We start from the raw sequence: 141,854 nt of genomic DNA, 5'->3' as shown, positions 1-141,854 counted from the left end.
GAGCCCGCTGTCGGGTAGGGACCGTCTGTAGATGTTGCCAACTTGGACTTCCCAAGTGCTTAGTCCAGTGCTCTGCACACAGTAAGCGCTCAATAAATACGATTGATTGATTGATTGATTGATTGATTGACCTGCCCAAGGTCACCCAGCAGACAGGTGGCGGAGCCGGGATCGGAACCCAGATCCTTCCGGCTCCCAGGCCCGGGCTCTGCCCACGAAGTCGCCGCCGCCTCTTCCCTCTCTCACGAAGGAGGCCGGAGGATGACGACAATGACAATGATGGCATTTATTAAGCGCTTACTATGTGCTTAATACACTGTTCTAAGCGCTGGGGAGGTTATGAGGTGATCAGGTTGTCCCACGGGGGGCTCACAGTCTTCATCCCCATTTTACAGATGAGGGCCCAGAGGAGTGAAGTGACTTGCCCAAAATCACCCAGCTGACAAGTGACGGAGCCGGGATTAGAACCCACGACCCTCTGGCTCCCAAGCCCGGGCTCTTTCCACTGAGTCACGCTGCTTCTCTATTATTCTGTATTACTGCTACACTCATTGCCAACTTGTACTTCCCAAGCGCTTAGTACAGTGCTCTGCACACAGTAAGCGCTCAATAAATACGATTGATGATGATGATGATGATTGCTATTATTGATGCTGCTCCGTTCAGAACACTCTACCCAGGGCTTGAGGGGCGGCGTGATCTTGTGAAGAGAGCCCAGGGCTGGGCAGGTGGGCCTGGGTTCTAATCCTGCCTCTGCCACTGCCTGCTGGGTGACCTTGTATAATAATAATAATAATAATGATGGCATTTGTTAAGCGCATAGTAAGCACTCAATAAATACGATTGATTGATTGTAGACTGGGAGCCAACTGTTGGGTAGGGACTGTCTCTATATGTTGCCAATTTGTACTTCCCAAGCGCTTAGTACAGTGCTCTGCACATAGTAAGCGCTCAATAAATATGATTGATTGATTGATTGATAATGATGACATTTGTTAAGCGCTTACTATGTGCAGAGCACTGTTCTAAGCGCTGGGGGGGGGGAATACAAGGTGATCAAGTTGTCCCACATGGGGCTCACAGTCTTAATCCCCACTTTACAGATGAGGTAACTGAGGCTCAGAGAAGTTAAGTGACTTGCCCAAGGTCACACAGCAGACACGTGGCACAGCCGGGATTGTAGCTTCCCAGTGCCTCGGTTCCGTCTTCCGTAAAATGGGAATAACCGCCCCATTCTCCTACTCTGTTAGACCGTGGGACGGGCCTGCTCCGGCCCCAAGCGCGGTTTGGAGGGGGCTCGGAAAGTCGCCCGAGGATCCGGCAGTTACCCAACCGCCCAAGATTATGCTCCCCTCATTTCCCGCATTCCTGGAATCGAATCCTCCCCCCCGTTTCCCTCCCACCGCCCCCCGCGGACCCGCTCTTCCTTGGGAATGCGGTGTCGTCAGTTGGTTTCCATTACCCTCCACCCGCTGAAGAACCCCAGTGGCCCGCTGCCAGACGACTTTCGAGCTGTAAACAAAAATGCGCTTTAGGGGAATTTGAGAAATCCAGAATGTGGGGAGGAAGTGCCTCGCACGGAGCGGAGATGCCACGGCCACGGCCAACCTCCGCGGCCAGGAGACAGACGAGCCTGAATAAGAAGAATAATAATAATGATGATGGCATTTATTAAGCGCCTACTATGTGCAAAGCAAAGCGCTGGGGAGGTTGCGAGGTGATCAGGTTGTCCCACCGTCTTCATCCCCATTTCACAGGCGAGAACGCTGAGGCCCAGAGAAGTGAAGTGACTCGCCCAAAGTCACCCAGCTGACAGTTGGCGGAGCCGGGGTTTGAACCCACGACCTCCGACTCCAAAGCCCGGGCTCTTTCCACTGAGCCACGCTGCTTCCCTAATAATAATAATAACGGTGGTATTTGTTGAGAGCTTACTATGTGCCAAGCATTCATTCATTCAGTGGTATTTATTGAGCGCTTACTGTGTGCAGAGCACTGGACTAAGCGCTTGGGAAGTACAAGTTGGCAACATAGCCAACTTATTATTATTTACAGATGAAGTCACTGAAACAGAGAGCTCACCCTAAGCAACTACCATCATTATTATTCATTCATTCATTCATTCAATCGTATTTATTGAGCGCTTACTGTGTGCAGAGCACTGGACTAAGTGCTTGGGAAGTACAAGTTGGCAACATAGCCAACTTATTATTATTTACAGATGAAGTCACTGAAACACAGAGCTCACCCTAAGCAACTACCATCATTATTATTCATTCATTCATTCAATCAATCAATCAATCAATCAATCGTATTTATTGAGCGCTTACTATGTGCAGAGCACTGTACTAAGCGCTTGGGAAGTACAAATTGGCATCACATAGAGACAGTCCCTACCCAACAGTGGGCTCACAGTCTAAAAGGGGGAGACAGAGAACAGAACCAAACATACCAACAAAATAAAATAAGTAGGATAGAAATGTACAAGTAAAATAAATAAATAAATAAATAAATAGAGTAATAAATATGTACAACCATATATACATATATACAGGTGCTGTGGGGAAGGGAAGGAGGTAAGACGGGGGGATGGAGAGGGGGACGAGGGGGAGAGGAAAGAAGGGGCTCAGTCTGGGAAGGCCTCCTGGAGGAGGTGAGCTCTCAGCAGGGCCTTGAAGGGAGGAAGAGAGCTAGCTTGGTGGATGGGCAATCGTAGTCATTGAGCGCTTACTGTGTGCAGAGCACTGTACTAAGCGCTTGGGAAGTACAAGCTGGCAACATAGCCAACTTATTATTATTTACAGATGAAGTCACTGAAACACGGAGCTCACCCTACGCAACTACCATCATTATTCTGTCCTAATCCTATTCTGTCCTAATCCTCCTCGACCTCTCAGCTGCCTTTGACACTGTGGACCACCCCCTTCTCCTCAACACGTTATCTGACCTTGGCTTCACAGACTCCGTCCTCTCCTGGTTCTCCTCTTATGTCTCCGGTCGTTCTTTCTCAGTCTCTTTTGCAGGCTCCTCCTCCCCCTCCCATCCTCTTACTGTGGGAGTTCCCCAAGGTTCAGTGCTTGGTCCCCTTCTGTTCTCAATCTACACTCACTCCCTTGGTGACCTCATTCGCTCCCACGGCTTCAACTATCACCTCTACGCTGATGACACCCAGATCTACATCTCTGCCCCTGCTCTCTCCCCCTCCCTCCAGGCTCGCATCTCCTCCTGCCTTCAGGACATCTCCATCTGGATGTCCGCCCGCCACCTAAAGCTCAACATGTCGAAGACTGAGCTCCTTGTCTTCCCTCCCAAACCTTGTCCTCTCCCTGACTTTCCCATCTCTGTTGACGGCACTACCATCCTTCCCGTCTCACAAGCCCGCAACCTTGGTGTCATCCTCGACTCCGCTCTCTCATTCACCCCTCACATCCAAGCCGTCACCAAAACCTGCCGGTCTCAGCTCCGCAACATTGCCAAGATCCGCCCTTTCCTCTCCATCCAAACCGCTACCCTGCTAATTCAAGCTCTCATCCTATCCCGTCTGGACTACTGCACTAGCCTTCTCTCTGATCTCCCATCCTCGTGTCTCTCTCCACTTCAATCCATACTTCATGCTGCTGCCCGGATTATCTTTGTCCAGAAACGCTCTGGACATATCACTCCCCTCCTCAAAAACCTCCAATGGCTACCAATCAATCTGCGCATCAGGCAGAAGCTCCTCACCCTGGGCTTCAAGGCTCTCCATCCCCTGGCCCCCTCCTACCTCACCTCCCTTCTCTCCTTCTACTGCCCAGCCCGCACCCTCCGCTCCTCCACCACTAATCTCCTCACTGTACCTCGCTCTCGCCTGTCCCGCCATCGACCCCCGGCCCACGTCATCCCCCGGGCCTGGAATGCCCTCCCTCTGCCCATCCGCCAAGCTAGCTCTCTTCCTCCCTTCAAGGCCCTGCTGAGAGCTCACCTCCTCCAGGAGGCCTTCCCAGATTGAGCCCCTTCTTTCCTCTCCCCCTCGTCCCCCTCTCCATCCCCCCGCCTTACCGCCTTCCCCTCCCCACAGCACCTGTATATATGTATATATGGTTGTACATATTTATTACTCTGTTTATTTATTTATTTATTTATTTTACTTGTACATTTCTATCCTACTTATTTTATTTTGTTGGTATGTTTGGTTCTGTTCTCTGTCTCCCCCTTTTAGACTGTGAGCCCACTATCGGGTAGGGACTGTCTCTATGTGATGCCAATTTGTACTTCCCAAGCGCTTAGTACAGTGCTCTGCACATAGTAAGCGCTCAATAAATACGATTGATTGATTGATTGATTGATTATTATTCATTCATTCATTCAATCATATTTATTGAGCACTTACTGTGTGCAGAGCACTGTACTAAGCGCTTGGGAAGTTCAAGTTGGCAACATAGCCAAGTTATTATTATTTACAGATGAAGTCACTGAAACACAGAGCTCACCCTACGCAACTACGATCATTATTATTCAATCATATTTATTGAGCGCTTACTGTGTGCAGAGCACTGTACTAAGCACTTGGGAAGTACAAGTTGGCAACATAGCCAACTTATTATTATTTACAGATGAAGTCACTGAAACACAGAGCTCATCCTACGCAACTACCATCATTATTATTCATTCATTCATTCAATCGTATTTATTGAGTGCTTACTGTGTGCAGAGCACTGTACTAAGCGCTTGGGAAGTTCAAGTTGGCAACATAGCCGACTTTTTATTATTATCATTATTATTTACAGATGAAGTCACTGAAACGCAGAGCTCACCCAATGCAAGCCAGCATTCCTCCAAAAGCGAACGGAATCGGAATCTTATCTGCTGGGAGCCTTTGGGGTACGATTTAGGAAAAACCGGACAGCCCAGCTTCCCAGGTTTTTCCCAGAAGCTGGTTTCCTCTCCTTAATGAGCCGCGGGATTGAAGAGGCTCTTAATTTTGTTTATCTTCAGACCTTTCAGGCATCGAGTTGGGTTACTGTACACGGTGTTTATGGAGCACGGGAAAAGAGGAGCAAACAGCCGCGGTGCCAGGAGAAGCAGTGTGGCCTAGCGGAAAGCGCCTGGGCCTCGAAATCAGGAGAACATCCAGACTGTGAGCCCGCTGTTGGGTTGGGACCGTCTCTATTTGTCGCCAACTTGGGCTTCCCAAGCGCTTAGTACAGTGCTCTGCGCACCGTAAGCGCTCAATAAATACGATTGAATGAATGAATGAATGAATAATCATGATGGTGGTTGCGTAGGGTGAGCTCTGTGTTTCAGTGACTTCATCTGTAAATAATAATAATAATAAGTCGACTATGTTGAACTTCCCAAGCGCTTAGTACAGTGCTCTGCGCACAGTAAGCGCTCCGTAAATACGACTGAGGGAATGAACGAGCTGAGTTCTAATCCCACCCACGGCACGCGCCTGCTAAGGGACCTTGGGAAAGTCACGTAACTCCTGTGGGGCTCGGTTTCCTCACCTGTAAAATGGGGATTCACTCGATCGTACTTAATACGCGCTTACCGTGTGCAGGGCGCTGTACTAAGCGCTTGGGAGCGTACACTCTTAGAACGGTGCTTTGCGCACCGTAAGCGCTCAATAAATACGACTGAATGAATGAATGAATAATCATGATGGTAGTTCCGTAGGGTGAGCTCTGTGTTTCAATGACTTCATCTGTAAATAATAATAAGTCGACTATGTTGCCAACTTGAACTTCCCAAGCGCTTAGTACAGTGCTCTGCGCACAGTAAGCGCTCCGTAAATACGACTGAAGGAATGAAGGAGCTGAGTTCTAATCCCAGCCACGGCACGCGCCTGCTAAGGGACCTTGGGAAAGTCACGTAACTCCTCTGGGGCTCGGTTTCCTCACCTGTAAAATGGGGATTCAGTCGATCGTACTTAATACGCGCTTACTGTGTGCAGGGCACTGTACTAAGCGCTTGGGAGTGTACACTCTTAGAACAGTGCTTTGCGCACCGTAAGCGCTCAATAAATACGATTGAATGAATGAATGATGAATAATCAGGATGGTAGTTGCGTAGGGTGAGCTCTGTGTTTCACTGACTTCATCTGTAAATAATTATAATAAGTCGACTATGTTGCCAACTTGAACTTCCCAAGCGCTTAGTACAGTGCTCTGCGCACAGTAAGCGCTCCGTAAATACGACTGAAGGAATGAACGAGCTGAGTTCTAATCCCGCCCACGGCACGTGCCTGCTAAGGGACCTTGGGAAAGTCACGTAATTCCTCTGGGGCTCGGTTTCCTCACCTGTAAAATGGGGATTCACTCAATCGTACTTAATACGCGCTTACCGTGTGCAGAGCACTGTACTAAGCGCTTGGGAGCGTACACTCTTAGAACAGTGCTTTGCACATAGTAAGCGCTTAATAAATGCCATCATCATTATTATAAACGGACACACTTCCCGCCCACTAAGCGCTTAATAAATGCCATCATCATTATTATTATTATAAACGGACACATTTCCCGCCCACTAAGCGCTTAAATGCCATCATCATTATTATTATTATAAACGGACACATTTCCTGCCCCCTAAGCGCTTAATAAATGCCATCATCATTATTATTATTATAAACGGACACGTTTCCCGCCCCCTAAGCGCTTTATAAATGCCATCATCATTATTATTATTATAAACGGACACATTTCCTGCCCACTAAGCGCTTAATAAATGCCATCATCATTATTATTATTATAAACGGACACATTTCCTGCCCACTAAGTGCTTAATAAATGCCATCATCATTATTATTATTATAAAGGGACACGTTTCCCGCCCACTAAGTGCTTAATAAATGCCATCATCATTATTATTATTATAAAGGGACACGTTTCCCGCCCCCTAAGCGCTTAATAAAAGCCATCATCATTATTATTATTATAAACGGACACATTTCCTGCCCCCTAAGCGCTTAATAAATGCCATCATCATTATTATTATTATAAACGGACACGTTCCCTGCCCACAACGAGCTTACGGTCTAGAGGGGCGACACGGACGTTAATAGAAGGGAGTAAATTGCAGATTCAGTATCCGTTCTCCCTCCCCTTTGGCTTCTGGAGTCCCCCACGGCACAGGGGCTGTCTCTGATCTGCCCCTGTTTGGATCCGTCGTAGTGTTTAGCACAGTGCTTGGCACACAGTAAGCGCCGGACCCGATTTACAAACGAGAGCGTGGCTCTCGGTAAGGATCCGTGTCGTTGCCCGTCACTAATAGCGGGAATTTCCTGTCCGCATTCTTCTAAGCTTTATAGATCATGGAGGTTTTAGAGGGAAATAGGGTCACCGCTTCATTGGAAGAGAAGTTCTTCCTGCCCACGATCGGGTGGGGAAATGTGCCTCTGGGCCTCAGTTACCTCATCTGTAAAATGGGGATTAAAGCTGGGAGCCAACCTGATCCCCTTGTAACCTCCCCAGTGCTTAGAACAGTGCTTTGCACATAGTAAGCGCTTAATAAATGCCATTATTATTATTATTATCCCATTGCTCTGCACAAGGTAAACGCTCAGTAAATAGGACTGAATATATGTATATATGTTTGTACATATTTTTTACTCTATTTTATTTGTACATATCTATTCTATTTATTTTATTTTGTTAGTATGTTTGGTTTTGTTCTCTGTCTCCCCCTTTTAGACTGTGAGCCCACCGTTGGGTAGGGACGGTCTCTAGATGTTGCCAATTTGTACTTCCAAAGCGCTTAGTACAGTGCTCTGCACATAGTAAGCGCTCAATAAATACGATTGATGATGATGATGATGAATCAGTCCTCAGAGGGTCACAGATACGTAAGAATAGGTGGCAGGAAGCCCCGGCTTAGAGGCTGGATAAGTGAGCGTGTAAATATCGCCGACGTTAAGCAACGTCCCCCCGTGATTTTCCCGCATTTAAAGATCCATCCAATCCATCCAAATCAATCAATCAATCAATCGTATTTATTGAGCGCTTACTATGTGCAGAGCACAAGTCATTTTAGCGGATGATGCCGTTGTCGGACGGTCCGACCACGTTTCATGCAGGTAGATAATGACAATAATAATAATAATAATAATGGTATTTGTTAAGCGCCTACTATGTGCCAAGTACCGTTCTAAGCGCCGGAGTAGGTACGAGGTTATCGGGTTGTCCCAACGTGGGGCTCGCGGTCTTCATCCCCATTTTCCAGATGAGGTCACTGAGGCTCAGAGAAGTGAAGTGACTTGCCCGAAGTCACACAGCTGACAATTGGCGGAGCCGGGATTGGAACCCACAACCTGCGACTCCCAAGCCTGGACTCTTTCTTTTAGACTGTGAGCCCGCTGTTGGGTAGGGACCGTCTCTATATGTTGCCAACTTGGACTTCCCAAGCGCTTTGCACACAGTAAGCGCTCAATAAATACGATTGATTGATTGATTGATTGATTTCCACCAAGCCACGCTGCTTAGCAGATCCTCGCGGGGCCAGAAGCGGTGACGTTACTGACCTGAAAACATCCCGAAATCTGGTTTGGCGGCCTGGTTTTGTCCCGCGATCGGGCACCGCGATCGTACTGGGACCGGTGCGTCGTAAGGGGGGCTCCGTTCCAACCCACGTGGTTGCACGTTCAGGGGATTTAAAAACAAAAATAATTCCAGAAATGATCTAGGGGGCATAAAATGAAAACGTAAACCTCTGGGACCACCTTGCCGTTAGTTGGGCTCTGCTGAACGGCAAGATAAAAGTTTCCTTCTAGACCATAAACTCCTTGTGGCCGGGGAATATGTCCACCAATTAATAATAATAGTAATAATAATAATGCTACCTGCTAAGCGCTATGTTCCGGGCATTGTACTAAGCCCTGGGATAGATATCATCATCATCAATCGTATTTATTGAGCGCTTACTATGTGCAGAGCACTGTACTAAGCGCTTGGGAAGTACAAATTGGCAACATATAGAGACAGTCCCTACCCAACAGTGGGCTCACAGTCTAAAAGGGGGAGACAGAGACCAAACATACTAACAAAATAAAATAAATAGAATAGATATGTACAAATAAATTAAATAAATAAATAGAGTAAAAAAATATGTACAACCATATATACATATATACAGGTGCTGTGGGGAAGGGAGGGAGGTAAGATGGGGGGATGGAGAGGGGGACGAGGGGGAGAGGAAGGAAGGGGCTCAGTCTGGGAAGGCCTCCTGGAGGAGGTGATATATAAGATAATCCTTCTAGACTGTGAGCCCGTTGTTGGGTAGAGATTGCCTCTGTTGCCGAAGTGTACTTTCTAAGCGCTTAATACAGTGCTCTGCACACGGTAAGCGCTCAGTAAATACGACTGAATGAATAATCAGATTGGACACCGTCCCTGTCCCCCGTGGGGGCTCACGGTCTTCATCCCCATTTTACAGATGAGGCCACTGAGGCGCGGAGAAGTGAAGCGGCCCGCCCAAGACCGCACAGCGGGCGAGTGGCGGGGCCGGGGTTATCATCATCCTCAATCGTATTTATGGAGCGCTTACTGTGTGCAGAGCACTGGACTAAGCGCTTGGGAAGTACAATTTGGCAACATATAGAGACAGTCATCATCATCATCATCAATCGTATTTATGGAGCGCTTACTGTGTGCAGAGCACTGGACTAAGCGCTTGGGAAGTACAATTTGGCAACATATAGAGACAGTCATCATCATCATCATCATCAATTGTATTTATTGAGCGCTTACTGTGTGCAGAGCACTGTACTAAGCGCTTGGGAAGTGCAGTTTGGCAACATATAGAGACGGTCCCTACCCAACAGTGGGCTCACAGTCTAAAAGGGGGAGATTAGAGATTAGAACCCGGGTCCTTCTGACTCCCACTAGGATCTATCCGCCGGGCCACGCCGCTTTCTTCTACTTCGGTCAAGCGCCTTCCCACCGTCTGCTTCACTTTTCCCTGCCTCGAGAGCCAACCCCCTGCTCGGCGCCATTCTCCGGAGCAGCCCCGGTCGGGACTGGAAGCTCGCTGTGGTTAGGGGACGTGCCTGCTATGTTTTTGTGCTGTCCTCTCCCAAGCGCTCAGTCCAGTGCTCTGCCCACGGTACGTGCTCGATAAATACAACTGACTGATCGACTGACCGACCGCGGACACGAACGTAACCCCACGGCGCTTGGGTCCAGAACACGTTTACTTCTTTTTGTCGACGCACGGTGCCGAACGCGTCCCGCCCCCCCCGCCGCCCCGCGCTCGCCCGGAGATGCCCGACGTCTGAGGGGGTGCCCCGCGCCGGAGAAACGGCTCTCCCTTGGAAAACGGTTTCCGCCACGTGGTAACGAGGGCTGTCGGGCCTCGTCCGTCGGAGGAAATCCGCGAGGCCTTCCGGGTGTCCGGGAAAATGGAACGAAAAGACGGGAGCCGACTCCGCGCCTCGCCTCGGTGGCCGGCGGCCGCTTTCCGGCGGCCGGCGGAACCGGCACGATGGAGGCGGCCCGTTCTTGGTTTCCGCCGCTCCCCTGCCGGGCGCTAACGTCGGCCCCTCTCTCCCCAGATCCCCCGTATCTGCCGACAGGCCCAAAGGCCCCAACCAAAGGGTGGGGAACTGCTGAGGGGTGGGGGGAAGGCCCTGAGGAAACCGGGGAAACTTGGGGGAAACCGCTCAGCGTGGGGCGAGGTTCGCCTGGGAGGAGCCGAAGATGTCCCGCGGACCCCGGCCGGGCCTGAGCTATCCCGCCGAGGGTCCGTCGCCCCGCTTTCGCCGCCCCGAGACGGTCAAGGTCCTGCCCGCCCCGCGGGCCCGACGGGGGTGAGGACGCGGACGGGGGGCCCGGCTTCGGCCCGGCTCAGAGGTGGCACCCGAGGCGGCTCCGGGAGCCCCCCCCCGCCTGCCGAGCTAGTGGCGGGGGGCCTGCGGGGATCCCCGCTTGTAGAAGAAGGTGGCGGCCCCCTTCAGCGGCCGGGCCCGGGGACCCGGGTTGGCGGGGGTCCCCCGGGGGCCCACCTCCTCCGGGCTCGGGCAGGCCGGGGGCGAGGGAGGCGGCGGGGAGGCTCCGAGGGCCCGGCGGGCGGCCCCTGGCCTTGGGCGTCCCGACTCATGGCCCCGGTCCTTCAGAAGGCCCTCGATCTCCTCCTGCAGGGACAGACAGGGGCGAGGGGGACGTCTGGGCGGGCGGGCCGGCTCCTTCCCCTCGGGGGGGCCGCCCGGCTCCCCGGCGCCCGCCTCCGCCTTGGCAGTCGGGAGCGGAGGCCGGGGGATGGCTCGGGGCTGCTTACTGGGGCGGCAACCGACTCCCTGGCTCTGCCAGCCATCGGCCTCCGGAGGCCCAGGGCGCGGGGAGGAGGCCGCCGCCGCCGCCGCCGCCCTGGGGAGCCGCTGGCCTCGCTGCCCGCCGGCGGCTTCTTCTTCCGTCCCCGGGGGCCGGGGGCGGACGAGGAGGCCCCGGGCGTTTAGGCCGTAGGCTTTGACGGCCTGCTCTCGACGCAGCGTCCGCTGCTCCGTGAGCTGGCGCAGCTCCTCCGGCAGCTCCAAGCACGAGGCCTGAGGAAAAGCAGACATCATCATCATCATCAATCGTATTTACTGAGCGCTTACTGTGTGCAGAGCACTGGACTAAGCACAATAGCACGGGGGCCGGGGGAGAAATCCAGAGGCCTCCGGCCAGCCTCCACCATCATCACCATCATCATCAATCGTATTTATTGAGCGCTTACTGTGTGCAGAGCACTGGACTAAGCGCGATAGCACGGGGGCCGGGGGAGAAATCCAGAGGCCTCCGGCCAGCCTCCACCATCATCACCATCAATCGTATTTATTGAGCGCTTACTGTGTTCAGAGCACTGTACTAAGCACGATAGCACGGGGGCCGGGGGAGAAATCCAGAGGCCTCCGGCCAGCCTCCACCATCATCACCATCAATCGTATTTACTGAGCGCTTACTGTGTGCAGAGCACTGGACTAAGCGCGATAGCACGGGGGCCGGGGGAGAAATCCAGAGGCCTCCGGCCAGCCTCCATCATCATCACCATCATCATCAATCGTATTTATTGAGTGCTTACTGTGTGCAGAGCACTGGACTAAGCGCTTGGGAAGTCCAAGTTGGCAACATCTAGAGACAGTCCCTACCCAACAGTGGGCTCACAGTCTAAAAGGGGGAGACAGAAAACAAAACCAAACATACTAACAAAATAAAATATTTTGTTGGCAGAATATTAATAGAATACTTCTTAATAATAATAAGAAGAAAATAGGGGTGTTTGTTAAGCGCTTACTACGTGCCGGGTACCGTTCTAGGCGTTGCCGGGGGAATACAAGCAATTCGGGGCAGACACAGTCCCCGTCCCACAGGGAGTTCACGCTCTTAATCCCCATTTGACAGCTGAGGGGATGGAGGCTCAGAGAAATAATGATCAATCGATCAATCGATCGTATTTACTGAGCGCTTACTGTGTGCAGAGCACTGGACTAAGCGCTTGGGAAGTCCAAGTTGGCAACATATAGAGACAGTCTGATAATAATAATAATATGGAGAAGCAGCGTGGCTCAGGGGAAGTAGCCCGGGCTTTGGAGTCAGAGGTCGTGGGTTCAAATCCCGGCTCCGCCCTTTGTCAGCTGGGTGACTTTGGACAAGTCACTGCACTTCTCTGGGCCTCAGTTCCCTCATCTGTCCAATGGGGATGAAGACTGTGAGCCCCCCGTGGGACAACCTGATCACCTTGTATCCTCCCCAGCGCTTAAAACAGTGCTTTGCACGTAGTAAGTGCTTAATAAATGCCGTCATTATTATTATTATTAATTATGGTATTTGTTAAGCCCTTACTTTGTGCCATGTACCATTCTATACACGGGGTAATAATAATAATAATAATAATAACAATGATGATGGCATTTGTTAAGCACTTACTATGTGCAAAGCACTGTTCTAAGCGTTTGTATCTAAGGGTAGATACAAGGTCATCAGATTGTCCCACATGGGGCTTACAGTCTCAACCCCTACTTTGCAGACGAGGTAACTAAGGCCCAGAGAAGTGAAGCAATTTGCCCACGGTCACCCAGCAGACAAGTGGCAGAGCTGGGATTAGAACCCAGGTCCTTCTGACTCCTAGACCTGTGGTCTGGCCACTAGAGAAGCAGCGTGGCTCAGTGGAAAGAGCCCGGGCTTGGGAGTCAGAGGTCATGGGTTCGAATCCCAGCTCCGCCAATTGTCAGCTGGGTGACTTGGGGCAAGTCACTTCGCTTCTCTGGGCCTCAGTTCCCTCATCTGTAAAATGGGGATGAAGACTGGGAGCCCCCCGGGGGACAACCTGATCACCTTGTAACCTCCCCAGCGCTTAGAACAGTGCTTTGCACATAGTAAGTGCTTAATAAATGCCATTATTATTATTATTATTATTAAAATGGGGATGAAGACTGGGAGCCCCCCGATGGGATGACCTCTTGTAACCTCCCCAGCGCTTAGAACAGTGCTTTGCACATAGTAAGTGCTTAATAAATGCCATTATTATTATTATTATTATTATTATTAAAATGGGGATGAAGACTGTGAGCCCCCCGTGGGACGACCTGATCACCTTGTAAACTCCCCAGCGCTTAGAACAGTGCTTTGCACATAGTAAGCGCTTAACAAATGCCATCATCACTATTATTATCATTATAAAAATGGGGATGAAGACTGTGAGCCCCCCGTGGGACCACCTCTTATAACCTCCCCAGCGCTTAGAACAGTGCTTTGCACATAGTAAGCGCTTAATAAATGCCATCATTATTATTATTATTAAAATGGGGATGAAGACTGAGAGCCCCCCGTGGGACGACCTGTTCACCTCGTAACCTCCCCAGTGCTTAGAACAGTGCTTTGCACATAGTGGGCGCTTAATAAATGCCATTATTATTTTATTTTATTATTCTATTATTCTATTATATTTTATTATTATTAAACCAGGCTGCTTCTCCGGCCGAGCCAGCCCAGGATGTCACAGGGCCTCTGCCCAAGTCGTCCTCGGCCTGGCTCCTCCGCTCCAAACTGGCAGAGGGAGAAGGGTGAGATGGGGGGACTGGGGGGGGGGGGGACCTCAAAAATGGGTCAGAACGGCAGCCCCAAAACACTCCTAACCTAATCCCGGCCCCGCAGGGCGTCTGCTACACTGTACCCTCGTTGTGGGCGGGGACCGTGTCTACCAACTTGGTTCCGTTGTCCTCTCCCGAGCGCTTCGTGCGGTGCTGTGCGCACCACAGGCGCTCAGTAAATACCACCGATCGATTGATGGTTGAGTGGTAAATCATGCCCAGTGGGGCAGTTCCCCTCTCGGGAGGAACTAAATATCCAGCGCTTAGAACAGTGCTTTGCATATAGTAAGCGCTTAATAAATGCCATTATTGTTATTATTATTATTATTATTATTATCATTATCATTATTATTATTTTCCAGCCGGAATCCCGGCCGGGCCTCCAACCGAGGACCTCCTGGCGGTTGGCCTTAGTGGGAAGAGCCCGGGCCTGGGAAGAGGGACCTGGGATCGAATCCCGGCTCCGCCACTCATCTGCTGTGTGACCTTGGGCGTGTGTCTTCACTTCTCTGCGCCTCAGCGACCTGTCAAGTGGGGATTAAGACCGTGAGCCCCATGTGGAACACGGACTGTGCCCCACCCGACTCCACTGTGGCCACCCCAGCGCTCGGGACAGGGCCTGGAATGTAGTAAACGCTTAACGAATACCACAAAACAAAACCAAACCAAAAAACCCCCAATGCTTAGCCCATGGGAAGCCCTAAAGAAACGCCCCAGTGATGTCTACACCGGGCTGCCCGGCCTAAGGATACCTAAAAGAAGCAGCGTGGCTCAGTGGAAAGAGCCCGGGCTTGGGAGCCAGAGGTCGTGGGTTCTAATCCCGGCTCCACCACACATCTGCTGGGTGACTTTGGGCAAGCCATTTCACTTCTCTGGGCCTCAGTTCCCTCATCTGCCAAATGGGGATCAAAACTGTGAGCCCCAAGTGGGACAACCTGATCACCTTGTATCCTCCCCAGTGCTTAAAACAGTGCTTCGCACATAATAATAATAATAATAATGATGGCATTTGTTAAGCACTTACTATGTGCAGAGCACTGTTCTAAGCGCTGGAGGGGATACAAGGTGATTAGGTTGTCCCACGGGGGGCTCACAGTCAATCCCCATTTTACAGATGAGGTAACTGAGGCCCAGAGAAGTTAAGTGACTTGCCCAAGGTCACACAGCAGACATGTGGTGGAGCCGGGACTCAAACCCATGACCTCTGACTCCAAAGCCAGGGCTCTTTCCACTGAGCCATGCTGCTTCACACAGTAAGCACTTACCAGATACCATCATTATTATCATTATTGTTATTAAGTTGGCTCCCAAGGCCTGCCAGAATATTAATAGAGTACTTCTTAATAATAATAATAATAATAATAATAAAATTGGGGTATTTGTTAAGCGCTTACGACGTGCCAGGTACTGTTCTAGGCGTTGCAGGGGGGAATACAAGCAATTCGGGGTAGACGCAGTCCCTGTCCCACAGGGAGCTCACGCTCTTAGTCCCCGTTTGACGGCTGAGGGGACTGAGGCTCAGAGAAGTAATGATAATGATAACAATAATAATAATAATAATAAAAATAAAATTGGGGTGTTTGTTAAGCGCTTACGACGTGCCAGGTACTGTTCTGGGCGTTACAGGGGGGGAATACAAGCAATTCGGGGTAGATGCAGTCCCTGTCCCACAGGGAGCTCACGCTCTTAGTCCCCATTTGACGGCTGAGGGGACTGACGCTCAGAGAAATAATAATAATAATAATAATTATAATAATAATAATAAAATTGGGGTGTTTGTTAAGCGCTTACGACGTGCCAGGTACTGTTCTAGGCATTGCAGGGGGGAATACAAGCAATTCGGGGTAGACGCAGTCCCTGTCCCACAGGGAGCTCACGCTCTTAGTCCCCGATTGATGGCTGAGGGGACTGAGGCTCAGAGAAATAATGATAATAATAATAATAATAATGATAATAATAATAAAATTGGGGTGCTTGTTAAGCGCTTACGACGTGCCAGGTACTGTTCTAAGTGTTGCAGGGGGGAATACAAGCAGTTCGGGGTAGACGCAGTCCCTGTCCCACAGGGAGCTCACGCTCTTAGTCCCCGTTTGACGGCTGAGGGGACTGAGGCTCAGAGAAGTAATGATAATAATAACAATAATAATAATAATAATAACAATAATAAAATTGAGATGTTTGTTAAGCGCTTACAACGTGCCAGGTACTGTTCTAGGCGTTGCAGGGGGGAACACAAGCAATTCGGGGTAGACGCAGTCCCTGTCCCAAAGGAAGCTCACGCTCTTAAGTCCCCGTTTGACGGCTGAGGGGACTGAGGCTCAGAGAAGTAATGGTAGTAATAATAATAATAATAATAATAATAATAATAATAATATGGGAATAATCTGAGGAAGTAGCGTTGCAGCTGCAGTACCACAGTGCACTCTGCTGGCTTCTTCCGCTGCAGCAATGGTCACCGGAGCGGCCGGCTGAGAGACGCCAAGGGGGTCGGAGCAGGGGAAGGGGCATCTGGGAGGGCATCCCGTTTCCCGGTGCCGTCGGGGCAGCAGGCCGCAGGGGCCCAAGCACCTGGGAGAGCCCAGTACGGGGACGGGGCGTTGGGAATGCCACCCCTTCGAAGCCTTGTAATAATAATAAGGATGGTATTTATTAAGCGCTTACTATGTGCAAGGCACTATTCTAAGCGCTGGGGGGATAATAATAATAATAATAATAATAATAATGATGGCATTTGTTAAGCTCTTACTATGTGCAAGGCACTATTCTAAGCGCTGGGGGGATAATAATAATAATAATAATAATAATAATAATAATAATAATAATGGCATTTGTTAAGCGCTTAATATGTGCAAGGCACTATTCTAAGCGCTGGGGGGATAATAATAATAATAATAATAATAATGATGGCATTTGTTAAGCGCTTACTATGTGCAGAGCACTGTTCTAAGCGCTGGGGGGGATACAAGGTGATTAAGCCATCCCACGTGGGGCTCACCGTCTTAATCCCCATTTTCCAGATGAGGTAACTGAGGCTCAGAGAAGCGAAGTGACTTACCTAAGGTCACGCAGCAGACATGTGGCGGAGCCGGGATTCAAACCCATGACCTCTGACTCCAAAGCCCGTGCTCTTTTTACTTACCTAAAGTCACACAGCAGACATGTGGCGGAGCCAGGATTCGAACCCATGACCTCTGACTCCAAAGCCCGGGCTCTTTATACTTACCTAAAGTCACACAGCAGACGTGGTGGAGCTGGGATTCGAACCCATGACCTCTGACTCCAAAGCCCGGGCTCTTTCCCACTGAGCCACGCTGTACAAGGTGATTGGGTTGTTCCCCCAGGGGACTCACAGTCTTAATCCCCATTTTACAGACGAGGGGACTGAGGCGCAGGGAAGTGAAGTGACTTGCCCAGAGTCACCCAGCTGACGAGCCCGCTGTTGGGTAGGGACCGTCTCTAGATGTTGCCAAGCGCTTAGTCCAGTGCTCTGCACACAGTAAGCGCTCAATAAATACGATTGAATGAATGAATTGGCGGAGCCGGGATTTGAACCCACGACCTCTGACTCCAAAGCCCGGGCTCTTTCCACTGAGCCACGCTGCCTCTCCATGGCAGGCCCTTCCCTGACTGAGTCCTCCTCTCCTCTTCTCCCGCTCCCTTCTGCGTCGCCCTGACTCGCTCCCTTTATTCAACGAGAAGCAGCGTGGCTCGGTGGAAAGAGCCCGGGCTCTGGAGTCAGAGGTCATGGGTTCAAATCCCGGCTCCACCACTTATCAGCTGTATGACTTTGGGCAGGTCACTTCCCTTCTCTGGGCCTCAGTTCCCTCATCTGGAAAATGGGGATGAAGACTGTGAGCCCCCCGTGGGACAACCTGATCACCTTGTTAACCGCCCCAGCGCTTAGAACAGTGCTAGTAAGCGCTTAATAAATGCTACCATTATTATTATTATTCATCCCCCTCCCAGCCCCACGGCATTTATGTGTCCACATCTCCAATTTATTGATTTCCATTAATGTCTGTCTCCCCGTCTAGACTCTAAACTCACTGAGAAGCAGCGTGGCTCAGTGGAAAGAGCCCGGGCTTTGGAGTCAGAGGTCATGGGTTCAAATCCCGGCTCCGCCAACTGTCGGCTGGGTGACTTTGGGCAAGTCGCTTCTCTGGGCCTCAGTGACCCCATCTGGAAAATGGGGATTAAGACTGTGAGCCCCACGTGGGACAACCTGATCGCCTTGTATCCCCCCCAGCACTTAGAACAGTGCTTTGCACATAGTAAGCGCTTAACAAATACCGTTATTATTATTATTGTGGGCAGGGAATGTGTCTGTTTATTGTGGTACTGTACTCTCCCCAGTGCAAGGTACAGTGCTCTCCACAATAGGCGCTCAATAGATTCATTCATTCGTTCATTATTACTCTATTTATTTATTTTACTTGTACACAATCTATTTTATTTTGCTAATATTAACAAATACCATCATTATTATTATTATTATTATTATTGTGGGCAGGGAATGTGTCTGTTTATTGTGCTACTGTACTCTCCCCAGTGCAAGGTACAGTGCTCTCCACAATAGGTGCTCAATAGATTCATTCATTCGTTCATTATTACTCTATTTAGTTTACTTGTACATATTCTGTTTATTTTATTTTGTTAATATGTTTTGTCTTGTTGTCCGTCTCCCCCTTCTAGACTGTGAGCCCGCTGTTGGGTAAGGACTGTCTCTAGATGTTGCCAAGCGCTTAGTAAGCGCTCAATAAATACGATTGAATGAATGAATGAATGAATGAATCGTATTTATTGAGCGCTTACTGTGTGCAGAGCACTGGACTAAGCGCTTGGGAAGTCCAAGTTGGCAACGTATAGAGATGGCCCCTACCCAACTGGGGGCTCACAGTCTGGCAATCAATCAATCAATCGTATTTATTGAGCGCTTACTGTGTGCAGAGCACTGTACAAAGCGCTTGGGAAGTCCAAGTTGGCAACGTATAGAGACAGTCCCTACCCAACTGGGGGCTCACAGTCTGGCAATCAATCAATCAATCAATCGTATTTATTGAGCGCTTACTGTGTGCAGAGCACTGGACTAAGCGCTTGGGAAGTCCAAAGTTGGCAACGTATAGAGACGGTCCCTACCCAACTGGGGGCTCACAGTCTGGCAATCAATCAAACAATCAATCAATCGTATTGATTGAGCGCTTACCGTGTGCAGAGCACTGGACTAAGCGCTTGGGAAGTCCAAGTCGGCAACATCTAGAGACGGTCCCTACCCGACAGTGGGCTCACAGTCTAGAAGGGGGAGACGGAGAACAAAACCAAACATACTAACAAGATAAAATAAATAGAATAGGATGGGATTGACTGAGTGACTGGCCGGCCGAGGGGGTGGGGAGGGTAGTCCAGTGCTCTGCACCCAGTAAGCGCTCAATAAATACGAATGAATGAATGAAGGAAGGAAGGAAGGAAGGAAGGAAGGAAGGAAGGAAGGAAGGAAAGAAGGAAGGAAGGAAGGAAGGAAGGAAGGAATGGGCCGGTGTCCCCAAGGGGTGGTGGGCCCCGCTGGCCCCAGGCCTTACCTGGAGGCCGCCCAGCAGGTGCGCGGGCTTCTCCCGGAAGGCGTTGAGGTATCCGTCCACCACAGCGGTCAGGTCGGCCATCATCCCGTCCAGGAGCGCCAGGCGCAGGGGCAGCAGGTAGGCGGCCTCCAGCGCCAGCACCTTGGGCAGGCCCGGAGGGAGGGGCCGCGCCAGCCACAGCCGGGCGTTCTCCTAATGAGCGACAACGGCAGTGACGCTTATTAACAAAATAAAATGAATAGACTAAATATGTACAAATACAATAAATAAATAGAGCATTCAATACGTACAAACACGTATACATATATACAGGTGGTGTGGGGAGGGGAAGGAGGTAAGGTCACGGTCTTCATCCCCAATTACCCCAGCAGAATGGGGAGTGAGACTGTGATCCCCCCATGGGCTAGGGACTGTGTCCAACCTGATTTACTGTATCCACCCCAATGCTCAGTACAGTGCCTGTCATATAGTAATTTTCTCTGTCTCCCCCTTCTAGACTGTGAGCCCACTGTTGGGTAGGGACTGTCTCTATATGTTGCCAACTTGGACTTCCCAAGCGCTTAGTACAGTGCTTTGCACACAGTAAGCGCTCAATAAATACGATTGATGATGATTTTTCCAGATGAGGTCACTGAGGCCCAGAGAAGTGAAGTGCCTTGCCCAAAGTCACACCGCTGACGACTGGCGGGGCGGGGATTTGAACCCATGGCCTCTGACTCCAAAGCCCGGGCTCATTCCACTCACGCTGCTTCTGCTGCTCTAATTAGCTTCTCTAATTCACGCGCTTGCCGGCCGTGTGACCTTGGGCAAGTCACTTCACTTCTCTGGGCCTCAGTTCCCTCATCTGGAAAATGGGGATTAAGACCGTGACCTTACCTCCTTCCCCTCCCCACACCACCTGCATATGTGTATACATGTTTGTACATATTGAATACTCTATTTATTTATTGTATTTGTACATATTTATTCTATTTATTTTATTTTGTTAATATGTTTTGTTGTCCGTCTCCCCCTTCTAGACTGTGAGCCCGCTGTCGGGTAGGGACCGTCTCTAGATGTTGCCGACTTGGACTTCCCAAGCGCTTAGTACAGTGCTCTGCACACAGTAAGCGCTCAATAAATACGATTGAATGAATGAATGAATGACGACGTGCCAAGCCCTGTTCTGAGCCCTGGGGGAGAGACAAGGCCATCGGCAAACTTTTTAGAGAAGCAGGCGGACCTGGGTTCTAATCCCGGCTCTGCCACGTCTTCTAGACTGTGAGCAGTCTAGAAGGGGGAGACGGACAACAAAACAAAACATATTCACAAAATGAAATAAATAGAATAAACGTGTACAAATAAAATCAATCAATCGAGTAATAAATCCGTACAAACATATATACAGGTGCTGTGGGGAGGGGAAGGAGGTAATGCAGGGGGGATGGGGAGAGGGAGATACAAGGTGATCAGGTTGTCCCACGGGGGGCTCACAGTCTTCATCCCCATTTTCCAGATGAGGGAACTGAGGCCCAGAGAATAATAATAATAATAATAATGGCATTTATTAAGCGCTTACTATGTACAAAGCACTGTTCTAAGCGCTGGGGAGGTTACAAGGTGATCAGGTTCTCCCACAGGGGGCTCACAGTCTTCATCCCCACTTTCCAGATGAGGGAACTGAGGCCCAGAGAATAATAATAATAATAACGGCATTTATTAAGCGCTTACGATGTACAAAGCACTGTTCTAAGCGCTGGGGAGGTTACAAGGTGATCAGGTTTTCCTACGGGGGGCTCACAGTCTTCATCCCCATTTTCCAGATGAGGGAACTGAGGCCCAGAGAATAATAATAATAATGATGATAATGGCATTTATTAAGCACTTACCATGTACAAAGCACTGTTCTAAGCGCTGGGGAGGTTACAAGGTGATCAGGTTTTCCCACAGGGGGCTCACAATCTTCATCCCCACTTTCCAGATGAGGGAACTGAGGCCCAGAGAAGTGAAGAAATATGTTTGTACATATTTATTACTCTATTTATTTATTTATTTATTTATTTTACTTGTCCATATCTATTCTATTTATTTTATTTTGTTAGTATGTTTGGTTTTGTTCTCTGTCTCCCCCTTTTAGACTGTGAGCCCACTGTTGGGTAGGGGCTGTCTCTATATGTTGCCAATTTGTACTTCCCAAAGCACATAGTAAGCGCTCAATAAATATGATTGATGATGATGATGATGATGATGATGAAGTGAGTCGGCCCCAGTCACCCGGCTGGCAAGCGGCGGGGCCGGGATTCGGACGGTTTCAGGCCGAGCGGCCGGGGCTCCATCGCTCACCTCCATCAGCCTCTGCCGGTCGCCCAGGAAAGCCACCTGCCTGGCGGGGAGCTTCAGGTGGCGCATCAAGCTGTCCTGCAAGGTGCTGAGGCGGTGAGGGAGGTGGCCTCCCGTTTCTCGGGAGAACTGAAGGACGTCGGCCACCTGCGGGATGGGGGAAAGGGAGACGGAGCCGGCCCGAGGCCGGGATGTAGCCGGGCGATTCCGATTGCGCCCGGCCCGCGGGGCTGGAGGAGAGGTGGCCCTGGGTCCGCTGCTTGGAGAAATCCCGGACCCCCGAGCCTGACCTTGGGAGACGTGGGTAGTAGGGTAGGAACCGTCTCTACACGTTGCCAACTTGGACTTCCCAAACGCTCAGTCCAGTGCTCTGCACACAGTAAGCGCTCCAAGCGCTTAGTCCAGTGCTCTGCAATCAATCAATCGTATTTATTGAGCGCTTCCTGTGTGCAGAGCACTGGACTAAGCACTTGGGAAGTACAAGTTGGCAACATCTAGAGACGGTCCCTACCCAACAGTGGGCTCACAGTCTAAAAGGGGGAGACAGAGAACAAAACCAAACATACTAACAAAATAAAATAAATAGAATAGATATGGACAAGTAAAATCAATAAATAAATAGAGTAATAAATATGCACAAACATATATACATGTATACAGGTGCTGTGGGGAAGGGAAGGAGGTAAGATGGGCCTCAGTTCCCTCATCTGTAAAATGGGGATTAAGAGTGTGAGCCCCATGTGGGGCAGGGACTGTGTCCAACCTGACTGAGGTGCATCTACCCCAGCGCTTAGAACAGCGCTTGGCACAGCGGAAGCGTTAAACAAGTACCATTACTGGGAAGGGAGGGGAAGAAGTGATCGGCGCGGCTCAATGGAAAGAGCCCGGGCTTTGGAGTCGGAGGTCGTGGGTTCAAAGCCAATTGTCAGCTGGGTGACTTTGGGCGAGTCACTTCACTTCTCTGGGCCTCAGTTCCCTCATCTGGAAAATGGGGATGAAGACTGGGAGCCCCCCCCCAGTGGGACAACCTGATCACCTTGTAACCTCCCCAGCGCTTAGACCGGTGCTGGGCATGTAGTAAGCGCTTAATAAATGCCATTATTATCTGCAGGGTGGCGGGATGGGCGGGAAGGGGACTGAGCTCCTCCCGCCCGCCCCGTGCCCACCTGGGTGTCGAAGACGTTGGCCAGGACGATCCCGTACTGGTGGGCCAGGCAGTCCGAGAGCCACCGGCAGTCGTGCATGACCTGGGGGAGTCAGAGCCAAGGATCGCGCCGCCCGCCGCCGCCGGCTCCGTTTCCCAGCCGGCCCGCAGCGCCGGGGGTCCCCCCCCGGGGTCCCGGCCGCCGGCCCCCTGCCCGACTGGCCTTCAGGACGCCCTGGTCCTCCATCACCGGCTGGAGGCCGTTCTTGAAGGCGCGGTGCCCCAGGAGGTGGATGTCGAATAAATACACCCGCGTGGTCGTGGCCACCTGCAAAGGAACCAGCGGGGAGGAAGGGAGAAGGGAGGGTCCGGAGGGGGGCCACGCGGCGGACTGGTACTTGCTAATGATGATAATAATATTTGTTAAGCACTTACTATGTGCAAAGCACTGTTCTAAGAGCTGGGGAGGTTACAAGGTGATCAGGCTGTTCCACAGGGGGGCTCACAGTCTTCCTCCCCATTTTACAGATGAGGGAACTGAGGCCCAGAGAATAATAATAATAATAATGGCATTTGTTGAGCGCTTACTACGTGCAAGCTATGTCCCCAACAGAGGACCGGAGGTGCAGGCCGCTGAGCAGGCGGTCCATCCTCCGGCAGAGACACGGGCCTGCCCAGAGGGGCAAGTACCCTCCCTCCTGCGCTTACAACATCCCCTCTTCCCCGTGACCCCCCTTGTCTAGAAAACGGTGCCCCACAACCCAAAGGGGGGCCCCGAGCTCACCGCTCGGCCCGCGGGAGCGAAAATTGAAACGACACCGTTGCACGTTAAGAACACACCTTTCGTACGTGGGATGACTTAATCACCTTGTATCCCCCCCCGCACAGCGCTTAGAACAGTGCTCTGCACACAGTAAGCGCTTAACAGATGCCATTATTATTATTATTATTTCGTAGGCTCGCCCATTTAGCCGGAGAAGCAGCATGGCCTATTCATTCATTCAACCGTATTTCTTGAGCGACTGTACTGAGCGCTTGGGCCTACTGGCAAGAGCACGGGCTTCAGAGTCAGAGGAAGTGGGTTCTAATCCCGACCCCGCCGCCCGTCTATTACGGGACCCGGGGAAAGTCACCTAACTCCTCTGTGCCTCAGTTCCCTCATCTGTAAAATGGGGATTAAGACTGTGAGCCCCATGTGGGACAAACTGATCACCTTGTACCTACCCCAGGGCTTAGAACAGTGCCCGCGTATAGTAAGCGCTTAACATGCCAGAAAATAAGCTTATTTGCACCTTCTTAGCACACGTGAGATGGGAGCTGTGTCCCACCTGATTCCCTCGCATCTACCCCAGTGCTTAGAACAGCGTGAGTGCTTAACAAATACCACAAAAAATACCATCCTTCTTCTTCTTCTTCTTCATCATCAATCGTATTTATTGAGCGCTTACTGTGTGCAGAGCACTGTACTAAGCGCTTCGTCTTCTCCTCATACCTGCAGCCAACAGAGCATCCCGTGACGACTCATTGGAACGCCTTCAGCGGCCACGCTCAGGACACTCTGCTTCTTGATGTGCATCATCTAAATGGGGCCCCAAGAGGAACGGCAGGTCACCGGGCTGGGGGGTCGGGCGGGGAATGTGCCCGTTGATTGTTCGAGCCGACTCTCATCATCATCATCGTCATCACCAGTCGTATTTATTGAGCGCTTACTGTGTGCAGAGCACTGGACTGAGCGCTCGGGAAGTCCAAGTTGGCAACATCTAGAGACGGTCCCTACCCAACGGCGGGCTCACAGTCTAGAAGGGGGAGACGGAGAACAAAACCAAACACACTAACAAAATAAAATAAATACAATAGATATGTACAAGTAAAATAATCAATCAATCAATCGTATTTATTGAGCGCTTACTATGTGCAGAGCACTGTACTAAGCGCTTGGGAAGTACAAATTGGCACCACATAGAGACAGTCCCTACCCAACAGTGGGCTCACAGTCTAAAAGGGGGAGACAGAGAACAGAACCAAACATACCAACAAAATAAAATAAATAGGATAGAAATGTACAAATAAAATAAATAAATAGAGTAATAAATAAAAAATAAGAGAACAAAACCAAACATACTAACAAAATAAAATAAATACAATAGATATGTACAAGCAAAATAAATAAATAAATAAATAGAGTAATAAATATGTACAAACATATATACAGGTGCTGTGGGGAAGGGAAGGAGGTAAGATGGGGGGGATGGAGAGGGAGACGAGGGGGAGAGGAAGGAAGGGGCTCAGTCTGGGAAGGCCTCCTGGAGGAGGTGAGCTCGCAGTAGGGCCTTGAAGGGACTCTTCCTCTCCCGAGCGCTGAGCACAGTGCTCTGCACACAGTACGCGCTCAATCAATACGACTGAATGAATAAATACTCACGGCCGAGCTGAACCGCTGCTGGAACTGGTCGACGATGGTGAACGCCACGGCCTCTCCGCCTTCTGTGGGAGAAGCGGGGCGCGGGGGTTACCCTCTTCTGCCGGAGCGTTTTGGCCCCTGCCATGCTTAACGCTGTTTCACTTACCCCCTTCCCCGCCGGCCCCACACACAAACCAAACTAGCACGCCCAGAATGGTTAGTGCTCAATAGATCGATAGTACTTACTGAGCGCTTACTTTGTGACGATAATAATCATTGTGGTACTTGCTAATAATAATGATAATATTTGTTAAGCACTTACTATGTGCAAAGCACTGTTCTAAGCGCTGGGGAGGTTACAAGGTGATCGGGTTGTCCCATGGGGGGCTCCCAATCTTCATCCCCATTTTCCAGATGAGGTCCCTGAGGCCCGGAGAAGTGAAGTGACTTGCCCAAGGTCACACAGCTGGCAATTGGGAGCCGGGGTTTGAACCCACGACCTCTGACTCCAGAGCCCGGGCTCTTTCAATCAATCACGGGGGGGCTCACAGTCTTCATCCCCATTTTACAGATGAGGGAACTGAGGCCCAGAGAATAATAATAATAATAATAATGGCATTTGTTGAGCGCTTACTATGCGCAAAGCACTGTTCTAAGCGCTGGGGAGGATACAAGGTGATCAGGTTGTCCCACGGGGGCGCTCACAGTCTTCACCCCCATTTTACAGATGAGGGAACTGAGGCCCACAGAAGTGAAGTGACTTGCCCGAAGCCACACAGCTGACAAGTGGCGGAGTCGGGATTCGAACCCCTGACCTCTGACTCCAAAGCCCGGGCTCCTTCCACTGAGCCACGCTGCTTCTCCAAGCTAAGTGCTTACTTTGTGCCAGGCACTGTCTTAAGCGCTGGGGTGGACCCAAGCGAATGGGGTTGGGCTCAGTCCCTGTCCCATGTGGGGCTCACAGTCTCCGTCCCTATTTTACAGGTAACTGAGGCTCAGAGGAGTGCAATGACTTGTCCAAGGTCACGCAGCAGACAAGTGGTGGAGCTGAGATTAGAACCCATGCACGTGTGCAGACCGCTGGACACAAAGTGCTTGGGCGAATCCAATACAACGGAATTGGGAGACACTTTTCCTGCCCAAGAGGGGTTCCATTCTCGGGCTGATCGCCTGATCCTATTCCAAGGCGGGCACCCGCCTGCCGATCCCTCACAAACGCTTGGGATATCTTGAGGAGCCTGGGAGTCAAAGGACCTGGGTTTGAATTCCGGCTCCGCCGCATGTCCGTCGTGTGATCTTGGGCAAATCGCTTCTCCTCTCTGGGCCTCGGTTCCCTCAACTGCACAATGGGCAGATTCAATCCCTGCTTTCGCTCCTCCTCAGACTGTGAGCCCTGGGTTGGACCTGATGATCTTATAATAACAATAATAATAATAATAATAATAATAGCATTTATTAAGCGCTTACTATGTGCAAAGCACTCAATCTTGTATCTAGACTGTGAGCCCGCTGTTGGGTAGGGACCGTCTCTTTAGATTGCTAACTTGTACTTCCCAAGCGCTTAGTCCAGTGCTCTGCACACAGTAAGCGCTCAATAAATACGATTGAATGAATGAATCAATCAATCATCAATCAATCAATCGTATTTATTGAGCGCATACTATGTGCAGAGCACTGTACTAAGCGCTTGGGAAGTACAAATTGGCAACACATAGAGACAGTCCCTACCCAACAGTGGGCTCACAGTCTAAAAGTGACTCTACCTTGGCGCTTTAGTATAGTGCTTGACCCATGGTAAAGCGCTTAACAAATACCACAATAATAATAACACTCATTATTATATTAAACTTGCACAGGAATCCACCAAGGACTGAACCGTATCACGTGCGTAACATTTCGGTCACTGCCGGCTCTCGGAGAGAGGACCAGAGAGAAGCAGAGGAGCAGCGTGGCTCAGCGGAAAGAGCGTGGTCGTGGGTTCAAATCCCGGCTCCGCCAACTGTCAGCCGGGTGACTTTGGGCAAGTCACTTCACTTCTCTGGGCCTCAGTTCCCTCATCTGGAAAATGGGGATTAAGACTGTGAGCCCCCCGGGGGGACAACCTCATCAGCAGTTGCACATACTAAGCCTTTAATAAATGCCATTATCATTATTATTATTATTCTCTCCCAGGGCAGCTTCTGGGTCCTGGTTAACTGGGAGACCTCCTCACCACAATGTCTGCCAGTGTTTTTTTTTTAAATAGTATCTGTTGAGAGCTTAATTACGGGCCAGGCACTGTGCTAAGCGCTGGGCTAGATACAAGCTAATCAGATCGGACACAGACTGTGAGCCACACGGGCCTCCCGGCCTTGAAGCTCATTTTCCAGATGAGGGGACCGAGGCCCCGAGAAGCGAAGCGACTGGCCCGAGATCCCACAGCGGACGAGTGGCGGAGCTGGGATTAGAACCCGGGTCATCATCAATCGTATTTATTGAGCGCTTACTGTGTGCAGAGCACTGGACTAAGGGTCAATCAATCAATCAATCGTATTTATTGAGCGCTTACTATGTGCAGAGCACTGTACTAAGCGCTTAGCACTGTACTAAGGTCCCGGGCCCTATCCACTAGGCCACCCTGCGCCTCTGTTTTGGGAAGCGCTCCGAATCTCAACGGGCCCAGAGCTGCCCGAGGGGCCGGGAAGCAGGTAGGACAGTGGGTTACCTCCGGGGTTGTATTTGTAGGGCGACCGCAGAGGAGCAGTCTCTGGCGCCAGGGGAGTGGGAGTTGGCCCCCCCTGACTCCGCTCGGATTCTCTCGGTCGGTCCGGCCTGGTTCCCTCCGGGTTGGCCCTGTCCAGGTACAGGGGGAAAAAACTTCCATGAGGATGTGCCCCCAAACCCACAGGCCTCACCCCACTGCCCCTCTTGGTGCTACGCCCAAGAGGGTAGGGTTGGTACACAAGTGTTGGGTAGGGACTGTCTCTATATCGTGCCAACTTGTACTTCCCAAGCGCTTAGTACAGTGCTCTGCACACAGTAAGCGCTCAATAAATACGATTGATTGATTGATTGATTGATTACAGCCGGGGCGGGGGAGCGGTCGCCCCTAGGGGCTCCGGCTACAACGCGATGGGCAATTGGGCGGTGCTCGCCGGGCCGTGCTGCTCAAGAAGCAGTCTGTGCTGATGCCCGGGGGCATGGGAATGGGCGAGGGCCACCCTGACATACTAGTATATACATACATATATGTACATATGTATTACTCATTCTCGCCTGTCCCGCCATCGACCCCCGGCCCACGTCCTCCCCCGGGCCTGGAATGCCCCCAATCCCTCTGCCCATCCGCCAAGCTTGCTCTCTTCCTCCCTTCAAGGCCCTACTGAGAGCTCACCTCCTCCAGGAGGCCTTCCCACACTCAGCCCCTTCCTTCCTCTCCCCCTCGTCCCCCTCTCCATCCCCCCATCTTACCTCCTTCCCTTACCCACAGCACCTGTATATATGTATATGTTTGTACATATTTGTTACTCTATGTATTTATTTATTTATTTTACTTGTACATATCTATTCTATTTATTTTATTTTGTTAGTATGTTTGGTTTTGTTCTCTGTCTCCCCCTTTTAGACTGTGAGCCCACTGTTGGGTAGGGACTGTCTCTACATGTTGCCCACTTGGACTTCCCAAGCGCTTAGTACAGTGCTCTGCACACAGTATGCACTCAATAAATACGACTGATGATGATGATGATGATGATGATGATGAAGTATGTATTTATTTGTACATATTTATTACTCATTTATTTTACTTGTACATATTTACAGTTCGATTTATTTTATTTTGTTAATGTTTTGTTTTGTTCTCTGTCTCCCCCTTCCAGACTGGGAGCCCGCTGTTGGGTAGGGACCGTCTCTAGATGTTGCCGACTTGGACTTCCCAAGCGCTTAGTATGGTGCTCTGCACACAGTAAGCGCTCAATAAATACGACTGACTGAATGAGTGAATGAATGAATGATGCTCTGGAACTCTGGATTCCTCTACTATCCAGAAGCCTCTGCCCCTCCTTTCCCTCTCCTCCTCCTCTCCCCATCACCCCCCTCCCTCCCTCTGCCCTACTCCCTTCCCCTCCCTACAGCGCTTGTGTATATTTGTACATATGTATTACTCTATTCTATTAATCAATCGTATTTATTGAGCACTTACTGTGTGCAGAGCACTGTACTAAGCACTTGGGAAGTACAAGTTGGCAACATATAGAGACGGTCCCTACCCAACAGTGGGCTCACAGTCTAGAAGATGTGTATATGTGTGTATTAATGATGTGTATATAGCTATAATTCTATTTATGTTGTCTACTTGTTTTGTTCCGTCTCCCCCTTCTAGACTGTGAGCCCGTTGTTGGGTAGGGACCGTCTCTATAGGTTGCCGGCTTGTACTTCCCAAGCGCTTAGTCCAGTGCTCTGCACACAGTAGGCGCTCAATAAATATGACTGAATGAATGCATGAATGAAAGAACCAAAGGGTGGGGCTGAGGAGGGGCAAAGAGCGGGGCGGGGGAGTGACGGGGGGGACCCGCTCCCCCATTTCACCTGGCTCCTGGCCACCTAACGAGCGCTTGCTTTTTCCAGGCCGGGTGCATTTGCTCGGCGGGCCCGCTGCCGTCCCTGGACCTGTCGGGAGTCCCCGTTCCTCTGGTTACACCTTGCTCTTCTTCATTGAGCATTTCCACTGAAAAACAATCAGCCCCTCACAGCCCTCTGTTTAAGACCAAATCCCAACCGCCAGCCCCCGCACCCCAAAAACCCACCCGCTGACAACCCCCAAGCCGCAGCTGCGTGACCTTGGGCAAGTCACCCGGTGTCTCTGGGACTCAGTGCCCTCATCTATGGAATGGGGAGAGGATTCCCGCTCTCCTCCTCACAGTCTTACCCACTGTTGGGTAGGAACTGTCTCTATATGTTGCCAACCTGTACTTCCCAAGCGCTTAATACAGTGCTCTGCACACGGTAAGCGCTCAATAAATACGATTGATTGATTGATTGATTAATCCCCATTTTACCCTATTATATTGTTCTCTCCCAAGCACTTAGTACAGTAGTCTGCACACAGTAAACATGTAACAAATACCATTGATTGACTGATAGATCAGGTTGGACAAAGTCCCTGTCCCACATTGTTAGGGCTGATGAAAAGAGCGTCGTCATTTTTGCGATCGTTAGTCTTTCCAGGCTTGAGGGGAAACGGAGCGCTGGAGTACGGAACTAACCCGCCCTCCCCATTTTACTGATCGGAAAGGAGAAAAACGCTCACCATTCTTAATCTCATGCCCAAAAAACATCTTCACTCCAGGAACGCTCCGTCCAGTTTCTACATTTTTCACTAGGTTAAAAAAAAATACATAAAAGCCACGTTATTAACAGCAGCTATGATCCTACTCTCGCCTTAGGGGAAACCTACCAAGGGAGGGGTCAAAATGCTCACCTATCAGACGTCTTAAAAAAAAAATACTGTCTCACTACAAAAAACCCCAACTACCAATAGACCTTTTCTTCCAACCCCACGCGCTACCATTCCACTGAACCGCACAGACCAAAACTCCACCGGCCAAGTAGAAACGCACGCAATTTTCGTCGGAGAGCTTGGGCCCAAATTCGACTCAGGTGGGGGGCTGGGGGACAGAGGCGGCGGGTTCACTGCCTCGACTGTCCAGACAAAGTATCGGGGTTCGAGAGGTCAACACCGTCCGTGCAATCAATTGACTTGGTGCTTTTTATTGAGCGTTTACTGGGAGCGGAGCATCGTACTAAGCGTTTGGGAGAGTACAGTGCAGTTTACCTCCGGATGCCTGTGGGTCTGCAAAAGCCGGGGTGGACAGGGGAATCCGGACCCCGTCAAACACTGAGATGGTCTCCTGATTTTACCGTTTGTCTCTAGGCTTAGCACGGTGCCTTTAGGGTGACTGTAAGCTCCTTGTGGGCAGGGAACAGGTGGATAGAGCCCGGGCCTGGGAATCAGGACCCGGGCTCTAATCCCAGCTCCGCCACATGTCTGCTGTGTGACCTTGGGCAAGTCACATAACTTCTCTGGGCCTCAGTTACCTCTTCTGTAAAATGGGGCTAAAGAGTGTGAGCCCCATGTGGGACGGGGACTGGTGTCCAACCTAATTTGTATCTACCCCTGTGCTTAGAACAGTGCTTGGCACAGAGTAAGCACTTCACAAGTGTCATTATTATTATTATTGTTATTACCAACGCTGTTGTATTATATTCTCCCATGCCCTAATTACAGTGCTCTGCATACAGCAAGTGCTCAAGAAATTCCACTGATCAATTCCCTTTCTGCTCCACCTTCCCTACTTCTCCATCGTTACACTTCCCGCCTACCCCCCGCCAACTACACGGTGTGATAGACACTTTATTGTCTCTCAAGCAACTGTCACCCATCTTTCATCTCATCAGAGAACCGGGAGCAGGGGGGAAATGAGCATCCAGACACCTCTCTTCAGGACTATACTCCTGCTGGGATCCACGTGCTGCAGAATCCCTTCAAAGGTGCCGCAGACCAAGGTGATTTTCAACTCTCTCCCCAGCACCTGGTTGAGGAAATTGCAAGGGCCTCTGGGGTCCATTCGGCTCGATTTCCAAATCTATCTCCAGAGACCTTCAGTTTAAACATAGAGAAGGAAGAAAGCGTGATGTTTCTTGTATTCTTTTTTTCAAAAACAACAACAAAACAACGCAAATCACACCTTCGAAGTACTTAAGACGGCGGGGAGAAGAACCCGACTCTAGTTCGGCTAAAAGTCTGTGCGGGATAGTTTGGAGAGCAGAGGACCAAGAGTCAGGAGACATGGGTTCTATAACGTGCCACTGACCTGCTGTGTGATCTTGGATAAGTCACTTTCCCCCTCTGGGCTTCAGTTTCCTCCTTCTCTGTAAAATGGGGAGAAGATACATTGTGAGGGCGGTGTGGGACTGGATCTGAGTCCAACCGGATGTCCTAGGGCCTAGCTCTGCGCTAAGCAAAAAAGCCATAATTATAATGGCTTACTATTATACCTCCTTCCCTTCCCCACAGCACCTGTATATATGTATATATGTTTGTACATATTTTTTTACTCTATTTATTTATTTATTTATTTATTTTATTTGTACATATCTATTCTATTTATTTTATTTTGTTAGTATGTTTGGTTTTGTTCTCTGTCTCCCCCTTTTAGACTGTGAGCCCACTGTTGGGTAGGGACTGTCTCTATATGTTGCCAATTTGTACTTCCCAAGCGCTTAGTACAGTGCTCTGCACATAGTAAGCGCTCAATAAATACGATTGATGATGATGATAATGAAGTTACGATGAGAGCAGAGAATAACGCTCACAAAGCAGCAGGTGCGCAGTACGGCTTACCCTTTAAATAATCGAAACAGGGAGAGTGTGATAAACGACAACATTGAGAAGCACCGTGGCCTAGTGGAAAGAGCATGGGCCTGGGAATCAGAGGACCTGGGTTCTAATTCTGGGCTCTGCAACTTGCCTGCCGCACGAACCCGGGCAAATCACTTAGCTTCTCTGGGCCCGGTTCCCTCATCTGTAAAATGGGGATTAAAACCGTGAGCCCCGCGTAGGACACGGACCGCGTCCGACCCTATTAGCTCGTAACTTCCTCAGCGCTTGGTACAGTGCCTGGCACATAGTAAGCGCATAACAAATACCACTAAAAAAAAGCAAAAAAAAATCCTCTACAAATAGTAAGTGCTCGATAAATACCACTGATCGACCTTGCCTGGCTTCTTACCATTAAAATATTGATAGCCGACAAAGATGATGATTGTGCCACTGATCGCTTACGGGGGGACGTGTGTGTGAAAAGTTATTTCTACGCCACTGTTTAACAGTTACACTCACAACCTTAGGAATACTCACAACCTCAGAAACACTCACAACCTCCCATTGCACCGCAACTGATCTTCTCTTGCTCCTATCGTGATGCCTCTGTCCCCTCTGTGAGCTCCTCGGGGGCAGGCAATTATATTTATTAATTCTACTATACTCTCTCCAGCACTGGGTAGGATGCCTGAACTCAAGAGATTCTCAGTAAATACGATGAATTGAGGGGCATTATAAAAGTCCGCGACATCTTACAAATCCAGAAAGATCCTCAGCCCGCCGAAAAAACCCCCACACTGTAATTTACAGCTGGGTTTGTTTCCTCCTTCTGTTTAAATTAACCAGTTTAGGAAAGGAGTGCATCTTTCCAGATTCACGAGGAGAGCAACAGGAACCGGTCTGCTAATGACGGGGGAAATGAAAGCTGGAGATACTGAACTGTTAAAGTTGTTTTAAAAGAAAAATACCAGAGAGATTTGGGCAAATAGGAAATTAATCAAAACCTTATAAATAGCGGCTGATAAAAGTCAAGAAAAAGGAAACAAAATATTACCACAAAACTAACTGATAAGCATGAAATCATAATTTTTGAAAACCCCTGGGGAACTGGGAGGGTTAAAGGTTGGGAGGAAAGGGAAAATTAAAACGTTATTTTTCAAATGAATAGGAAATAGGGGATTGGCACTTACTCCACAGTGAGCCTAGTGTAAGAAAATAAATATTCTTTTTCTAACAGACTCATAAATGCTCCCAGAAGTTGATGAATGGGAACATCTGATAAACCCAATGGAGAAGGTTGTGGGTTTAAAAAAAAAACTCTGCAAATTGCTTTTTATACGGAGAACAATGGACATTGTCTGGGAGTTTGGAAAGGAAAAAATACCAAATGAGAAACTTGTTTTTTTTTCACAAGATTAACTGATGCAGTGCGCAAAGCGGACGTATCTTGATTCCTTGACTGAAGACCCTATTGTCTCATGCCAATTTTACCCTTGAAATCAGACTGGCGTAGTGGAAAAAGCACGGGCCGGGAGCCAGGAGACTGGGGTTCTAATCCTGACACTGCCACCTGTCCGCTGTGTGACCTCTGGGCAACTCGCTTTACAGTTATTACGGCCTCAGTTCCTTCGTCTGTAAAATGGGGATCTGATACCTGTTTTCCCTCCTACTTAGACCGCGGGCCCCACGCGGGCCGGCTCCTGTGTCTGATGCATATAATAATAATAATAACGATGGCATTTGTTAAGCGCTTACTGTGTGCAAAGCACTGTTCTAAGTGCTGGGGAGGATACAAGGTGATCAGGTTGTCCCATGTTCATTCATTCAATCGTATTTATGGAGCACTTACTGTGTGCAGAGCACTGTGCTAAGCGCTTGGGAAGTCCAAGTTGGCAACATACAGAGACGGTCCCTACCCAACAGTGGGCTCACAGTCTAGAAGGGGGGAGACAGACAACAAGACAAAACATATTAAAATAAAATGAATAGAATAAATATGTACAAATAAAATAAGTAAATAGAGTATTAAATATGTACAAACATGTATACAAATATACAGGTGGTGTGGGGAGGGTGAGGAGGTAAGGTCACAGTCTTAATCCCCATTTTCCAGATGAGGGAACTGAGGCCCAGAGAAGTTAAGTGACTTGCCCAAGGTCACACGGCTGACAAGTGCGTTAATTAGAGAAGCTAATTAGAGAAGCAGAAGCAGCATGGCTCAGTGGAATGAGCCCGGGCTTTGGAGTCAAGAGGCCATGGGTTCAAATCCCCGCTCCGCCAGTTGTCAGCGGTGTGACTTTGGGCAAGTCACTTCACTTCTCTGTTCCTCAGTTACCTCACCTGTAAAATGGGGATGAAGACTGTGAGCCCCCACATGGGACAACCTGATCACCTTGTGACCTCCCCAGCGCTTAGAACAGAGCTTTGCACAGAGTAAGTGCTTAATAAATGCCATTATTATTATTATTATTGTTAAGTGGCAGAGCTGGGATTTGAACCCATGACCTCTAACTCTCCCTCTTTCCACTGAGCCACGCTGCTTAATAATAACAATGATGGTATTTGTTAAGTGCTTACTATGTGCAAAGCACTATTCTAAGCGCTGGGGAGGTTACAAGGTGATCAGGTTGTCCCATGGAGGGCTCACAGTTTTAATCCCCATTTTCCAGATGAGGTCACTGAGGCCCAGAGAAGTGACTTGCCCAAAGTCACACAGCTGACAGTTGGCGGAGCCGGGATTTGAACCCATGACCTCTGACTCCAAAGCCCTGGCTCTTTCCACTGAGCCACGCTGCTTCTCCCTCATCTTAACTCATCTTAACTCCTTCCCTTCCCCACAGCACCTATATATATATGTATATATGTTTGTACATATTTATTACTCTATTTATTTATTTTACTTGTACATATCTATTCTATTTGTTTTATTTTGTTAGTATGTTTGGTTTTGTTCTCCGTCTCCCCCTTTTAGACTGTGAGCCCACTGTAGGGTAGGGACCGTCTCTATATGTTGCCAACTTGGACTTCCCAAGCGCTTACTACAGTGCTCTGCACACAGTAAGCGCTCAATAAATACGATTGATTGATTCTCCAAGAAAGAAAGAAAGGCCTTGACAGATCCTACAGTTCTTATCATTCCTCACAGCAGCCGGTTCTCAGGTCCCAAACGGAGGCCGGCAGTGGACGTTTCGGCGGCGGCGGCGGGTCCTCGAGGTCAGCGCTCGGCCCAGCTTCGCTGGCCGATTAACCACCTGCAAGCGGGAGCCAAGACTGTGAGCCCGTCGTTGGGTAGGGACCGTCTCTACGGGTTGCCCATTTGGCCTAACCAAGCGCTTAGTCCAGTGCTCTGCACACAGGAAGCGCTCAATAAACGCGATCGGATGAACGAACGGCGGTAAGTTAAGGAAGCTATGGCCAAGGACTTCGATGCCAACGGCTGCTGAGGCACGGATGCGCGGGGTTCAATATGGTGTGCCGTCTCCCTCACGCCAACCGCCAACCTGAGCAGGCCTCGACACGGTCCACGGATGCCGCGGGGCTCAATATGGCGCGCCCGCTCCCTCACGCCAACCGCCAACTTGAGCGGGCCTCGACACGGCCTATGGCGGCCCAAAGTGACGAGGCGCCCGCTCCCTCACGCCAACCTGAGCGGCCCAAAGTGGCGAGGCCAACCCCGGAGGGTAGAGCGTTTAGTACAGTGCTTGGCACATTGTAAGCGCTTCACCGGTCCCATAATTATGATTATTCTGTGGGTCAGTGGTCCTGGGTGAGAGAGCGCGGGGCCCCCACAGGGGTCCCTCAGGCCCCTTGAAGGGTCAAAACGAGATGCCACTGAGGGAAAACAACCTGAGGGGAAGCTGAGGAGAACAGAAAGGCGACGGGAATGGGAAGGGTGAAGAAGGCGATGGCGACGGGGAATGAGAACCGTTGGCCACCATGGGAGAGGCCCAACGGTCGCTGAGGTGCGAAGGCCCCGCCCCCACACCAACGGCCGGGCCGCGTGCCCGCCCTCCCGCTCACGTGACCGGGAGCCAATCAGCTCGCTCGTTCGTTAAAAAAAAGCGCGAGCGAGGGAGCGAGCGAGAGAGCGCATGCGCGCGCGTGAGGGCGGGGCCGTTCCTCCGGGCCCGAAGGACTACAACTCCCGGCAGGCCGCGCGCCGGCCCCGCGGCTTTCCCGAACGGGGCGCGCCGGCGCGCGGCCTGCTGGGAGTTGTAGTTCCCGGCGGGGAGTCGAGCCGCCGAGGCTCTTCATAGGCCGGCCCGGCTGGGCTGGGCTGGGCTGGGGGCGGGGCCTTGGGTTACAGGAGGAGAGGAATTAGCCGGTTGGAGCCAGTCCTAGGCTCCCAGGGCTGGGGGAGAGCACCGTGACCTTTGACCCTTGACCCCTGCACCACCCTGGAGATGGGGTCTCGGGCCTCCACCCTGCTGCGCGACGAGGAGCTGGAGGAGATCAAGAAGGAGACCGGCTGTGAGTCGGGGGGGTCTTGTTCTTTTGGGAGGGGGTGACCCTGGGGAAGGGCTCAAGGCGTTTACTACTACTATCATCATCATCAATCGTATTTATTGAGCGCTTACTATGTGCAGAGCACTGTACTAAGCGCTTGGGAAGTACAAATTGGCAACATCTAGAGACAGTCCCTACCCAACAGTGGGCTCACAGTCTAAAAGGGGGAGACAGAGAACAAAACCAAACATAATAACAAAATAAAATAAATAGAATAGATATGTACAAGTAAAATAAATAAATAAATAGAGTAATAAATATGTACAAACATATATATATTATATATACTAATAGTAATGATGGCATTTATTAAGCGCTTACTATGTGCAAAGCACTGTTCTAAGCGCTGGGGAGGTTACAGGGTGATCAGGTTGTCCCACGGGGGGGCTCACAGTCTTCATCCCCATTTTCCAGATGAGGGAACTGAGGCCCAGAGAAGTGAAGTGACTTGCCCAAAGTCACCCAGCTGACAATTGGCGGAGCCGGGATTTGAACCCATGACCTCTGACTCCAAAGCCCGGGCTCTTTTCCATTGAGCCACGTTGCTTCTCCTACTACTACTAGTAATCTCCTCCTACTACTAATAATGATAATAATAATAATGGCATTTAATAAGCGCTTACTATGCGCAAAGCACTCCTTTATATATGTTTGTACGTATTTATTACTCTATTTGTACCTATTTATTTTATTTTGTTGATATGTTTTGTTGTCTGTCTCCCCCTTCTAGACTGTGAGCCCGCTGTCGGGTAGGGGCCGTCTCTAGATGTTGCCAACTTGGACTTCCCAAGCGCTTAGTCCAGTGCTCTGCGCACAGTAATAATAATAATAATGATAGCATTTAGCAGTAAGCGCTCAATAAATACGATTGAATGAATGAATGAATAATCCCGGCTCCTCCACTTGTCAGCTGGGTGACTTTGGGCAAGTCACTTCACTTCCCTGTGCCTCAGTTCCCTCATCTGTAAAATGGGGATGAAGACTGCGAGCCCCCCGTGGGACAACCTCTTCACCTTGTACATATTTACTATTCTATTTATTTTATTTTGTTAATATGTTTTGTTTTGCTGTCTGTCTCCCGCTTCCAGACTGTGAGTCCGCCGTCGGGTAGGGACCGTCTCTATCTGCGGCCAACTTGTACTTCTCAAGCGCTTAGTACAGTGCTCTGCACACAGTAAGCGCTCAATAAATACGATTGAATGAATGAATAATCCCGGCTCCGCCACTTGTCAGCTGTGTGACTTTGGAAGCAGCGTGGCTCAGTGGAAAGAGCCCGGGCTTTGGAGTCAGAGGTCACGGGTTCAAATCCTGGCTCTGCCAATTGCCTGCTGTGTGACCTTGGGCAAGTCACTTCACTTCTCTGGGCCTCATGAGATTCCTTCATCTGTAAAATGGGGGTTAAGACTGTGAGCCCTCCCCCGTGGGATAACCTGATCACCTTGTAACCTCCCCAGCGCTTAGAACAGTGCTTTGCACATAGTAAGCGCTTAATAAATGTCATTATTATTATTATTTGGGCAAGTCACTTCACTTCTCTGTGCCTCAGTTCCCTCATCTGTAAAATGGGGATGAAGACCGTGAGCCCCACGTGGGACAACCTCATCATCTTGTCCATATTTACTATTCTATTTATTTTATTTTGTTAATATGTTTTGTTTTGCTGTCTGTCTCCCCTTTCTAGACTGTGAGCCCGCTGTTGGGTAGGAACCGTCCCTGTGTGTTGCCGACTTGTACTTCCCAAGCGCTTAGTACAGTGCTCTGCTCACAGTAAGCGCTCAATAAATACGATTGAATGAATGTTCTAAGCGCCGGGGAGGTTGCAAGGTGATATTTGTTAATCAATCAGTCGTATTTATTGAGCGCTTACTGTGTGCAGAGCACTGGACTAAGCGCTTGGGAAGTACAAGTTGGCAACATAAGTGCCAAGTGTTAAGTGCTTACAATGTGGAAAGCACTGTTTTGATGTCTGTCTCCCCACTTCTAGACTGTGAGCCCGGTGTGGGCACAGACTGTCTCTCTTTATTGCTGAATTGTACTAATAATAATAATGATGGCATTTATTAAGCACTTACTATGTGCAAAGCACTGTTCTAAGCGCCAGTGAGGTTGCAAGGTGATATTTGTTAAGTGCTTACAATGTGCAAAGCACTGTTTTGATGTCTGTCTCCCCACTTCTAGGCTGTCAGCCCGGTGTGGGCAGAGACTGTCTCTCTTTATTGCTGAATTGTAATACTAATAATAATGATGGCATTTATTAAGCGCTTACTATGTGCAAAGCACTGTTCTAAGCGCTGGGGAGGTTGCAAGGTGATATTTAAGTGCTTACAATGTGCAAAGCACTGTTTTGATGTCTGTCTCCCCAATTCTAGACTGTCAGGCCGGTGTGGGCAGAGACTGTCTCTCTTTATTGCTGAATTGTACTAATAATAATAATGATGGCATTTATTAAGCGCTTACTATGTGCAAAGCACTGTTCTAAGCGCCGGGGAGGTTGCAAGGTGATATTTGTTAAGTGCTTACAATGTGCAAAGCACTGTTTCGATGTCTGTCTCCCCACTTCTAGACTGTCTCTCTTTATTGCTGAATTGTACTAATAATACTAATGATGGCATTTATTAAGCGCTTATTATGTGCAAAGCACTGTTCTAAGCGCCGGGGAGGTTACAAGATGATCAGGTTGTCCCACGGGGGGCCTCACAATCTTAATGCCCATTTTAGAGATTAGAGAAGCAGCGTTGCTCAGTGGGAAGAGACCGGGTTTGGGAGCCAGAGGCCATGGGTTCGAATCCCGGCTCCGCCACTTGTCAGCTGTGTGACCTTGGGCAAGTCACTTAATTTCTCTGAGCCTCAGTTCCCTCATCTGTAAAATGGGGATTAAGACTGTGAGCCCCACGAGGGACAACCTGATCACCTTGTATCCCCGCCAGCGCTTAGAACAGTGCTTTGCACATAGTAAGCGTTTAACAAATGTCATTATTATTATTATTATTATTATTATTTTACAGATGAGGTCACTGAGGCACAGAGAAGTGAAGTAACTTGCCCAAAGTCACACAGCTGATAGTTGGCGGAGTCGGGATTTGAACCCTTAACTTCTGACTCCAAAGCCCGGGCTCTTTCCACTGAGCCATGCTGCTTTTCTTCTTACTATGTTTGTTAATAATAATAATGACAATAATAATGATGGAGGTATGTGTTTAAGCGCCTACTATGTGCCAAGCACTGTTCTGAGCGCTGGGATAGGTATAAGGTAATGAGGTTGGACACAGTCTCTGCCCCACATGAGGCTCACAGTTTTCATCCCCATTTTACAGACAAGGGAACAAAGAGAAGTAAGTGACTTGCCCAGGGTCACATAGCAGACAAGTAGTGGAGTAGGGATTTGAACCCACGACCTCCTGACTCCCAAGCCCGGGCTCTTAATAGTAATAACGATAATAATGGCATTTATTAAGCGCTTACTATGTGCAAAGCACTGTTTTAAGCGCTGGGGAGGTTACAAGGTGATCAGGTTGTCCCACGTGGGGCTCACAGTCTTAATCCCCATTTTCCAGATGAGGTCACTGAGGCACAGTGAAGTGACTTGCCCAAAGTCACTTCACAAACACAGAGAAGTGACTTGCCCAGGATCACATAGCAGACAAGTAGTGGAGTCGGGATTTGAACCCACGACCTCCTGACTCCCAAGCCCGGGCTTTTAATAGTAATAATGAGAATAATGGCAATTATTAAGCGCTTACTATGTGCAAAGCACTGTTTTAAGCGCTGGGGACGTTACAAGGTGATCAGGTTGTCCCACGTGGGGCTCACGGTCTTAATCCCCATTTTCCAGATGAGGTCACTGAGGCGCAGAGAAGTGAAGTGACTTGCCCAAAGTCACCCAGCTGACTGTTGGCGGAGCCAGGATTTGAACCCATGACTTCAGACTCCAAAGCCCGGGCTCTTTCCACTGAGCCACGCTGCTTCTCCACTAGGTCAAGTAATATTAATCAATCAATCAGTCGTATTTATTGAGCGCTTACTGTGTGCAGAGCACTGTACTAAGCGCTTGGGAAGTCCAAGTTGGCAGCATATAGGGACGGTCCCTACCCAACAGTGGGCTCACAGTCTAGAAGGGGGAGGCAGAGAATGATAATAATGGTATTTGTTAAGCGCTTTCTATGTGCCAGGCCCTGTGCTAGGTGCTGGGGCAGACCCAAGCTAAGCAGCAGCAAACAGATTTATTATTATTAATTAATTAAGCGCTCAATAAATACGATTGATGATGATGATGATGAATTAATTATTAAGATAGGTTGGACGCGGACCCTGCCCCTCACGGGGTTCGCAGTCTTAGTCCCCATTTTACAGATGAGGGACCGAGGCCCAGTGAAGCGAAGTGATTTGCCCAAGGTCACACAGCAGACAAGGGGCAGGGGCAGAATTAGAACCCAGGTCCTGCTGAGTCCCAAGCCGGGGCTGTATCCGCCAGGCTGTGCCGCTTCTCTTCCCCTGCCACAATAAATAAAAATAAAAATACAGCCTAACTAAACACCACCTCTTCCCCATGCCCTTTGGAGCTTGCCTAGAAATGGCAGAAGAACAGATTGTCAGAACCATTGCCAAATGTGCCAAAAAAAAATAAAAACCACTCCCCAAAACTGGTAGATTCTCGTCTGGTGTAGAATCGGGGTCTCCCGGAGCCAGAGCTGATCCAGTGCTATTAATCAGTGGTATTTATTGAGCGCTTACTATGTGCAGAGCACTGTACCAAGCGCTTGGGAGAGCATCGTGCCACGGAATGAGCAGACACCTTTCCCTGCCCATAAGGAGTCTATCATCTATTATCAGAGAAGCAGCGTGGCTCAGTGGAAAGAGTCAGAGGTCACGGGTTCAAATCCCGCCTCTGCCGCTTGTCGGCTGTGTGGCTTGGGGCAAATCACTTCACGTCTCTGTGCCTCAGTTACCTCGCCTGTAAAATGGGGATTAAGATTGTGAGCCCCACGTGGGACAACCTGATCACCTTGTATCCTCCCCAGCGCTTAGAACAGCGCTCTGCACACAGTCAGCGCTCAATAAATGCGATTGAATGAATGAATGAACAGTGCTTTGCACGTAGTAAGCACTTAACAAATACCACAAGTATTATTATTATTATCTAGAAGGGGATAAATGGGCAGAATTAGATTTCGGGGCCAACTCTGAAGAGAAATCATGGTCTATTGGAGGACGCCCCCCATTCTCCCTCCAGACTGCAAGCTCGTTGTGGGCAGGGAATGAGTCTGTTGTATTGTCCTCTCCTAAGCGCTTAGGGCAACGCTCTGCACCCAGTAAGTGTTCAGTAAATAGGACTGCCTGATTTCCTTCAGCTTACACTTCAAGAGAAAGTTGTGATTTTAGACTGTGAGCCCACTGTTGGGTAGGGACTGTCTCTATATGTTGCCAATTTGTACTTCCCAAGCGCTTAGTACAGTGCTCTGCACATAGTAAGCGCTCAATAAATACGATTGATTTGCTCATTTGACTTTGCAAGCCACGAAAATTCATTTACTATGCAAATCAATTGACTTCTGGCCTAGGGGTTAACAATAGTTAGAGGACTGGGTGTCTTCCAGATAGCCTGGGGTGAATTTGTGCCAGGAACCAGGCCTCTGCAGACCCATCTCAGTCAATCAGCTGTTTATTGAGTGCTTAGTTTGTGCAGAGCACTGTACTAAGCGCTTGGGAGAGAACAGCACTACATAGTCGGTAGACAGGGTCTGTGTCCATAAGGAGCCCGAGGTCTAGAGGTCAAAGCCACTCAGTTTTAGGGGGAAAAAAAGGAATTTAATCTCAATCATCACTGTTGGGTAGGGACTGTCTCTATATGTTGCCAACTTTTACTTCCCAAGCGCTTAGTACAGTGCTCTGCACACAGTAAGCGCTCAATAAATATGATTGATTGATTAGCTGGGCCCTGGAACACACTGGTGTAGGATTTGTGCTTTCGGTGTTCAGATGGTTGGGTGCATTTAGTGCTAACGCAGAAGCAACTAGCTGATCGGGGGGGTGTTGAGTTCGATCAGTCGGTGGTATTGAGCGCTCAGTATGGGCAGAGCACTGTAGTACGCACCTGGGAGAGTGTGATGCAACAGAATTCACTTTGCCAGGACAGTGCACACCTGCTAGAATGCTGGGGGCTGTGTGATGATGACGACGGCATTTGTTAAGCGCTTACTATGTGCCGAGCACTGTTCTAAGCGCTGGGGGAGATACTAGGTAGTCAAGTTGTCCCACGTGGGGCTCACAGTCTTAATCCCCATTTTACAGATGAGGGAACTGAGGAAGTCAAGTGACTTGCCCCGAGTCACACAGCTCATCGGTGGCGGAGCCGGGATTAGAACCCACGACCTCTGACTCCCAATTCCGGGCTCTTTCATCATCATCAATCGTATTTATTGAGTGCTTACTGTGCGCAGAGCACTGTACTAAGCGCTTGGGAAGTCCAAGGTGGCAACATCTAGAGACAGTCCCTACCCAACAGTGGGCTCACAGTCTAAAAGGGGGAGACAGAGAACAAAACCAAACATACTAACAAAATAAAATACTGAGCCACGCTGCTTACACAACCTTCCAAAAATGTAGCAGGACAGACGGTGGAGCTGGTAATAATAATATTAATATTAATAATAAAATAATAATAATAATAATAATAATGATATTTGCTAAGCCCTTACAATGGGCCAGCACTGTACTAAGTGAGCTAATCAGGGGGGACAGAGTCCCTGTCTCACACGGGGCCCATAGTCAATTCAATCGTTTCGAAGCTTTAAGAGAAGAATCAAGAGAAGCAGCGTGGCTCAGTGGAAAGCGCCCGGGCTTTGGAGTCGGAGGTCATGGGTTCAAATCCCGGCTCCACCAATTGTCAGCTGGGTGACTCTGGGCAAGTCACGTCACTTCTCCGGGCCTCAGTGACCTCATCTGGAAAATGGGGATTAAGACCGTGAGCCCCCCGTGGGACAACCTGATCACCTTGTAGCCTCACCATTGCTTAGAACAGTGCTTTGCACATAGTAAGCACTTAATGCTATTATTATTATTATTATTATTGTCAGCTGTGTTACTTTTCGCAAGTCACTTCACTTCTCTGGGCCTCAGTGACCTCATCTGGAAAATGGGGATTAAGACCGTGAGCCCCCCGTGGGACAACCTGATCACCTTGTATCCTCCCCAGTGCTTAGAACAGTGCTTTGCACATAGTAAGCACTTAATGCTATTATTATTATCATTATTATTATTATTGTCAGCTGTGTTACTTTGGGCAAGTCACTTCACTTCTCTGGGCCTCAGTGACCTCATCTGGAAAATGGGGATGAAGACCGTGAGCCCCCCGTGGGACAACCTGATCACCTTGTATCCTCCCCAGTGCTTAGAACAGTGCTTTACACATAGTAAGCACTTAATAAATGCTGTCATTATATTATTATTATTATTATTAATCGTATTAAGTGCTTACTGTGTGCAGAGCGGGGAGAAGGGGTGTTGAAGCCTCACTGTCCAGATGAGGAAACTGAGGCACAGTGAAGTGACTTGCCCAAGGTCAAACAGCAGGCGAGTGGCAGGGGTGGGATTAGAACCCAGGCCCGAACTCTTTCCACTAGGCCATGCTGCTGCTCCCTTCCCCTTCCTCCCATCCTCAGTTGGAGAAGAATTGTTTCAATCCTCCACCTTGATCGCCAACCAAGGCAGGTACGGGTGGAAGGAGCAGTGCGGCTTAGTAGAAATAGCCCAGGCCTGGGAGTTAGAGGACCTGGGTTCTAATCCTGGTTCCGCCACCTGTCCGCTGTGTGACCTTGGGTAAGTCACTTCACTCCCTGCCTCACTTCCCTCATCTGCAAATGGGGATAAGACTGTGAGCCCCATGTGGGACTGGGACTGTGTCCAACTTGACCAGCTTGTATAATAATAATAATAATAATGATGGCATTTATTAAGCGCTTACTATGTGCAAAGCACTGTTCTAAGCGCTGGGGTGGATACAAGGTGATCAGGCTGTCCCACGTGGGGCTCACAGTCTTCATCCCCATTTTACAGATGAGGTAACAGGCTCAGAGAAGTTAAGTGACTTGCCCAAGGTCACACAGCAGACATGTGGTGGAGCCGGGATTTGAACCCATGACCTCCGACTCCAAAGCCCGGGCTCTTTCCACCGAGCCACGCTGCTTCTCCTCAGCGCTTAGTACAGTGCCCGGCCTTCCCTCATCTGTCAAATGGGGGTTAAGACTGTGAGCCCCATATGGGACTGGGACTGTGTCCAACTTGACCAGCTTGTATAATAATAATAATAATGATGGCATTTATTAAGCGCTTACTACGTGCAAAGCACTGTTCTAAGCACTGGGGTGGATACAAGGTGATCAGGTTGTCCCACATGGGGCTCACAGTCTTAATCCCCATTTTACAGATGAGGTAACAGGCTCAGAGAAGCTAAGTGACTTACCCAAGGTCACACAGCAGACATGTGGTGGAGCCGGGATTTGAACCCATGACCTCCGACTCCAAAGCCCGGGCTCTTTCCACCGAGCCACGCTGCTTCTCCTCAGCGCTTAGTACAGTGCCTGGCCTTCCCTCATCTGTCAAATGGGGATTAAGACTGTGAGCCCCATATGGGACTGGGACTGTGTCCAACTTGACCAGCTTGTATAATAATAATAATAATAATGGCATTTATTAAGTGCTTACTATGTGCAAAGCACTGTTCTAAGCGCTGGGGTGGATACAAGGTGATCAGGTTGTCCCACGTGGGGCTCACAGTCTTCATCCCCATTTTACAGATGAGGTAACAGGCTCAGAGAAGTTAAGTGACTTGCCCAAGGTCACACAGCAGACATGTGGTGGAGCCGGGATTTGAACCCATGACCTCCCACTCCAAAGCCCGGGCTCTTTCCACCGAGCCACGCTGCTTCTCCTCAGCGCTTACTACAGTGCCCGGCCTTCCCTCATCAGTCAAAAGGGGATTAAGACTGTGAGCCCCATATGGGACTGGGATTGTGTCCAACTTGACCAGCTTGTATCTACCTCAGCGCTTAGTACAGTGCCTGGCACATAGTAAGCGCTTAAAAATCATTTATCCAGGAAAAAAAAAAAGTGTACTCTTCGGGTGAATCCGAAAGTTGGTTTTGGGCCAGTCAGGCCAACATTTCGCGGTGAAAGTGTATTCCGGCCGTATTGGAGGCCTCTTTCGGTGGGGGAAAGGTGAAAAGATTAGAGGCAATATTACTATTACTCACTCCCGGCCCCGCATTTTAGGGTGGGGTGCGTTGTGTAGATGATGATGGTTTTTGTTCAGCGCCGACTATGTGCTAAGCGCTGGGTTGTGTCGATCTGCTCGATCTTTTTAATAGGGGTCTTTAACGGGACATTTCTCCTTAAGGTGAAATCGAGGTTCCCCCCCTCGAAATCCCATAGCACATAGTGAAATGGATATTAGACTGCGAGCCCCATGTGGGACAACCTGATAATAATAATAATAACAACAACAATAATAATAATAATGGCATTTATTAATAATAATAAGAATAGTAATGATGGCATTTATTAAGCACTTACTATGTGGAAAGCACTGTTCTAAGCGCTGGGAGGATACAAGGTGATCAGGTTGTCCCACGTGGGGCTCACAGTCTTAATCCCCGTTTTACAGATGAGGGAACTGAGGCTCAGAGAAGTTAAGTGGCTTGCCCAAGGTCACACAGCAGACATGTGGTGGAGCTGGGATTTGAACCCATGACCTCTGACTCCAAAGCCTGGGCTCTTTCACGCTTACTTTGTGCCAAGCACTGTTCTAAGCACCGGGGAGGTTACAAGGCGATCAGGTTGTCCCACGTGGGGGGCTCACAGTCTTCATCCCATTTTCCAGACGAGGGAACTGAGGCCCAGAGAAGTGAAGTGACTTGCCCAAAGTCACACAGCTGGTAAGTGGCGGAGCCGGGATTTGAACCCACAACCTCCGACTCCCAAGCCCGGGCTCTTTCGACTGAGCCACGCTGCTTGTAACCTCCCAAGCGCTTATAACAGTGCTTGGCACATAGTAGCCGCTTAATACATGCCATTCTTCATCAATCATATTTATTGAGCGCTTACTGTGTGCAGAGCACTGTACTAAGCGCTTGGGAAGTACAAATTGGCAACATATAGAGACAGTCCCTACCCAACAGTGGGCTCACAGTCTAAAAGGGGGGAGACAGAGAACAAAACCAAACATACTAACAAAATAAAATAAATAGACTAGATATGTACAAGTAAAATAAATAAATAGAGTAATAAATACGTACAAACATATATACATATATACAGGTGCTGTGGGGAAGGGAAGGAGGTCATTACTATAAATACCATTGATTAATTGATTGATTTTTGGGGGCAACTACTGCTCTGAAAAAAGGAAAGTCCCCATGCTTAGATACCTAGCATATGCACATCCAGAAAACTGGGTTACCAAATTTTTGGTTGTGATCAACATTTAGAGGGGTGTGCTATCTATATTCAAGTCACTATGTATATATGTTTGTACATATTTATTACTCTGTTTATTTTACTTGCACATATTTATTCTATTTAATTTTGTTCATATGTTTGGTTTTGTTGTCGGTCTCCCCCTTCTAGCCCGTGAGCCCGCTGTTGCGTAGGGACCGTCTCTATATGTTCATTCATTCATTCAATCATATTTATTGAGCGCTTACTCCACCTTGTACTTCCCAAGCGCTTAGTAAGCGCTCAATAAATACGATTGAATGAATGAATAGCACTTAAATCCCATTTTTAAGTGGCTGCTGTGTGCAGGGAGCTCTACTGAGAGCCTAGGAAAGTATAATATTTTAAATAAATAAATTTGTTCTCTGTCTCCCCCTTTTAGACTGTGAGCCCAATGTTGGGTAGGGACTGTCTCTATATGTTGCCAATTTGTACTTCCCGAGCGCTTAGTACAGTGCTCTGCACATAGTAAGCGCTCAATAAATACGATTGATGATGATGATTATAATATGGCAGTTATATTGGTTGAGCGCTTACCGTGCGCAGAGCCGCCCCGTCCTAAGCGCTTGGGAGAGCACACTGGACCAACCTAACGGACACATTCCCTGCCTGTAACAAGCTTACAGTCTAGAGGGGGAGCCTGGAATTAGTATAAATAAATCAAATTACAGATACGTAACGCCGCAGAGTTGGCCTTGAAAATAGGAAACGCCTCCTGGAGCTCCTTTTCAATCAATCAATCGTATTTATTGAGCGCTGACTGTGTGCAGAGCACTGGACTAAGCGCTTGGGAAGTCCAAGTTGGCAACATATAGAGACGGTCCCTACCCAATATTGGGCGGTGTGGAGGAGGTGACGAAAACTAATTTGGGATATTCCCGGGGCTGGGCGAACTCATTTCGTTTAAGTGAATTAAAATCTGACCTAACGAGCGTCGCCTTTGGAAAAAGGGAGGAGGCTCTTCCGTGGGAAATAGCGGCAGTGATCAAAATTAAGAATAATCAATCAATCAATCGTATTTATTGAGCGCTTACTATGTGCAGAGCACTGTACTAAGCGCTTGGGAAGTACAAATTGGCAACACTATTGTTGGCAATAGTACTATTGCAATTGGCAATAATACTAGTATTGTACTAGAGAAGCAGCGCGGCTCAGTGGAAAGAGCCCGGGCTTTGGAGTCAGAGGTCATGGGTTCGAATCCCAGCTCCTCCACGTCTGCTGTGTGACCCTGGGCAAGTCACTTCACTTCTCCGAGCCTCAGTTCCCTCATCTGTAAAATGGGGATGAAGACTGTGAGCCCCACGTGGGACAACTCGATCACCTTGCGTCCCCCCCAGCGCTTAGAACAGTGCTTTGCACATAGTAAGCGCTTAACAAATGCCATCATTATTATTATTATTAATTATTATTATTATTATTATTATTATTTACAGGTTTTCTGTGGGCTGAGCGCTGTACTAAGACACTAGTGGAGCTTAGGGTCTGAAGAGCAGGGACAACAGCCAGTCTATAAGCAGTGTGGCCTAGTGGCCTGGGAGTTAGAAGGTCTTGGGTTCGAATCCCGGCTCCGCCACTTCTCTGCCGTGTGACCCTGGCCAAGTAACTTCACTTCTCTGGGCCTCAGTTATCTCATCGGTAAAGTGGGGATGGAGACCGTGAGCCCCACGTGGGACAGGGACTGTGTCCAACTTGATTGGCTTGCAATCCCCCCCCACCCCCAACCCGCAGCGCTTAGTACAATGCCTGGCACATAGTAAGCGCTTAACAAATACCGTCGTGTATTCGAGTGGCCTTTGAAACGTCAATCGTGTTATTTCGAGAACACCACGGAAGTGCTAGCCTATATTTATATAAAATCACAGCAGGATCACACGTTCGTTCCTGAGGACCTGCCCCATTTTTTTTTCCCAACACGTGGACGGAAGTTTGGCTCTGGAATGCAGGGCAGCGGAGGGGCACCCCTCAGCGTGGCTCAGTGGAAAGAGCCCGGGCTTTGGAGTCAGAGGTCATGGGTTCAAATCCCGGCTCCGCCAGTTGTCATCTGGGTGACTTGGGGCAAGTCATTTCTCTGGGCCTCAGTTCCCTCATCTGTAAAATGGCGATGAAGACTGTGAGCCCCCCGTGGGACAACCGGATCACGTTGTAACCTCCCCAACGCTTAGAACAGTGCTTTGCACATAGTAAGCGCTTAATAAATGCCATTTTTATTATTATTCTCCACATTTTTCCCCCCTCCCCACCCTTCCAGTAGAGTTCTGGTGGTGATTGCTAGACATCTACAGACTAGCTCGTGGTGGGCAGGCACTGTGTTTGTTTTTGTACACTCCCGAGCTCTTAGTACAGTACGCTACATACCTGTATATATGTTTGTATGTATTTATTACTCTATTTTATTTGTACGTATTTATTCTAATTATTTTATTTTGTTAACATGTTTTGTTTTGTTCTCTGTCTCCCCCTTCTAGACTGTGAGCCCACTGTTGGGTAGGGACTGTCTCTATATGTTGCCAACTTGTAATAATACGATGGCATTTATTAGGCGCTTAAAATGTGCAAAGCACTGTGCTTGTACTTCCCAAGCGCTTAGTACAGTGCTCTGCACACAGTAAGCGTTCAATAAATACGATTGAATGAATGAATGAATAGGAGAAGCAGGATGGCTCAGTGGAAAGAGCATGGGCATTGGAGTCAGAGGTCAGAGGTTGGTTATGTTGCCAACTTGTACTTCCCAAGCGCTTAGTACAGTGCTCTGCACACAGTAAGCGCTCAATAAATGCGATTGATGATGGTGAGGTCATGGGTTCAAGTCCCGACTCCACCAATTGTCAGCTGTGTGACGTGGGCAAGTCACTTAACTTCTCTAGGCCTCAGTTCCCTCATCTGTAAAATGGGGATTAAGACTGTGAGCCCCATGTGGGACAACCTGATCACCTTGTATCCTCCCCAGCGCTTAGAACAGTGCTTTGCACATAGTAAGCGCTTAGTAAATGCCATTATAAAAAAAATAGGCGCTCAGTAAATGCGATTGAATGAATAAATGAGGGGGGATGAGCAGGGACAGAGGCCGGGCAGAAATGGGTGGAAGAAAAAGAGGAAGACTAGCAGAAAGGGAAAACTAGAAAGGAAAGAAGGGGGATGAGGAGGTGGACAGGCAGAGAGAGATGGGAAGAGGGCCAATCAATCAATCAATCGTATTTATTGAGCGCTTACTGTGTGCAGAGCACTGTACTAAGCGCTTGGGAAGTCCAAGTTGGCAACATATAGAGGCGGTCCCTACCCAACAGTGGGCTCACAGTCTAAAAGGGGGAGACAGAGAACAAAACCAAACATACTAACAAAATAAAATAAATAGAACAGATATGTACAGGTAAAATAAATAAATAAATAGAGTAATAAATCTGTACAAACATCTATACATATATACAGGTGCTGTGGGGAAGGGAAGGAGGGAAGATGGGGGGGTGGAGAGGGGGACGAGGGGGCCAGAGGAGGCTGCGAGACAATGGAAGGAACGGAAGAGAAATGGGGACAAAGGGTTCTGGGAAAAGAAAGAGGAGTGGAGGAGGAGAGAAACCCTAGAGCGAGAAGGAAATGAAAGGAATAAATGAGTGGAGAAAGATGAGGAGAGAGAGGGAAAGTCTGAACAGAAGTCAGGGAAAGGGGAGAGGGGGAAAAAAGATTCCAACCTAATAAAGTTATCTCTTATCTACCCCAGCTCTTAGAACAGCACCACATAGTAAGCGTGTAAAAGATACCATTATTATGATTACAGGAGAGATAATTGTGGTATTAAAGCACTTACTGCGTGCCAAGCACTGTACTAAGCACTGAGGTAGAGAAGCGGCGTGGCTCAGTGGGAAGAGCACGGGCTTTGGATTCAGAGGTCATGGGTTTGAATCCTGGCTCTGCCAATTGTCAGCCGTGTGACTTTGGGCAAGTCACTTCACTTCTCTGGGCCTCAGTTACCTCATCTGTAAAATGGGGATTAAGACTGTGAGCCCCACGTGGGACAACCTGATCCCCTTGTATCCCCCCCAGCGCTTAGAACAGTGCTTTGCACATAGTAAGCGCTCAATAAATACGAATGAATGAATGAATGAATGTTGGGTAGGGACTGTCTCTCTATGTTGCCAACTTGGACTTCCCAAGCGCTTAGTCCAGTGCTCTGCACACAGTTAGCGCTCAATTAATAGGATTGATGATGATGATGATGATTACAAGAGAGATAATAATTGTGGTATTAAAGCACTTCCTGCGTGCCAAGCACTGTACTAAGCGCTGAGGTAGTTGCTGAGGTAGTTCTTTTAGACTGTGAGCCCACTGTTGGGTAGGGAATGTCTCTATGTGTTGCCAACTTGGACTTCCCAAGCGCTTAGTCCAGTGCTCTGCACACAGTAAGCGCTCAATAAATACGATTGATTGATTGCAAGCGGTAGAGAAGCAGCATGGTGTAGTGGGTAGAGTTAGGAGTTAGGAGGTCAGGGGTTCTAATCCCGGCTCCGCCACCGGTCTGCTGTGTGACCTTGGGCAAGTCGCTTCACTTCTCTGGGCCTCAGTTACCTCATCTGGAAAATGAGGATTGAGACTGTGAGCCCCACGTGGGACGGGGACTGTGTCCAACCCGATTTGCTTGTCTCCACCTCGGCGCTTAGTACAGCGCTTAATAAATACCATAATTCTTCTAGACTGTGAGCCCACTGTTGGGTAGGGACTGTCTCTATACGTTGCCAGCTTGTACTTTCCAAGCGCTTAGTACAGTGGTCTGCACACAGTAAGCGCTCAATAAATACGATTGATTGATAATTATTATTATTTTTACGATAACCAGGTCCCACATGAGGCTCACGATCTAAGCAGGAGGGAGAACGGGTGTCGAATCCCCATTTTTGCAGAGGAGGCCCAGGGAGGCGAAATGACTTGCCTGAGATCACACAGCAAGTCCGTGGCAGGGCCGGGATTAGAACCCAAGTCCTCTGACTCTCGGGGCCCCGGGCCCTTTCCATCAGGCCACGCTGCACCTCAGCTGGGAAGAGAAAATGGAGGGAAGCATCCAGTTGCCGGGAAGTATAATTGGTTTTAATGCAGTAACTCTGGATCGATCGGTGGCATCATCATCATCAATCGTATTTATTGAGCGCTTACTGTGTGCAGAGCACTGTACTAAGCGCTTGGAAAGTACAAATTGGCAACATGTAGAGACAGTCCCTACCCAACAGTGGGCTCACAGTCTAAAATCCACATCTACCTTTGCCCCCTCCTCGTGAACTTGAACCCCTGAAAAATCGCATTACTCATTCGGGTAGAAGGTCACCCGAGGCTTGGGAGCTTGCCCTTTGGCTACTAATCTTGCAAGTTGGGCAACCTTCTCGGCTAAGCTATGTCCTGGAGTGGAGCTCTTTTCAGGCTGTTATAATAATAGTCACTGGCCTTCTTGCCCCAGGTGAGGAATAATAATAATAATAATGGTATTTAAGTGCTTACTATGTGCAGGTGAGGAATAATAATAATAATAATGGTAGTTATTAAGTGCTTACTATGTGCAGGTTAGGAATAATAATAATAATAATAATGGTAGTTGTTAAGTGGTTACTATGTGCAAAGCGCTGTTCTAAGCCCTGGGGGATACAAGGTGATCAGGTGGCCCCACGTGGGGTTTACAGTCTTAATCCCCATTTTACAGATGAGGGAACTGAGGCATGGAGAAGGTAAGTGGCTTGCCCAAGGTCACACAGCTGACAAGCGGCGGAGCCGGGAATCGAACCCACGACGTCTGACTCCCATCCCGTGCTCTTTCCACTGAGCCACGTTGCTCCTCTATGCTAAGGGAGGAATAAAAGAGGTTAATTCACATATTTTACTACCTCCGGGTCCCTCTAGGAGCTTTATTTATTTACTTTTATGGTATTTGTTAAGTATTTATATGGGGTAGATACAAGCTAATCAATCAATCGTATTGAGCGCTTACTATTTGCAGAGCACTGTACTAAGCGCTTGGGAAGTACAACTTGGCAACATATAGAAACAGTCCCTACCCAACAGTGGGCTCACAGTCTAGAAGGGAGAGACAGAGAACAAAACCAAACATATTAATAAAATAAATAGAATGGATATGTACAAGTAAAATAAATAGAGTAATAAATATGTACAAACAAATATACATATATACAGGTGGTGTGGGGAAGGGAAGGAGGTAAGACGGGGGGATAATAAATGCCATTATTATCCCTTCTAGACTGTGAGCCCACTGTTGGGTAGGGACTGTCTCTCTATGTTGCCCATTTGTACTTCCCAAGTGCTTAGTACAGTGCTCTGCACACAGTAAGCGCTCAATAAATACGATTGATGATGATTGATGATGATGATGATGGGATCGGCGACCGAGCTGTTGCCCGGTGACCCAGTTGGCGCTGGTTCCGGGCATCGTCCGGCGTGGACAGAGGTTTCAGGCCTTGGCAGGCCCCGGGCTGGGTCAGATCAGCTGACGCCCTCTGAAAGTTGAACTCTGCTCCGAGATCGCCGCTCTTAACCCCGAGAAGAGTGGAGTTTACCCAGTCCCCAAAGGAGTGGTCGGAAGCAGATTTTTTTTTTTTTAATAGCATTTATTCAGCGCTTACTATGTGCAAAGCACTGTTCTAAGCACTGGGGAGGTTACAAGGTTCTCAGGTTGTCCCACGTGGGGCTCACAGTCTTAATCCCCATTTTACAGATGAGGTCACTGAGGCACAGAGAGGTTAAGTGACTTGCCCAAAGTCACACAGCTGACAATTGGTGGAGCCGGGATTCGAACCCATGACCTCTGACTCCAAAGCCCGGGCTCTTTCCACTGAGCCACGCTGATTCTTGTGGCTCTAGTTCATTCATTCATTCATTCATTAGTATTTATTGAGCGCTTACTGTGTGCAGAGCACTGGACTAAGCGCTTGGGAAGTACAAGTGGTCAACATATAAAGACGGTCCCTACCCAGCAATGGGCTCACAGTCTAGAAGTGTCCCAGAGGTAATAATAATAGTAATAATAATGGCATTTATTAAGCGCTTACTATGTGCAAAGCACTGCTCTAAGCGCTGGGGAGGTTACAAGGTGATCAGGTTGTCCCACGGTAGGGGGGCTCACAGTCTTCATCCCCATTTTCCAGATGAGGTAACAGAGGTCCAGAGAAGGGAAGTGACTTGCCCCAAGTCACCCAGCTGACAAGCGGCAGAGCCGGGATTTGAACCCCTGACCTCTGACTCCAAAGCCCGGGCTCTTTCCACTGAGCCACGCTGCTTCACCTTAGTGATAAAACCTCTAATAATCAATCAATCAATCGTATTTATTGAGCGCTTACTGGGTGCAGAGCACTGTACTTAGCACTTGGGAAGTCCAAGTTGGCAACATCTAGAGACAGTCCCTACCCAACAGTGGGCTCATAGTCTAAAAGAGAACAAATAATAATAATAATAAGGATGATGATATTTGTTAAGCACTTACCATGTGCCAAGCGTTCATTCATTCATTCGATCGTATTGAGCGCTTACTCTGTGCAGAGCACTGTACTAAGCGCTTGAGAAGTGCAAGTTGGCAACTGTAAGCACCGTTTTCAACACTGGGGCAGATACAAGGAAGCAGCGTGGCTCAGTGGAAAGAGCCCGGGCTTTGGAGTCAGAGGCCGTGGGTTCAAATCCCGGCTCCGCCACTTGGCAGCTGGGTGACTTGGGGCAAGTCACTTCACTTCTCTGGGCCTCAGTTCCCTCATCTGTAAAATGGGGCTGAAGACTGTGAGCCCCTCGTGGGACAACCTGATTACCTTGTATCTACCCCAGCACTTAAAACAGTGCTTTGCCCATAGTAAGCGCTTAACAAATACCAACATTATTATTATTATTATTATACAAAGTCATCAGGTTGTCCCCCGTGGGGCTCACAGTCTTCCTTCCCATTTTACAGCTGAGAGAACCGAGGCACAGAGACATGGGACAACCTGATCACCTTGTAACCTCCCCAGCGCTTAGAACAGTGCTTTGCACATAGTAAGCGCTTAATAAATGCCATTATTAAGGTAGCTTGCCCAAGGTCACACAGCAGACAAGTGGCAGAGCCGGGATTAGAACCCACGTCCTCTGCCTGCCAAGCCCGTGCCCTTTCCACTAAGCCCCACTGCTTTCCTTGCTAATAATAATAATAATAATAATGATGGCATTTGTTAAGCGCTTACTATATGCAAAGCACTGTTCTAAGCGCTGGGGGTGGATACAAGGCGATCAGGTTGTCCCGTGTGGGGCTCACAGTCATCACCCCCATTTTACAGATGAGGTCACTGAGGCTCCGAGAAGTGAAGTGACTTGCCCAAGGCCACACAGCAGACACGTGGTGGAGCCGGGATTCGAACCCATGACCTCTGACTCCAAAGCCCGGGCTCTCTCCACTGAGCCACGCTGCTTCTCTGGAGGGGCGAACCTGATCATATATTTTAAAAATCCCCGTATTGTGTCCCGCCGAGTCTTCCTTGGGCACCGATTAAAAGCCGCAGCTCAGGATTAAGCATCAAACTGATAAAAAAAAAAATCACTTTATTACATTCGCGAAGCCCTTCATTTCATCCGTCTTTTTTAGGGGGGGGATTCGGGCAATGGGGCAGGAGAGGCCCCTGTTTTTATTTGCACATTCCCAGGAAATACACACCCTCTGGAAAGTTTTGAGGCCACAGCTGGGAGCTACTGCCTGAAACCTTAGAACCTGCCGCAACCTGAAATCTAGCCGCATTTCCCTAAAAAAATTCTTCCTCCAAACCCTCGCTTGAAGGCCCCTTGATTGAATCCGTTCAGTAATCCGAATGCTTTACTGAGCGACTTCTGTATGCAGAGCACTGCAGTAAAGCGTTTGGGAGCGTGTAATTGTTGGTGGTGTGACCTTGGACAAGTCACTTCACTTCCGGGCCTGTTACCTCAGCTACAAAATGGAGATTGAGACTGTGAGCGCCACGTGGGTCAGGGACCGTATCCACCCCAGCGCTTAGTACAGTGCCTGGCATGTACAGTGCCCATCTTACCTCCTTCCCTTCCCCACAGCACCTGTATATATGTTTGTACATATTTATTACTCTATTTTACTTGTACCTATCTATTCTATTTATTTTATTTTGTTAGTATGTGTGGTTTTGTTCTCTGTCTCCCCCTTTTAGACTGTGAGCCCACTGTTGGGTAGGGACTGTCTCTAGATGTTGCCAATTTGTACTTCCCAAGCGCTCAGTACAGTGCTCTGCACGTAGTAAGCGCTCAATAAATACGATTGATGATGATGATGATGTATGCCATTAACCTTAAAATATTCAACCCCATTTGCTTGTATCCACCCCAGTGCTTAGTACAGTCTGTGAGCCCACTGTTGGGTAGGGACTGTCTCTATATGTTGCCAACTTGTACTTCCCAAGCGCTTAGTACAGTGCTCTGCACACAGTAAGCGCTCAATAAATATGATTGATTATTAAGTGCTTACTGTGTGCCAAGCACTGTTCTAAGCACTGGGGGAGGTTACAAGGTGATTAGGTTGTCCCCGGGGGGCTCACAGTCTTCATCCCCATTTTACAGCCCAGGCTCTTTCCACTGAGCTACGCTGCTTCTCCGCTGCTTTATTCATTTAAATGAATAAATAGAGTAATAAATGCGTACAAGCATATATACGTCTATACAGGTGCTGTGGGGAAGGGAAGGAGGTAAGATGGGGGGAATGGAGAGGGGGATGAGGGGGAGAGGAAGGAAGGGGCTCAGTGTGGGAAGGCCTCCTGGAGGAGGTGAGCTCTCAGTAGGGCCTTGAAGGGAGCAAAGGGAATAAAGGGGAATAAAGGGAGCAAGCAAGGCTATTCCCTGAAGGCCTCCCAGGGCAGTTGAGAGTTGAGCAGGGCTGGGAAAGTGGGGTGAGTTGGAAGACCTGTATATCTGTTTGTACAAATTTATTACTCTATTTATTTATTTTACTTGTACATATCTATTCTGTTTATTTTGTTAGTATGTTTGGTTTTGTTCTCTGTCTCCCCCTTTTAGGCTGTGAGCCCACTATTGGGTAGGGACTGTCTCTATGTGTTGCCAACTTGTACTTCCCAAGCGCTTAGTCCAGTGCTCTGCACACAGTAAGCGCTCAATAAATATGATTGATTGAGGGGGAGAGGAAGGAAGGGGCTCAGTGTGGGAAGGCCTCCTGGAGGAGGTGAGCTCTCAGTAGGGCCTTAAAGGGAGCAAGGGGAATAAAGGGAGCAAGCAAGGCTATTCCCTGAAGGCCTCCCAGGGCAGTTGAGAATTGAGCAGGGCTGGGAAGGGGGGGTGAGTTGGAAGACCTGTATATATGTATATATGTTTGTACATATTTATTACTCTATTTTACTTGTACATATCTATTCTCTTTATTTTATTTTGTTAGTATGTTTGGCTTTGATCTCTGTCTCCCCCTTTTAGACTGTGAGCCCACTGTTGAGTAGGGACCGTCTTTATGTGTTGCCAACTTGGACTTCCCAAGCGCTTAGTCCAGTGCTCTGCACACAGTAAGCGCTCAATAAATACGATTGATTGAGGGGGAGAGGAAGGAAGGGGCTCAGTGTGGGAAGGCCTCCTGGAGGAGGTGAGCTCTCAGTAGGGCCTTAAAGGGAGCAAGGGGAATAAAGGGAGCAAGCAAGGCTATTCCCTGAAGGCCTCCCAGGGCAGTTGAGAGTTGAGCAGGGCTGGGAAGGGGGGGGTGAGTTGGAAGAGTGGGAGCTGGGGTGTGGTGGGACGATCAATCAATCAATCGTATTTATTGAGCGCTTACTGTGTGCAGAGCACTGGACTAAGCGCTTGGGAAGTCCAAGTTGGCAACATAGAGAGACAGTCCCTACCCGACAGTGGGCTCACACTCTAAAAGGGGGAGACAGAGAACAAAACCAAACATACTAACAAAATAAAATAAATAGAATAGATATGTACAAGTAAAATAGAGTAATAAATATGTACAAACATATATACAGGTGCTGTGGGGAAGGGAAGGAGGTAAGATGGGGGGATGGAGGGGGGACGAGGGGGAGAAGGGGGTTGGGAGGGAGAAAGCCGCCCATTTGGAAACTATGGGGCCCAGGGGAGCCCTGCCTCAGTTGGGAAGGGCCCATTAACCTTTTGTCTTTTGTCTTTTGTCTTTTGTTTGCAGTTTCCCACAGTCAGATCACCCGCCTGTACAGCCGATTCACCAGCCTGGACAAAGGGGAGAATGGGACGCTCAGGTAGGTGGGGCCCCCCTCTCTTTGTCCCCCAAAAGAGACTCTCAGGTGACCTCTCTCTGCCTCCCACCCTGTGGTTGACGACCAGTCGGTGAGTGGTATGTATTGAGCACTTTTGTGCCGAGCACCTCATTAAGTGCTTGGAAGAGTCCAATAAACTCCCTGCCCTGAAGGACAATGGACAGTACTAGAATATGTAAGGAAGTGCTTCTGAGTTGGGGGGTAGAGTGAGCGCTTAGGGGTGGGGACCCAAGGGCAGAAGCGGCAGTGTGACCTTGGGCAAGTCACTTCACTTCTCTGGGCCTCGGTTATCTCATCCGTAAAATGGGGATTCAGAGGGTGAGCCCCATGCTGGGCAGGGATTGTGTCCAACCCGATTAGCTTGTATTCATTCATTCATTCGTTCAATCGTATTTATTGAGCGCTTGGAAGAGTCCAATAAACTCCCTGCCCTAAAGGAGTTTACACTCTAGCCGGGGGCATTACAATGGACAGTACTAGAATATGTACAGAAGTGCTTCTGAGTGGGGGGTAGAGTGAGCGCTTAGGGGTGGGGACCCAAGGGCAGAAGCCGCAGTGTGACCTTGGACAAGTCATTTCACTTCTCTAGGCCTCCGTTATCTCACCTGTAAAATGGGGATTAAGAGTGTCAGCCCCATGCTGGACTGGGATTGTGTCCAACCCAATTAGCTCGTATTCATTCGTTCATTCATTCAATCGTATTTATTGAGCGCCTACTGTGTGCAGAGCACTGGACTAAGCGCTTGGGAAGTCCAAGTTGGCAACATCTAGAGATGGTCCCTATCTAACAGTGGGCTCACAGTCTAGAAGGGGGAGACAGACAACGAAACAAAACATATTAACAAAATAAATAGAATAAATATGTACAAGTAAAATAAATAGAGTAATAAATATGTACAAAAATGTATACATATATACAGGTATCGTATCCACCCCAGGGCTTAGTGCAGTGCCTGGCATGCAGTAATAATAATAATAATGATGGTACTTGTTAAGCGATTACTATGGGCAAAGCACTGTACTAAGCGCTGGGGAGGTTACAAGGTGATCAGGTCCCACGGGGGGCTCCCAGTCTTCATCCCCATTTGACGGATGAGGTCACTGAGGCCCAGAGAAGTGAAGTGACTTGCCCAAGGTCACCCAGCTGGCAATTGGGAGCCGGGGTTTGAACCCACGACCTCTGACTCCAGAGCCCAGGCTCTTTCAATCAATCAATCAGTCGTATTTATTGAGCGCTTACTGTGTGCAGAGCACTGTACTAAGCACTTGCGAAGTCCAAGTTGGCAACATCTAGAGACGGGCTCTTTCCAGAGAAGCAGCGTGGCTCAGTGGAAAGAGCCCGGGCTTTGGAGTCAGAGGTCACGGGTTCAAATCCCTGCTCCGCTGATTGTCAGCCGGGTGACTTTGGGCGAGTCACTTCACTTCTCTGTGTCTCAGTTATCTGTAAAATGGGGGTGAAGACTGTGAGCCCGCTGTGGGACAACCTGATCACCTTGTAACCTCCCCAGCGCTTAGAACAGTGCTTTGCACATAGTAAGCGCTTAATAAATGCCATTATTATTATTATTATTATTTCCACCGAGCCACGCTGCTTCTCTAATAATGATGGTAGTGATACCGTCCCGGGACTTCAGCCGCCTGCCCGTCCCACCGCGGGCGAGGCGGTGCGGGCCCGCGGCCACGCTCTGGTTAACGTAGTCCGGGGAGGCCACCAAACCCGTCGGTCCGGCGGCTGATCCGGCCGGAGGCGCTGACGGGAATTAACCGGATGGTTGCCAGACCTCCCTGCCGCCAGCCAGCCGGAGCGGGCCCCGCTGAGCCCGCTGTCGGGTAGGGACCGTCCCTATATGTTGCCAACTTGTCCTTCCCAAGCGCTTAGTCCAGTGCTCTGCACACAGTAAGCGCTCAATAAATACGATTGATTGAATGAATGAATGGTCTACCCGAGGCTGCGTCTTCCAGCGGGCATTTCCGCTCCCTCCCTTGACGCTGGGCACCTTCCTCTCCAGCGAAAGGAGCGGGAGGGTGTGGCAAGCGCTTAGTACAGTGCTTTGCACACAGTTAATGCTCAATAAATTCATTCAATCGTATTTGTTGAGTGCTTACTGTGTGCAGAGCACTGTACTAAGCGCTTGGGAAGTACACGTTGGCAACATATAGAGACTGTGAGCCCACTGTTGGGTAGGGACTGTCTCTATGTGTTGCCAACTTGGACTTCCCAAGCGCTTAGTACAGTGCTCTGCACACAGTAAGCGCTCAATACGATTGATGATGATGATGTAGAGACGGTCCCTACCCAACAGTGGGCTCACAGTCTAGAAATAAATATGATAAATAGAAATAAATATGAATGGCAAGAGGAGCTCTTTTTTTAAAAAAAAATGGTGTTTCTTAGGAGCGTACTATGTGTTAAACACTGTTCATAGTGCTGGAGGAGATCATTCAATCGTATTTCTTGAGCGCTTACTGTGTGCAGAGCACTGTACTAAGCGCTTGGGAAGTACAAGTTGGCAACATATAGAGACGGTCCCGACCCAACAGTGGGCTCACAGTCTATACAAGTGAATAATAAAAATAATAATGATGGCATTTATTAAGCGCTTACTATGTGCAAAGCACTGTTCTAAGCGCTGGGGAGGTTGCAAGGTGATCAGGTTGTTCCATGGGGGACTCACAGTCTTAATCCCCATTTTACAGATGAGGTCACTGAGGCGCAGAAGTGTCTTGCCCAGAGTCACACAGCTGACAGTTTGTGGAGCTGGGATTTGAACCTCGGCCTCCGAAGCCCGTGCTCTTTCCACCCCCTATTCTGTCCCCCGTGGAGCTCACAGTCTAAGTACTGAGGCCCAGAAAAGTGAAGTGACTGGTCCAAGGTCACTCAATCAATCAATCAATCATATTTATTGAGCGCTTACTGTGTGCAGAGCACTGTACTAAGCACTTGGGAAGTACAAGCTGGCACTCAGCAGGCAAGCGTTCTAAGCCGGGATTAGAACCCAGGCCCTGGCTCTTCACTAGACCCACCCTGCTTCCGGGTGCCTCGGTGGACCCGGCCCTGTGGTCCCCGGGCCCGCACTGACTCACTGCCGGAAGCAATCCCGTGGTTTTTCGGCTGGCTCGCGCCAACGGGACCGGAGATGAAAATGATTTTGCCCTCTGTGGGGGTGGCAGGGAGGAGCCGGGAGGCGCCTGGCACCCGGAGGAGGATAAAGCAGCGTGGCTCAATGGAAAGAGCCCGGGCTTGGGAGTCAGAGGTCATGGGTTCAAATCCCGGCTCCGCCACCTGTCAGCTGTGTGCAAGTCACTTCACTTCTCTGTGCCTCAGCTCCTTCATCTGTAAAATGGGGATTAAGACTGTGAGCCTCCTGTGGGACAACCTGATCACCTTGTAACCTCCCCAGCGCTTAGAACAGTGCTTGGCCCATGGTAAGCGCTTAAGAAATGCCATTATTATTATTATTATTATGGGTTCAAATCCCGGCTCTGCCAATTGTCAGCTTTGCGACTTTGGGCAAGTCACTTCACTTCTCTGTGTCTCAGTTCCCTCATCTGTAAAATGGGGGTGAAGACTGTGAGCCCCCTCCATGGGACAACCTGATCACCTTGTAATCTCCCCAGCGCTTAGAACAGTGCTTTCCACATAGTAAGCGCTTAATAAATGCCATTATTCTTATTATTATTATAAAGGGGAGTCTGTTCCGTGGGAGGAGCCTCTGGAAGCGGGCCAGCGGCCGAGGCCGAAGTCACGGGGCCCCGCCAAGCCAGTGGGACTGGGCTGGGCTCCGGAGAGAGGTCAGCGGGGGGCAACTGACCTCCAGAGCGGGGCCCGCCGACCGACCGCAATTGGAAGGTCGGTGACCTGTGAGAAACTCTTCAAATCCAGGGGTTACGTGGGCCCTTGTGACGGGTTAAAGTTTAAACCCCCACATGAAGGGGCGGACGGCTTCCCACCGGTTCGAGGATGGCGTCCGGAGCGCCGGGCCGAGCGGGTCCCGCTTCTCTAGCGTCTCTCCCCCCACACTGTAACCAGGCAACCACCCTGGTCCTGCATCGGGAGAGCCTGGATGTTGGCCCAGCAAAGAGGATTTGCCTTCAGGGCCCTGGCAGGTCAGCATTCCAGCATTCCAGCATTCCAGCCCGCTCCTGATGCAGGTGGGCGGCACCCAGCCCGCTCCCAGGCCCGGCCCGGGCCACCCTGTTCCAGGATGAGTCCTTGCCCTCCAGGAGCTAATACAGTCTGGTGCACTTCCCTCTGCCTCAGAGATCATCATCATCAATCGTATTTATTGAGCGCTTACTGTGTGCAGAGCACTGTGCTAAGCGCTTGGGAAGTCCAAGTTGGCAACATATAGAGACAGTCCCTACCCAACAGTGGACTCACAGTCTAAAAGGGGGAGACAGAGGACAAAACCAAACATACCAACAAAATAAAATAAATAGAATAGATATGTACAAGTAAAATAGAGTAATAAATATGTACAAACATAGATACATATATACAGGTGCTGTGGGGAAGGGAAGGAAGCAAGATGGGGGGATGGAGAGGGGGACGAGGGGGAGAGGAAGGAAGGGGCTCAGTCTGGGAAGGCCTCCTGGAGGAGGTGAGCTCTCAGTAGGGCCTTGAAGGGAGGAAGATCCCCCTCCACACCAAATAAATCCTCTCCCCCACCCCAGACTGTAAGCTCCTGTTGGGCAGGGAGCAGTCAACCAACTCTGTTGTACTCCTTCCAAGTGCTTATTAATAATAATAATAATAATGATAGCATGTATTAAGTGTTTACTATTCCCAGAGCCGCTCAACAGCTGGAGCAACAAGTTGCACTGTGAGGACCTGCCTTGTTTTCCCCACCCCCCCGACCTCCCGTCCCTGGTGGGCCAGAGTGGGATCACCTTGTAACCTCCCCAGCGCTTAGAACAATGCTTTGCACATAGTAAGCGCTTAATAAATGCCATCATTATTATTATTTATCTTTAATTCTATTTATTCTGACAACTTGACACCCGTCCACACGTTTTGTTGTCCATCCCCCCCCCTCCATCCCCCCCATCTTACCTCCTTCCCTTCACCAAAGCACCTGTATATATGTATATATGTTTGTACATATTTATTACTCTATTTATTTATTTTACTTGGACATATCTATTCTATTTATTTTATTTTGTTAGTATGTTTGGTTTTGTTCTCTGTCTCCCCCTTTTAGACTGTGAGCCCACTGTTGGGTAGGGACTGTCTCTAGATGTTGTCTCTTGTACTTCCCAAGTGCTCTGCCCATAGTAAGTGCTCAATAAATACGATTGATTGATTCTAGCCTGTGAGGCCGTTTTCGGGGAGGGACCGTCTCTATATGTTGCCGACTTGGACTTCCCAAGCGCTTAATCCAGTGCTCCGCACGCAGTAAGCGCTCAATAAATACGATTGAATGAATGACTGAAAAAGTGGGGGTTTTTTTCGCTTCTCTCCCCGACTGTAGCCGTGAAGACTTTCAGCGCATCCCGGAACTCGCCATCAACCCTCTGGGAGACCGGATCATCAACGCCTTCTTCCCAGAGGGGTAGGTGGTCCCAGGCTCCTGCCCATCCCGGCCCCCGTCTGTTGCCCCGGAGACGCCCTGGGGTTCTTGGAAGGGGGCTCGAACTCCGCTGCCTCTCCCCAGATTCCCCAAATTCCAGCGGTTGAGTGCTCCCTCTTTCCCAAAATTCCCAGGCTTGCACTGTGGCTAATTGCAGTCACACGCTTGGCTGGAAAGTTTCAGGCTGGCTCACGGTGAGCCTTCTTGAGAAGCCGCGTGGCCCGGAGGGAAGAGCCCGGGCCTCGGGGTCAGGAGCCGTGGGTTCTAATCCCGGCTCCGCCGCTTGTCTGCTGTGTGACCCGGGGAAGGTCGCTTAAATTCTCTGGGCTCCCTCATCTGTAAAACAAAGATTAAGGCTGAATGAATGCTCCCAGAATGAGCCAGGAGGTTTGCACATTTTTCTCTTTTTTAATGGTATTTGTTAAGCGCTTACTTACCAAGTGCCGGGCACCATACTAAGAGAAGTAGCGGGGCTCAGTGGAAAGAGCACAGGCTTTGGGGTCAGAGGTCATAGGTTCAAATCCTGGCTCTGCCAATTGTCAGCTGTGCGACTTTGGGCAAGTCACTTCACTTCTCTGAGTCTCAGTTCCCCCATCTGTAAAATGGGGATGAAGACTGTGAGCCCCCCATGGGACAACCTGATCACCTTGTAATCTCCCCAGCGCTTAGAAGAACAGCGCTTTGCACATAGTAAGTGCTTAATAAATGCCATTATTATTATTATTATTATTATTATTATTGGTTCAAATCCCGGCTCCGCCAATTGTCAGCTGTGCGACTTTGAGCAAGTTACTTCACTTCTCTGTGCCTCAGTTCCCTCATCTGTAAAATGGGGTTGAAGACTGTGAGCCCCCCATGGGACAACCTGATCACCTTGTAATCTCCCCAGCGCTTAGAACAGTGCTTTGCACATAGTAAGAGCTTAATAAATGCCATCATTATTATTATTATTATTATTATGGGTTCAAATCCCAGCTCTACCAATTGTCAGCTTTGCGACTTTGGGCAAGTCACTTCTCTGTGTCTCAGTTCCCTCATCTGTAAAATGGGGATTAAGACTGTGAGCCCCCCATGGGACAACCTGATCACCTTGTAATCTCCCCAGCGCTTAGAACAGTGCTTTGCACATAGTAAGCGCATAATAAATGCCGTCATCATCATTATTATTATTATTGTGGGTTCAAATCCCAGCTCCGCCAGTTGTCAGCTGGGTGACTTTAGGCAAGTCACTTCACTTTTCTGGCCCTCAGTTCCCTCATCTGTAAAATGGGGATTAAGACGGTGAGCCCCCCGTGGGACAACCTTGATCACCTTGTATCCTCCCCTGTGCTTAGAACAGTGCTTTGCACATAATAAGCACTTAATAAATGCTATCGTTATTATTATCACCAAGTACCATTGGATACAGTCCCTGCCCCACAAGGGGCTGGCGGTCTTAAGTAGTGAGAAGCAGCGTGGCCCAGTGGCAAGAGCAGGGGCCTCGGAGTCAGAGGCCCTGGGTTTGAATCCTGCCTCTGCCACATGTCTGCCGTGTGACCCTGGGCAAGTCACTTTGCTTCTCTATGCCTCAGTCCCCTCATCTGTAAAATGGGGATGAAGACTGTGAGCCCCATGTGGGACAGGGACTGCATCCAACCTGATTCCATTGCATCAAGCGCTTAGTACAGTGCTCTTCACGCAGTAAGCGCTCAATAAATACGACTGAATGAATGAATCTACCCCAGTGCTTGGCACATAGTAAGCCCTTAACAAACACCTCTGTTGTTATTATTCTTGCTAGTAGTAACAACAGTAATCCCCAGTTTACAGATGAGAGAACTGAGGCTCAGAGAAGTGCGCTGATTTGCCCAAGGTCACACAGCAGACAAGTGGCAGAGCCGGAAGGAGAGCATGGGGGACTCTTAATGGAGCTGTTAATTACAACCGAAATACTGTTGACCTCTTGATCAGGGGCAAGATTGAGCCAAATCCTCGGGTTCCGGCTAATTGCGGTCACTCGCTTGGGTGGAAAGTTTCAGGCTGGCTCGCGCCGAGCCTTCTTGAGAAGCCGCGTGGCCCGGAGGGAAGAGCCCAGGCCTCGGGGTCAGGGGACGTGGGTTCTAATCCCGGCTGCGCCACTTGTCGTCATCATCATCATCATCATCATCAATCGTATTTATTGAGCGCTTACTATGTGCAGAGCACTGTACTAAGCGCTTGGGAAGTACAAATTGGCAACACATAGAGACAGTCCCTACCCAACAGTGGGCTCACAGTCTAAAAGGGGGAGACAGAGAACAAAACCAAACATACTAACAAAATAAATAGAATAGATATGTACAAATAAAATAAATAAATACATAAATAGAGTAATAAATATGTGCAAACATATATACAGGTGCTGTGGGGAAGGGAAGGAGGTAAGATGGGGGCGATGGAGAGGGGGACGAGTCTGCTGTGAGACCTTCGGAAAGTCGCTTAAATTCTCTGGGCCTCAGCTCCCTCATCTGTAAACCAAGGATAAAGGCTGTGAGCCCCACATGACAGGGGCTGATTAGCTGTATAATAATAATAATGGCATTTATTAAGCACTTACTATGTGCAAAGCACAGTTCTAAGCACTGGGGAGGCTACAAGGAGATCAGGTTGTCCCACCGGGGGCTCACAGTCTTAATCCCCTTTTTCCAGATGAGGGAACTGAGGCCCAGAGAAGTGAAGTGACGTGCCCAAAGTCACCCAGCTGACAGTTGGCGGAGCCGGGATTTGAACCCACGCCCTCTGACTCCAAAGCCCGGGCTCTTTCCACTGAGCCACGCTGCTTCTCTGTATCCACCCCAAGCGCTTAGTACAGCCCCCGGCACATCGTGAGAGCGTAGCAGATACCGCTGAGCAAAAAAGAAAAATCTAGTTAGGAGACCCCGAGTCTTGAGTTTTTTTATTTATTATTCCCGGGGTTGGGTTCCGGGAGGCCGGCCCCTTTGACGCCCTCCGTCCATTCCCACCTCTCCCGATCAGAGAGGACCAGGTGAACTTCCGGGGATTCATGAGGACGCTGGCCCACTTCCGACCCATCGAGGACAACGAAAAGAGCAAAGACGTCAACGGCCCGGAGCCGCTCAACAGCCGGAGCAACAAGTTGCACTGTGAGGGCCTGCCTTGTTTTCCCCCCCTGGTTTTCCCACCTCCCCAGTGGGCTAGAGCGGGATCCCTCTTCCCCGGGGGCGACGGGAAGCGGGAATTTCAACAGTGACCCATCTTCAGCACCCTCCCTCCCTGGCAAACAAACACACGCTCACACGCTCTCTTTCTCCTTCCCTCTCTTTCTCTCTCTCTCTCCATCAGTCAACGGTATTTATTGATGATGATGATGATGGCATTTGTTAAGCGCTTACTATGTGCAAAGCACTGTTCTAAGCGCTGGGGAGGATACAAGGTGATCAGGTTGTCCCACGGGGGGCTCACAGTCTTAATCCCCATTTTCCGGATGAGGTAACTGAGGCCCAGAGAAGTGAAGTGACTTGCCCAAAGTCACCCAGCTGACAAGGGGCGGAGCCGGGATTTGAACCCATGACCTCTGACTCCGAAGCCGGGCTCTTTCCACTGAGCCGCGCTGCTTCTCTATTGAGCGCTCTCGGTGTGCGGAGCGCTGGACAAAGCGGTTGGAAAGGGGGTGCGATCCAACCGAGTTGGTAGACCCGTTTTCCCTGCCCACAACGGGCTTACGATCTCCGGGGGAGGAAGCCGGGAACTAAATCATAGAGCGATCCGTAAGTGCCGTGGGGAGAATAAGGAGGACTTCAAGGGGACGGTCCCAAGTGCCGGGGTGATGCAGGAGGGAGAAATGAGGGTCCGGGAAGGCCTCTTGGAGGTCACGGCCGCATCTTCAGACCCTTCAGCGGGGCTCAGCGGAAAGAGCCTGGGCTTTGGAGTCAGCGGTCGTGGGTTCAAATCCCGGCTCCGCCACTTGTCAGCTGGGTGACTTTGGGCAAGTGACTTCCCTTCCCTGGGCCTCAGTGACCTCATCTGGAAAATGGGGATGAAGACTGTGAGCCCCCCCGTAGGACGACCTGATCACTCTGTAACCTCCCTAGTGCTTAGAACTGTGCTTTGCACACAGTAAGCGCTTAATAAATGCTATCATTTATTATTATTATTATTATAAATCCTGGCTCTGCCAATTTTCAGCTGTGTGACTTTGGGCAAGTCACTTCACTTTTCTGGGCCTCAGTTCCCTCATCTGGAAAATGGGGATTTAAGACTGTGAGCCCCCCATGGGACAACCTGATCACCCTGTAACCTCCCCAGCACTTAGAACGGTGCTTTGCACATAGTAATCAATCAATCAATCAATCAGTCGTATTTATTGAGTGCTTACTGTGTGCAGAGCACTGTACTAAGCGCTTGGGAAGTACAAGCTGGCAACATATAGAGACGGTCCCTGCCCAACAGTGGGCTCACAGTCTAGAAAGTAAGCACTTAATAAATGCCACTATTATTATTATTATTATTATTATCATTGAAATCACATCTCCAGGAACAGCGTGGCCTAATGGATAGAGAATGGGCCTGGAAGACAGAAGGACCTAAGTTCTGATTCCGATTCTGCCACGTGTCTGCTCTGTGACCTTGGGCCAGTCGCTTCAGCAACCTCATCTGTAAAATGAGGATTAAGAATGGGAGCCTCATCTGGGACCCCTGGCCTGTGTCCAATCGGATTGGCTTGAATAATAATAATAATAATAATAATAATAATAATGGTATTTGTTAAGCGCTTACTATGTGCAAAGCACTGTTCTAAGCACTGGGGAAGTTACAAGGTGATCAGGGTGTCCCACGGGGGGCTCACAGTTTTTAATCCCCATTTTTCAGATGAGGGAACTGAGGCCCAGTGAAGTGACTTGCCCAAAGTCACCCAGCTGACAGGTGGCGGAGCCGGGATTTGAACCCATGACCTCTGACTCCAAAGCCCGGGCTCTTTCCATTGAGCCACGCTGCTTCTCTATCTAGCCCAGCGCTTAGTACAGTGCCAGGACACAGTATGGGCTCAGATACCTTCTTCTCCTTTTTTTTTTTTTAAAGTCCTTTGCTGACTAATCCCTCATTTCCCCTTCTGTAATTCATTTTTTTTAAAATGTCTGTCTCCCCGTGAAGACTGTAAGCTCCTTGTGGGCAGGGAACGTGCCAGCAACTCTGTTCAGTTGTGCTCTCCCAAGTGCTTAGTACAGGGCCCTGCACCCAGAAAGCGCCCAGTAAAATGGATTGAAAGCCCACGGCGATGTGTGTGGGAGGGCGGAGATGCCGGCATCCAGGAGAAGCAGCGGGACTCAGTGGAAAGAGCCCGGGCTTGGGAGTCCGAGGTCATGGGTTCAAATCCCGGCTCTGCCAACTGTCAGCTGGGTGACTTTGGGCAAGTCATTTCACTGGGCCTCAGTTCCCTCATCTGTAAAATGGGGATTAAAACTGTGAGCCCCCCACCCGTGGGACAACCTGATCTCCTTGTAACCTCCCCAGCACTTAGAACAGTGCTTGGCACATAGTAAGCGCTTAACAAATATTATTATAGCATTATTATTATTATTGGGGCACCAGACAGTGGTTGGTCAGGAAGAACCTGGGCTGATGGGCTTTCTTCTCCTCACCCCTTCCCTGCCTTACTTCCTCCTCACCCCTTTTCTGCCATACTTCCTCCTCACCCCTTTCCCTCCCCACTTCCTCCTCACCCATTTCCCGCCCCACTTCCTCCTCACCCCTTTCCCGCCCCACTTCCTCCTCACCCCTTTCCCACCCCACTTCCTCCTCACCCCTTTCCCGCCGCACTTCCTCCTCACCCCTTTCCCGCCGCACTTCCTCCTCACCCCTTTCCCACCGCACTTCCTCCTCACCCCTTTCCCGCCCCACTTCCTCCTCACCCCTTTCCCGCCGCACTTCCTCCTCACCCCTTTTCCGCCTTACTTCCTCCTCACCCCTTTCCCGCCTTACTTCCTCTTCACCCCTTTCCCGCCTTACTTCCTCTCACCCCGTTCCCGCCTTCTTTCCTCCACACTTCCTCTCCTCTCCGAATTTCCCGCCAGCCACGCTTCTGAGGAAACCCCCCTCCCTGGGGCCAACCAGTGAAACGCCAAAGGACGGAGCCCTCAAACGGCTCCGGGCCTGGCGTCAGGGCGGCGGGAGGGGACCCCGCTCTGCCTCTCACGCGCGCCTGTGTCTCCTCTTCCCACCAGTCGCCTTCCGGCTCTACGACTTGGATAAAGACGACAAGATTTCCCGTGACGAATTGCTGCAGGTAGGTGTGGAGGCAGGGGTGAGCGGCGGCGAGCTCGCGGTGGCGGGGGGTCTCTGACTTGATTCTTCCGGGGGCGAGAACCAATCTGGGGTCATTGGGCGATCTCTCGGTGTCAGTCTTGGTTCAGTTTGTCGCTCCGGGTCGAGAGGCACCAAAGCAGAGCGGTGAGATGGGTGAAACTGTTTCAGAGTCCATCCGTGGGGTGACCTATTTGCTCTTAGTCTTTTTCTGGGGCCACGGACCACCACGCCAGGGAGGGCAAGCCCCAGACCTGAGCGGCGGGCACTCTGTACCCCCCAACCCTGGTACGTTATCCAGAGGCCCCTGCGGCTTCCTGGCCGGACGCCACGCCGGGCAGCCCGAGGGGTGATGCCCGCCCGGCCTGTTGGATCTGTGGTCTGGGCCGGGTGTGGGAATTTATTTATATTAATGTCTGTCTCGTCTTGCCGACTTTAAGCTCGTGTGGGCAGGGAATGTGTCCTTTAATCAATCGTACTTTCGCAAGCGCTTTGTACAGTCTTCTGCACATAGAGTACAGTGTAACAATAAACAGGCACATTCCCTGCCCTCGACGAGCTCACCTTGTCCAGCCCAGCAAGGGGCCTGAGGCCAAGGGCTTTTGGATTCTGCCTTTGCGGGAGCGAGGAAAAAGTGATGCATCCCCCTCCACCCTTCCCTCCCCCAACCGTGCATTGGTCTGCCCGCCTTGCAGGTGCTGCGTATGATGGTGGGCGTGAACATCTCTGACGAACAGCTGGGCAGCATCGCCGACAGGACCATCCAGGAAGCCGACCAGGACGGAGACAGTGCCATCTCCTTCACGGAGTTTGTCAAGGTCAGGAAGCCCACCCGGCCGGGACGGTCACGCTAAACTGCCCAGGAGGGCGGAAGTGATGATGATGGCATTTATTAAGCGCTTACTATGTGCAAAGCACTGTTCTAAGCGCTGGGGAGATTACAAGGTGATGAGGTTGTCCCATGGGGGGCTCACAGTGCCGGCTGCTTCTGGGCCAGCGAGGGCCCCGATTTCCGACAGGGTCCCGGATGCGGGCGGGAATGGAGAGGGGAGCGGGATAAGTGCCTTCTGGATGTGCCCTGTATCCCCCGCCCCCTGCCTAATCACATCCCCCTCACGGCCTGCCCGGCTTCCTTTCAGGTTCTGGAGAAGGTGGACGTGGAGCAGAAAATGAGCATTCGGTTCCTTCACTGATGGACAAGGCCCCAACCTCTCCCTTCCTCTCTAGTATTTCAGAAGTGGAACATCAGTCTTCCCCACTGCCATCGTCTCCTTTCCACCCCCCCCCCGACCCCACCCCAGTGCCCCTGCTGCTCCCGCATGACGCCCCTGCCCCGGGGCTGGAGGATGCGGGGAGATGGCACCTTCCTTCCCCCTCTCCCCTTTTCCGATCCCCTGCAACTCTTCCCCGGGGCGGGGGCTCTGAGCCGGTGGTGGCCCAGTCAGGTTTTCCCCGGGGGCCTCGGATCGCTGCCCACCCCCGTCCTGCCCGCCTCCTGCCTCTGCCGCTTGATTTCAAGTCTCGTGTTCCCCTCCGCCGGCCTTCCCGCCCGCTGCCCGTTAGCCCCTCACATCTGGTCCGCCCTCGCTCTCGAATCCAGTGAGGTCACTGAGCTCTGGGAATCCGAGAAGCCGATCCCTGTCCTGTGGAAGTCCAGGGATGGGCATCCCGACACTCCCGGGGTCACCCCAGTTCTCTCCACCTCCGATCTCCCGGCTCTTTAGGGGTGGGAGTCCTCTAGTTGGGACGGGGAGGGCATCCCAACACTCCCGGGGTCACCCCAGTTCTCTCCACCTCCGATCTCCCGGCTCTTTAGGGGTGGGAGTCCTCTAGTTGGGACAGGGAGGGCATCCCGACACTCCCGGGGTCACCCCAGTTCTCTCCACCTCCGATCACCCGGCTCTTTATGGGTGGGAGTCCTCTAGTTGGGACGGGGAGGGCATCCCAACACTCCCGGGGTCACCCCAGTTCTCTCCACCTCCGGTCTCCCGGCTCTTTATGGGTGGGAGTCCTCTAGTTGGGACGGGGAGGAGGGCAGAAGGCCACTGTCCGGCTTCAAGGCAGAGGGGAAGGCCACGGCGCCGGCTGTGGATCTGCCCGCCCGTGACGAAACCCCAGAAAATGGGGAAGCCCGAGCGTCGGCGGGGGCCTCGAGGAGAGGAAGTCCTGACTCACTCCGGCCCGAGAGATTTCAAGTTGGCCCCACTTGTCTCGCCGCCCGTCGTACGGGACCGAGGCAACAAGCGGCCGGGACGAGGAAAGTGGCGGTTTTCCAGCACCAGCTGGGTTGGGATCACTTCTGGACCAAGAAAGGGCTGGTTTTCCCCCTGCCCCTCCTTGCGCTTGCCCACGGGGGAGGAGGATGCTTGGGGAGGGGAGCAGCGGCCCAGCGCCAAACAGTGCCAAGCCCCGCGGCCTGAAGTTTCCTTGTCTTGTTTCGTAAAACGTGTTGGGGAGGGTCGGGGCGGGGGGGACGGCGCGGACCAGGAAGGGGAGGTTTGGGCGGGGGGAATCCAGGGACTGGCGTAATAGAGGTACTGTATTCGAGGGAAAAACGGTCAGGCACCCCATCTAGGATCGAGAAGGACAGTGAACTTTGAGACCACGTGACCCGCTTCATTTTTTTTCTGTTGTTTTTAAGATAAAAATGTGCTTTCCTCCCCCCTCTGGCTGTGTAGCAAGCCGTTTCGATCCATGGTGGTGCCTTACTCTTCCGTTGAAGCTGTTCTCTTCGTCCATCAATAAATTACGTCAGTGTTTGAAAAACAGCCCCGCGCTCAGCTCCTTCCTTGGATCAATCAATCAATCGTATTTACTGAGCGCTTACCGTGTGCAGAGCACTGGACTAAGCGCTTGGGAAGGACAAGTTGGCAACATATAGAGATGGTCCCTATTTGGAGCCAGGTAGGGGAGCGACGGGGGCAAAGGAAGCTCGGCCATGTCGTCCATCACCCCGTTGGCCCTACACCCTCTCACTGTACCTTGATCTCCTCTATCTCGCCACCGACTTCTTGCCCACATCACCATCATCATCATCAATCGTATTGAGCGCTTACTATGTGCAGAGCACTGTACTAAGCGCTTGGGAAGTACAAATTGGCAACATATAGAGACAGTCCCTACCCAACAGTGGGCTCACAGTCTAAAAAGGGGGAGACAGAGACCAAACATACTAACAAAATAAAATAAATAGAATAGATATGTACAAGTAAATTAAATAAATAAATAAATAGAGTCAAAAAATATGTACAAACATATATACATATATACAGGTGCTGTGGGGAAGGGAGGGAGGTAAGATGGGGGGATGGAGAGGGGGACGAGGGGGAGAGGAATCCCCCACATCAATCAATCGTATTTATTGAGCGCTTACTGTGGGCGGAGCACTGTACTAAGCGCTTGGGAAGTCCAAGTTGGCAACATATAGAGACAGTCCCTACCCAACAGTGGGCTGCCTCTGGCCTGGAATTCATTCATTCAATCGTATTTATTGAGCGCTTACTGTGTGCGGAGCACTGGACTGAGCGCTTGGGAAGGACGAGTCGGCAATGCCCTCCCTCTGCCGAACCAAGGCGAGGAGGAAGGCGAGGGGCCATGGTTCCTGGGATTTTCCCGCAGAACAACCCAGCTGGTGCTGGAAAACCGCTGGGATTTTTAGGCAGGAGCAGATGCCTTTTCACACCGTGAGAAGTGCTTAATAAATGCCATCATCACTATAATTATTATTCTTATTAAGCAGCATGGCCTAGTGGCTAGATCAGTGGCTTGGGGGTCAGAGGTTGTGGGTTCTAATCCCCGCTCCACCATTCATTCATTCAATCGTATTTATTGAGCGCTTACTGTGTGCAGAGCACTGTACTAATCAATCGTATTGAGCGCTTACTGTGTGCAGAGCACTGTACTAAGCGCTTGGGAAGTCCAAGTTGGCAACGTATAGAGACGGTCCCTACCCAACAGCGGGCTCACAGTCTAGAAGAAGGGGGAAACGGACAACAAAACAAAACATTCATTCATTCATTCAATTGTATTTATTGAACACTTACTGTGTGCAGAGCACTGTACTAATCAATCAATCGTATTTATTGAGCGCTTACTGTGTGCAGAGCACTGTACTAAGCGCTTGGGAAGTCCAAGTTGGCAACATCTAGAGACGGTCCCTACCCAACAACGGGCTCAGTCTAGAAGAGGGAGACACAACAAAACAAAGCATGGAGACAGAGCACTGTACTAAGCGCTTGGGAAGTACAAATCAGCAACATAACAAATGCCAACATTATTATTATTGCTTTTATTACATCCTGGCCTGGATTTATTTAATACACTTATTGAATAAAGTTTAATAAAATTTATTCAATAAAATTTAATAAAATGTATTTAATAAAAACGAGAGTCCAGGAAGATCGGCAACATAACGCCAACATTATTATCATTGTTTTTATTATTACACCCTGGCCAGGATTTATTTAATAAAACTTTAAACTAAATTTATTGAATAAAATTTAATAAAATTTATTTAATAAAGACGAGAGTCCAGGAAGATCGGCAACATAACAAGCGCCAACATTATTATTATTGTTTTTATTATTACACCCTGGCCAGGATTTATTTAACAAAATTTATTTACTAAATTTACTGAATAAAATGTATTTAATAAAATAAAAATGAGAGTCCAGGAAGATCGGCAACATAACAAACGCCAACATTATTACTATTGTTTTTATTATTACACCCTGGACAGCATTTATTTAATGAAATTTATTTACTAAATTTAGTGAATAAAATTTATTTAATAAAAATGAGAGTCCGGGAAGATCGGCAACGTAACCAAGGCCAACATTATTGTGATTGTTTTTATTATTACACCCTGGCCAGGATTTATTGAATAAAATTTATTTACTAAATTTATTGAATAAAATTTATTTAATAAAAATGAGTCCAGGAAGATCGGCAACATAAACTCCAACATTATTATTATCGTTTTTATTCCTACACCCTGGCCAGGATTTAGTGAATAAAATGTATTCAATACGTTTATTGAATAAAATGTAATAAAATGTATTTAATAAAAATGAGAGTTCAGGAAAAATTGAGGTTGGGCTGCCCGAAGGCCTCGGGCAGGGCCGCCGTCACGTGACGCGCGCGTTGGCCACGTTGACGTAACGTCACGTCCCCCCCGAACGCGTCTGCACCTCTGCCCCCTGCTGGCCACCCTGGGCAACAGCGCCCCTTCGCCTTTGAAGCGAACGGCCCCTTTAAGGATGGAAGGGGGGCGCGCGCGCGACGCTCCCCGGGCTCAGCCAATCACCGCTCGCCCGGCGGGAAGGGGCGGGGCCGCGCCGCTTGACTGACGCGCGCGCCGGCCAACCGCGGCGGGAGGAGGGGCCGGCGGAGCGAGCCCGCCGTCCAATGGGGCCCCGGGGCGGGGCCGGGCTGGCCGAGGTGAGGAGGAGGGGAAGATGGCGGCGTGAGGAGCGGCGGGGAGCCGCGGCCGGGGCCGGCTGCGGGTCGGGGCCGGCTGGAGTCCGGGGCCGCCCGGCGGGGCCGGCAGGTAAGGAGAGAGGCCGGAGCCGGCGGGAGGCAGGGCCGGGTGGGGGGCGGGGTGGGGGGCCGGGCGGGCCTGCCCCGGGTCTCGGAGGGCAGCGGCGCGCAGGCGCACAGCCCGCCTGTGGCCATCGGGCCGGGGCCGCCCCTGCCCCTCAGCGCGCCGCTCCGCCATTGGCCCGCCCTCTCGGCCCCGCCCATTGGCCCAATCTCTCGGCCCCTCCCATTGGCCCGCCCTCTCGGCGCCTCCCATTATCTCGCCCTCACGACAGCTCCGCCATTGGGCCGCCCTCTCGGCCCCCCCATTGGCCCGCCCTCTAGGCCCCGCCCACTGGCACGCCCTCTCCGCCCCCATTGGCCCGCCGTCTCGGTCCCCTCCCATTGGCCCGCTCCCTCGGCCCTTCCTGTTGGTTCGCCCTCGGCCCCGCCCATTGGCCCGCTTCCTCGGCCCTTTCTATTGGCCCGCCCTCTCGCCCCTTCCTATTGGCCCGCCCTCTCCGCCCCCATTGGCCAGCCGTCTCGGCCCTTCCTATTGGTCCGCCCTCGGCCCCGCCCATTGGCCCGCTTCCTCGGCCCTTCTCATTGGCCCGTCCTCTCGCCCCTTACCATTGGCCCGCTCTCGGCCCCTCCCATTGGCTCGGCTCTCCCATTGGCCTAGGCCCGGGCGCCTCCCCGCCCCCTTCGCGCCCATTGGCTCCCAGCCGGGCTCCGACCCGCCCTCATTGGCTTGCCCTTGGCCGCCTTTGTGCGGCTCCCGCCGGGCTGCTCTGATTGGCCCAGCCCCGGGTGGGAGGAATAAACACCCGGGTATTTAATACTAATGGCCTGGATTAAACGCTCACAATGTGCCAAGCACTGTTCTAAGCGCCAGCGGCGGAAGGGGGAATAAAGAAGCAGCGTGGCTCAGTGGAAAGAGCCCGGGCTTTGGAGTCAGAGGTCATGGGTTCAAATCCCGCCTCCGCCAATTGTCAGCTGGGTGACCTTGGGCAAGTCCCATCACCTCTGTGGGCCTCAGTTCCCTCATCTGGAAAATGGGGATGAAGACCTACATGGGACAACCTGATCACCTTGGATCCTCCCCAGCGCTTACAACACTGCCCTCCCCCTTCTAGACTGTGAGCCCACTGTTGGGTAGGGACCGTCTCAATGTGTTGCCGACTCGTACTTCCCAAGCGCTTAGTCCAGTGCTCTGCACACAGTAAGCGCTCAACAAATGCGATTGATTGATCGATTGATTGGGAAGGACAAGTCGGCAACATATAGAGACGGTCCCCACCCGACAACGGGCTCACAGTCTAGAAGGGGGAGACAGGCAACAAAACAAAACATGTCGACGGGCGTCATCAGAACGGATAGAATTAAAGCTAAATGCTCATCATTAACAAAATAAATACAATAGTAAATATGTACAAGTAAAATAAATAGAGTAATCTGTACAAGCATCTATACAGGTGCTGTGGGGAGCGGGCGGAGGCGGAGCGTTGCTCCCTAAAAGCCTCCAAAATCCCCCGACTTTGACATCTTCTCGACTTCTCGACTGTGAGCCCACTGTCGGGTAGGGACCCTCCCTATATGTTGCCAACTTGGACTTCCCAAGGGCTTAGTACAGTGCTCTGCACACAGTAAGTGCTCAGTAAATACGATTGATTGATTGATTAATTGATTGATTGACTTGCAGGTCGCTGACTGGAAGCTGTTTTGCAACAGACTGTGCTCTCCCGCACCCGTGATGCACGTCGGGGCTGTACCTCCCGAAAGGGAAGAAGAATTAGTAGTTCGGGCCTCCGCAGGTAAGTGAAGGAGGACGGCGGCGGGGGGATGAGAGATGGCGGGGTGGGGTGGAAGGAGACAGAAAAAGGGGAGATGAGAGGGGAGAAGAGAGACACGGAAGGACAGGAGGGTTTGGAAATGACCCACGTTCGAAATCCCCGGGGGCCAACGGCGGCTCGCCCTGTGGCAAAGGGCAGCGATCCTGAAAAGCGTGGAAATAGCATCGATTTGGATCGTGGCAGGGGCAGAACTGATAAAAACCAGAGGTGGTTATTTACTTAATTTACAGAATAAATATATTTACATTTAAAATTCATATTTTATTAAAATATGAATAAAGGCAGGGGCCTAAGAGCTAAGCACCGATCTTAAGAAATGACCGTGGGGTCCGGCCGGCCGAAGTTTCCCGCCCCTCTTGGAAATCCTTCGACCCCAGGCATCGGTGGCTTCTGGATTTATCCCGGGAGTGAGATAGGAAGGGCCGCTCGGACATCGGTTGGTAGAGAGACGTCTTCACTGCAGCAACCGCTGCTAAAAAAATCATTGTCGCTGTTGCATTTATTTGGTGCTTTTTAGGTGTCAAGCGCAGGGGTAGATACGGACAGTCAGATCGGACACGCGGTCCCTGTCCCCTTTGGGGTTGAGAGGGAGGAGAGAGGAGAAAAAAAATCCCCATTTTGCAAAAGAAGGTTCATTCATCCCTTCATTCAGTCATATTTGTTGAGCGCTTACTGTGTGCAGAGCACTGTACTAAGCGCTTGGGAAGTCCAAGTTGGCAACATATAGAGATGGTCCCTACCCACCAACGGGCTCACAGTCTAGAAGGTGCGGGGGGCATCCAGAGAGGATCATCGTGGGAACAGCGTGGCACAGTGGAAAGAGCCCGGGTTTGGGAGTCACAGGTCGTGGGTTCTAATCCCGGCTCCGCCGACTTATCTGTGTGACTTTGGGCAGGTCACTTAACTTCTCTGTGCGTCAGTTCCCTCATCTGGAAAATGGGGGTGAAGACTGGGAGCCCCACGGGGGACAACCTGATCACCTTGTATCTCCCCCAGCTCTTAGAACAGGGCTTGGCACATTGTAAGCGCTTAACAAATGCCATCATCACCAACTTGTACTTCCCAGGCGCTTAGTCCAGTGCTCTGCACACAGTAAGCGCTCAGTAAATACGATTGATTGATTGATTGATCAATTCAGGTCTTTTGACACCCCCCGGGAGGGTTTGCTTCGCTAGGCCGCCCCGCACCCGTCTCTTCCTGTGGCGGAGAGAGTATTTAATGTGGTGCTTTCGCTCTGTAGCTTGAGAGCCTCGGAAGCCACCTGAAAAATGAAAAAAACCTGCTGGCAATAATAATTCAATCATATTTATTGAGCGCTTACTGTGTGCAGAGCACTGGACTGAGAGCTTGGAAGAGTGCAAAGCAACACACCCATTCCCTGTAAGCGCTGACTATCTGCCAAGCACTGTGACCTGCCCCAGGTCCACAGAGGGGTCGTGGGTTCTAATCCCAGCTCCACCACTTCTCTGCCGTGTGACCTTGGGTCGGTCACTTCACTTCTGGGCCTCAGTATCCTCATGTGTAAAATCAATCAGTCAATCAATCGTATTTATTGAGCGCTTACTGTGTGCAGAGCACTGGACTAAGCGCTTGGGAAGTCCAAGTTGGCAACATCTAGAGACGGTCCCTACCCAACAGTGGGCTCACGGTCTAGAAGGGGGAGACAAAACCAAACATACTAACAAAATAAAATAAATAGAATAGATATGTACAAGTAAAATAAATAGAGTAATAAATATGTACAAACATATATACATATAGACTGGGAACCTTATGTGGGACAGGGGCTGTGTCCAACCCGATTTGCTTGAATCCACCCCGGCGCTTAGTACAGTGCCCGGCACACAGTAAGTGCGTGACGGAGACCAGGATGGTTGTTAAGGGCGCCGCTGCATTTTGCATGTGTTCATCATCAATCATCAATCGTATTTATTGAGCGCTTACTATGTGCAGAGCACTGTACTAAGCGCTTGGGAAGTACAAATTGGCAACATATAGAGACAGTCCCTACCCAACAGTGGGCTCACAGTTTAAAAGGGGGAGACAGAGAACAAAACCAAACATACTAACAAAATAAAATAAATAGAATAGATATGCACAAGTAAAATAAATAGAGTAATAAATATGTACAAACATAGATACATATATACAGGTGCTGTGGGGAAGGGAAGGTAAGATGGGGGGATGGAGAGGGGGACGAGGGGGAGAGGAAGGAAGGGGCTCAGTCTGGGAAGGCCTCCTGGAGGAGGTGAGCTCTCAGTAGGGCCTTGAAGGGAGGAAGAGAGCGAGCTTGGCGGAGGGGCAGGGGGATTGGGGGCATTCCGGGCCCGGGGATGACGTGGGCCGGGGGTCGATGGCGGGACAGGCGAGAACGAGGCACATTGAGGAGATTAGCGGCGGAGGAGCGGAGGGTGCGGGCTGGGCTGGAGAAGGAGAGAAGGGAGGTGAGGTAGGAGGGGGCGAGGGGATGGATGGACAGCCTTGAAGCCCAGGGTGAGGAGTTTCTGCCTGATGCGCAGATTGATTGGGAGCCACTGGAGATTTTTGAGGAAGGGAGTGATATGCCCAGAGCGTTTCTGGACAAAGATAATCCGGGCAGCAGCATGAAGTATGGATTGACGTGGAGAGAGACACAAGGATGGGAGATCAGAGAGAAGGCTGGTGCAGTAGTCCAGACGGGATAGGATGAGAGCTTGAATGAGCAGGGTAGTGGTATGGATGGAGAGGAAAGGGTGGATCTTGGCAATGCGTGTTGAGCTCGAGGCGAGGCGTTTTGGATCCGTGGGGCTCCGGAGCATGGATGGGAAGAGCGGCCCCTCGGAGGAGGTCCCGTGAGACCCCAGCCAACGCTAATGCGGCTTCTCCCTCCGATTTCAGGCCACCTCAGGCTCGCCTGACCGGATGGACGGGCCCTGGGCTGGACGGGCGGACGCGCCCCCGCACCGAGATGGGAAAGAGCCGGAATCGGGGCCCCCGCCAGGCCCGCCGCCCCCGCAAGAGGGGCGGCTGAGGCCGGGGGTCCCCCGCGGCCCCCTGACGGGCTGACCCGCGGGACGGGAAGGGCCGCCGTCGATCCCGGGGGTCGACCCCGGGAGACATCGGGCCCGGCGGCGGAAGTGGCCCGGGACGCGGTTGGCACCCCGGAGCGAGGACGGAGCGGCCAAGTCTGCGCCCGAGCCGTGCCCGCTCCCGGTCCTCCCACGGCTTCCACGTTCGGGGGCGGCACTCTGCGCCCACAAGAGCGGCCGAGCCGGGGCAGCGGAGGGAGCGTGCGCGAGCGGCCGGACCTCTGGCCCGGAGTCCCGCCGACGGGACTGGATTTCCGTGCCCGGAGCCTCCCACCGATCCCTCCCTCCCTCGGGAAGTGTCCTCGGCCCCCCGACGGCGGCCCTGGGGCCGAGTGGGACACTGGGACGCTGTGGGACCGGGCCCCGCCCGCGTCTGGGTCGATGTGAATTTAGCAAAAATGAAATAACTTGAAACCGTTCCCTCCCCACGTGAGAGGCGGAACGGCAGGCCGTCGTCTCGGAGCCCGGTGAGGGGCGGCGGGGAAGCCGGGCAGGTCGCCCTGGGGCGCACGGGGTGGGGACGGGGACGCTCGCCCGCTGGGGCCGGCACGGGGCGGGGGCCGAGCGGGCGGCGGGCTTCCCCTCGATGGATTCAGTTCGAGGGAGGTTTCTGAGCCGGGGATGCGGGCGGTTGCCGCGTCTCCTCCGGCGGGGGAAGCCCGGCCCGTCTCCGCTCCCGCCCTCTGGCCGCCGCCTCTGTCGGGCCAGACGGCCCCGGTTCGGGGGGGACGGGGAAGCTGGATGAGAGTCAGAGGGCACCGGGAGTTGCTTCGGAAGGGCCTCCTGGCAGGAACTTTGTCTCCAGTTCCGCCCCCACCCCAGTGGCATCCCAGTGGCAACTGGTTTCTGGGGCTGGGGCCACCACAGCCTCCCCGCTGCCCTCCGGCCCTCGAAATCCTGCTTCTTCGGGAGGCGTCGGAGGGTCTTCACGCAGCCGGGTCCCTCAAGACCCCCTCGCACGCATTTCCCCGCCTCCTCCTCTTCCTCCTCCTCCTCTTTTTCCTCCTCTTCTTCCTCCTCCTCCTCCTCTCCGGCCTCTCCCTGCCAGCTTTTCGGGCCTGGGCGTTCAGCTAGGAGCGTAGGCCTCTCCCCCCTCTCCATCCCTCCACGGTGGCTGGAAATCTTCCCTTTCGAAAGGGTAGCCAGATAGCTAAGGGGTACGTGCAATAGACATGTATATATATATCCGTATATACACGCACATATATATATATATATATATATATATTTTAATACTCGTGGACAAAACGATGTTCCAAGTTGTCTGAGAACAACAAAATCACCAATGTCTTCCATTTTGAGATGTGTATAGTTCCATAAGCATTAGAGCTTCGTAGCAACCGTAGGCCACCTTTAGGGGTCCGTGCATGAGTCCGTAGCCGTGATTTTTTTTACGATTTCAAGAGTGATTCGTTCTTAATAACTAATGCTAATAACCAGTAGTGTAACAGACGGCGAGGGGGAGAGTATAGGGGTACGTTCCCCCTTCCCGCAACGGCGGAGCGGGGCCCGAGGATGGGGGGGGGAATCGGCTCGAAACCGGGTGAGGGTGCGGGCGATGCCCGTTTGGGCGCGGGTGGCCTCGGAACACGCCTCGCCCTCGTCCCGGGAAACCGAGGCTGAGATTGGGGGTCCCTGGGGGTTCCTGGGTGCTGGGCTAAGGAGCTGACTCAGAGAAACCCGCCCGTGGCGGGGGGATTCACTCGTTCGGTCCTATTTATTGAGCGCTTACTGTGTGCAGAGCACTGGACTGAGTGCTTAATGGGATCCAGTCCGGACGGGGCATTCGGAGCAGGTGTGTCTGCAGAGGATATCTGTTCTGGGCCCCGGGGAGCCCAGCTGGAAACGGGCTGCGGTCATCCCCGTGGTCAGTCGGTTGCCCTCGCAGTCGGTCGGTCAAACCCTTGGTCGGTCAGTCGGTCCCCACGATGGGTCGGTCCATCCCTAGCGTTCGGTCGGTCACTTAGGTTCCCCCGGGCAGCCAGTTGGGCCCCGCGGTCGGTCGGTCAGGCCCCGCAGGCCGGCCGTCGGTCCGTCCCTAGCAGGCGGGCCGGTCCCCGTGGTCGGTCAGTTGGTCCTCGCGGTCGGTCGGTCGGTCCATCCGTCGCTAACAGCCGGTGGGTCTCCGTGGTCGGTCGGTCGGTCCGTTCCCAGCGGTCAGTCGGTCGGTCGGTCCAGCCCCCCCGAGCCCCAACGGCGACAGCCCACCCATCGACTCGAGCGGCTTCGTGCTCGGGAGGCTCCATCTCTGAAAATACCTCTGAAACGGGAATGCAAAAGAGGCCGGAGCGGGAGGGGAAGAAGGGGAGAGGGGGGCGGGCCGGGAGGTGGGGGGGGGGGGCGGGAAATCCCGGATGCAAACCAAGCCATAAATGATTTAATAATTTAAAAAAAGCTAGAATTTAGTAGCAATAAGCGTATTGCATGCGATAGTAGCTAACTTGCTCTGGCAAGACTGTACAGTAGAATAAGGCGGGGTCTTGTGGGGGCGGCGGGGAGCCCGCTGTCCCTCCCCCCGGCCATCCCCGAAGAGTTTGGGGCTCTGAGGCTATCGGGGCCGCAAGCCCCCCCGGTTTTCACGGGACAGTCGACGGAGGGCCCGCGGAACCCGTCCCCCAGTTGCGTCCGGCTGAGATTCTGCCCGGTTACAGGCCTCGGCCTCTCCTCCTCGCCCCCTCGTCGGGTTCCCTCCGAGGGGCTGCGAGCGGTGGTGGGCTGAGGCCCCCGGCCTCGTCTACCCACCGCTCCGGTCTGGGGGGCCACGGGACGGGGGGCGCCCACCTTTCCAAGACGGGAACGAGGCCTTCTCCCCGGAGAGGCCCTCGAGTGTAGAGGAGAAAGGGCCCCTCGGGATGGGACGGGACCCCCTTCCACGCTCGGGATGGAGCGTGGAGGCCGTGGCCGCCTCCCCCCTTCCGTGCTTCCCAGGGTGGCCCCCCCAGACGGGACGGAGCCGTCTTTTTGCATGCGCGCCCCTTCCCTGCCCCCCCAAGTAGTCCTGCGGTCGCCCTGCCGTGGGAGACCCCACTTGCATGCTCACGGGCCCCGGGGGGCCGCGGGGTGGGGGAAATAATACGCCCAGCTGGTCCCCCCCCCCCCGGGCTCGGGGCCAGCACCCTAATTATGCATGACCCCAAAGCGTCTCGTGTTGTGTAGTGACCAGTGGATGGAGGTAGGCGTTTTTAACCCCTAACAAAGCAATAGGAACTATTATACCAATAGCTTGGATTTACCGCTTGGATTCTCCGTTTTCGTTTCCAGTCAGAGGGAGTTCAGCCTCCATTAAGAGAGGGACGGGGAGACGCTGCCAGCTTGTCCTTCCCAAGCGCTTAGTCCGGTGCTCTGCACACAGTAAGCGCTCAATAAATACGATTGATGATGACGATGATGACGACGGCGGCCCCCCCGACGGGAGCGGGTCCGGGCCGGGGCGTGAGCTAAGCGCGTGTGACGCGGGCGTGATCTCCCAAGGGTGCGGGGGTCCCCGCGAGGAGGGCGACTCCGGACAATAAGCACAGTGCACACATTTCAGGTGTTCGATAGCTTTTTAATACCGTGTCTTCAGGTAACTCGTCACCTAGGCAGCTGTCCTGCGACGTCCTGGTGCCGACTAGCAATAACCGGCCCCCCCGCTCGGCGGGAGCTCACCCGAAAACGGCGCCACGTCGGCGGTTCGGTGGCTGTCCGGCGTGGTGGGGTTTGGGGGTCTTCGTTTGGTTTCTCCCACTCCCGCAACTTGGGAATAAAACCACCTCTCCAGCCGGAGACGCGGAACCGTTCGGAGGCCGCGTCCTCACCCTCCGACGGAGCAGCCGGGCGGACGGCCCTCCTGTCTTCGAAATAAATCGCCCCCTGCTCCCTCACCGTAGGGGAAACCAGAAACGGTGGACGGGGCGTGCGGCCCGAGAGGCAGGAGGTGCCCGTGTGCCAGCTGTTGGCCGCGGTTCACGGGACCTGCCTCCTCCTCCTTGGCACGCTGGGCTACGGTGAGAATAAAATGGATGGGTTGAGGCGAGGGGGCTTTGGAGACGGATGCAAGGCGTTAGGGTGGTACCTCGCTCTGGATTTTCAAGCGCTTAGTCCGGTGCAGTAAGCGCTCAATAAATACGATTGAATGAACGAATGGGATGAGAGAGCCTCGCACGGCGTCCGGGGAAGTCGAGAGCGAATCCAGAACCCGTCCCAGGCCTCGGGAATCCCGAGGGGGCCCCGGCTTTTCCCCTTGGGGGTGGCCGAGTGTCGTTCCCAAGGTGGAGACGGGCTTCCAACGCCGGGAAACCGGGGTCTTCTTTCTGAACCGGCGGGGTCCCCCTCCTCGCCTTCCCCGCCGGATTATCGGCCCCTTCCGCGGCTTTGAAAGGCGGCGGAAGGAAAAGCGATGGCGGAGGGAGGTCAAAACTTGAGGCTCGGGGAGAAACGGTTCCCAGATCGTCCCGTCAGCGAGAAGGCTCACCAAGCCTCGCCTCAGAGGCCGCCGGGATTGTTCGGTCAAAGCCGGGGTCACCTTGGGGTTCCCGCGCCCGTCTCTCCCCACCGTCAATCAATCAATCGTATTTATTGAGCGCTTACTGTGTGCAGAGCACTGGGCCGGGGAGAGAGACGGGCCCACCGAAATGGCCTGCGTTTAAGAGCCAGCCGTCCGGCCCCCCGACTCAAAAGACGGGGCGGATTCGGGAATTCGAGAGCGGGCCCGGCCTGCCGGTCCCTTCGGATTTTTATCGGGCGACCGCGTCCCGGCCCCTCCAACGCAGGCAACCCCCCCGAACCTCCATTGCACAGCCTAGCCTATTCTACACGGTAATAATCAAAAGGATCTCTCACTGTATATATCGGAAATTTTCCAAAAGGCAGCTTGCTTTTCTATCTATGCATCTTTGGGAGTCTGAAGAAGAAACTTTTATTCTTTTGACGGTGTGAAGAACTGTTTTAAAAAAAAAAAAAAAAGCAACAACAAACTGAACTGGGAAACTCTGCACCTGTGTACAAATCTTTTGTTTTTTAGCAATAAAGCAGCACGGGCTGAGAATGCACTGAAACGTCACCGGAGTTGTCATTTTTTACCAACGAGCCTCTCCGGAAGGGGGTGGGGGGGCACAACAGTGATGATAATAATAATAATAATGGCATTTATTAAGCGCTTACTATGTGCAAAGCACTGTTCTAAGCGCTGGGGAGGCTACAAGGTGATCAGGTTTTCCCCGGGGGGGGGCTCACAGTCTTCATCCCCATTTTCCAGATGAGGTAACTGAGGCCCAGAGAAGTGACTTGTCCAAAGTCACCCAGCTGACAATTGGTGGAGCCGGGATTTGAACCCATGACCTCTGACTGCAAAGCCTGTGCTCTTTCCGGTGAGGATGCTGCTTAACAACCTGCTCACCTTGTATCCCCCCCTGCGCTTACAACAGTGCTTCGCACATAGTAAGCACCTAACAAATGCCATCATTACTATTATTATTACAAGCAAGTCGGGTTGGACACAGTCCCCATCCAACGTGGGGCTCAGGGTCTTAACCTTTTAGACTGTGAGCCCACTGTTGGGTCGGGACTGTCTTTATATGTTGCCAATTTGTACTTCCCAAGCGCTTAGTACAGTGCTGTGCACATAATAAGCGCTCAATAAATACGATTGATGATGATGATGATGATATGTTGCCAACTTGTACTTCCCAAGCGCTTAGTACAGTGCTCTGCACACAGTAAGTGCTCAATGAATACGATTGATTGATTAATCTCCATTTTCCAGATGAGGGAACCTTGGCCCAGAGACGTGAAGTGACGGGCCCCGAGGTCCCGCAGCAGACAAGTGGCGGAGCACGGATTAGAACCCAGGTCCTGTCTCTCAGGCCCGTGCTCTACCCCCTAGGCCACACTGCTTCTAAATGTTTTTTAATAATGACGGCATTTATTAAGCGCTTACGCTGTGCAATGCGCTGTTCTAAGCGCTGGGGAGGCGACAAGGTGATCAGGTTGTCCCACAGCGGGCTGACAGTTTTAATCCCCATTTTAGAGATGAGGAAACGGAGGCCCAGAGAAGTGAAGTGACTTGCCCAAAGTCACCCAGCTGACAGTTGGCGGAGCCGGGATTTGAACCCATGACCTCTGACTCCAAAGCCCGGGCTCTTTCCGCTGAGCCACGCAGCTTTCCTGGTGGGATTCTGGAGAGAGTCAGCTCCCTTCAGTTCCACGCGGGCCGGCCCACCTCCGGTGACTTGCTCGGGAGATCGTCGTGGGGGTGTCTCATATTGGGGAACAATGAGGCCGTCTTCTGTAATAAAAAAAAACCCCTCCGGTAGTTATCCAGAGGGCCTTTTGATTCACCTTTGCCATTTTTTAAAATCTTGGAACGAATCCGCCGCAAAATCCAACCCTGTGGGCCGCTCGGACACTTTTTTCTTTTGCAATCGTCTTTATTGAGCGCTTACTGTGTGCAGAGCACTGTACTAAGCGCTTGGGAAGTACAAGTTGGCAATGATGATGATGATGGCATTTATTAAGCATTTACTATGTGCAAAGCACTGTTCTAAGCACTGGGGTGGATACAAGGTGATCAGGTTGTCCCACGTGGGGCTCCCAGTCTTCATCCCCATTTTACAGATGAGGTAACTGAGGCTCAGAGAAGTGACTTGCCCAAAGTCACCCAGCTGACAATTGGCGGAGCCGGTATTTGAACCCATGACCTCTGACTCCAAAGCCCGTGCTCTTTCCACTGAGCCATGCTGCTTCCCCGCAGAGAAGTGACTTGCCCAAAGTCACCCAGCTGACAATTGGCGGAGCCGGGATTTGAACCCATGACCTCTGACTCCAAAGCCCGTGCTCTTTCCACTGAGCCATGCTGCTTCCCCGCAGAGAAGTGACTTGCCCAAAGTCACCCAGCTGACAATTGGCGGAGCCGGGATTTGAACCCATGACCTCTGACTCCAAAGCCCGTGCTCTTTCCACTGAGCCATGCTGCTTCCCCGCAGAGATGTGACTTGCCCAAAGGCACCCAGCTGACAATTGGCGGAGCCAGGATTTGAACCCACGACCTCTGACTCCAAAGCCCGTGCTCTTTCCACTGAGCCATGGTGCTTCCCCGCAGAGACGTGACTTGCCCAAAGTCACCCAGCTGACAATTGGCGGAGCCGGGATTTGAACCCATGACCTCTGACTCCAAAGCCCGGGCTCTTTCCACTGAGCCAACATAGAGAGACGGTCCCTACCCGACAGCGGGCTCGGAACGTGCGTTTTCACCGCGCGCTTTGGCTAGGCCCCGGGGGATTAGGCGCGCACGTCTTTTTCAGGGGATGCCGTGCACCTCGGTGAGAACCCCAACAGCCTGCCCGAAGGAGGAGACAAAATCCGCCGGAAAATAATTAACCTTTATTATCGGAAGCAGGGTGGAAAAGCGTGCCCCTCGGATGCGGCAGCGTCGAGTCCCCGCTTCTCCTCTCCTCCGGGTGGGCGTCCGGAGATCCCCGTCTTCCGCCGAATCCGTCCTCCCGGGGGTCTTTCCCGGCCGCTCCGAGCCCCGCGCGGGCCACCTCTGCTCCGGGGCAGGGGGACCCAACTGTGGCCCCAACGGGGGGCATGACGGGCAGCCCGGCGCTGCTGTTGAGAGGGTGGGCGCGGGAGATCCCAGCGGCGGCCCGCCGGCTTCCTCCCGGCCCTGTTTCCCCCCAAACCGACGGGCCTGAGAAGTCTCTCCAAGCGGGATGCCGGCTTTTGAGCCGCGGAAACGGATCCTCCTCTGCAGGACGGGGTGCCGGGATGGGGTCGCCGTTCCCGGGTGGCTTCCGCATCCCGCCCCCGCCGCCTCAGGAGGCCAACTCCCCCAGCCTCTCCGTCAGTGCCTCTAAGCGACCGTGCATCACCACGATCTCTCCTCTCAGCTGCGGGAGGAGAGAAAGAGACAAGAGTCAGAGAGTCGCTCACCGGCGGGATCTTTGAGAAGCGCCCCCCGCAACCAGAGGGGCGGGAATCCCGGCCTGGCGCAGGGACCATCATCATCATCAATCGTATTTATCGAGCGCTTACTGTGTGCAGAGCACTGGACTAAGCGCTTGGGAAGTCCAAGCTCGCAACATAGAGAGACAGTCCCTACCCAACATCATCATCAATCGTATTTATTGAGCGCTTACTGTGTGCAGAGCACTGGACTAAGCCCTTGGGAAGTACAAGTTGACATCTAGAGAAGGTCCCTACCCAACAGTGGGCTCGCAGTCTAAAAGGGGGGGACGGAGAACAGAACCAAACATACTAACAAAATAAAATAAATAGAATAGATAGGTCCAAGTAAAATAAATAAATGGAGTAATAGATATGTACAAACATATATACATAGACACAGGTGCTGTGGGGAAGGGAAGGAGGTAAGATGGGGGGGATGGAGAGGGGGAGGAGGGGGAGAGGAATCAATCAATCGATCATATTTATTGAGCGCTTACTATGTGCAGAGCACTGTACTAAGCGCTTGGGAAGTACAAATTGGCAACATATAGAGACAGTCCCGACCCAACAGTGGGCTCACAGTCTAGAAGGGGGAGACAGAGAACAAAAAAAAACAAACATACTAACAAAATAAAATAAATAGAATAGATATGTACAAGCAAAATAAATAGAGTAATAAATATGTACAAACATATATACATATACACAGGTGCTGTGGGGAAGGGAAGGAGGTAAGATGGGGGGGATGGAGAGGGGGACGAGGGGGAGAGGAAGGAAGGGCTCAGTCTGGGAAGGCCTCCTGGAGGAGGTGAGCTCTCAGCAGGGCCTTGAAGGGAGGAAGAGAGCGAGCTTGGCGGATGAGCAGAGGGATTGGGGGCATTCCGGGCCCGGGGGAGGACGTGGGGCAGGGGTCGATGGCGGGACGGGCAAGAACGAGGTACAGTGAGGAGATCAGCACCACCCCCTCTAACCCGTGCCAACTGGATACCGGAGCCGAGATCGGCTTGGGGGGTTTCAGGTCTCGGGGGAGAGCCACACATGTAGGCCGAAATCAGATCGGAGGCCAACCCGGGCTGCCTCAATAATAATAATAATGGCATTTATTAAGCGCTTACTATGTGCAAAGCACTGTTCTAAGCGCTGGGGAGGTTCCAAGGTGATCAGGTTGTCCCAAGGGGGGGCTCACCGTCTTCATCCCCATTTCCCACATGAGGGGAACTGAGTCTTTTAGACTGTGAGCCCACACTGTTGGGTAGGGACTGTCTCTGTATGTGGCCAACTTGTACTTCCCAAGCGCTTAGTACAGTATTCTGCACACAGTAAGCGCTCAATAAATACGATTGATGATGAGGAGGAGGAGGTAACTGAGGCACAGAGAAGTGAAGTGACTTGCCCAAAGTCACACAGCTTATAGCGTTAAGCGGCTCAGTGGAAAGAGCCCGGGCTTTGGAGTCAGAGGGCATGGGTTCAAATCCCGGCTAAGCCAATGGTCAGCTGGCTGACCTTGGGCAAGTCACTTCTGTGGGCCTCAGTTCCCTCATCTGTGAAATGGAGATGAAGACCGTGAGCCCCCCTGTGGGACAACGCGGTCACCTTGGAACCTCCCCAGCGCTTACAACAGTGCTTTGCACATAGTAAGCGCTTAATAAACGCCATCATAAAAAGCGCTTAGTAGTGTTCTGCGCACAGAAAGCGCTCGATAAATGATCGATCGGTGTAACGTCCATCAGTCCTGATACTTAGAATTCTTTCACATCTGGAATTTTTCACGGGGGCCACCTCCTCTGGTCAGAGCGGCCGAGGGTTTATTTTTTCCTGTCCTCGCGACACAGAGGATTCGAGGCTCCAAGGGAAAGCTAGCAGGGCCCCGTGGGTTGAAGGCGCTTCGCCTTTAGGGAGAAAACACGAGGAGGGGGAAAAGAAATCGTACAAAAACTGCACCTTTTCAATGTTTGCGCTTATGTCTACGGTAGGAAAGGTCATCTCAGATGCTTCCACCATGCACCTGGTTTCCAAGAGGTAGCTGCAAAAGTTAAAAAAAGAGAGAGAGAGGGATAAGAAGGTATGAAGTCCCTTTCATTCATTCAATTCATTCAGTTAATAATGATGATGATGATGGCATTTATTAAGCACTTACTATGTGCAAAGCACTGTTCTAAGCGCTGGGAAGGATACAAGGTGATCAGGTTGTCCCAAGTGGGGCTCACAGTCTTAATCTCCATTTTACAGACGAGGGCACTGAGGCACAGAGAAGTGAAGTGGCTCGCCCAAAGTCACACAGCTAAGTGGCAGAGACGAATTAGAACCCATAATAATGTTGGTATTTGTTAAGCGCTTACGATGTGCAAAGCACTGTTCTAAGCGCGGGGAGGGGATACAAGGTGATCAGGTTGTCCCATGGGGGGCTCACAGTCTTCATCCCCATTTTACAGATGAGGTAACTGAGGCCCAGCGAAGTTAAGTGACTTGCCCAAAGTCACACAGATGACAGTTGGCAGAGCCGGGATTTGAACCCACGACCTCTGACTCCAAAGCCCGGGCTCTTTTCCACTGAGCCACGTATTTACTGAGCGCTTACTGTGTGCAGAGCACTGAACTAAGCGCAGCTGTGTGACTTTGGGCGAGTCACTTCCCTTCTCTGGGCCTCAGTTCCCTCATCTGTAAAATGGGGATTAGGACTGTGAGCCCCCCGTGGGACAACCTCATCACCTTGTAACCTCCCCAGGGCTTAGAACAGTGCTTGGCACATAGTAAGCGCTTAAATGCCACTATTATTATTGTTATTATTACAAATCGGCATCCTATATCATCATCAATCGTATTTATTGAGCGCTTACTATGTGCAGAGCATTGTACTAAGCGCTTGGGAAGTACAAATTGGCAACATCTAGAGACAGTCCCTACCCAACAGTGGGCTCACAGTCTAAAAGGGGGAGACAGAGGAAAAAAAAAACCCAAACATACTAACAAAATAAAATAGAATAGGTATGTACAAATTAAATAAATAAATATCTACACTGCATCGTAGCTCCCAAAGATGCTGATCTGTAACGCCCGTTTTAAACCCCAAAATGTAGCAGAAGTAAATGTTTTGAATTCCCGCACCCATCGTTGATTCCCTTTGACTCAATCAATGATACTTATTGAGGGTCAACTGTGAGCAGAGCCCAACGCTTGGCATTTGGGAGGGTAAGACGGTTCACAGACATGATCCCTGCCCTCAGACAGCTTACGTTCTAGTAGGGGGAGAAGGCCAGCGAAATAAGTGATGGATCGGAGCCAGTGATATGAAAAAGATACGTGGAGTAAAAGGATCAGAGAAGCAACCTGGTGGCAAGAACCCACGCCTGGGAGCCCGATCCCTCCGGCTCTGCCGCTTCTCTGCCTTGTGACTCTGGGCAAGTCACTTCACTTCTCTGTGCCTCAGTTCCCCCATCTGCAAGACGGGGATTCGACGCCTGTCCTTCTTCCTACTTTTAGTCTGTGAGCCCACTGTTGGGTACGGACTGTCTCTATATGTTGCCAACTTGGACTTCCCAAGCGCTTAGTAGAGTGCTCTGCACACAGTAAGCGCTCAATAAATACGATTGATTGATTGATTCCTACTTAGTGGGAGCCCCGCGTGGGCCCTGATGATCCTGAATCTACCCCAGGGCCTGACACATGGTGCTTAACAAACACCATCATCATCGATGGAATTTATTGAGCACTTACTATGTGAACAGCACTGTACTAAGCGCCAGGGAGAGGACAATGCAGCAGAGTTGACAGAGCCCTTATTATATTATTATAATATAAGAAGAATAATAATAACATATTATTATATGTTGCCCGAGGGCTTCGGGGGGAGGGGGAGGTGCGACCCAAATGGTCAGTTGGCACGGAAGGGTGGAAACGGCAGCAGAGGACAATGGAGGTGGCGGAGGTTAGAAAGAGATCTCCCAGGAGCCCCAAGGCCCCAGTTGCTTTGTCCAGGGCCCCCACCCTCAAGCCAACACCCTTCTCTAGCAGAATAATAATAATAATAATAATAATAATAATAATAATAATGGTATCTGTTAAGCGCTTTCTATGTGTCAGGTGCCGTGCTGAGCGCTGGGGTGGACACAAGCAAATCGGGGCGGGCGCAGTCCCCGGTCTCCCGTGGGGCTCGCGGTCTCAATCCCCATTTTACAGATGAGGCCACCGAGACCCAGAAAAGTGAAGTGACTTACCCAAGGTCACAAGCAGGCAAGCGGCAGAGCCGGGATGAGAACTGGCAGCGTGGATCAGAGCCCCCGGACGGTCCGCCCCAGCCGTCACTCCCTCCGATGACTCCTCACGGCCCCCCTTGCTTCCCCAGAGACCCACCCCCGTCCTTCCTCATCCTATCCCGTCTGGACTACTGCACCAGTCTTTTCTCTGATCTCCCATCCTCGTGTCTCTCTCCACTTCAATCCATACTTCACGCTGCTGCCCGGATTATCTTTGTCCAGAAATGCTCTGGGCATATTACTCCCCTCCTCAAAAACCTCCAATGGCTACCAATCAATCTGCGCATCAGGCAGAAACTCCTCCCCCTGGGCTTCCAGGCTGTCCATCCCCTGGCCCCCTCCTACCTCACCTCCCTTCTGTCCTTCTCCATCGCAGCCCGCACCCTCCGCTCCTCCGCCGCTAATCTCCTCACCGTTAGGCCTCGTTCTCGCCTGTCCCGCCATCGACCCCCGGCCCACGTCCTCCCCCGGGCCCGGAATGCCCCCAATCCCTCTGCCCATCCGCCAAGCTCGCTCTCTTCCTCCCTTCAAGGCCCTGCTGAGATCTCACCTCCTCCAGGAGGCCTTCCCAGACTGAGCCCCTTCCTTCCTCTCCCCCTCATCCCCCTCTCCATCCCCCATCTTACCTCCTTCCCTTCCCCACAGCACCTGTATATATGTATATGGTTGTGCATATTTATTACTCTATTTATTTTACTTGTACTTTTCTATCCTATTTATTTTATTTTGTTGGTATGTTTGGTTCTGTTCTCTGTCTCCCCCCTTTTAGACTGTGAGCCCACTGTTGGGTAGGGACTGTCTCTATGTGTTGCCAATTTGTACTTCCCAAGCGCTTAGTACAGTACTCTGCACATAGTAAGCGCTCAGTAAATACGACTGATTGATTCCTCCTCCTCCTGGTGTCTACTCACCACACGATTTTGTCCTTGGCGAGGCAGAACAAACCCCTCCAGGAAGCCAGGGAGGCGCTTGAAGAGTACAGGTGGAATCCCAGCCCGAGTTTACAGGAGCGGCAGAACAGGGGGTGGTAGGTGCTGAAAAACAGGAGCGGAGGAGGAGGAGGAGGAGGAGGAGGAGGAAGAGGCCCGAGGGGAGCTGACCGTTTCAAGAGGGGGCAGCTGGGACGTCCCAAACCCGCCCTCGGTTCTGACGGAGATCCGCCAAGCTAGCTCTCTTCCTCCCTTCAAAGCCCTACTGAGCGCTCACCTCCTCCAAGAGGCCTTCCCAAACCGAGCCCCCTTGTTCCTCTCCTCCTCCTCCCCATAGGACCTGAATAGATGTTTGTACAGATTTATCACTATTTTACTTGTACGTATTTCCCATGCTATTTATTTTGTTAATGATGTGCATTTAGCTTTACTTGTATTTGTTCTGACGACTTGACACCTGTCTCCGTGTTTTGTTTTGTTGCCTGCCTCCCCCCTTCTAGACTGTGAGCCCGTCGTTGGGTAGGGACCGTCTCTAGATGTTGCCGACTTGGACTTCCCAAGCGCTTAGTCCAGTGCTCTGCACACAGTAAGCTCTCAATAAATACGACTGATTGATTGATTGACTGGAGGGAGAGGGAAGGGTCTAGGTACCCAGACTCACCAAAATCCAGTCTGCTGTTCACCAAGGGAGCAACAGCATGGTAGTTGTTGAGCGTTTACTATGTGCCAGGCCCTGTACTAAGCGCTGGGGTGGATAGAAGCCAGGCGGGTTGGACGCGGTCCCTGTCCCATGTGGGGCTCGCGGTCTCCATCCCCATTTTACAGATGAGGGAACTGAGGCCCAGAGAATAATAATAATAATGACGATGGCGTTTGTTAGGCGCTTGCTGTGTGCAGAGCACTGTTCTAGGCACTGGGGGGGAAATACGAGGTGATCAGGTTGTCCCACGTGGGGCTCACAGTCTTTATCCCCATTTTCCAGATGAGGGAACTGAGGCCCAGAGAGGTGAAGTGACTTGCCCAAGGTCACACAGCAGACGTGGTGAAGCCGGGATTCGAACCCATGACCGCTGACTCCAAAGCCCGGGCTCTTTCCACTGAGCCACGAAGTGACTGGCCCAAGGTCACTCAGCTGACAAGTGGCGGAGCTGGATTGGAACCCAGGTCCCAATGGCTGCCACTGGGCCACACGGCTTGTTGCAGACACGTTTCCTGCCCTTAACAAACTGGCAGACTGGAGGACAAACAAGGTGCTGAGCATTGGGAGGGATACAAGGTCATCTCCCCCTTTTAGACTGTGAGCCCACTGTTGGGTAGGGACTGTCTCTATATGTTGCCAATTTGTACTTCCCAAGCGCTTAGTACAGTGCTCTGCACACAGTAAGCGCTCAATAAATACGATTGATGATGATGATGATGATGATGATGATGATGATAGCGGGAAGAGCACAGCCTGGGAGTCCGCCGACCTGGGTTCTACAGGGAACTAGCAGGATGATGACTGTAGGAATTGTTAAGCGCTTACTATGTGCCAGGCACGGTACTAAGCGCTGAGGTGGAAACAACCAAATCAGTGTGGACACGGTCCCTGTCCCCCCCCGGGGCTCACAGTCTCAATCTCCAATTTACAGATGAGGTAACAGAGGCCCAGAGAAGTGAAGTGACTTGCCCAAAGCCACACAGCAGGCTAGCGGCGAAGCCGGGATTAGAACCCGTGACCTTCTGGCTCCCAGGCCGGGGCCGTGTAGCATTTACAGAGCCGCTACTGTTAAGCGAGAAATCACCATCCATTAGATCTAACGTGGGACCTGGATTCTAGTCCCAGCTCCGCCACTGGCCTTTCGAGAGTCCTTGGACAGGTTACTTATCCTCGCTGGGCCTCAGTTTATTCATCTGGAAAATGGGGCTTCGGTACCTGTTTTCCTCCCCTCCTAGATTGGGTGTCCCGTGTGCGGAGGAGACTGTGTTTGATCTGACTTTGCTCACATCCATCACCGGTATCTATTGAGCGCTTACTGTGTGCAGAGCACTGTACCAAGCGCTTGGGAGAGGACAACAGAACAATAAAATAGACACATTCCCCGCCCTCAAGAAGCTTATATAATCCAGAAGGGGAGATAAACATTGCTGTAAATAAATTACGTTGACAGAGCAAGTGTTTAATACGCACCGTAAGTGATGATCTTACGCCGTACCTCCTTCCCCTCCCCACAGCACTTGTATATAGCTGTACATATTTATTACTCTATTTTACTTGTACATATTTACCACCCAATTTATTTTATTAATGATGTGCATGTAGCTATAATTCTATTCATTCTGACTGTTTGGACACCTGTCCACGTTTTGTTTTGTTGTCTGTCTCCCCCTTCTAGACTGTGAGCCCATTGTTGGGTAGGGACCGTCTCTAGATGTTGCCGACTTGACCTTCCCAAGCGCTTAGTCCAGTGCTCTGCACACAGTAAGTGCTCAATAAATACGATTGAATGAATGAATGAATGAATGAATGAACCCTTCCCCATCGTGAACTGGTCTGAAATGCTTAGTTGGTACCTTACCTGCCTGTGAGCACTCCTTCGATCCCAACCAGTAAGGATTCTTCCAGAACGACTTCATCCGTTACCCCTGGGAAGACAAACTGGTAGAAACGCGGGCCTCCACGGGACCTCTGGTTTTTGGGGGGGAGGCGAGGGAGGGGAGCGGCCCGGCTCGGGACGGGGAGAGCGAGGATCCGGTGACGTAGGGTGGCCGTCCCGAGGGGGGAGACGGGCCCCGCTGCCCCCACGGGTTTCCGGTTGGGAACAGGAAACGGGGCTGGATCCCGGACAAGACCGGAGAACTTCCAGGCAGGCGCTGAATTTCAGAGCAGGCCGGGAAGACGCCCTCTAGACTATGAGCTCATTGTGGGCAGGGAATGTGTCTGTTACACTGTACCCTGCTCACAGTAAGCACAAGACTGTGAGCCCACTGTTGGGTAGGGACCGTCTCTATATGTTGCCAATTTGTATTTCCCAAGCGCTTAGTACAGTGCTCTGCACATAGTAAGCGCTCAATAAATACGATTGATGATGATGATGAATAAGGGCTGACTGGAAGCAGCGTGGCTCAGTGGAAAGAAAAAACCCGGCTTTGGAGTCAGAGGTCATGGGTTCAAATCCCGGCTCCGCCACTTGTCAGTTGGGTGACTTTGGGCAAGTCACTTCACTTCTTTGTGCCTCAGTTCCCTCATCTGTCAAACGTGGATTAAGACTGCGAGCCCCACACGGGGCAATCTGATTAGCTGGTGTCTACCCCAGTGCCTAGAACAGTGCTTGGCACATAGTAAGTGCTTAACAAATACAATCACTAATATTATTATTATGATCTCTATATCAGTGTTTTGCAGACGAGGTAACTAAGGCCCAGGGAAGTGAAGCGACTTGCCCACGGTCACTCAGCAGACCAGTGGCAGAGCCAGGATTAGAACCCATGACCTTCTGACTCCTAGACCCGTGTTCTGTCCACTAGAGAAGCAGCGTGGCTCAGTGGAAAGAGCCCGGGCTTTGGAGTCAGAGGTCGTGGGTTCGAATTTCGGCTCCACCACAAGTCTGCTGTGTGACCTTGGGCAAGTCACTTCACTTCTCTGAGCCTCAGTTCCCTCATCCGGAAAAAGGGGGATGAAGACTGTGAGCCCCACGTGGGACAACTCGATCACCTTGTATCCCCCCCAGCGCTTAGAACAGTGCTTTGCACATAGTAAGCGCTTAACAAATGCCATTATTATTATTATGGGTTCAAATCCCGGCTCCGCCAATTGTCAGCTGGGTGACTTTGGGCACTTGTCTGGGCCTCAGTTCCCTCATCTGTAAAATGGGGATGAAGACTGTGAGCCCCCGGGGGACAGCCTGATCACCTTGTAACCTCCCCAGCGCTTAGAACGGTGCTTTGCACATAGTAAGCGCTTAATAAATGTTATTATTATTATTATTATTATTATTATTATCTGTTAAGCATTTACTGTGCCAAGCACGCCCCCTAGAGCCAGGCCCCGCCCCCTTCCTCTCATCACGCCCCCTAGAGCCAGGCCCCGCCCCTCAGAGCCAGGCCCCGCCCCCTTCCCCTCAGCACGCCCCTCAGAGACAGGCCCCGCCCCTTCCAGTCAGCCCCGCCCCTCAGAGACAGGCCCCGCCCCTTCCAGTCAGCCCCGCCCCTCAGAGCCAGGCCCCGCCCCTTCCAGTCAGCCCGCCCCCTTCCCTCTCAGCAGGCTCCTCAGAGACAGGTCCCGCCCCCTTCCAATCAGCCACACCCCTCAGAGCCAGCCCCCACCCACCAGAGCCAGGCCCCGCCCCCTTCCTCTCAGCACGCCCCAGACAGGCCCCGCCCCTTCCAATCAGCCACACCCCCACCAGAGCCGGGCCCCGTCCATCAGAACCAGGCCCCGCCCCTTCATCTCAGCACACCTCAGACAGGCCCCACCCCTTCCAATCTGCCACACCCCTCAGAGCCAGGCCCCGCCCATCAGAGACAGGCCCCCGTCCACTTCCTCTCAGCACGCCCCTCTGAAACAGGCCACACCCCTCAGAGCCAGGCTCCGCCCATCAGAGGCAGGCCCTGCCCCTTCCTGTCAGCCACACCCCTCAGAGCCAGCCCCCACCAGAGACAGGCCCCGCCCCCTTCCTCTCAGCACGCCTCTCAGACATGCCCCGCCCCTTCCGCTCAAACCCCGCCCCTCAGAGCCAGGCCCCGCCCCCTTCCTCAGCACGCCCCTCTGAAACAGGCCACACCCCTCAGAGCCAGGCCCTGCCCCCTCCAACCAGCCACACCCCTCGGAGCCAGCCCCCACCCATCAGAGCCAGGCCCCGCCCCCTTCCAATCAGTCACACCCCTCCGAGCCAGGCCCCGCCCCTTCCCGTCCGCCCCGCCCATCAGAAACAGGCCCCACCCCCTTCCTCTCAGCACGCCCCTCAGAGACAGGTCCCACCCCTTCCAATCAGCCACACCCCTCAGAGCCAGCCCCCACCAATCAGAGCCAGGCCCCGCCCCCTCCCGGTCAGTCCCGCCCACCAGAGACAGGCCCCGCCCCCTCCCTCTCGGCACGCCTCTCAGACAGGCCCCACCCCTTCCAATTAGCCCCACCCCCACCAGAGCCGGGCCCCGCCCCTCAGAGACAGGCCCCGCCCCTTCCAGTCAGCCACACACCCCTCCGAGTCAGGCCCCGCCCCTTTCCTCTCAGGACTTCTCTCAGACAGGCCCCGCCCCCTTCCCCTCAACACGCGCCTCAGAAATAGGCCCCGCCCCTTCCGGTCAGCCCCGCCCCCTTCCTCTCAGCACGCCCCTCAGAGACAGGCCCCGCCCCTTCCTCTCGGCACGCCCCTCAGAGTCAGGCCCCGCCCCTTCCAATCAGCCACACCCCCTCCGAGCCAGGCCCCGCCCCTCCCGGTCAGCCCCGCCCCCTTTGCCGCCAGGCCCCGCCCCTCGCGGTTTCCCTCCCCTCAGAGTCGGGCCCCGCCCCCCGTCCCCGCCCCCGCCTCTTACGGGAGCAAACGAGGACATGGAGGAGGGCGGCTTCCTCCCCGCAGAGGTGCAGCGAGTCCCCCAGGACCGAGTGGCAGCCGCGGCACTGGAACACGACGCAGTCCTTCGGCCGCAGCCCCCACGGCAGCGCGGGCGCGCGAGCAAGCGGGCACCGGGCCTCCTCCGCCGCCGCCCCCGCCCCCTCCTGCGGCTCCGCCTCCTCGGGGCTCTTCGGGGCGACTCCCGGGAAGCCCGCCACCACCTGCGTGTCCCAGCCGCTGTTGGCGGGCGTCGCTGCGGCGGCGGCGGGCCGCTTCTCCATCCTCCGCCCGGCGGCCCGGGGCCGGGGGCTCCTCCGGGCCTCGGTGAATAGCAGCCCCAGCCGGCGCCGCGCCGCCATCCCTTCAAGACGCTCCCGCCCGAGGCAAGCCCCGCCTCCATCTTCAATCCCGAGCCCTCATTGGCCGCCTCGCCCCAACGCGGCCCCCGCTCGCGCCCCGCCCCTTTCGTTTTCGGGAGGGAAAAAAAAGCCCACTGGCTCCGGGAGCCGTCCATCATACTCCTATCGTCCAATCAGAGACGCGATATCGCCCCGCCCTCTCCCTCTCGCCCCCTAACCCGCCCGGCAACCGCGCCGAGCGCGCTATTGGCCAGTCCTCCGAGGCTCCGCCCACTCGGGGTGTTAGCCAATGGGCGGGCGGCGGGACTGTTTAATCCTGCTTCCCCCAGCTCCGCCTCCATCTTGAATCCCGCGCCCTCATTGGCCGCCTCGCCCCAACTAGTACCCCGCTCACGCCCCGCCCCTTTCGTTTATTATCATCATCAATCGTATTTATTGAGCGCTTACTATGTGCAGAGCACTGTACTAAGCGCTTGGGAAGTACAAATTGGCAACATATAGAGACGGTCCCTACCCAACAGTGGGCTCACAGTCTAAAAGTTTATTGGGGGAAAAAAAAATTCACGGGCTCCTGGAGCCGTCCATCAGACCCCTGTAGTCCAATCAGAGACGTAAGATCGCCCCGCCCTCCCTCTCCCGCCCCTAAACCTGCCCAGTAACCAGGCCTAGCACGCTATTGGTCATTCCTCCGGGGCTCCGCCCACTCGGGGGTCCGTTACCCAATGGGCGGGCGGCGGGCCTCGGTTGAATCCCTCTCCCGCCAACCCCGCCCCGATCTTGAATCCCGCGATCTTATTGGCCGCCCCGCCCCTTTCGTTTTCTGGGGAAAGAAAACCCACTGGCTTCGGGAGCCGTCCATCAGACCCCTCTCGTCCAATCAGAGACGAGAGATCGTCCCGCCCTCTCCCTCCCGCCCCCAAACCTGCCCCGCAACCGCGCCGAGTACGCTATTGGTCAGCCCTCCGAGGCCCGCCCCTAGGGGGCGTTACCCAATGGGTGGGCGGTGGCATTCGGTTTAATCCCGCCTCCTTCTTGAATCCCGGGCTCTCATTGGTCGTCGCGGCCCCCACTAGAGCCCCGCCCCTTTGGTTTTCCGGGGAAAAAATTACCACTGGCTCCGGGAGCCGTCCATCATATTCCTACCGTCCAATCAGAGACGCGAGATTGCCCCTCCCTTTCCTTCCCGCCCCCTAACCTGCCCAGCAACCGCGCCGAGCACGCTATTGGTCAGCCCTCCCGGCCCCGCCCACTCATGGGCGTTACCCAATGGGCGGGCGGCGGGCCTCAGTTTCATCCCGCCCCCTTCTTGAATACCGGGCTCTCATTGGCCGTGTCGGCCCCCGCTCGCGCCCCGCCCCTTACGTTTTCCGGGGAAAAACCCACCACTGGCTCCGGGAGCCGTCCATCATACTCCTACCGTCCAATCAGAGATGCGAGATTGCCCCGCCCTTTCCCTCCCGCCCCCTAAGCGGCCCAGCAACAGCGCCGAGCACGCTATTGGCCAGCCCGCAGAGGCCCCGCCCCCTCAGGGGTGCGTTAGCCAATGGGCGAGCGGCGGGTTTCGGTTTAAACAATTTGGCGGCAGTTGGCCGTTACTGTTGGAGGAGGAGGAGGAGGAGGAGGAGAGAGAAGAAGAAGAAGGTTGTGTGGAGGCGCCATGGCCTTCCCCTCCGAGGCCCAACTGGACTCCCTCAAATACTCCGACCTCCAGCGCTTGGCCAAGAGTCTGGGCCTCAAGGCCAACCTCAAGGTAAGAAGAGGCTGGGACCCCTTTTCTTAATAATAATAATAATAATACTAATGACACTTATTAAGCGCTTACTATGTGCAAAGCACTGTTCTAAGCGCTGGGGAGGTTACAAGGCGATCAGGTTATCCCACGGGGGGCTCACAGTCTTCATCCCCATTTGACAGACGAGGGAACTGAGGCCCAGGGAAGTGACTTGCCCAAAGTCACACAGCTCACAGGATTTGAGCCCATGCCCTCCGACTCCAAAGCCCGGGCTCTTTCCACTGAGCCACGCTGTTCTTCCTCCCCCCACCCCCATCCTCTTAATAATAATAATTTTGGTATTTATTAAGCGCTTACTATGTGCCAAGCACTGTGCATTCATTCGGTCGTATTTATTGAGCGCTTACTGTGTGCAGAGCACTGGACTAAGCGCTTGGGAAGTACAAGTTGCCAACAGATAGAGCTCCCTCCATCCTCTCCCCCTCCTCCCCCTCTCCATCCCCCCCGCCTTACCTCCTGCCCCTCCCCACATTCATTCATTCAATCGTGTGTGCAGAGCACTGTACTAAGCGCTTGGGAATCAATCAATCAATTGCATTTATTGAGCGCTTACTGTGTGCAGAGCACTGTTCTAAGCGCTGGGGAGGTTACAAGGTGATCAGGTTGTCCCACGTGGGGCTCACAGTCAATCCCCATTTTCCATATGAGGGAACTGAGGCCCAGAGAAGTGAAGTGACTTGCCCAAAGTCACCCAGCTGACAAGTGGCCGAGCCGGGATTTGAACCCACCACCTCTGGCTCCAAAGCCCGGGCTCTTTCCACTGAGCCACGCTGCTTCTCTTCTGCATCACCTGTGCACTTCACTCCCCCCAAGCACTTTCATTCATTCAGTCGTATTTATTGAGCGCTTACTGTGTGCAGAGCACTGTGCTAAGCGCTTGGGAAGTCCAAGTCGGCAGCAGATAGGGACGGTCCCACCCCAACAGCGGGCTCACAGTCTAGTAGGGGGGCAGACCGACGACAAAACAGGTACAAATCCTTATACTTCCCCTCCTTCTAACTTATTTTAATATCTGCCTCCCTGCTAGATTGTAAACTTGAGGGCAGGAATTGCGTCTGCTTAGTTGTACTTTTCCAAGTGTTCTGCCCACAGTGAGAGCCTTATTATTATTATTATTATTATTATTATTATTATTATTATTATCATTATTGCCTCTCCTCAGCAGGGCAAGAGCGACTCCAAATATAACGATGATGGTGCCTACTGATCATCATCATCAATCGTATTTATTGAGCGCTTACTGTATGCAGAGCACTGTACTAAGCGCTTGGGAAGTACAAATTGGCAACATATAGAGACAGTCCCTACCCAACAGTGGGCTCACAGTCTAAAAGGTATTGATAATCTATTGATAATACTAATTATGGTATTTAAGTGCTTACTATGTGCCAAGCACTGCTTTAAGCACTGGGGTAGAGACGAAGTAATCAGTTTGTCCCACATGGGGCTCACGGCCTTAATCCCCATTTTACAGCTGAGGTAACTGAGGCACGGCGGAGACAAGTGTCGGCAGAGCCGGGATTAGAACCCACGTCCTCTGACTGCCAAGCCCGGGCTCTTTCCACTAAGCCAAGTTGCTTCGGATTGGAAACATTCCTTGTCCCACGCTTGAGACTCACAGTCTACCTTTTATCCCCATTCTACCGATGAGAAGACTGAGGCCTAGAGACTAAAAAATAACTGTGGTATTTGTTAAATGCTTCCCGTGTGCCAAGAACTGGGGTTGATACAAAATAATCAGGTCAAACATAGTCCCAGTCCCATACGGGGCTCGTAGACAAGGGGGGAGGGAACATGGGTATTTCACCTCCATTTTACAGATGGGGATACTGAGGTACAAAAGCGAAATGACTGGCCCAAGTTCACACAGCAGGCAAGGGACAGAGCTGGGATTAAAACGCGTCCTCCAACTCCCAGGCCCAGGTTCTTTCCACTAGGCCATAGCGTCTCCAATAAAGCGTTCAGTGGCGCAACAATTATTCATTCGTTTTTGGGTTTTTTTAATTATCATTATTTTTCCTCTCCCCAAAAATTTGAAATAAATTTTAGGATTTTTTTTCTCTCCGGCTTCTCATCGGGATGTAATCCTCTAGTTGGGAAACGTGTTCCTTCTAAGGGGCGCGAGAACATTTCGTGGGTCAGAATTCAACTCCTAATTCCGACGATCGTCTCCACAGGCGGACAAGCTGTTGAAGGCCTTGAAGCTATACTTTCAGCAAGAGGATCAGGTAAGGTAGCTTTTTTTCTTTTCCCCCCACTCCCGCCAGAACCTGCACCCCACAGATCGTCACGAATCCCAAACTTAGGACTTAGGACATATTTATTACTCTATTTATTTATTTTACTTGTACATATCTATTCTATTTTATTTTGTTAGTATGTTTGGTTTTGTTCTCTGTCTCCCCCTTTGAGACTGTGAGCCCACTGTTGGGTAGGGACTGTCTCTATATGTTGCCAACTTGGACTTCCCAAGTGCTTAGTCCAGTGCTCTGCACACAGTAAGCGCTCAATAAATACGATTGATTGGTTGATTGATTGACAGGAGGCCTTCGCAGACTGAGCCCCTTCCTTCCTTTCCCCCTCGTCCCCCTCTCCATCCCCCCATCTTACCTTCTTCCCTTCCCCACAGCACCTGTATATATGTTTGTACATATTTATTACTCTATTTATTTATTTTACTTGTACATATCTATTCTATTTATTTTATTTTGTTAGTATGTTTGGTTTTGTTCTCTGTCCCCCCCTTTTAGACTATGAGCCCAATGTTGGGTAGGGACTGTCTATATGTTGCCAATTTGTACTTCCCAAGCGCTTAGTACAGTGCTCTGCACATAGTAAGCGCTCAATAAATACGATTGATGATGATGATGACTGATACCCCCTGAGGTCACTTTGCTCGACAGTGAGAAAGTGGAAGGGTTGCGGGCGGGCGGGGGGACGAGGAGAAGGGAAGAGAAAAGAGGGTTGGCTCCTCTTTCTCCCGAGTCAGTCGGTCAGTCGTATTTATTGAGCGCTTACTATATGCAGAGTGCTTGGGGGGACAGACACGTTCGCTGCTCACGGCGAGAGACGGATATAATAATAATAATAATGGCATTTATTAAGTGCTTACTATGAGCAAAGCACTGTTCTAAGCGCTGGGGAGGAAACAACGTGATCAGGTTGTCTCACGGGGGGGCTCACAGTCTCAATCCCCGTTTTCCTGATGAGATAACTGAGGCCCAGAGAAGTGAAGTGGCTTGCCCAAAGTCACACAGCTGGCAATTGGCGGAGCCGGGATTTGAACCCATGACCTCTTTTCCACTGAGCCACGCCGTCATAAGCGCTGTGGGGCTGGGGGCGGGGGTGAGAAAAGGGAGCAAGCCAGGGTGATGCAGAAGGGAGTGGGAGAATAAGAATAATAATAATAATAATGGTGGTATTTGTTAAGCGCTTACTATGTGCAAAGCACTGTTCTAAGCGCTGGGGGGGATACAAAGCCATCAAGTTGTCCCACGTGGGGCTCACAATCCTAATCCCCATTTTCCAGATGAGGGAACTGAGGCCCAGAGAAGTGAAGTGACTTGCCCAGGAAAGGGGGGCCGTAGTCAGGGAAGGCCTGCTGGAGGAGACGGGCCTTCAACAGGGCTTCGAAGGTGGGGAGAGCGATCCATCGCCTGTCGGTTCTGAAGGAGGGAGGGCGTTCCGGGCCAGAGGCGGCAGTGAGAAAGACGGGACGGAGGAGCGGTGAGAAGGGTGGCGTTAGAAGAGCGGAGCGTACGGGATGGCGAGGAGTAGGAGGGCAACGCGGTGAGATCAATCAATCAATCGTATTTATTGAGCGCTTACTGTGTGCAGAGCACTGGACTAAGCGCTTGGGAAGTCCAAGTTAGCAACATATAGAGATGGTCCCTACCCAACAGTGGGCTCACAGGCTAGAAGGGGGAGACAGAGGAGAACAAAACATATTAACAAAATAAAATAAATAGAGTAATAAATATGTACAAACATATACATCATCATCAATCATATTTATTGAGCGCTTACTGTGTGCAAAGCACTGTACTAAGCACTTGGGAAGTACAAGTTGGCAACATATAGAGACAGTCCCTACCCAACAGTGGGCTCACAGTCTAGAAGGGGGAGACAGAGAACAAAACCAAACATACTAACAAAATAAAATAAATAGAATAGATAGGTACAAGTAAAATAGAGTAATAAATATGCACAAACATATACATCATCATCAATCATATTTATTGAGCGCTTACTGTGTGCAAAGCACTGTACTAAGCGCTTGGGAAGTCCAAGTTGGCAACATATAGAGACAGTCCCTACCCAACAGTGGGCTCACAGTCTAGAAGGGGGAGACAGAGAACAAAACCAAACATACTAACAAAATAAAATAAATAGAATAGATAGGTAGAAGTAAAATAAATAAATAAATAGAGTAATAAATCTGTACAAACATAGATACATCTATACAGGTGCTGTGGGGAAGGGAAGGAGGTAAGACGGGGGGGATGGAGAGGGGGACGAGGGGGAGAGGAAGGAAGGGGCTCAGTGTGGGAAGGCCTCCTGGAGGAGGTGAGCTCTCAGTAGGGCCTTGAAGGAAGAAAGAGAGCGAGCTCGGCGGATGGGCAGAGGGATTGGGGGCATTCCGGGCCCGGGGGAGGACGTGGGCCGGGGGTCGGTGGCGGGACAGGCGAGAACGAGGCCTAACAGTGAGGAGATTAGCGGCAGAGGAGCGGAGGGTGCGGGCTGGGCTGGACAAGGACAGAAGGGAGGGGAGGTAGGAGGGGGCCAGGGGATGGATGGACAGCCTGGAAGCCCAGGGTGAGGAGGGCTTCAAAGGCGACGGGGAGGGGGCCCTAATGTGGACAAGTTTCTCCCTCCCCTTGCCCCAGGACGAAAGCAGTGGTCCCTCTCCCCCTGAGCTCCCCAAAGGTAACCCGGAGGACGTGGAGACCGGTAGCTTTGTCACCAATCGGCGGGGCAGAGGCAAAGGAGCCCCAGAGGACGGGCTGGAAGAAGGCGTCGAGATGGACGAGTCGCAGCCGTCCGCAGGAAATCCGGTACCGAGCGGCTCCCCTCTTCCCCTCGCGCGACTCGACACCATGGTCACCCTCCTCCATCGGGAAGCTCGGTTTGGCTTTGGCTCCAGGAGGGGCTGAGGTAGATTAAGCGCTTAGCGCAGTGCTCTGCACATAGTAAGCGCTCAGTGAATACCATTGATTGATTGGGGCCAATCGCGGGGATGGGGGAGGTCTTAATAATAATAGCGACGGCATTTATTAAGCGCTTACTATGTGCAAAGCACTATTCTGACTCCAAAGCCCGGGCTCTTTCCACTGGGCCACGCTGCTTCTCAAGTGAAGTGACTTGCCCGTGGTCACACAGCAGACAAGGGGCTGCAGCTACCCCAGTGCTTTTTAGAGTGCCTGGTATGTAGTAAGCGCTTAACGGAGATCATTTTAAAAAAAAATAAGAAGTGGGGCGAACCCCAGGGTTGTCCTGACCGGCTGAGCGGTGCTTAGAACAGTGCTGGGCACATAGGAAGCGCTCAACCAATACCACAGTACCCCCTTCTAGATGGTGAGCCCGCTGTTGGGTAGGGACCGTCTCTAGATGTTGCCAACTTGGACTTCCCAAGCGCTTAGTACAGTGCTCTGCACACAGGAAGCGCTCAATAAATACGATTGGGATAAATACGGCCTTCCCAGACTGAGCCCCTTCCTTCCTCTCCCCCTCGTCCCCCTCTCCATCCCCCCATCTTACCTCCCTCCCTTCCCCACAGCAGCTGTATATATGTATATATGTTTGTACATATTTTTTTTACTCTATTTATTTATTTTATTTATTTGTACATATCTATTCTATTTATTTTATTTTGTTAGTATGTTTGGTTTTGTTCTCTGTCTCCCCCTTTTAGACTGTGAGCCCACTGTTGGGTAGGGACTGTCTCTATGTGTTGCCAATTTGCACTTCCCAAGCGCTTAGTACAGTGCTCTGCACATAGTAAGCGCTCAATAAATACGATTGATGATGATGATGATGATGATGATGATGATTGAATGAATGAATAAATATAACCACTTCAACTTTGCAGCCATCGCCTGTGAAGGACAGAGGAAGCGAGCCCGGCGGGTCTCCCAAGCAGGAGTCCCGCGCTGAAGATGTCGTAGCCATCGCCGACGCTGCGAATTTAGCCCCGGAGAACTCGAACGGCTCCGTCGCGGGAAGACCTGGAGTAAGAGGTAGGAGAAATAACCACTGCCGTCCACCCACGCCCCGACAGTTCATTCATTCAGTCGTATTTATTGAGCGCTTACTGTGTGCAGAGCACTGGACTAAGCGCTTGGGAAGTACAGGTCGGCAACATATAATAATAATAACAATGTGGCATTTATTAAGCGCTTACTATGTGCCAAGCACTGTTCTAAATGCTGGGGAGGTTACAAGGTGATCAGGTTGTCCCACGGCGGGGGGGGCTCAGTCTTTATCCCCATTTTACCGATGAGGGAACTGAGACTCAGAGAAGTGAAGTGACTTGCCCGAAGTCACCCAGCTGACAAGTGGCGGAGTCAGGATTTGAACCTATGGCCTCTGACTCCAAAGCCCGGGCTCTTTCCACTGAGCCATGCTGCTTCTCTATATATACAGAGAGGCATATATTTATATATATATATTTATATATATATATATATTCTCTCTCTCCATGTGTGTATATATGTGTGTGCATATGTATATATATGTGTGTGTGTGTGCATATATATATGTGTGTGTGTGTGCATATATATGTGTGTGTGTGTGTGTGCATATATATGTGCGTGTGTGTGTGTGCATGTATGTGTGTGCGTGTGTGCGTATATTTGTGTGTGCGTATATATGTGTGTGTATGTGTGTGCGTCTGTGTGTGTGTGCGTGGAGAGAGACAAAGAGACGGTCCCTACCCAACAACGGGCTCACAGTCTAGAAGGGGGAGACAGACAACAAAAATAAAACATGGAGACAGGTGTCAGAGTTGTCAGAACAAATAGAATTAAAGCTAGATAAAAAAATCATTAACAAAATAAATAGAATAGTAAATATGTGCAAGTCAAAGAAATAGAGCAATAAATCTGTACAAACATATGTACACTCTTGGAGAAGCAGCGTGGCTCAGTGGAAAGAGCCCGGGCTTTAGAGTCAGAGGTCATGGGTTCAAATCCCGGCTCCGCCACCTGTCAGCTGGGTGACTTTGGGCAAGTCACTTCACTTCTCTGGGCCTCAGTCACCTCATCTGTAAAATGGGGATTAAAACGGTGAGCCCCCCGTGGGGCAACCTGATCACCTTGTAACCTCCCCAGCGCTTAGAACAGTGCTTTGCATATAGTGAGCGCTTAACAAATACCATCATAAAATAAAATAAATATACAAGTGCTGTGAGGAGGGGAAGGAAGTAGGAGAGGAAAAGGGGGGCTCAGTCTGGGAAGGCCTCTTGGAGGAGGTGAGCTCTCAGTAGGGCTCTGAAGGGAGACCTGATGGATGGTATTTATTGAGCGCTTGGGCATCCAACTAAGGGCCTGGGAAAGTACAGTACTATAGGGTGGGCAGGCACGATCCCCGCCCTGCCCTCAAGGAGCTTATCAATCAATCAATCAATCAATCTTATTTATTGAGCGCTTACTGTGTGCAGAGCACTGGACTGAGCGCTTGGGAAGTACAAGTCGGCAACACAGAGACGGTCCCTACCCAACAGCGGGCTCACAGTCTAGAAGGGGGAGACAGACAACAAAACCAAACATACCGACAAAATAAAATAAATAGAATAGATATGTACAAGTAAGATAAATAAATAGAGTATGTTTATGGTATAGTGGGGGAGACAGATGTTTAAAGGGCCGGTGAACTCGGAGGGAACGAGAGTCCGCCTGACTCAAGCGCTTAGTACAGTGCTCTGCACATAGTAAGCGCTCAATAAATACGATTGATGATGATGATGACTCTGTGATGGCTGCTTTTCCTAGGTGAGACCTTGTCCGCCGTCCCTCCGGAGGGAAGGATCCCCCGCTACGTGGGCCGTGGGAGCAGATGTGGGAAAACCCACACCAAGCCGACGACTCCAAGTAAGTCGTGCCCGCCTTGTGCCAAAGACACCGGCCGGGGGGGGGGGGAGTAATAATAATAATAATAATAATGGCATTTATTAAGCGCTTACTATGTGCAAAGCACTGTTCTAAGCACTGGAGAGGTTACAAAGTGATCAAGGTTGCTCCGCGGGGGGCTCACAGTCTTAATCCCCATTTTCCAGATGAGGTCACTGAGGCCCAGAGAAGCGAAGTGACTTGCCCAGAGTCACCCAGCTGACAATTGGCAGAGCCGGGACTTGAACCCATGCCCTCTGACTCCAAAGCCCGGGCTCTTTCCACTGAGCCACGCTGCTTCTCTACCGGGGCTGTTCGGATTTTCCCCCAACTCTTCTCGTTCTCCGCTCTCTGGAGGAAAGAATAATATAGTCACAGTCATAAAGCGTGGCTCAGTGGAAAGAGCCCGGGCTTGGGAGTCCGAGATCATGGGTTCGAATCCCGGCTCTGCCACTTATCAGCTGGGTGACTTGGGGCAAGTCGCTTCACTTCTCTGTGTCTCAGTTCCCTCATCTGGAAAAGGGGGGTGAAGACTGGGAGCCCCACGTACCTGATCACCTTGTATCCTCCCCAGCGCTTAGAACGGTGCTTTGCACATAGTAAGCTCTTAACAAATACCATTTTAAGCGCTTAGTACAGTGCTCTGCACACAGTAAGCGCTCAATAAATACGATGGATTGATTGATTGATGAGCCTGTATCTACCTTAGCACTTAGTAAGCGCTTAACAAGTCCAAGCGTCTCAAAAGTCCAGTGGCTGAAGGAAAGAGCGGTCAATCCTTCAGTTGATCTCCCTGCTGCCCTTTCTCCCACCACCGTCCCTTCATCTTGCTGAAAAAAGGGTTCAGAATAATAATAATAATAATGGCATTTATTATGTGCAAAGCACTTATTATGTGGCTTATTATTATATATATATATATTATATTATTATAATGGCTTATGTGCAAAGCACTGTTCTAAGCACTGGGGTAGATGCAGGGTGATCAGGTTGTCCCACGGGGGGCTCACAGCCTTCATCCCCATTTTCCAGAGGAGGGAACTGAGGCCCAGAGAAGTGAAGTGACTCGCCCGAAGTCACGTAGCTGACAATTGGCGGAGCCGGGATTTGAACCCATGACCTCTGACTCCAAAGCCCGGGCTCTTTCCACTGAGCCACGCTGCTTCAGCTCAGGAGTGAGTTGTACTAACCGTGGTATTTGATCATCAATCAATCGTATTTATTGAGCGCTTACTGTGCGCAGAGCACTGTACTAAGCGCTCAGGAAGTCCAAGTTGGCAACATAGAGAGACAGTCCCTACCCAACAGTGGGCTTACAGTCTAGAAGACTGTGATAATCAATCGTATTTATTGAGCGCTTACTGTGTGCAGAGCACTGGACTAAGCGCTCGGGAAGCCCAAGTCGGCAACATATAGAGACAGTCCCACAGTGGGCTCACAGTCTAGAAGACTGTGATAATCAATCAATCGTATTTATTGAGCGCTTACTGTGTGCAGAGCACTGGACTAAGCGCTCGGGAAGTCCAAGTCGGCAACATATAGAGACAGTCCCACAGTGGACTCACAGTCTAGAAGACTGTGATAATCAATCAATCGTATTTATTGAGCGCTTACTGTGTGCAGAGCACTGGACTAAGCGCTCGGGAAATACAAGTTGGCAACATATAGAGACAGTCCCTACCCAACAGTGGGCTCACAGTCTAGAAGACTGTGATAAGCGCTTACTACGTGCCAGACACTGCGCTAAGCGCCGATGTAAGCTAATCGGGATGGACACGGCCCCGATTCCCCCCCCCACCATGGGGCTCACGGGCTTGATGAGCCCACTGTTGGGTCGGGACCGTCTCTATATGTTGCCAATTTGTACTTCCCAAGCGCTTAGTCCAGTGCTCTGCACATAGTAAGCGCTCAATAAATACGATTGATGATGATGGCCATTTTAAGGATGAGGAAAACCGAGGCGCGGAGAAGGGAAGTGACCGATCCAAGGTCACACGAGGTGAGTGCTGGAGCGGGGGTTGGAGTCCCGGGGGGAGCGAGAGACCACCCGGCCGTCGTCGTCGGGGATTGACGGCGATTTGTTTACCCGGTGGTGTTCCTGCTCCTGGGGAATCCCTGTAGACTTCAGGAAACTCCACGAAGCGCACTTCCAGAAAATGGAATCCATCGACACCTACGTGGAGCGGAAGCGGAGGCGGCTGGAGGCCCTGGACGGCTCCGTCAAGGAGATGAAGGTTGGCCGGCGGAGCCGGGACCCGACGCCCCTTCTCCTTCAACCGGTGGTGTTCCAGCGCTTCCTACCTATTAGGCGCTCGGGGGAGAGTACGGGACAGCAGAACCGGTAGATTCGTTCCGGCCCGCAGCGAGCTCGCGGTCTAGAGGGGGAGGCGCGTTTTATTTCTGGAAAGAGTATTATTTTTATAGAAATAATATCAATAACATAATGCAATATAAATTAATCATAAATATAATTAATCATCAATTGTGTAAATATTCGTTACATAAATATAATGATATAATTATAATTACAATTAATCATTAATCATAGAAATATAGACATTATATAAGTAATATACTATATAGTAAATAACAACATATAGTAAATAACATAAATATAATGTATATATATATATAATCTGTATATATGTTTGTACATATTTATTACTCTATTTATTTATTTTATTTGTGCATATCTATTCTATTTCTTTTATTTTGTTAGTATGTTTGGTTTCGTTCTCTGTCTCCCCCTTTTTAGACTGTGAGCCCACTGCTGGGTAGGGACTGTCTCTAGCTGTTGCCAATTTGTACTTCCCAAGCGCTTAGTCCAGTGCTCTGCACATAGTAAGCGCTCAATAAATACGATTGGTGATGATGATGATGATAATGTAAAACGCTTATATAATCAATAATTAATTATAATTATGTAAATAATGTAATATGGATGTGCTATAATAAATAATATAAATAACATAATGCGATATGAATTAATTATAAATATAATTAAGCATCAATTGTATAAATATAGAAATTATATAAGTAATATAATGTTGATATATTTATAATTACAATCATCAATTATAGAAATTATATAAGTAATGTACTATAAATATTATATAGTAAATAACATAAATATGATGTGAAACAATTATAATTAATTGATTATATAAGCATGTAAATAATGTAATATAGATATGCTATGATCAATAATATAAATAAAATAATGCAATGTAAATTAATTAAATATAATTAATCATCAATGGTATGAATATTCAAATTATATAATCATATAATGTTGATATAATTATAATTACAATCAATCATTAATTAAAGAAATATAGAAATTATATGAGTGATATGCTATAAATGTAATATAGTGAATAACATAAATATAATGTGAAACGATTATAATTAATTATTGATCATATAAACATATAAATAATGTAATATAGGTGTGCTATAATGAATAATATAAATATAATATGAAATAATTATAATTAATCATTGATTATATAAGTATATGAAGCATCCAAATAATGTAATATATAATATAAATATAATATAAAGCCATCATAATTAATATAGAAATTATATGAGTAATATGCTATAAATGTAATATAGTGAATAACATAAATATAATGTAAAACGATTATAATTTATCATTGATCATATAAACATATAAATAATGTAATATAGGTGTGCTATGATGAATAATATAAATATAATATGAAATAATTGTAATTAATCATTGACTATATAAGTATATGAAGCATCCAAACAATGTAATGAATAATATAACTATAATATAAAGCAATCATAATTAATAATTGATTACAGAGGTATATAAATAATATAACATAATAAATAATATAAAATAGTTAAGTAATTATTGATTATAGAAGTATATAAATGTAATGTAGATATAGTGTAATATAAATATAACAAATATAATTAATTATATAAATTATACAAATAATAGAATATAGATATAATTATTAAATTTGTTATAACACACACCCCTCTCCCGCACTTGGACATTATTTACTGGTCAAGAATAAAGCGCCCCCGGGGAATCAGGGCTGGTCAGGGTGACTCTGCCCTATTCAGTCGATCAGCTACATTTATTGAGCGCTCACTGTGGGCAGAGCACTGTGCTAAGCGCTGGGGAGAGGACAATACAACAGAGTTGGTGGTCACATTCCCTGCCCAAAACTAGCTCAGTCTAGAGGGGGAGGCGAACATTAATATAGATAAGTTACCGATATTTACCTAAGTGTTGCGGGGCCGAGGGAGGGAGGAAGTCCGGTTCTTTTCCTCAGTCCGCCTGTTGCCCGACTAATAATAATAATTATGGTATTTATTAAGCGCTTAACGACTAATAATAATAATTATGGTATTTAAGCGCTTACTACGTGCCAGAAACGGTCTAATGCCCCTTTTTTCCTTGCTGCTTACCTTACCAGACGCTGACGAAAAAAGCCAACCTACTGAGGACACCCCAGAGCAGCGCCAAGGTGAACACCATCTCTTTTTTTTCCTCTCTCTCTCTTTGGCTGTCTCGCTCTTTCTCTGTCTTTTATTATTTAAGCGCTTACTATGTGCCATGCCAGGCACCGTTCTAAGCGCTGCGGTAGCTACAAAGTCATCAGGTTGGACGCAGTCCCTGTCCCACAAGGGTGTTCACCGTTTTAATTCCCCCCCCTTTTTTACAGATGAGGAAACTGAGGCCCTGAGAAGTGAAGTGACTTGCCCACAGTCACGCAGCAGACATGTGGCAGAGCTGGGATTAGAACTCAAGTCCCTTGAACTTGTAAGACCAAGTTCTAGCGCTTAGAACGGTGCTTTGCACATAGTAAGCGCTTAATAAATGCCATTATTATTATTATTATTGTACTTCCCAAGGGCTTAGTACACTGCTCTGCACACAGTAAGCGCTCAGTAAATACGATTGTATGAAGTCCCTCATAAATGAGGGTTTCTCTCTCTCCCACGCCCTTAAGGAGTTGGGTTTCTCTTGTTTGTTAATTCATTCAATCCTATTTATTGTGTGCAGAGCACTGTACTAAGCACTTGAGAGAATACCACAACAGAGACACCCTCCCTGCCCACAGTGAGCTTACAGTCTAGAGTGTGAGCTTACAGAATTAATCAGCGCTTAGCACATCCCGCTGTGAGGACTGGGGAGGAACTCACCTTCTTTTTCTTGTGAAGCAGCGTGGCTCAGTGGAAAGAGCCCGGGCTTTGGAGTCAGGGGTCATGGGTTCGAATCCCGGATCTGCTGTGTGACCTTGGGCGAGTCACTTCACTTCTCGGGGCCTCAGTTCCCTCATGTGGAAAATGGGGATGAAGACTGTGAGCCCCACGTGGGACCACCTGATCACCTTGTATGATGAAGACTGTGAGCCCCACATGGGACCACCTGATCACCTTGTATCCCCCCCATCACTTAGAACAGTGCACATAGTAAGCGCTTAACAAATGCCATCATTATTATTATTATTATTATTATTATTATTATTATTATTATTATTATTATTATTCTTGTGTTCTCCTTGCTCAGAAACGGACGGGCGGAGGGCTTCTGCTCAGCCCGGCCCCCATCCGGGGCCGACCTTCGGCCTTCACTCCCGGCGTCCTGCGGCGCTCTCCACGCACCCCTCTCGGTACCGCCAATAAGAGCATCTTGGGCCCCAAGTTGTCCTTCAAGCCGTCGGTCCTGTCAGCCACGAAAATGAATGTCAGGTAGGGGAGACGCCTCCCCCTCCTCCCCGCCCCAACCACCACCAACCGGGGTGGCCCGCCAGAAAGGGGGTGCCCCCTGCCAATCATTCATTCCTTCAGTCGTATTTATTGAGCGCCTACTGCGTGCAGGGCACTGGACTTGGAAGCGCTTGGGAAGTCCAAGTTGGCAACATCGAGAGACGGTCCCGACCCGACAGCGGGCGCACAGTCTAGAACGGGGAGACAGACAACAAAACATATTAACAAAATAAAATAAATAGAATATGTACAAGTAAAATAAATAGAGTAATAAATATGGACATATATCAATCAATCAATCGTATTTATTGAGCGCTTACTGTGTGCAGAGCACTGGACTAAGCGCTTGGGAAGTCCAAGTTGGCAACATCGAGAGACAGTCCCGACCCAACAGCGGGCTAACAGTCTAGAACGGGGAGACAGACAACAAAACATATTAACAAAATAAAATAAATAGAATATGTACAAGTAAAATAAATAGAGTAATAAATATGGACAGACATATATCAATCAATCAATCGTATTTATTGAGCGCTTACTGTGTGCAGAGCACTGGACTAAGCGCTTGGGAAGTCCAAGTTGGCAACATCGAGAGACGGTCCCTACCCGACAGCGGGCTCACTGTCTAGAAGGGGGAGACAGACAACAAAACATATTCACAAAATAAAATAAATAGAATATGTACAAGTAAAATAGAGTAATAAATATGTACACACATATATCAATCAATCAATCGTATTTATTGAGCACTTACTGTGTGCAGAGCACTGGACTAAGCGCTTGGGAAGTCCAAGTTGGCAACATCTAGAGACGGTCCCGACCCAACAGCGGGCTCACAGTCTAAAAGGGGGAGACAAAACCAAACATACTAACAAAATAAAATAAATAGAATAGATAGGTACAAGTAAAATAAATAGAGTAATAAATCTGTACAAACATATATCCAGGTGCTGTGGGGAAGGGAAGGAGGTAAGATGGGGGGGATGGAGAGGGGGACAAGGGGGAGAGGAAGGAAGGGGCTCAGTCTCGTATTTATTGAGCACTTACTGTGTGCAGAGCACTGTACCAAGCGCTTGGGAAGTCCAAGTTGGCAACATCTAGAGACGGTCCCGACCCAACAGCGGGCTCACAGTCTAGAAGGGGGAGACAGAGAACAAAACATTAACAAAATAAAATAAATAGAATATTATATGCAATCTCGGGGCAACTCCGAGGGGATTTGGAGGGCTGCCTCGGGCATAGCCCGGAATAGGGCCCAACTGCGAGGCCGTGGGTCCGCGTCTCGCTCCTTCTGTCAGCTGGTGGGCGGGGAAGGGATTAAGGTCCACTGGGGATAGATGTTGGTATTGTTGGGCACCATTTGGTCTGCCACGGCCCACTGGCAAGCCTTTTATTTATTACTCTATTTATTTATTTATTTATTTATTTTACTTGTACATTTCTATCCTACTTATTTTATTTTGTTGGTATGTTTGGTTCTGTTCTCTGTCTCCCCCTTTTAGACTGTGAGCCCACTGTTGGGTAGGGTCTGTCTCTATGTGATGCCAATTTGTACTTCCCAAGCGCTTAGTACAGTGCTCTGCACATAGTAAGCGCTCAATAAATACGATTGATTGATTGATTTTCCGGGGCAGTGAGAAAGAACAAAACTACCCTTAACGTGGGAAGACTCGCTCCAAGCCCCTGTTTTCCTTGAACCTCCGCGTCCGCACACAGTGAGCGCTCAATAAATACGATTGATTGATTGATTCCCTAACAGCGGAAGCCCGTGGACCCGCGGAGCTCTGGACTGTACATATTTATTTATTACTCTTCATTTATTTATTTATTTTACTTGTACATATCTATTCTATTTATTTTATTTTGTCAGTACGTTTGGTTTCGTTCTCTGTCTCCCCTTTTTAGACTGTGAGCCCTCTGTCGGGTAGGGACCGTCTCTAGATGTTGCCAACTTGGACTTCCCAAGCGCTTAGTCCGGTGCTCTGCACACAGTAAGCGCTCAATAAATACGATTGATGATGATGACTGAAAGAAAAGAGTGGGCAAAGACAGCCCCCGGGTGTGAGCGAGCACAGTAGGGCGCGTCTTGGTTGGTCCTTCATTCATTCAACCGTATTTATTGAGCGCTTACGGTGCGCAGAGCACTGCACTAAGCGCTTGGGATGTCCAAGTTGGCAACATCTAGAGACGGTTGCTACCCAACAGCGGGCTCACAGGCTAGAAGGGGGAGACGGAGAACAAAACATATTAACAAAATAAAATAACAAAATAAAATAAAATAACAAAATAACAAAATAAAAGAAATATAAATAAAATAAATAAATAAATAAAAGAAAAGAAAACAGAGAAGCAGCGTGGCTCAGTGGAGAAGAGCACGGGCTTTGAAGTCAGAGGTCATGGGTTCAAACCCCGGCTCCGCCAATTGTCAGCTGTGTGACTTTGGGCAAGTCACTTAACTTCTCTGTGCCTCAGTTACCTCATCTGTAAAATGGGGATTGAGACTGTGAGCCCCACGTGGGACAACCTGATCACCTTGTAACATCCCCAGCGCTTAGAACAGTGCTTTGCACATAGTAAGCGCTTAATAAATGCCATCATTATTATGTACAGAACTCGCCAGAAACGCCTCCGGAGAGGGGAGCGGTCAGTCACCAGAGCGGGGATGGAGGGCCCTTCCGTCTGCCCGTCGTCCCCCCAAGCCCAGGAGGGAGGGATGTGGGTCCCGGCAGCGGGACGCCTCAGTTTCCCCGCAGTCTCGGGCGGCTGCTGACCGGGCAGAGGGGTGGCTGAGCAGGATGGCCCCTCGCCCGGGGACTCCCGGCCCCCAAATTCGGGCCTGGGTGTCTCCCCCATCACCCGTAGGTTCTCCGCGGCCACCAAGGACAACGAGCACAAACGGTCTCTGACGAAGACCCCGGCCAGAAAGCCCTCCACCGCGGACAGGGGCGGAGACCGCAAGGAGCGGGAGAGACCCGCGGCCCAAGGGAAGAACGGGCACGACTCTGCCGCTGGTGAGATAACAATAATAATAATAATAATAATAATAATAATGGCATTTGTTAAGCACTTACTATGTGCAGAGCACCGTTCTAAGCACTGAGGGGGATACAAGGTAGTCAGGTTGTCCCACGTGGGGCTCACAGTCTTCACCCCCACTTTAACAGATGAGGGAACTGAGGCCCAGAGAAGTGAAGTGACTCGCCCGAAGTCACACAGCTGACCAGTGGCGGAGCCGGGATTAGAACCCACGACCTCTGACTCCCAAGCCTGGGCTCTTTCCACTGAGCCACACTGCTTCTCAATAATAATAACGATGACGATGACGGTATTTAAGCGCTTACTATGTGCAAAGCACTGTTCTAAGCACCGGGGAGGTTACCAGGTGAACAGGTGGTCCCACGGGGGACTCACAGTTTGAATCCCCATTTTACAGGTGAGGGAACTGAGGCACAGAGGAGTTAAGTTGAGAAGCAGCGTGGCTCAGTGGAAAGGGCCCGGGCTTTGGAGTCAGAGGTCATGGGTTCAAATCCCGGCTCCGCCAATTGTCAGCTGTGGGACTTTGGGCAAGTCACTTCACTTCTCTGCCTCAGTTCCCTCATCTGTAAAATGGGGCTTAAGACTGCGAGCCCTCTGTGGGACAACCGGATCACTTTGTAACCTCCCCAGCGCTTAGAACAGTGCTTTGCACATAGTAAGTGCTTAATAAATGCCATTAGAAAAAAAAGTGACTTGGCAAAGTCACATGATGCTAACTGGGCTGTTGGTTAAGCGCTTACTATGCGCTCAGCACTGGGGGAGACACAAGGCCACAAGAGGCTCACAGTCTAAGTAGGAGGGAGAACGGGTGTTAAATCCCCAGGCACTGTACGAAGCGCCGGGGAAGATACAAGCTTAGAGAAGCAGCGTGGCTCAGTGGAAAGAGCCCGGGCTTTGGAGTCAGAGGTCATGGGTTCAAATCCTGGCTCCGCCACTTAGCTGTTTGACTGTGGGCAAGTCACTTAACTTCTCTGGGCCTCAGTTACCTCATCTGTAAAACGGTGATTAAGACTGTGAGCCCCACATGGGACAACCTGATCACCTTGTAGCCTCCCCAGCGCTTAGAACAGTGCTTAGCACATAGTAAGCGCTTAACAAATACCAAAACTATTATTATTATTATTATCTGCAAAATGGGGATTAAGACTGTGAGCCCCCCATGGGACAACCTGATCACCTTGTAGCCTCCCCAATGCTTAGAACAGTGCTTTGCACATAGTAAGCGCTTAACAAATACCAAAACTATTATTATTATCTGTAAAATGGGGATTAAGACTGTGAGCCCCCCGTGGGACAACCTGATCACCTTGTAGCCTCCCCTGCGCTTTGAACAGTGTTTTGCACATAGTAAGCACTTAACAAATACCAAAACTATTATTATTATTATTATCTGTAAAACGGGGATTAAGACTGTGAGCCCCCCGTGGGACAACCTGATCACCTTGTAGCCCCCCCAGCGCTTAGAACAGTGCTTTGCATATAGTAAGCGCTTAACAAATACCAAAACTATTATTATTATTATTATCTGTAAAACGGGGATTAAGACTGTGAGCCCCCCGTGGGACAACCTGATCCCCTTGTATCCTCCCCAGCGCTTAGAACAGTGCTTTGCACATAGTAAGCGCTTAACAAATACCAAAATTATTATTATCTGTAAAACAGGGATTAAGACTGTGAGCCCCCCGTGGGACAACCTGATCACCTTGTAGCCCCCCCAGTGCTTAGAACAGTGCTTGGCACCTAGTAAGTACTTAATAAACGCCATCATTATTATATGCAAGCTAATCGGGTTGGACACAGTCAGACTCACAGTCTTAATTCCCATTTTGTAGATGAGGGAAACTGAGGCCCCTCCGTAGGCAGGAGCCCGGTGGCCCCCTCCCATTGTCATCAATCGGATTTATTGAGCGCTTACTGTGTGCAGAGCACTGTACTAAGCTCCCCTTCTTTCCTCCAGCCGTGGCGCCGTTCGTCTTCACCGCCGCGACGGCGCGGACCCCGGTGACCGGCAAGCCGACGTTTGACCTCAAAGCAAGCCTGTCCCGGCCCCTTCGCTACGAGCCACACAGAGGTACGTAGACGAGAAGACGCGGGTCAAGCTGCGTCTCCTGCTCCGCGGCGGTTGGTGGAAATCAATCAATCAATCAATCATATTTATTGAGCGCCTACTGTGTGCAGAGCACTGGACTAAGCACTTGGGAAGTCCAAGTGGGCAACATCTAGAGACGGTCCCTACCCAACAGTGGGCTCACAGTCTAGAAGGGGGAGACAGAGAACAAAACCAAACATACTAAGTAAAATAAATAGAATAGATATGTACAAGTAAAATAAATAAATAAATAGAGTAATAAATATGTACAAGTTAATAACCATTTGGGTGCAAAGCACTGTTATAATCAGTCAGTCAATCAATTGTATTTATTGAGCGCTTACTGTGTGCAGAGCACTGGACTAAGCGCTTGGGAAGTCCAAGTTGGCAACATCTAGAGACAGTCCCTACCCAACAGTGGGCTCACAGTCTGAAAGGGGGAGACAGAGAACAAAACCAAACATACTCACAAAATAAAATAAATAGAATAGATATGTACAAAATAAATAGAGTAATAAATATGTACAAGCCTATATACATATATACAGGTGCTGTGGGGAAGGGAAGGAGGTAAGATGGGGGGATGGAGAGGGGGAGAGGAAGGAAGGAATAAATTCAATCGTATTTATTGAGCGCTTACTACGTGCAGAGCACGCTTGGGGAGTCCAAGTTGGCAACATCTAGAGACGGGCCCTACCCAACGACGGGCTCGCGGTCTTAAAGACGGGCAAGATGACTTCTAGACTGTGAGCCCACTGTTGGGTAGGGACCGTCTCTATATGTTGCCAGCTTGTTCTTCCCAAGCGCTTAGTCCAGTGCTCTGCACACAGTAAGCGCTCAGTAAATACGACTGATTGACTGACTTGGCCCCTACCTCCAAATTGCTAGCCCGTCGTGGTTCCCCACCAGCCAAACGGCAAGGTGGTCTTGGGAACAGCCGACGGACTGTTCTGGTTACTAGGCTGTGAGCCCGCTGTTGGGTAGGGACCGTCTCTAGATGTTGCCAACTTGTAATAATAATAATAATGGCATTTATTAAGCGCTTACTACGTGCCAAGCACTGTTCTAAGCGCTGGGGTAGATACAAGCTACTCAAGTTGTCCCCCGTGGGGCTCACACACTTAATCCCCATTTTCCAGATGAGGGAACTGAGGCCCAGAGAAGTGACTCGCCCCAAGTCACCCAGCTGACAAGTGGCGGAGCTGGGATTCGAACCCCGTGACCTCTGACTCCAAAGCCCGGGCTCTTTCCAATCAATTAATCAATCAATCATTCGTATTTATTGAGCACTTACTGCTACTTACTAAGACCCACTTTTCCTCATCAATCAATCAATCAATTGTATTTATTGAGCGCTTACTGTGTGCAGAGCACTGTACTAAGCACTTGGGAAGTACAAGTTGGCAACATATAGAGACAGTCCCTACCCAACGGTGGGCTCACAGTCTAAAAGTGGGAGACAGAGAACAAAACCAAACAAACAAAATAAAATAAATAGAATAGATAGGTACAAGTAAAATAGAGTAATAAATATGTACAAACATATATACATATATACAGGTATATATCATCATTATCCTTCCCCTCTGCCAGGCCCGCAGCCCTCATGAACTGTCTCTATATGTTGCCAATTTGTACTTCCCAAGCGCTTAGTACAGTGCTCTGCACATAGTAAGAGCTCAATAAATATGATTGATGATGATGATGATGAACATATCTGGCATTTATATTTATTTGCATTGATGTCTGTCTTCCCCCACCTAGACTGCAAGCTCGTTATGGGCAGGGAATGTATCTGTTTATTGTTGTATTGTAATAATAATAATAATAATGGCATTTATTAAGTGCTTACTATGTGCAAAGAACTATTGTAAGCGCTAGGGAGGTTACAGGGTGATCAGGTTGTCCCATGTAGGGCTCACAGTCTTCATCCCCATTTTATAGATAACTGAGGCACAGAGAAGTGAAGTGACTTGCCCAGAGTCACACAGCTGACAAGTGGCGGAGGCACTGAGCCAAGCTGCTTCTCAAGCGTTTAGTACAGCGCTCTGCACACAGTCAGCGCTCAGTAAATACGATTGAATGAATGAATGAACTAGAGAGGCCGCCTTGACGGGCGAGTTGAACTCAATTTGCCCCGTGGCCATGATGACAGTCTATTCTAATATACCGTGGGCAACCAACTCTGTTATGTTGCCAATTTGTACTTACCAAGCACTTAGTACAGTGCTCTGCACATAGTAAGCGCTCAATAAATACGATTGATTGATTGATTGATTATATCGTACTCCGCTAATGCCTGGCTCATTTCTCCACGTACAGTAAGTGCTCAAATGATGCCACTGATTTATTGTGTATCATCAGCGGTATTTACTGAGCGCTTACCGTGTGCAGGACACTGTAATAATGGCATTTATTAAGCACTTACTATGTGCCAAGCACTGTTCTAAACTCTGGGTCGTGGGTTCATATCCCGGCTCCCCCATTTGTCAGCGGTGTGACTTGGGGCGAGTCACTTCTCTGGGCCTCAGTTCCCTCATCTGGAAAATGGGGATTAAGTGTGTGAGCCCCACGTGGGACAACTTGTGGGTGACTCTGGGCAGGTCACTTAATAATAATGGTTTTTGTTAAGCGCTTACTATGTGCCAAGCCCTGTTCTAAGCGCCGGGTCGTGGGTCCGAATTCCGGCTCCGCCACTTGTCAGCGGGGTGACTTTGGGCAAGTCACTTCACTGGGCCTCAGTTCCCGCATCTGTCAAATGGGGATGAAGACTGGGAGCCCCCCGTGGGCCGACCTGATCACCTTGTAACCTCCCCAATCAATCAATCGTATTTATTGAGCGCTTACTGTGTGCAGAGCACGCGCTGGGGAAGTACAAGTTGGCAATATAGATGGGTTCAAATGGGTTTGAAATCCCGGTCCCGCCGATTGTCAGCTGGGTAACTTTGGGCGAGTCACTTCAATCAATCAATCAATCAATCGTATTTATTGAGCGCTTACTATGTGCAGAGCACTGTACTAAGCGCTTGGGAAGTACAAATTGGCATCACATAGAGACAGTCCCTACCCAACAGTGGGCTCACAGTCTAAAAGGGGGAGACAGAGAACAGAACCAAACATACCAACAAAATAAAATAAGTAGGATAGAAATGTACAAGTAAAATAAATAAATAAATAGATAAATAGAGTAATAAATATGTATAAATAATAAATAAATACTTCACTTCTCTGGGCCTCAGTTCCCTCATCTGGAAAACGGGGCTTAAGACGGTGAGCCCTCTGTGGGACAACCGGATCACTTTGTCGGCTGTGTGACTTTGGGCAAGCCACTTCACTTCTCCGGGCCTCAGCTCCGTCATCTGGAAAACGGGGCTTAAGACGGTGAGCCCTCTGTGCGACAACCGGATCACTTTGTAACCTCCCCAGCGCTTAGAACGGTGCTTGGCACATAGTAAGCGCCTAATAAATGCCATTATTATTATTATTATTATTATTATTATTAATTATTATTATTATCTGGGTCCTAACGCAGGCCGGCTGAAACCGTGGGGAGAAGCCAAGGAGAACACGAGTCAGAGCGAGTGCGCCTCGAGGATTGAATTCCACAAAAAAGCCTACAAGCAGCCCCGTCTCCAGACCAGGTCAGTACCCCCCAGGGCACGGGCCGAGGGGCGCCCCGCCTTTTCTTAATGCTATTTGAGCGCTTACTATGTGCCAGGCACTGGACTAAGCGCCGGGGTAGGTACAAGATAATCAGGTCGGACCCTAGCCCTGTCTCACGCGGGGCTCACGGTCTTTAGCCCCGTTTTACAGATGAGGTAACCAATCAATCGTATTTATTGAGCGCATACTATGTGCAGAGCACTGTACTAAGCGCTTGGGAAGTACAAATTGGCAACACATAGAGACAGTCCCTCCCCAACAGTGGGCTCACAGTCTAAAAGGCACAGAGAAGTGAAGCGGCGTGCCCCCGGTCACACGGCAGGGGCAGAGCGGGGATTCGAACCCAGATAATAATAATAATAATGATGGCATTCGTTAAGCGCTCACTATGTGCAAAGCGCTGGGGAGGATACAGGGTGATCAGGCTGTCCCACGGGGGGCTCACAGTCTTCATCCCCATTTTCCAGATGAGGGAACTGAGGCTCGGAGAAGTGAAGTGGTATTTTTTTTTTTAATTTAATTTTTTTTAAGTGGTATTGGTTACATATTTACTACTCTATTTATTTTATTTCGTTACGGTCTTTAGCCCCATTTTACAGATGAGGTAACCGAGGCACAGAGAAGTGAAGCAACGTGCCCCCGGTCACACAGCAGGGGCAGAGCGGGGATTCGAACCCAGATAATAATAATAATAATGATGGCATTCGTTAAGCGCTCACTATGTGCAAAGCGCTGGGGAGGATACAGGGTGATCAGGCTGTCCCACGGGGGGCTCACAGTCTTCATCCCCATTTTCCAGATGAGGGAACTGAGGCTCGGAGAAGTGAAGTGGTATTTTTTTTTTAATTTATTATTTTTTTTGAAGTGTGTTGGTTACATATTTACTATTCTATTTATTTTATTTCGTTAATATGTTTTGTTTTGTCGTCCGTCTCCCCCTTCTAGCCTGTGAGCCCGCTGTTGGGTAGGGACCGTCTCTATACGTTGCCAACTTGGACTTCCCAAGCGCTTTGTACAGTGCTCTGCACACAGTAAGCGCTCGATAAATACGATTGAATGAATGAATGAAGTGACTTGCCAAGGTCACACAGCAGACGTGTGATGGAGCTGGGATTCGAACCCATGACCTCTGACTCCAAAGCCCGGGCTCTTTCCACTGAGCCACGCTGCGCAGGCCCAGGCTGTCGCCACAAGGCTCCTGCTGATTGACCGATGGGCCTCGTCTCCCTGCCGACGCTACGGGTTTCCTCCGCTCAGGCCGGGACCAGAGTCAGTAGGAAAGCAGCGTGGCTCAGTGGAAAGAGCCCGGGCTTTGGAGGCAGAGGTCATGAGTTCGAATCCCGGCTCTGCCAGTTGTCAGCTGGGTGACTTTGGGCAAGTCACCGTAACTTCTCTGGGCCTCAGTTCCCTCATCTGTAAACTGGGGATTAAGACCGTGAGCCCCGCGTGGGACAACCTGATCACCTTGTAACCTCCCCAGCGCTTAGAACAGTGCTTTGCACATAGTGAGCGCTTAATAAATGCCATTATTATTAAAAGCATCGAGTCCCACATCCACCCCTCCTAGGGCCACAGATCCATTTATTCTTTCCTCCTTGTTCTGCTCGCTTTGTGTCTTCCCTTCTGAGCTGTAACCTCTTCGAGGGCCGGCATCCGCTCGGAAGCAGCGTGGCTCAGTGGAAAGAGCCCGGGTTTTGGAGTCAGCGGTCATGGGTTCAAATCCCGGCCCCGCCAATTGTCAGCTGTGCGACTTTGGGCAAGTCGCTCCTCTGTGCCTCAGTTCCCTCAACTGCAAAATGGGGATGAAGACTGGGAGCCCCCCGTTGTGGGACAACCTGATCACCTTGTAACCTCCCCAGCGCTTAGAACATCATCATCATCATCATCATCAATCGCATTTATTGAGCGCTTACTATGTGCAGAGCACTGGACTAAGCGCTTGGGAAGTACAAATTGGCAACATATAGAGACAGTCCCTACCCAACAGTGGGCTCACAGTGCTTGGCACATAGTAAGCGCTTAATAAATGCCATTATTCATCATCATCATCATCAATCGTATTTATTGAGCGCTTACTATGTGCAGAGCACTGTACTAAGCGCTTGGGAAGTACAAATTGGCAACATATAGAGACAGTCCCTACCCAACAGTGGGCTCACAGTGCTTGGCACGTAGTAAGCGCTTAATAAATGCCATTATTCATCATCATCAATCGTATTTACTGAGCGCCTACTATGTGCACTGTACTAAGCGCTTGGGAAGTACAAATTGGCAACATATAGAGACAGTCCCTACCCAACAGTGGGCTCACAGTCTAAAAGGGGGAGTTTAATACATATTACATATTATTACATACATATTACATATGCATTATGTACATATTAATACATATTACATATTTACTAATAATAATAATTATTATTAAATGGTTTGGGGTGGGGGGGGTTGTTTCTCTTCTCCTCCCGCTCCTCACCCGCTTGTTACTCGGGGGCTCTCTCCTCCCCAGGGAAGAGAAGCGGAAAAGGCAGAACCAGGAACGGAAAGGGAAGAAAGCAAGTGTCCTGGGAGCCCGGCGCGGAGTGGTCATGGCGGCAGACGACTAGCTTCATCTCTAAGGAATCTGTAAATACCGTCCCCGTCTCCTCCTCCTGTAAATATGTCTGTGTCGTGGTCAACTCCCTCTCGGCTCGCCCGGCTGCTTCGCCCCACTTCCCGCCACTCGTCTCGTTAGGTCCTCCCTCTTTCCCGCCGGTCCCGGCCTCTGGCTACCTCCCGGAAGGCCATTCCTTCCCTCTCTCCCTCCGGGGTCCCGAGCAGGCGGCGGTGGCGGGGGGGAACGGGAACGGTCCGTCTAGCTGCCCCAAATCCCGCTCGGCAGAGTCCGCGAGTCCGTCGTCCTTCCGTCTAGGGAAAGCGAGGAGAGGGAAGCCGCCGTTTAGGGGGGTTAAGCGACTTGGTCAAAACGAAGAACTCCTCTCCCCAACTTTATTTGTGCGTGTGTATGTATATGTGTCTCTCTCTCGTATGAATGATGACTCGAAACTCTACTTTCATGACAAGCACTTACCAACGTGGGCAAGCATCTAGTATTTACCCTCGACAAGTCGGCCTCTTGCATGTTTTAAGTCTCCCTCTCTCTCGTACGAATGATGACGACTCGAAACTATCCTTTCATGACAAGCACTTACCAACCTGGGCAAGCATCTAGTATTTACCCTCGACAAGTCGGCCTCTTGCACGTTTTAAGTCTCCCTCTCTCTCTCGTACGAATGACGACGACTCGAAACTCCACTTTCACGAGCAGCCCTTACCAACCTGGGCAAGCATCTAGTATTTACCCTCCACAAGTTTTAAGTGTTTCATGTTTCATGCATGAAACATGCATGAAACTGCATGTTTTGAGAAACGAGCTTTGAGGAACGAGCCCCGGATCTGTACTCCCCCGCCGCGTGCCCCTGCCGTTAGACAAAAGAAATTTGGATTTTATAGTGATTGTAGGAAACATGGGATGTGTATCCAAACAAGGCTCTTTTCTTTTTCTTTCTTTTTTTTTTTTGCGAGTTTTATACTGTCTTCGTTTTATAAAGAAAATAAATACGCAAGATGATCCCAGCCGTCGTCCCTGTCTGGCTTCGGCGTCTTCGTGAAAACCGAGAAGGCCTAGGGGAGAGAGCGGGGGCTTTGGCGGCAGAGGACCTGAGTTCTAATCCCGGCTCTGCCGCGTACCTCCTCTGGGACCGTGGGTAATAATAATAATAATAATAATAATCAATCAATCATATTTATTGAGCGCTTACTGTGTGCAGAGCACTGTACTAAGCGCTTGGGAAGTCCAAGTTGGCAACATCTAGAGACGGTCCCTACCCAACAGTGGGCTCACAGTCTAGAAGGGGGAGACAGAGAACAAAACATATTAATAAAATAAATAGAATAGAATAATGGCATTTGTTAAGCACTTACTATGTGCAAAGCATTGTTCTAAATGCTGGGGGGATACAAGGTGATCAGGTTGTCCCACGGGGGGGCTCACAGTCTTAATCCCCATTTGACAGATGAGGGAATTGAGGCGCAGAGAAGTTAAGTGACTTGCCCAAGGTCACACAGCAGATATGTAGCCGAGCCGGAATTCGAACCCATGACCTCTGACTCCAAAGCCCGGGCTCTTACCACTGAGCCACGCTGCTTCCCAACAGATGCATGCCCCGCCCTCAACAAGCTTACAGTCTAGAAGGTTGGGAGGCAGACGTTCAAACACAGAAATTACAGGTACAGATGTGGATCGCAGCCACCAGGGAACCAATGTTAATCATGGCGATTAAAAGGGGGAGACAGAGAACAAAACCAAACATACTAACAAAATAAAATAAATAGAATACATATGCACAAGTAAAATAGAGTAATAAATATGTACAAATGTAATATGTAATTTTTAGACTGTGAGCCCACTGTTGGGTAGGGACTGTCTCTATATGTTGCCAACTTGTACTTCCCAAGCGCTTAGTGCAGTGCTCTGCACACAGTAAGCGCTCAATAAATACGATCGATGATGATAATATGTACATTATTATAGAGCCCGAGCCTTGGGGGGTCGCAGGTCCTGGGTTCTAACCCTGATCCTGCCGCTTGTCCGCTGGGTGACCTTGGGCAAGTCACTTGGCTTCTCTGCGCCTCCGTTCTCTCATCTGTGAAATGTAAAAGACCGTGAGTCCCGTATGGGACGGGGACCGCGTCCAACCTCATGGGCCCGTATCCACCCCGGCGCTTAAAATAGTTCCTGACACATAGTTGGGTAGGGACCGTCTCTATATGTTGCCAATTTGTACTTCCCAAGCGCTTAGTCCAGTGCTCTGCACATAGTAAGCGCTCGATAAATACGATTGATGATGATGATGATAGTGCTTCAAAAAAATGATTTATTAATAATATCATTAATAAAGTTGACGAAGGGATTGCCCCCCGACGGGCCTGCCCTACCACCTGCAAAGAGCGTCTACGACGTAACAAAGCGGGGTTCTTGGGGCTCCAAGCGGGTGAGTCCACCTAAAGGCGGGGGCACAGGACTTCCGTGTTCTCGTAGGCGAACTCCTCGATGTGCGCGGGGTCGTGGAACACGCCGATGAAATCGATCTCCAGGAAGAAGGGCCCGTTCACCTTGTCGGCCAGCGTGAAGCCCACCGTGGCCACCTTTGGGGCACGGAGGAATGGGAGGGAGAGCTTCGTGGGTCGCCCAGCCCCGAAGGGTGGGCCGGGAGAGGCTCGCTCTTCCTCCCCCTCGCAAGTCGGATAAAAACGTCAGGCGGGATAAAAACATCAGTCGGAACGACTGAGTCAGGAGGGCGGTGGGACGGACCAGCCCACACGCCGGGGGGGATACATGTCGGCGAGACATCCCTCCCAAATCTTCCTACTGCCCCCTTTTAGACCGTGAGCCCACTGTTGGGTAGGGACCGTCTCTAGATGTTGCCAACTTGGGCTTCCCAAGCGCTTCGTACAGTGCTCTGCACACAGTAGGCGCTCAATAAATACGATGGATTGACTGAGGGTCCGGGGTGGGCCGCCTGATGGGCCGTGACTGGCCGGCTTCGGTTCTACCCCTTGGGCTTGGCGGCCCAACTGCAGCCGACTTGATAATAACGGTGGTATTTAAGTGCTTCGAGAAGCAGTGTGGCTCAGTGGAAAGAGCCCGGGCTTGGGAGAGGTTATGGGTTCCGATCCCGACTCCGCCACTTGTCAGCTGGGTGACTTTGGGCAAGTCACTTCTCTGTGCCTTAGTTCCCTCATCTGTAAAATGGGGATTAAGACTGTGAGCCCCACGTGGGACTAATTACCTTGTATCCCCCCCGCCCCAGCACTTAGAACAGTGCTTGGCACATAGTAAGCGCTTAACAAATGCCATTATGATGATGACGATGATGATGGCACTGATTAATCAATCAATCAGTCAATCGTATTAAGTGCTTACTATGTGCAAAGCACTGTTCTAAGCGCTGGGGAGGTTACAAGCTGATCAGGTTGTATTATGGGCCAAGCACTGGACTCTATTTTACTTGTACATATTTACTATTCTATTTATTTTGTTGATGATGTGCATTTGGCTTTCATTCTGTTTGTTCTGACGACTTGACACCCGTCCACGTGTTTTGTTTTGTTGTCCGTCTCCCCCTTCTAGACTGTGAGCCCGTTGTCGGGTAGGGACCGTCTCTAGATGTTGCCAACTTGGACTTCCCAAGCGCTTAGTCCAGTGCTCTGCACACAGTAAGCGCTCACTAAATACGACTGACTGATTGAGCACCGCTGCGGAGGGGGATGCGGGAGAGAGGGTTCGCTCTCTGACTGACTCAGCCATTCATGTTGCCAACTTGTCCTTCCCAAGCGCTTAGTCCAGTGCTCTGCCCACAGTAAGCGCTCAATAAATATGACTGATGATGAAGATGATGATTTTATTTTGTTAATTTGGTTTTGTTGTCTGTCTCCCCCTTCTAGACTGTGAGCCCACTGTTGGGTAGGGACTGTCTCTATATGTTGCCAATTTGTACTTCCCAAGCGCTTAGTCCAGTGCTCTGCACACAGTAAGCGCTCAATAAATACGATTGATTGATTCATTCATTCATTCATTCAATCATATTTATTGAGCGCTTACTGTGTGCGGAGCACTGGACTAAGCGCTTGGGAAGGACAAGTCGGCAACAGATAGAGACGGTCCCTACCCGACAACGGGCTCACGGTCTAGAAGGGGGAAACCCGGCCGAACGTGGGGACGGGTGTCAGGGCGTCAGAACAAAACCCACCCATCACCACCCTCCTCCGGCCTGCCAACGCGGATGGACGCCACTGACCTTGTCTGCCAGGAGCTGGAACTGGCCATCCCGGACTTTCCCGTGGCTGGACAGGAAGAACTTGGAAAAGGGAATCTGCAGGGAGGAAGGGTTTAGCGCCACATCGGTGCTCCCCCCTTGGCGGGGGGCAAAGACCTGACCAGAAGGGGCTTGGGGGGCAGTTTCTAATATCATCAATCGTATTGATTGAGCGCCTACTGTGTGCAGAGCACTGGACTAAGCGCTTGGGAAGTCCAAGTTGGCAACATCTAGAGACAGTCCCTACCCAACAGTGGGCTCACAGTCTAATATCCTCTGCTGGGCCCCCTCCCGCCCCCCATCTCAACACGTGATGATGATGGCATTTATTAAGCGCTTACTCTGTGCAAAGCACTGTTCGAAGCACTGGGGAGGTTACAAGGTGATCAGGTTGTCCCACGGGGGGCTCACAGTCTTCACCCCCATTTTCCAGATGAGGGAACTGAGGCCCCCTCTCCATCCCCCCCCGCCTTACCTCCTTCCCTTCCCCACAGCACCTGTATATATGTATATATGTTTGTACGTATTTATGACTCTATTTTACTTGTACATATCTATTCAATTTATTTTATTTTGTTAATATGTTTGGTTTTGTTCTCTGTCTCCCCCTTCTAGACTGTGAGCCCACCGTTGGGTAGGGACCGTCTCTAGATGTTGCCAACTTGGACTTCCCAAGCGCTTAGTACAGTGCTCTGCACACAGTAAGCGCTCAATAAATACGACTGAATGAATGATGAATGAATAAATGCCATCATTATTATTATCATTATTAGTAAGCACTCAATAAATACGATTGATTGACTGAGTGAATCTAGCGGAGTTTCCAATCGGGTATAGTACAGTGCCTGGCAGCTAGTAAGTGCTAACGGATACCTTAAAAAAAAGAGCTTTCAAATAGAAAAGCAGTATGGCTTCTAGGAAGAGCCCGGGCTTTGGAGCCAGAGGTCATGGGTTCAAATCCCGGCTCCGCCAATTGTCAGCTGGGTGACCTTGGGCAAGTCACTTCTCTGGGCCTCAGTTCCCTCACCTGTAAAATGGGGATTAAGATGTGAGCCCCCAGTGGAACCACCTGATCACCTTGTAACCACCCCAGTGCAGTGTGGCTTAGTGGAAAGAGCCCGGGCTTTGGAGCCAGAGGTCATGGGTTTGAATCCTGACTCTGCCACTGGTCAGCTGTAGGACTTTTCTGTGCCTCAGTTCCCTCATCTGTAAAATGGGGACTAAGACTGTGAGCCCCACGTGGGCCAACCTGATCACCTTGTATCTACCCCAGCACTTAGAACAGTGCTTTGCACATAGTAAGCGCTTAACAAATCAATCAATTGTATTTACTGAGCGCTTACTGTGTGCAGAGCACTGTACTAAGCGCTTGGGAAGTACAAGTTGGCAACATACCATCATTACTATTTATTTATTTCTTAGTAAGGGCTTAATAAATGCCATCATTATTAGTATCATTATTAGTAAGCACTCAATAAATACGAGTCTTTTAGACTGTGAGCCCACTGTCGGGTAGGGACTGTCTCCATATGTTGCCAACTTGGACTTCCCAAGCGCTTAGTATAGTGCTCAGCATACAGTAAGTGCTCAATAAATACGATTGATTGATTGAATCTAGCGGAGTTTCCAATCTGGTACAGTACAGTGCCTGGCAGCTCGTAAGTGCTAACGGATACCTTAAAAAAAAAAGAGTTTTCAACTCAGTGGAGGTGCTTAGTACAGTACCTGGCCCATGGTAAGTGCTTAACAGATGTTACAATCAATCAATCGTATTTATTGAGCGCTTACTGTGTGCACAGCACTGTACTAAGCGCTTGGGAAGTACGAGATGGCAACACAATCAGCTCCTGCCCACAGCCCGGGCACCCTTCGGGCCTCCCTTCACCTCCCCCGGAATTGCTGAGCCTCCTCATTCATTCGCTCGGCGTATTTACTGAGCGCTTACTGTGTGCAAAGCACTGTACTCAGCGCTCCAATCTGCGCAGGGAAGGGGCGGCCTTGGCTCCGGGGGCCTTTACCTGTATATATGCTTGTACATATTTATTGCTCTATTTATTTATCTTCAATCAATCAATCGTATTTATTGAGCGCTTACTTTGTGCAGAGCACTGGACTAAGCGCTTGGGAAGCACAAGTCGGCAACATAGTACTTGTACATATCTATTCTATTTATTTTATTTTGTTAGTATGTTTGGTTTTGCCGTCTGTCTCCCCCTTCTAGACTGTGAGCCCGCTGTTGGGTAGGGACCGTCTCTACATGTTGCCGACTTGGACTTCCCAAGGGTTTAGTCCAGTGCTCTGCACACAGTAAGCGCTCAATAAATACGATTGATTGATTGATTTACCTTGACTTCCTGCCAATGTGGCCCGCCGCGGGTGAACATGAAGTAACTGTACATCAAATGCCTCCTGTGGAAGAGGTCCGTGTCCTCTCTGATGTTGACCATCCAGGGCCGGCCGTCGCCGCGGACGCGCAGGTAGAGCGTGTTGAAGTTGGACCAGTCGTAGGACTCCTTCTTGTCCAGGAAGCCCTGGGGGGGGGGGGGGGGGGGCGGAGAATCAATCAATCAATCAATCAATCAATCAATCGTATTTATTGAGCGCTTACTGTGTGCAGAGCGCTGGACTAAGCACTTGGGAAGTCCAAGTTGGCAACATCTAGAGAAAGTCCCTACCCAACAATGGGCTCATTCCTCCATTCCGTCGGATTTATTGAGCGCCGACTGGGTGCAGAGCGCTGGAGTAAGCGCTTGGAAAGTACCATTATTACTCTATTCATTTATTTATTTCACTTGTACGTATTTAGTTTATTTTGTTAATATGTTTTGTTTTGTCGCCTGTCTCCCCCTTCTAGACTGTGAGCCCACTGTTGGGTAGGGACCGTCTCTAGATGTTGCCAACTTGTCCTTCCCAAGTGCTTAGTACAGTGCTGTGCACAGAGTAAGCGCTCAATAAATACGAATGAACGAATAAAAGGGGGGAGACAGAACAAAACCAAACATACTAACAAAATAGTGGTCTGCACACAGTAAGCGCTCAGTAAATTCATTCATTCCTTCATTCAGTCACCTTTATGGAGCGCTTACTGTGTGCAGAGCACTGGACTTGTACTTCCCAAGCGCTTACTCCAGCACTCCAGTCTTTTATCATCGTCATCATCAATCGTATTTATTGAGCGCTTACTATGTGCAGAGCACTGTACTAAGCGCTTGGGAAGTACAAATTGGCAACACATAGAGACAGTCCCTACCCAACAGTGGGCTCACAGTCTAAAAGGGGGAGACAGAGAACAAAACCAAACATACTAACAAAATAAAATAAATAGAATAGATATGTACAAGTAAAATAAATAGAGTAATAAATATGTACAAACATATATACATATATACAGGTGCTGTGGGGAAGGGAAGGAGGTAAGAAGGGGGGGATGGAGGCGGGAAAGTTCCCATCTTCCAGTCGGGGAATCGAACCCCGTTCTCCCGAGTGATAGTTAGGGATACTCACTACTATACTAAGGAGGCTGTGAGCCCACTGTTTGGTAGGGACCGTCTCTATATGTTGCCAACTTGTACTTCCCAAGCGCTTAGTACAGTGCTCTGCACACAGTAAGCGCTCAGTAAATATGATTGATGCTGCTCTGCACACAGCAAGCGCTCAATAAATTCGATTGATTGGCCTATTATTTATTTTATTTTATTAGTATGTTTGGTTTTGTCTCCCCCTTTTAGACTGTGAGCCCACTGTTGGGTAGGAACTGTCTCTATATGTTGCCAACTTGTACTTCCCAAGCGCTTAGTCCAATGCTCTGCACACAGTAAGCGCTCAGTAAATACGACTGATGATGCTCTGCACACAGTAAGCGCTCAATAAATACGATTGATTGATTGGACTATTATTTATTTTATTAGTATGTTTGGTTTTGTCTCCCCCTTTTAGACTGTGAGCCCACTGTTGGGTAGGGACTGTCTGTAGATGTTGCCAATTTGTACTTCCCAAGCACTTAGTCCAGTGCTCTGCACACAGTAAGCGCTCAATAAATTCGATTGATTGATTGGACTATTATTTATTAGTATGTTTGGTTTTGTCTTCCCCTTTTAGACTGTGAGCCCGCTGTTGGGTAGGGACTGTCTCTAGATGTTGCCAATCTGTACTTCCCAAGCGCTTAGTCCAGTGCTGTGCACACAGGAAGCGCTCAATAAATTCGACTGATTGGCCTATTATTTATTCTATTAGTATGTTTGGTTTTGTCTCCCCCTTTTAGACTGTGAGCCCACTGTTGGGTAGGGACGGTCTCTAGATGTTGCCGATTTGTACTTCCCAAGCGCTTCGTCCAGTGCTCTGCACACAGTAAGCGCTCAATAAATAGGATTGATGATGATGATGATGATTATAAGTGCTTGGGAAGGACAAGTTGGCGGTCCCTAGAAGACTAAATACGCGGGTCCCGCGTGGGTCCGGGCCCCAGACCCACCCTGGGGATCCTGGATATCATCGCGCAGTAGCCGCTGTAGCGGGTCTGCCCGTCGCGGGGGACCTCGGTGCTGAGCGTCCCGTAGAGCAGGGCGCTCTGGTTGTTCCTGCCCATCTTCAGGAAGGCCTCGCTGCGGCCGCCGATGGCCTTGTCCGAAGTCACCAGCCACCCGGCCAGGTCCGCCGGGCCGCGGAACCGCCAGACCACCCGGGCGTTCTCCAGCAGGACCTCCCGCATGGGCCGGCCCTCCGGACCCACCAGGTGGTCCAGGAAACGCTTCTTGAGGAGCTTCAGCTGGTCCGCCAACTCGGCCTTGATGGCTCCGTCAAAATCCCGCTCCGCCTTCGCCTCCGGGGAGACGATGTCCAGGCCGGCTTCGGCCCCGTCCCGGCGCTGGGGGGCCGGCCCCGGGGCCGCCGGAGGGGTCCGGGCGCTGCCGCGGCGTCGGAAGAGCCGGTCGGCGACGGGCGGACGCGGGCGGAGGCGTAGCAGCTTGAGGGCGGGCAGCATGGCGGGCGGGTGGACGGGGTGAGGCGACGAAGACCAGGTCTGGCACCAGCCCGCTTCCGCCTGTAATCAATCAATCGTATTGATTGAGCGCTTACTGTGTGCAGAGCACTGTACTAAGCGCTTGGGAAGGACAAATTGGCAACATCTAGAGACAGTCCCTACCCAACAGTGGGCTCACAGTCTCAAAGGGGGAGACAGAGAACAAAACCAAACATACTAACAAAAGAAAATAAATAGAATAGATAGGTACAAGTAAAATAAATAGAGCAATAAATCTGTACAAACATATATACATATATACAGGTGCTGTGGGGAAGGGAAGGAGGTAAGATGGGGGGAATGGAGAGGGGGACGAGGGGGAGAGGAAGGAAGGGGCTCAGTCTGGGAAGGCCTCCTGGAGGAGGTGAGCTCTCAGCAGGGCCTTGAAGGGAGGAAGAGAGCAAGCTTGGCGGATGGGCAGAGGGATTGGGGGCATTCCAGGCCCGGGGGAGGACGGGGGCCGGGGGTCGATGGCGGGACAGGTGAGAATGAGGTACGGTGAGGAGATTAGCGGCGGAGGAGCGGAGGGTGCGGCCTGGGCTGGAGAAGGAGAGAAGGGAGGGGAGGGAGGAGGGGGCCAGGGGATGGACAGCCTTGAAGCCCAGGGTGAGGAGTTTCTGCCTGATGCGCAGATTGATCGGTAGCCACTGGAGGTTTTTGAGGAGGGGAGTAATATGCCCAGAGCGTTTCTGGACAAAGATAATCCGGGCAGCAGCATGAAGTATGGATTGACGTGGAGAGAGACACGAGGATGGGCGATCAGAGAGAAGGCTGATGCAGTAGTCCAGACGGGATAGGAGGAGAGCTTGAATGAGCAGGGTAGTGGTTGGGATGGAGAGGAAAGGGCGGATCTTGGCAATGTTGCGGAGCTGAGACCGGCAGGTTTGGGTGACGGCTCGGATGTGAGGGGTGAATGAGAGAGCGGAGTCGAGGATGACGCCAAGGTTGCGGGCTTGTGAGATGAGAAGGATGGGAGTGCCGTCAACAGAGATGGGAAAGTCAGGGAGAGGGCAAGGTAATCAGGGAGAGGGCAAGGGATTGATTGTAATCAATCGATCGTATTGATTGAGCGCTTACTGTGTGCAAAGCACTGGACGAAGCACTTGGGAAGTCCAAGTTGGCAGCATAGAGAGACGGTCCCTACCCAACAGTGGGCTCACGGTATGTTTGTACATATTTATTACTCTATTTTACTGGTACATATCTATTCTATTTACTGTATTTTGTTAGTATGGTTTTGTTCTCGGTCTCCCCCTTTTAGACTGTGACCGGGGTGCGGTCCGGGGCCGCCGGAGGTGTCCGGGTGCTGCCGCGGCATCGGAAGAGCCGGTCGGCGAGGGCCGGACGCGGGCGGAGGCGTAGCAGCTTGAGGGCGGGCAGCATGGCGGGCGGCGGGTGGACGGGGTGAGGCGAGGAAGACCAGGTCCGGCGCCAGCCCGCTTCCGCCTGTAATCAATCAATCGTATTGATTGAGCGCTTACTGTGTGCAAAGCACTGGACGAAGCACTTGGGAAGTCCAAGTTGGCAACATAGAGAGACGGTCCCTACCCAACAGTGGGCTCACAGTCTGTATATATGTTTGTACATATTTATTACTCTATTTATTTTACTTGCACATATCTATTCTATTTATTTTCTTTTGTCAGTATGTTTGGTTTTGTTCTCTGTCTCCCCCTTTTAGACTGTGAGCCCACTGTTGGGTAGGGACTGTCTCTATGTGTTGCCAACTTGGACTTCCCAAGCGCTTAGTACGGTGGTCCGCACACAGTAAGAGCTCAATAAATACGATGATGATGATGTAAGATGGGAGGCGATTACCAGGTTGCGTCCCGGGGGGCCCACCGAGTTAGTCAAGTGGCTACCGCATCCAACTGGCGCCGGGCCACCCGCTCGGCTAGGTAGCGTCCTTGGTGCCCGGACAACGTCCCCCCACCTTTCTCATTCACCCACATGTCCTCGCCTTACCTCCTTCCCTTCCCCACAGCACCTGTATATATGGATACATGTTTGTACGGATTTATTACTCTATTTATTTTACTTGTACATATCTATGCGCTTGGCACATAGCAAGCACTTAAATGGAGAAGCAGCGTGGCTCAGTGAAAAGAGCCCGGGTTTTGGAGTCCGAGGTCATGGGTTCAAATTCCAGCTCGGCCAACGGTCAGCTGTGTGACTTTGGGCGAGCCACTTCACTTCTCTGGGCCTCAGTCCCCTCGTCTGGAAAATGGGGATTAAGACCGTGAGCCCCACGTGGGACAGTCTGATGACCTTGTATCCCCGCAGCGCTTAGAACAGTGCTTTGCACATAATGAGCGCTTGACAAATACCATATTATTACTTGTACATATTTGCTACTCTACTTTGGTAATGACGTACATTTAGCTTTAATTCTGGACCGTCTCTATATGTTGCCAACTTGTCCTTCCCAAGCGCTTAGTACAGTGCTCTGCACACAGTAAGTGCTCAATAAATATTATTGAATGTATATGTTTGTACATATTACTCTATTTATTTATTTATTTTACCTGTACCTATCTATTCTATTTATTTTAGTTTGTTAGTATGTTTGGTTTTTTTCTCTGTCTCCCCCTTTTAGACTGTAAGCCCACTGTTGGGTAGGGACTGTCTCTAGATGTTGCCAACTTGGACTTCCCAAGCGCTTAATACAGTGCCCTGCACACAGTAAGTGCTCAATAAATATTACTGAATGTACATATGTTTGTACATATTTATTACTCTATTTATTTTACCTGTACATATCTATTCTGTTTATTTTATTTTGTTAGTATGTTTGGTTTTGTCTCCCCCTTTTAGACTGTGAGCCCACTGTTGGGTAGGGACCGTCTCTACATGTTGCCAACTTGGACTTCCCAAGCGCTTAGTCCAGTGCTCTGCGCACAGGAAGCGCTCAATCAATACGATTGATGATGATGATGACCGTCTCCATATGTTGCCAACTTGTCCTTCCCAAGCGCTTAGTGCAGTGCTCTGCACACAGTAAGCGCTCAATCAATACGACTGAATGAATGAACGACTATTATTCTCTGGGCCTCGGTGGCCTCATCTGTAAAATGGGGATGGAGACTGGGAAGTCACGTGGGCCAGGGCCCGTGTCCAAGCCGATTGGCCGGGACCCGCCCGAGCGCTCAGTACAGTGCCTGGCACGGAGGGAGCGCGGCCCCCCGGAACGCTTCTTAACCTTCCCGCTCACCTGCGGCCACCACTTCCGGTCCCCCCGCGGGTCCTTCTCCACTTCCGGTCCCCCGCGGGTCCTTCTCCACTTCCGGTCCGCCGCCACTTCCGGTCCCCCGCGGGTCCGTCCCCACTTCCGGGTCCGGGCGGCGCGCGGAGCCGCCGCCACCACGTTCCGGCGCCGGCAGCCCGGGAGGCGCCCAGCCCACCCTCTCAGCACCCAGGAGGGGTCCAGTACATCCCTCAGTCCCCAGAAGGCGCCCAGTCCACCCTCTCAGCACCCAGGAGGGGTCCAGTACGTCGCTCAATCTCCAGAAGGCGGCCAGTACATCCCTCAGTCCCCGGAAGGCGCTCAGTCCACACTCTCATCACCCAGGAGGGGTCCAGTACATCGCTCAGTCCCCAGAACGCGCCCAGCCCACCCTCTCAGCACCCAGGAGGGGTCCAGTACATCGCTCAGTCCCCAGAACGCGCCCAGTCCACCCTCTCAGCACCCAGGAGGGGTCCAGTACACGGCTCAGTCCCTAGAACGCGCCCAGCCCACCCTCTCAGCACCCAGGAGGGGTCCAGTACATCACTCAGTCCCCCGAACGCGCCCAGTCCACCTTCTCAGCACCCAGGCGGGGTCCAGTACATCGCTCAGGCCCCAGAAGGCGCCCAGCCCACCCTCTCAGCACCCAGGAGGAGTCCAGTACATCCCTCAGTCCCCAGAAGGCGCCCAATCCACCCTCTCAGCACCCAGGAGGGGTCCAGTACGTCGCTCAATCTCCAGAAGGCGGCCGGTACAGCGTTTGGCTCCCAAAAGGCGCCTAGGCCACCCCCTCAACACCCAGGAGGGGCCCAGTACATCCCTCAGTCACCGGAAGGCACCCAGTCCACCCTCTCAGCACCCAGGAGGGGTCCAGTACACGGCTCAGTCCCCAGAAGGCGCCCAGTCCACCCTCTCAGCACCCAGGAGGAGTCCAGTACACGGCTTGGTCCCTAGAACGCGCCCAGTCCACCTTCCCAGCACCCAGGAGGGGTCCAGTACATCGCTCAGTCCCCAGAAGGCGCCCAGCCCACCCTCTCAGCACCCAGGAGGGGTCCAGTATATGGCTTAGTCCCTAGAACGCGCCCAGTCCACCCTCTCAGCACCCAGGAGGGGGCCAGTACATCTCTCAGTCCCCCGAACACGCCCAGTCTACCCTCTCAGCACCCAGGAGGGGTCCAGTACGTCACTCAATCTCCAGAAGGCGGCCAGTACATCCCTCAGTCCCCGGAAGGCGCTCAGTCCACACTCTCAGCACCCAGGAGGGATCCAGTACACGGCTTAGTCCCTAGAACGCGCCCAGTCCACCCTCTCAGCACCCAGAAGGGGTCCAGTCCAGCGCTCCGGCCCCAGAAGGCGCCCAGTCCACCCTCTCAGCACCCAGGAGGGGTCCAGTACATCGCTCAGTCCCCAGGAGGCGCCCAGCCCACCCTCCCAGCACCCAGGAGGGGTCCAGTACATCGCTCAGTCCCCAGAACGCGCCCAGCCCACCCTCTCAGCACCCAGGCGGGGTCCAGTACATCGCTCAGGCCCCAGAAGGCGCCCAGCCCACCCTCTCAGCACCCAGGAGGGGTCCAGTACATCGCTCAGTCCCCAGGAGGCGCCCAGTCCACCCTCTCAGCACCCAGGAGGGGTCCAGTACGTCGCTCAATCTCCAGAAGGCGCCCAGTACATCCCTCAGTCCCCGGAAGGCGCCCAGTCCACCCTTTCAGCACTCAGGAGGGGTCCAGTACATCGTGCATTCCCCAGAAGGCGCCCAGCCCTCCCCCTCAGCACCCAGGAGGGGTCCAGTACATCGCTCATCCCCAGAAGGCGCACACTAAAGCGTTCAGCTCTGTGTGCAGAGCACTGTACTAAGCGCTTGGGAAGTCCAAGTTGGCAACATGGAGAGACGGCCTCATCCTATGTAAACAGCTGTAGTCTAATGGATTGAACACAGGCCTGGGTTATGTATCACCTGTATA

General features: G+C 50.7%; 5 protein-coding genes and 1 long non-coding RNA gene across 8 annotated transcripts; 3 read left to right on the top strand and 3 right to left on the bottom strand.

Annotated features, from left to right (window-relative positions):
- Positions 1-10,808: 10,808 nt before the first annotated feature.
- Positions 10,809-32,359, bottom strand: EXD1 (exonuclease 3'-5' domain containing 1). Of its 3 annotated transcripts, XM_038741398.1 has the most exons (13): positions 32,324-32,359; positions 31,945-32,109; positions 30,760-30,828; positions 30,039-30,177; positions 28,177-28,304; positions 25,494-25,555; positions 24,564-24,650; positions 23,295-23,399; positions 23,094-23,174; positions 21,931-22,074; positions 19,609-19,800; positions 11,242-11,506; positions 10,979-11,098 (listed from the first exon to the last, which is right to left on the bottom strand). In XM_038741398.1, the coding sequence occupies exons 2-13, from the start codon at positions 32,075-32,077 to the stop codon at positions 11,061-11,063; spliced, it is 1,443 nt and encodes a 480-aa protein (XP_038597326.1). In that variant the 5' UTR covers positions 32,078-32,109; positions 32,324-32,359; the 3' UTR covers positions 10,979-11,060. The 3 variants fall into 3 exon arrangements, with proteins under 3 accessions (XP_038597324.1, XP_038597325.1, XP_038597326.1); XM_038741396.1 differs by having other exon boundaries at positions 10,809-11,506; XM_038741397.1 differs by lacking the exon at positions 24,564-24,650 and having other exon boundaries at positions 10,809-11,506.
- A 4,743-nt stretch (positions 32,360-37,102) lies between these two features.
- On the top strand, positions 37,103-73,683 carry CHP1 (calcineurin like EF-hand protein 1). Its single transcript, XM_038741174.1, has 7 exons — positions 37,103-37,302; positions 58,976-59,048; positions 64,538-64,618; positions 67,631-67,758; positions 70,837-70,898; positions 71,611-71,733; positions 72,055-73,683. The coding sequence occupies exons 1-7, from the start codon at positions 37,236-37,238 to the stop codon at positions 72,106-72,108; spliced, it is 588 nt and encodes a 195-aa protein (XP_038597102.1). The 5' UTR covers positions 37,103-37,235; the 3' UTR covers positions 72,109-73,683.
- A 2,693-nt stretch (positions 73,684-76,376) lies between these two features.
- Positions 76,377-81,359, top strand: LOC119921093. Its single transcript, XR_005448460.1, has 3 exons — positions 76,377-76,463; positions 78,135-78,246; positions 81,163-81,359. It is a non-coding gene; the product is annotated as an uncharacterized LOC119921093 (long non-coding RNA).
- Positions 81,360-88,697: 7,338 nt separating this feature from the next.
- On the bottom strand, positions 88,698-100,354 carry OIP5 (Opa interacting protein 5). The gene is made up of 5 exons (XM_038741083.1): positions 99,976-100,354; positions 97,020-97,086; positions 94,444-94,566; positions 91,221-91,302; positions 88,698-89,221 (listed from the first exon to the last, which is right to left on the bottom strand). Exons 1-5 carry the CDS (start codon positions 100,352-100,354, stop codon positions 89,147-89,149), a joined length of 726 nt encoding a protein of 241 aa, XP_038597011.1. The 3' UTR covers positions 88,698-89,146.
- A 1,609-nt stretch (positions 100,355-101,963) lies between these two features.
- NUSAP1 (nucleolar and spindle associated protein 1) lies at positions 101,964-128,364 on the top strand. The gene is made up of 12 exons (XM_038741346.1): positions 101,964-102,104; positions 104,324-104,374; positions 107,033-107,200; positions 108,235-108,382; positions 110,135-110,233; positions 112,373-112,485; positions 114,712-114,762; positions 115,809-115,990; positions 118,871-119,019; positions 121,002-121,115; positions 124,666-124,774; positions 127,303-128,364. The coding sequence occupies exons 1-12, from the start codon at positions 102,012-102,014 to the stop codon at positions 127,397-127,399; spliced, it is 1,374 nt and encodes a 457-aa protein (XP_038597274.1). The 5' UTR covers positions 101,964-102,011; the 3' UTR covers positions 127,400-128,364.
- A 1,322-nt stretch (positions 128,365-129,686) lies between these two features.
- NDUFAF1 (NADH:ubiquinone oxidoreductase complex assembly factor 1) lies at positions 129,687-136,688 on the bottom strand. The gene is made up of 4 exons (XM_038741358.1): positions 136,122-136,688; positions 133,996-134,181; positions 131,633-131,707; positions 129,687-129,980 (listed from the first exon to the last, which is right to left on the bottom strand). The coding sequence occupies exons 1-4, from the start codon at positions 136,629-136,631 to the stop codon at positions 129,837-129,839; spliced, it is 915 nt and encodes a 304-aa protein (XP_038597286.1). The 5' UTR covers positions 136,632-136,688; the 3' UTR covers positions 129,687-129,836.
- Positions 136,689-141,854: the final 5,166 nt, after the last annotated feature.

This window comes from Tachyglossus aculeatus (assembly GCF_015852505.1).
Source record: "Tachyglossus aculeatus isolate mTacAcu1 chromosome 12 unlocalized genomic scaffold, mTacAcu1.pri SUPER_6_unloc_1, whole genome shotgun sequence".
NCBI classification, from domain to species: Eukaryota; Metazoa; Chordata; class Mammalia; order Monotremata; family Tachyglossidae; genus Tachyglossus; species Tachyglossus aculeatus.
The sequence above is the reverse complement of the archived record's forward strand: the minus strand, read 5'-3'. Positions and strand labels throughout refer to the sequence as shown.

Excerpts from the sequence above, each read along its gene's own strand:
- NUSAP1 (XM_038741346.1), top strand. The coding sequence starts at position 102,012 with ATGGCCTTCCCCTCCGAGGCCCAACTGGACTCCCTCAAATACTCCGAC. Across the intron at positions 104,375-107,032 it reads ACTTTCAGCAAGAGGATCAG|GACGAAAGCAGTGGTCCCTC; the intron begins GTAAGGTAGCTT and ends CCCTTGCCCCAG. Across the intron at positions 115,991-118,870 it reads GCCACGAAAATGAATGTCAG|GTTCTCCGCGGCCACCAAGG; the intron begins GTAGGGGAGACG and ends CATCACCCGTAG.
- CHP1 (XM_038741174.1), top strand. The coding sequence starts at position 37,236 with ATGGGGTCTCGGGCCTCCACCCTGCTGCGCGACGAGGAGCTGGAGGAG. Across the intron at positions 64,619-67,630 it reads AACGCCTTCTTCCCAGAGGG|AGAGGACCAGGTGAACTTCC; the intron begins GTAGGTGGTCCC and ends TCTCCCGATCAG. Across the intron at positions 70,899-71,610 it reads CCCGTGACGAATTGCTGCAG|GTGCTGCGTATGATGGTGGG; the intron begins GTAGGTGTGGAG and ends CCCGCCTTGCAG.
- EXD1 (XM_038741396.1), bottom strand. The coding sequence starts at position 32,077 with ATGGACCCCAGAGGCCCTTGCAATTTCCTCAACCAGGTGCTGGGGAGA. Across the intron at positions 25,556-28,176 it reads CTACAAATACAACCCCGGAG|AAGGCGGAGAGGCCGTGGCG; the intron begins GTAACCCACTGT and ends CTTCTCCCACAG. Across the intron at positions 23,175-23,294 it reads AGGACCAGGGCGTCCTGAAG|GTCATGCACGACTGCCGGTG; the intron begins GCCAGTCGGGCA and ends TGACTCCCCCAG.
- OIP5 (XM_038741083.1), bottom strand. The coding sequence starts at position 100,354 with ATGGCGGCGCGGCGCCGGCTGGGGCTGCTATTCACCGAGGCCCGGAGG. Across the intron at positions 94,567-97,019 it reads GAAGGAGTGCTCACAGGCAG|CACCTACCACCCCCTGTTCT; the intron begins GTAAGGTACCAA and ends CCTGTTTTTCAG. Across the intron at positions 89,222-91,220 it reads TAAGCGCAAACATTGAAAAG|CTGAGAGGAGAGATCGTGGT; the intron begins GTGCAGTTTTTG and ends CTCCTCCCGCAG.
- NDUFAF1 (XM_038741358.1), bottom strand. The coding sequence starts at position 136,631 with ATGCTGCCCGCCCTCAAGCTGCTACGCCTCCGCCCGCGTCCGCCCGTC. Across the intron at positions 134,182-136,121 it reads TGATATCCAGGATCCCCAGG|GGCTTCCTGGACAAGAAGGA; the intron begins GTGGGTCTGGGG and ends CCCCCCCCCCAG. Across the intron at positions 129,981-131,632 it reads TCCAGCTCCTGGCAGACAAG|GTGGCCACGGTGGGCTTCAC; the intron begins GTCAGTGGCGTC and ends CGTGCCCCAAAG.